Raw genomic sequence first — 144179 nt, 5'->3', positions numbered from 1 at the left:
AATCTGCAGGGGTTCCAAGGCCACAAGACTGCCCAGCCCCCTCTAGGCATTCTACCTAACATCAATGACCTCAGTCAGTCCTCATTCTATTCAGAGTTCGCATGGAAGAATTTGATGATGACAGTTATGTGGACTTCTGGCCTGTGGACCTCACGGTGCTTTGATCAGGTGGTGGTGGTGCAGATCAACAACACAGAAAACCAGAAAAAGAACAGAAGAGAAAATAGGGGTTAGTAAGGATTATGGAGCCACCATGAATGATAATGATAATGCATATACAGAATATCAGGATTAAGATAGATAGATAGATAGATAGATAGATAGATAGATAGATAGATAGATAGATAGATAGATAGATAGATAGATAGATAGATAGATAGATAGATAGATAGATAGATAGATAGATAGATAGATAGATAGATAGATAGATAGATAGATAGATAGATAGATAGATAGATAGATGGATACTTTATTAATCCCCTTGGATTAATAAAGTATCATCTATCTATCTATCTATCTATCTATCTATCTATCTATCTATCTATCTATCTATCTATCTATCTATCTATCTATAATGAAGCTATGAGAAAGCAATGTTAAAATAATGAGTTTTTAGCAGTTTTTTGAAGTGCTCCATGTTATTAGCCTGGCAAACTTCTACCAGTGAACTATTCCACATTTTAGGTGCATAGCAGCAGAAGGACGCCTCACCACTTCTTTTAAGTTTAGCTCTTGGAATTCTAAGCAGACACTTTTTTGAAGATCTAAGGTTAGGATTTGGAGTGTAAGGTGTAAGATATTTCTGAAATATAGGATGAACCAGATTATTAAAGGCTTTGTAAACTATAAGCAGGATTTTAAAGTCAATTCTAAATGATACAGGTAACCAGTGTAGTGACATCAGAACTGAAGAGATTTTTCCTCGGATTTCCTTTTCCTAGTTAAGATTCTGGCAGCTGCATTCTTCACTCGTTGAAATCGATTGATGTCTTTTTGAGTGGTCCTGAGAGGAGTGCGTTACAGTAATCTAGTCGATGGAAAACTAGCGTGAACTAATTTCTCAGCATCTTGAAATGTTATAAGATGTCTAACTTTTGCTATATTTCTTAAGTGAAAAAATGCTGTCCTAGTAATCTGATTAATATGTGATTTAATGTTCAGGTCAGAATCAATTCTGTACCCCTAAATTCTTTACCTCTGTCTTGACTTTTAAGCCTAATGGATCAAGTTTATTTCTAATAACCTCATTATATCCATTATTGGCAATCACTAAAATGTCTCTTTTCTCCTTATTTAGTTTGAGAAAATGACTACTCATCCATTCAGAAACACAAGTAAGACATTGTGTCCGTGAATCAAAATCTCAGCCCTGCGTAGACTTTGCTAATTTTCTTCGGCTATTCCTTAATGCAAGACTAACTGTTGCCCTGCCTCTTACCCGGCCCTAGTGGAATAGAACCCAGCTCCCAGCATCCCATGACCCTGAACTGCATAAACCAATTAGAAAATGGATGGACCGTACACCGCGTAAGGACTATAAGACAATTCAAGAACAGCACACTTGGAAATGTTGATGACTTGTTGTTTGAGGCCATCAGCTTTACATTTTCCAATCCTGTCTGCTGAGTGAGGGTCCTGCTCTTTGGTCCAGTATCCCCACCATATGTGCTTATCACTGTCTTCATCACTAGAATACACAGGTTATTAAAGCTTCATTGTTTTTCCAGAAGCACATCACAGTTAAACATCTAAACAGACCCCCTAGATGGACTTCCCATTTCCTTCCTAAATAAGATTATAGCCATTTGAGTGAGTAATTGTGTATCACACAGTACGTCACGTTATCTGATTTTAGAAGGCGATGCATGCCCTGTGGCAACAGTAACTAAACGGTTTGTCTATGTTTAGACTCGGCAGTCACCTGACTGAGCTACTTCAGCCTGGGCTCCTCTCATTTTGCATTCCTCAGATAACCAAAAGTCATGTTTTTGGGTTCCTCTTCTGTATAACAGTAGTGAGTTTAATAGCCCAGCTTAAGATCAGTTTATTTTTTCTTTTATGATAAATAAATGACTATTCTGTTATGAATTACCTAATATTATTCATCATTTTTTTTAAATCACCTAACATCTGAGCATCCCTGGGTGGGCTGCCTCTCACATGCAAAACGTCAGTCACTCACTCCGGGGTAATTTAAACACACGGGCCACTCTAACCAGCAGATATTTTAAAATATATGAGAAAAAAACAAACAGACATGAGGTGAATGTGCAAATACAGCCATGTGAAAAAGTAAGTACCCCTTCCCCATGGAAACTGTTGACTTTTTCCCACGTATCTGAACAGGCAAAACAGTGAATCTTCAAGCAATCAGTGCCTACAGATAAAAGTGATATACCTGAATTAAAACGCAAGGAAAATCTTAATTTTTAAAGATTCATTTAATAAAAATATCCATAGATGTCATGGTACTACTGGGAAAAAAGTAAACCAACCTGTAGCCGCCGAAGTATAAGGCAAGATTAAGCACGGGAAAAATGCGTGCCAAAAGAAATCTCTCAGTCCAAAAGTTTGTTTTAAAAATATTTAGTGAAAGTTAAAAGCAAATAATCCATACAAGAATAAAGAAAAAAGTAGTTATACACGCAGAATAAAAGGCAAAAATAAAAGGAAAAATGTATCTTCTCTAAACGTAGCTTTTCTTGAGAAACTTTAGTTATTTATGTACTTAAAAGTTTCTTAATTTCTTCTTCTGTACGCCTTAAGCGCACAGTTTTGCACTTAAATAAGCACGAGTTACTTCACACACTTAAACGGCCCGTAGGGATGGGCACGATTTAAAACCTTGTGCCCTCTACACCTTACACATGGCAAGACTGGTCACCAACTGAAGAATAATGTTTAGTCAAAGCAGATAGAAATAGCTAGAATATACTGATTTTACTCTGAATATACTGATTTTTAGGAGCCTCCCATAGATTATGCATTGTCATCTTGTAAAATATTTATGAATCTTATATAACTAGGAAATGGGTCTTACACATCCAGCCCCTAATTGTTTATGCCGGGGCAGAAATCAGTTACTTTAACATTACTTCATAAGAGCCTTCTCTACTTTAATGAACTTAAACCAAACTTAAGAAACTTAAAACTTAGATTCTACTATAAAAACACAAACACAATTAAAATTAAGCATGCAAAAAGAAAAATGAATCATTTTAATCATTTGCTGCTTCCTGGGGCAGGCACAGTTTGTTCACACATCTGTCCAGTGTGCTGATCTTGGTCTGCACATGAATTCTTCTGACTGCCCCCTTTGCATCTGGCCATCTGGCATTGTCTTGATGACTTGACCCATTACCCAGGAGTTACAGGGTGTAGCATCTTGTAATTACGCTCACAATGTCAGTTTCTTTATGAACTTGTTGCATAATCAGAGTAGCGATATGTGAATTCTTCTGAATGATTGCGGGTGTTTTGCCTCTTCTGGCATAGCGGATTTTCTGAGTCTTCCTCCAACTCTCAAAATTCCTTCTTGCAGGGCTGGATCCAGTCCATTGATTTTACTGCCTTTCTTTGCATGTTGATTTTTGCTCAAGGTTTTAATCTCCTCTGGGTAAGCTTGTAATTGACTGAGATGAATAAGTTCATCTTCTGCTTTAAACAAGTCATCTAATGACAGTGGCTTTGGTCTCATTGTCGATTTGCATTCCTTCATATGTTCTGTGATTAGTGCCTTTTGTTTTTCTGGGCTGTGTCCAGATTGACCCACTGTATATTGAATTGCCTTTCTCTCTTCTTTCAAACACAGTAGCACTTCTTTGAATCTAAGGAACCAAGCTATTGAATTGAACCATTTTGAGTAGTATTCTACAAGTCTTTTTACTGGTTTGATTTTTTCTACCACACTTGCAAAATTCAACTATACACCTTTTGATTTCCGGATCATCGCTAGAAGACAAGTCCACTTCATCCGGTCTCTTAGGCCATTCATGCTCTGGCTGTAGCAGGAAGTTTGGGCTTTGTATCCAAGTCTTACTTTTGATGAAGCTTTCTTTTGTCGAACCTCTTGATGCCTGATCCGCAGGATTTTTGTGCAGATGCAACGTACCTCCATTGCGAGGGTTGTGTGTGCTCTCTTATCACTGCGATTCTGTTGGCAACAAAAGTTTTGTAGCATGCACTTTCATTTGCAATGTGCCTTTGTAGTGCTGTCAGTCCAAAAGATTGATTCTTGCAGGAGAATCTGTAGTTCTTGTTTTAACATTTTGTCCATTTCGACTGCTGCTGTAAGTCTAACCTTGGTATAGTGACAGATTTTAGTGGTGCCACTCTTCATTTCCCCATTAAAAACGAACAATGTTCTGCATTTGTGCAGGAATTATCTGACCAAACCCAGGCGGTTTAATGCACCTGTTTACATTGTAATCCACAAGTAGCTGCAAATCTTACATCTTTGATTCTCTGCTTTAGCCAACAGCACGGCGTGTGCTGCCTCTTGAGATCTGATGGCACTAATTGAAGTAGCTGCTGAACTGGTGTGACTTTTAGTTTTTGCGGAGATTTGGGAGTCCTTAACTGAAGTAGCCACTGAGCTTACACAACTTTTAGTTTGAATGGAAATCTGAGAGACACTGTCTTCCGGTGAAACATCAGAAATGTCATCCTTCATTCTGTAATCCCTGAATTGGTTACCAGAAAAGTCAGGTTGCTGGTTAAGGCTTTTATTTTGGCATACTTCTAAAACCCAATTCATTGTACATCCCAAAAATGGATTAAAAGTCTTCATTTTGGCATCAAAATCCTTTTGTAACATTTTCTGTGTATCTTCGTTGCTCTGGATGGATAAAAATTAATCATTTTACCTTTTATATTCCTTTCTTAGAATAAAGGACCGATTCTTGATAATTAGGTCTACTTTTTCTCAGTTAAATTCGTTTTGTTGTAAATCCTTTATGTTCTTCATCATATCGGATAATTTGTTTGTATTTGTGATAGATAGATAGATAGATAGATAGAAAGAAAGATAGATAGATATAGATGATATATGATAGATAGCTAGATATGAAAGGCACTATATGATAGATAGATAGATAGATAGATAGATAGATAGATAGATAGATAGATAGATAGAAAGACACGGTATTATAGATAGAAAGATAGATAGATAGATAGATAGATAGATAGATAGATAGATAGATAGATAGATAGATAGATACTTTATTAATCCCAAGGGGAAATTCACATTTCTGACTGAAGTTTAGCTTATAAATTGGAGGATTTTCTGGCGTTGTGGAGATGGTCCTCCCTTGAAATGTCATAATCGTTGTGACTTCCGCTCACAACGGTAAGACTTTCGTTAGGTGTTTGATATTTCTTCTGGCTTCCGGATTCAGATGCCATGGCAATCTCACAAGGTACTTAAGCTCCTTTATAATTTATACATAATCGCGAGGAGTCCTAGCAATTCTCAAATGTCTAACTTCGATCAAAGACAAAGATTAAAAGTGCCTGTTGAGTCTTTTCAAGTTGTCGTTGCTTTCTTTTGACGCAGTCCGGTTTCAGGCTTAGAACGCGCAGGTTTCCTTTCTTTTAATCCAAGGTTGTTTCAATCTTAGACAGGTTTTAAACTTTAGTGTATGCTGCCGAAGTATAAAGGCGAGATCAAGCACAGGTAAAACGCGTGCTTAAAAATCTCTTAGTCCAAAAGTTCGTTTTAAAAATATTTAGTGAAAGTTAAAAGCAAATAATCAACAACAACAACAACAACATTTATTTCTATAGCACATTTTCATACAAAAAAATGTAGCTCAAAGTGCTTTACATAATGAAGAATAGAAAAATAAGAGACACAGTAAGAAAATAAAATAAGTCAACATTAATTAACATAGAATAAGAGTAAGGTCCAATGGCCAGGGGGGACAGAAAAAACAAAAAAACAAAAAAACTCCAGACGGCCGGAGGAAAAAAAGAAATAAATAAAATCTAAAAAAATAAAAATAAAATCCACACAAGAATAAAGAAAAAAGTAGTTACACACGTAGAACAAAAGGATAAAAAAAGGGAAAATGTATCTTCTCTAAACTTAGCTTTTCAGAAACTTTAGTTATTTCTGTTAACTCTTGGAATGCGGTTTTGCTCAGTCCTTAACACATGTCCAAGTCATCTTAAGCGTCTTATTGTAATGTCCTTGGTGATGCATTGACTGCTTGTTTTCTTGTATAATTGCTGGTTTGATATTTTGTTGGGCCAAAAGATCTGGCAGATTTGTCTGAGACATCTGTTGTGGAAGAACTCAAGTCTCCTCATGTCTGTACTGACCACACGCCAACACTCTGAACCATACAGGAGGACAGACTTTACGTTGCTGTTGTACAGGAGCATCTTTGTTTTTAGGCTGTATTGTTTAGACCTCCAGATGGAACGGAGTTGGGAAAAGGCACCCTGAGCCTTTCCCAGCCTTGCTCTAATGTCTTTATGGACATCGCTGTCCTTGCTGGTAAGGCTGCCAAGGTTGGTGAAGTCCTCCACAAACTCGAGTGGTGCTCCATTCACTTGGATGGGTGCTGTGGGGATGGAGTTTATGCACATCACTTGGGTTTTGGAGGTGTTGACGTTCAGTCTGGCATATTTGTGAAGCCTGTCAGTTTTCGATTGCATGTTGGAGTGGTTTGTTGAAAGGAGAGCAAGGTCGTCTGCAAAGTCAAGGTCTTCCATTTGGGAGGACAGGGTCCATTGAATGCCTCTAGGTTTATCTGCTGTTGTGTTGGTTGTGATCCAGTCTATTGCAAGTAGGAAGAGGATGGGAGAGATGATGCACCCTTGTCTCATTCCGGACTGTACAGGGAACCATTCAGTGAGAGTGTTGCCCATAAGGACATTACACTCAAATTTTTCATAGACGATTTTTATGATTGTAATTATCTTATTTGGGATTCTGTAGTACTGGAGTATCTTCCAAAGAGTGTCACGATGGACACTATCAAATGCTTTCTTGAAATCAACAAAGTTGATGTACAGGGGTGTGTTCCATTCTAAGCAATGCTCTAGGATGTTTCGCAGTGCAAAGCCTGCTTGTTCTTGTCTAAGCTTGGAGGCAATGACTGTCTCCATTTTGTTAAGGAGAACTCTGCAGAACACTTTGCATGGGATAGAGAGAAGGCTGATTCCTCTCCAGTTGTCACAGTTTTTGATGTTGCCTTTCTTTGGGATTTTGACAAAAGAAAAAAAGAAGAAGTAATGAACTTTTAAGTACAGAAAAAAATACTATTTCTGTACTTAAAAGTTCATTACTTCTTCTTTCCATACTTTAAGATTTTTAATTTCTTCTTCTGTACACCTTAAGCGTGCGGCTTTGCACTTTAATAAGCGCGCTATCTACGAGTTACTTCGTACATTCAAAAGGCCCGTAGGCACGGTTTAAAACCATATGCCCTCTGCACCTTACACATGGCAAGGCTGGTCACTAACTGAAGAATAAGGTTTAGTCAAAGCAAATAGAAATAGCTAGAATATACCAATTGTACTCAAATTATGGGGGTTAATGGAACCTCCCATAGATTATGCTTTGTCATCTAGTAAAATATTTATGAATCTTATAGAAGTAGGAAAATGGCTCTTACACTGAGTACAACACTTTCAGAAATGTTCTTCTGCACCCCACTGTCATAAGAAGCTGTAGTTTTAGTGTTTATGGTTTATCACATAGCCATTTGCTTTTACATGAAGTCATAAAAAACAATCACACCAGATTGTCATGTTTCCGTTGACTCTTCCTATGAAGCCAGTAGACGGATTGGGAGAACATGGGGGGGTCATGAGGTCTCTGGAAAGGGGTGTGTGGCGCTCCCGATATCTATGCAAAAGGACGAATGTCCAAGTCTTTAGTGTCCTCTTGCTTCCTGCATTGCCATATGGTTGTGAGACATGGACGCTATCCAGTGACCTGAGACGAAGACTGGACTCCTTCAGTACTGTGTCTCTCCAGAGAGTCCTTGAGTACCGCTGGTTTCACTTTGTGTTGCTCACAGAGTCCTGATTGAGGCACATTACCTGCATTGTGAGGAAGCGTCAGTTACAGCACTACGGCCATGTGGCCAATTCCCAGAGGGTGATCTGGCTCACAGGATCCTCATTGTTGTGTATCAGAGTTGCTGGACCAGGCCAAGGGGTCGCCCACGTAACACCTGGCTGCGGCAGATAAAAGGTAATTTCCGGAGGGTGGGACCGCACCACGTGTCTGCCTGGGGGGGTTGCCAATCGGGATCCCGAGCTGTTTCATCGTGTGGTGGGTGAGGCAACACCAGTGCCAGTGCATGCTCCCCAACTTGACTCGACTTGATAAAAACAATTAAGATTAGGCAATAGTATTAAAAAATAAGTAATTAAAGGAAAAGGTAAAATCAAATGGCTGGGGAGGACAAACAAACAAAAGAAAGTTAGGCTGGAGAAAAAAAAAACACAAAAATATAGAGGGGGTTCCAAGGCCAAATGACCATCCAGCTCCCACTGGGCACTCTACCAAACATTAATGTTCTTAAATCAATCCTCTTTATTTTCAGGCTTCAAATGATAGGATTTAATGAAGTTTGTCTAATGGGCTACTGAGACACCCGCCCTCAATCCATCATCTTAGAGGGCCGCATGGTGCCTTGATCAGGTGGTGGTATCACAGATCACAGCCACTCAAGTACCAGAAAAGACAGCAAAGAACAGTAGAGATTAATGGAGACCATGGATCCCTGAAGAATATGATCATTCGATACCCTACATAGTCTATTAGGAATCCAACTCAAATGTAGCTGTGATAAAGCCAAATTAAATTAATGGGTGAAAATGTTCCATAGAATTAGCGTGGCAAATTTTTATTGGTAAAGTACTTCAGATTTTAGGTGCATAAAAGCAAAAGCCACCTCACCAATTCTTGTAAGCTTGAATTATAATAGGACCTCCATTCAAAGATCTAACTTTACATCTTGGAGTGGAGGGTGGCAGGCATTCCAAAATACAGGACAGAGCAGATTATTTAAGGCCGTATACATCATGAGTAGTATTTTAAAGTTAGTTCTGAATGTGTCTGGCCATTCTCCACTGACCTCTCTCATCAACAGGGTGCTTTGGATCTACAGGACTAACATGCACTTTGGTGATTCTGGTTTATCACACCAACGTCTACAGACTATAATGTATAAAAATCCTAAAAGAGCAGCTTGATCCACAAACTCTAACACCAACTATTATACTATTGTGAAGAAAACACAAACACACAGATTAAGGGTTGGGGATTCCGTCCCAGTATACTGTAAACCACAGTAAGAAGCACTTGACCAACAGTCAGTTTTGAATGGTACAATTGACAGACAATGGGTGAAACACGGACGTATTTACGAGGTGGGAATGGAAGTAGGAATGCTGGGAAAGATGATGCAAAGGATCTTCGGATGGTGGTGATGTCATCTGCAAGGGACTGGAAGTGAACAAAGAACACGGAAGCGGCTCGGACATCTGGGGTAGGTTTTTGAGATGAACTCAAGGTGTTGTGCTCTTTTGCTGTTCGTCTTTCCTGTATAAATAAAGAGAAATCCGTTAATACACTGTCTCAGTCCCCTGTCTTGTGGTTTCGCGCTGCTTGTCGGGTCCTTTAACTGCTCCCTAGTCACTCCTGTGTGACACTATGTTCAAAGTTCTTTAGATCAAATGTTTTGCCTTGTCTAGTATTTATTTGAATAGCAAGCCTCCTGCCCATGCTGCCTAGAAGGAGGAGCAGACCATTTGAGTTTTAATAAAAAAGTGGTCACTTAGTGTAGACCAGGCCAGAAATGTGTCAGGTCATTGGTCGGTCATTGCGGTGAACTGAGCTGATTACTAGGCTGAGGAATCTACAGACTATCAGCCCAGTCAGACATCCTTTCAAAGCAAAGACGACTGCACTGATCCAATTTATAAGGCTAAAAAAAGGCAATGTTAAGGAGCTTAAATGTCAGGTAAAGCTGGCAAGCCCAGAAAAAAGGGAAATGGGGATATCATAGGTAGTTTTTTACATTTAGGAAATTATATATAAAGTAGTAGCTGTCCTTTAAGAAAACAGAGATGACATAAGGAGCTGTCCTGAGGGTGAACAAAAGCAGAATAAAAGCAGGGAGACAACTAAAATTCTTCATTCAACGTTAATAACATTTTGAAATTTACTACAGGGATAATAATCATGGAGTGGAAAGGCTGAAGCATTTTAAGAAGATTTTGGTCTAATTGGTCTAGTTTAAGGTGGAGTGGAGGCTCTGAGGACAGGGATCTGCACCAGAAATTGTAAGGTTTCTGGTTTAAATCCTGTAAACACCAGGAGTGACTCAACTCCATTGGCCCCCTAAGCAAGGCCCTCAGCCTGCAATTGCTTCATCCTGGGTATGACATTAACAGCGGGTTAGCAGGTCCTCCAACATGGCACTCCAGCCACTGTAAAAAAAACTCACACTGTTCTAGTGTGGTGCTGAGGTGTCGCCAGTTGCACTCATTTTGAGTGGTTTGTCGCGCTATGCGCGCGTTTTACTGTTTATACTCGCGCACATACTTTACGTAAATCTGGAAGATTCCACCAGGTGGCAGTGTGAGATATCATCACTGTGAGAACAGGTTCAGTTTCGTTGTGTTGTGAATTGCCTGAAACATCCATTAAATTCCGAGGACAACTTGCCATGATATCTCTGGAAAGGATGTTTAATGATTACATACATCCATCAATCTTGGGATGCGTCCATTGCAAAAGGCATCGGGCACGACACAGAAACAAAATCCCTGGATGGGGCATCAGCTCATTGCAAGGTGAACAGAAGCACACACATACACACTAGTGTTGTTTTAGTGTCACCAAATCTGCAAAACTTTATGTCTTTGGAAGGTAATCGAAGCACACTGTGGAAACTGACCAGGAAAACACGCAAACTCCAGGCAGGGAACACAAGGGATGTGACTCCCTGCGAGGCAGCAGTGCTACTGCCACAACATGTGTAATTATTATCAAGTCAAGCTAGGGAGCATGCACTGGTACAGTGCATTGCCACACCCAGTACAAGACGAAACAACTCGGGATCCCACTTGGCAACCCCCCAGGCAGACACGCGGTCCAGTGCTACCCTCCGGAAATTACCCTAAATCTGCCACAGCCAGGTGTTACGTGGGCGACGCCTTGGCCTGGTCCAGCTACTTGGGTTCCCAACAATGCAAATCTTCTGAGCCGGATCACCCTCGGGGAAACGGGCCACATGGCCATAGTGCCATAATTGACACTCCCTCACATTGCAGGTAATGTGCCTCATTCTGGACTCAATGAGCTACCTCTCATTTGACACGAAGTCACACCAACGGTACCCAAGGATTTTCCCGAGAGACACAGAACCAAAGGAGTCCAGTCTTCGTCTCACATCACTGGATAGCATCGATGTCTCATAACCATATAGCAAGACAGGAAGCACCAGGACTCTAAAGACTTGGACCTTCATCCTTTTGCATAGATATTGGGAGTGCCACACACCCCTTTCCAGAGACCTCATGACCCCCGATGCTCTCCCAATCCATCTACTGACTTCACAGGAAGAGTCACTAGAGACATGAATGTCCCTGCCAAGGTAAGTAAACCTCTCAACAAGGTCAACACTCTCTCCATAAACAGACACACTGCTGACGTGTGGTTCAACCAGCATTTTCCCCTTAGCTGGGATTCACAGTTTCGTTTGTTTTGTAATGTCTGTTTTCATGTTTATTGTTATCAGTTTCCAGCCATCCATTATCCAACCCACTATATCCTAACTAAGGGGTCACGGGGGTCTGCTGGAGCAAATCCCAGCCAACACAGGGCGCAAGGCAGGAAACAAACTCCGAGCAGGGTGCCAGCCTACCGCAGATTATTATCAGTATGTATTATTTAAATGAAGGTAACGACTTATTTGTAAAATGTAACATACATAGTTTATTGCATGTCATCATGACAGTGATATCAAGTATAAATCTAAGGCTTCTAAATGTACAGAGAGCTAGAATATCATAAATGTAATGTGTTCTGTGTGGCGATTGTTGCTTGCCGCTGCTGTCAGTTCAGGAGGAAGCCCCAAAAGCACGTAGCGATTAACAACTGGGTCGGTTTTAAGATGACATTTACGATCGTTTACTTTAATCATAAATTAAACTACGAGGTTAAAGTGAATATTTTGAGATCAAAGCCAAAATTTCCACTTTAATCACAAAATAGATCTTTTCACTGTGTCCTTGAATGTTTTTCTCTTTGGCTCAAATACGCCACCAAGCATTCTGATGCTGTGAAGGTGCAAAAAAAAAAAAAAAAAGACGGCACAGAAGATGGCATGTGAGGCCTTTAAAATGTATATATGGTAAAATGTCATTACGATGAGAAATATGTGACGCTTGGATATAAAAGCACCACAAATGCATTTGTATGTCAGCACATCGAACCGTTCATCATACACTAACACAATGTCTTACTGGTATTTCTGAATGGATGAATAGTAATTTTCTCAAACTAAATAAAGAGAAAACTGAAATCTTAGTAATTGGCAATAATGGATTCAATGAGGTTATCAGAAATAAACTTGATGCACTAGGATTAAAAGTTAAGACGGAAGTAAAAAACTTAGGGGTAACCGTTGACTGTAATCTGAATTTTAAATCGCATATTCATCAGACCACTAGGACAGCATTTTTTCACTTAAGAAACATCGCTAAAGTTAGACCTCTTTTATCACTGAAAGATGCAGAGAAATTAATTCACGCTTTTGTTTTCAGTAGACTAGATTACTGTAACGCACTCCTCTCAGGACCACCCAAAAAAGACATAAATCACTTGCAACGAGTGCAGAATGCAGCTGCTAGAATCCTAACTGGGAAAAGAAAATCCGAACACATTTCTCCAGTTTTGATGTCACTACACTGGTTACCTGTGTCATTCAGGATTGACTTTAAAATACTGCTTATGGTTTATAAAGCCTTAAATAATCTCGCTCCATCTTATATATCGGAATGCCTGACACGTTATATTCCAAATCGTAACCTTAGATCTTCAAATGAGTGTCTCCTTAGAATTCCAAAAGCTAAACTTAAAAGAAGTGATGAGGCGGCCTTCTGCTGCTATGCACCTAAAATCTGGAATAGCCTGACAATAGGAATTCGCCAGGCTGATACAGTAGAGCACTTTAAAACACTGCTGAAAACACATTACTTTAACATGGCCTTTCTATAACTTCAATTTAACTTAATCCTGATACTCTGTATGTTCAATTCATCATAACAACTATTCATGGTGGCTCTAAAATCTGTACTGACCCCAACTCTCTCTTCTGTTTCTTTTTCCGGTTTCTTTGTGGTGGCGGCGGCCTGCGCCACCACCACCTACTCAAAGCATCCTGATGCTCCAACATTGATAGACTGAAAGCCAGAAGTCTACGTGACCATCATCATCAAGTCCTTCCGTGAGAACCCTAAATACAAAGAGGACTGTTTGATTTATGTTAGGTAGATTGCCCAGAGGGGACTGGGTGGTCTCGTGGTCTGGAATCCCTACAGATTTTATTTTTTTTCTCCAGCTCTTGGAGTTTTTTGTTTTTTCTGTCCACCCTGGCCATCGGACCTTACTTATTCTATGATAATTAATGTTGACTTATGTTTATTTTTTATTGTGTCTTCTATTTTTCCACTCATTTTGTAAAGCACTTTGAGCTACATTTTTTTTGTATGAATATGTGCTATATAAATAAATGTTGATTGATTGATTGATCAAACATTGAAATGCGCACATCGATCCTGTAGGACCGGCATAGCGGCTTTCTGTCACATGTTGATAGTAAACAGAGACTCTGAGGTCACATTCCGACTTTTATCAAACTGCACCCGGGTACTGCAACTTGTGCACATGTCTTGTAAATTTCTGAGAACGTGCTCAGGAGACGCGTCAAATGAACACTGGGAACGCGTGGCAGCCACGATACGTGTACCTACGTGTTCTGAGCATGAAGTATAAACGAGCTCTTGCTCGTGTTTCTGTGCTGTTGCTTTTGCTGTGTGTTTTCTGGATTTTCGACTCTTTGTGACTACTCCTTTCAGAGTCTGTATTGGAATTTTGTCTATTGATTTTTTTTAACCTCTGCTCTGACTTTGTTCAGTGTAGGTCACCTATCCTTTTCAGACAATGGGCTATTTGCAGATGGTAGTGCTGACGTACTTCCACTGAATTCTCAGCCAGCTCACTCACTTCCATGTTCCATACTGCAATTGTCATTTTTGTTTACTGGCAAGAATGTCCGAGAGAAAGAAGTTTTAGTTTCAGCATACAGATAGCTCTACAGCTGAATAACGTGTGTACCTTGTGACGGGCGACCGGGTCCCTTCTACACATGTTCCGAGGGATCAATCATGATCTGCTTAATACCTCCCACGGGACACTTGATGGCAGCCTCCCTTGCTGAGGATGGTGCCTCAGTTTCCTGCAGGGCTCCATGGGAGATGCAGTTCTCCACAGCCCTGTTGGGATCTGGGGTGGCCTCCAGGGGGTGCTGCGTTGGTCCCTGAGCTGGCCTGGACAACTCTGCAGCCCCACCTGGAAGTGCAATCAGAAGCAGGTGACCAAGCACCTGGAGCAATTCCGGGTGGACTATAAAAAGGGCCGGCAACCACCACTCGGAGCCAGAATCGAGAGGAAGAGGACGAGGTCGCCTGGGAGGAGTGGTGGTGCCAGAGGAAGGAGTGTGTTGTGTGGAGTTAAGTGTTTTGGGACTGTGTATTGCCTGTGGGGTTCACGGGGAAGACGTGCCCCACAGGTGAAGAAAAATAAAAAGTCTTCTGCATTTTTACACGTGCCTCTGTGTAAGTCTGTGCTGGGTCGGGCGCTATACTTAGTTTTCAGACATTTCCAAATTTGATGTGGAAAACCAAAATAAATGGATCGTTGCTATCCACAGAGAGAGATTTTGGGTTAGTCCCCATACCCGAATTCGTAGCTGGCATTTTAATAAAGAAGATTTTCACGAGCCAGGGTCTGAGGCAGTAGGGAGCGTTTCCTGCATTATTTGAGTGGAACAATTTCTCCATTCCACTTTCAAGGCCAGGAGTTTATGAGAGAAAGAAAGCAATCGACGGAGGATGACACACTGGGTGAAGATGAGGATGAAATAATTCTCAAGGGCCACGATCATGCTTTAGCTCCAGATCCAGCAGTTGTCAACCTAGTGCTTGATGAAAATATGTCTCTCAGAGAGGAGATCCTCCAGCTGAGGGTACAAATTGAGACCCTTACAATGAAGTAGCAGTTTGGCATTCACTGCTTTGATGGCTCAGAGGGAGACATTCACTTTTTAACAAGGTAAGATGTCCAGCAGACTCATATTATTATGCGTTGTAGCATCAGCGCTAAGCACCACAATAGATGGTTTCTCTGCTCGTTATGTGGCTTTTTGAGGTGACTCGCTATCCTTAAAAGGACTGCTCGTATTTCATCGCACTAGTTGGGAAAAGAACATGCGACTGTGCAGAGATGCCATTTTTATAGGTGCTCCTACTATTGAAGATGCAATGCCAGCACATTCTCTTCTTGACTTATCCCTGGCTGACATTAATTGTCCAGCACTGTTGGAGTATTAAGCTTAAATACATACGTATTTACCTGTCCCTGAATAAAGTTTAATGACTATTTCTTGAAATTCTGTTATTTTTAAGAATGCTGATGTAATCACACATTTGTCCCATGTAAGTTCACAGTAGACACAAGTTTTTAATACATCCAGATCTTACTTTTGTGATTGTGGGTGTAGCTTGAAACACATAGTTTGAAGCCTTTCTCCTTTTTAGCTCCTGATGTTTGGCACAATGTTTGAATAATGCGACTTGTGTCATTTACCATAAGTCTGGGCATATCTTGAAGCGATCAGGTGAAAAGTGCCATAGCTATAGTCTGTTTTGTGAAGAAGCTGGCTGACATGGAATGTGGAAGAGAGTGTGTATATAATCTATCTATCTATCTATCTATCTATCTATCTATCTATCTATCTATCTATCTATCTATCTATCTATCTATCTATCTATCTATCTATCTATCTATCTATCTATCTATCTATCTATCTATCTATCTAAGGCCATTATTTGTGTTTTATGGAGCTTTGTGTATTACAGAGCCATCCATCCATCCATCCATTTTCCAACCCGCTGAATCCGAATACAGGGTCACGGGGGTCTGCTGGAGCCAATCCCAGCCAACACAGGGCACAAGGCAGGAACCAATCCTGGGCAGGGTGCCAACCCACCGCAGGACACACACAAACACACCCACACACCAAGCACACACTAGGGCCAATTTAGAATCACCAATCCACCTAACCTGCATGTCTTGGGATTGTGGGAGGAAACCGGAGCACCCGGAGGAAACCCACGCAGACACGGGGAGAACATGCAAACTCCTATTACAGAGCCATTTGGTCAATAAACCTTTTAATTTATTATGATTTTTCTCAGCCCCTTGGATTTTAGGGTTTTTGACAGCGTTTTCCCCTCCACTAGTGTGCTACTTTAAAAAGTGTTTTTCTCACTTATGCCTTTGGGATTCCCCATTTTCACAACAACATGCCAGTCAGTAGATCATCCATTGGGCTCTTCTGAGGTGTGTACTTCCACCCTGGGTTGGGAGGGGGCACAAACATTAACCTTACCCTCTTCTTTATTTGTTTTCTCCACCGTGTCAAGAAGATGCACCGTGATGGCAACTGACTCTGCACATTCCCATACCCCCTGCTACGTATCCCGTAGTTCACGGAAGGAGGTTCGCCCGCTAGAAAAGCAGAATGCTCCCGGAAGGAGGCATCTCATTTCAGTGCTGACCTTACTAATATGGAGTTTGCATGTTCACCTCAGGTCTGAGTGGGTTTCGTCCTGGTGCTCCGGTTTCCTCCGACAGTCTAATTCATGCAGGTAAGGTGTCTTGGCGATCCTAAATGGTCCCTAGTGTGTGCTTGGTGTGTGGATGTGTGTGTGTGCCCTGCCCGGAATTATGTTATGGCCTTGCGCCCTGTGTTGTCTGGGATTGGCTCAAGCAGACCCCCGTGACCCTGTGTTTAGGATATAGCGGGTTGGACAATTACTGACTGACCTTGCTAACGTGCGGATCAAGATCAGCACTTGCTGCCAAACGATTCTGAGAGAACAACTATACCTCAGTAATGGTGCACTGGAGTACATATCTTTTGTTCATTTTCTTGATTTTCCAGTTGGCACCCCAAGCATTTGGCTTTACTCTGCCTCTCTATTTGCCCCACTGAAAAGACTAAGAGGAAAAGAGGAAAAGTGGAGTACCCTGAAGAAAATGTATCCACACAGAAATAACCAGGCATGGGATTCAAATCCAGAATGCAGGATCTGTGAGGCAACAACACTCACCACTGTGCCACTATGCCAGCCCTGCTTGAAATACTGCATAATGTAAGTAATTTGTCCAGCAAACTGGGCTCCTCTGACAACGCAGTGGTCTCCAGTACAAGAAGGGCGAGAGCAGACTGGACTTCCTCTGGCGACTCAGATCTTTTGCTGTGTGCAGCGAGCTGATTGAAATGTTCTACCAGTCCAGAGTAGCTAGTGTGGTGTTCAGTGCTTTGGTCTTTAGAGGAAGCAACTTGAGTATAAAAGACACAGAATGCCTGAATAATCTTATCAAGAAAGCCCGCTCCATCACCGGGCGAACCCTGGACACACTATGGAAAAGATGATGTTGACATAATTGGATGCCATCATGAAAACTGCCCTTCATCCCCTCCAGGAAGCTCTCTCATGGAGCACCACAGGCTCATTCCACCAAGGTGTGCTTAGAATCATCTGTGGTGGGCTTTATTGCACACTATTATTGGGGATATTCAATGGTTCCATCTGATGTCCAAGGCTAAATGCTTGTACTCATTAAATTAATTTAGCAATTTCTGAACAATATGAGTATTTATTTATTTGTGTATGTAGGTATGTATGCATGTATCTATTTTTTTATTTATTTAATTATTTGGCCTGTGAGTTTGAATCTTTGTTACCTTTTTATTGCTGTGTGCATCTTAATTTCTGTTTAAGAATAAGAAATACAGTTTATCTAATCTAACAGCCAAATGGTCAAATCAGAAAAGTTGCATATTGGCGCCCTCTTGTGCTCCTGGATGGGACAGCAAAAAAAAAAAAAAAGAAAAGAATTACAGTTTTTCTCGATTGGTTTGGCTCATTTCTTGAAACAGAAATTACATTCTTAAAACTATAAGATCATTTGGCCAAACAGTCTTACAGTTCTGCGCAACATTACAGCTCACTAGCAAAAGGTCATATCTTTCCCAAAACTGTTCATACATGCTTCAAAATAGATTCCTTTCCCATATAATGAGTCAGTACCATCAAAATGTCAAAGATCTTTCTCAATTGCGTTGGCTCATTTGCATTCACTTAGTGCGTTTTTCCAAAATAACCTGGATGGTTTAGCACAACACCATGGATCACCTGCAAAAGCTCGTATCTCTCCCAAAATAGTTTACCCATGTGTCAAAACTAAATTCCTTTCCCATTTAAATAGTTAGTGCCCCAAAATGCATCGTCCCTTTGGCATCGTGTAAGCACTGCAAGTCAAAATGCCTAGATGTTTTGTCACTATGGCAGAGGTCTAGCCAACAGAATACAATTATGTATAAAACTGAAAAAAAAAGGATTTTACAGTAAGAGCAGCCTCCAAAGTTTGACATCAGACACACTGCACTCCTACTTCCAAGGAAATTGTAATCATTTTTATTGACACACATAAAGTAACTTCCATACATTAGAGTACATAAAAATGTATACAGTATTCTGTACATGTACGAAATATAAACACAAACAAAAAACAAGAAAAATTATATCTAGCCTACAGTAGGGCTTACAGTAAATAAAGTTTCACAACTAAGGTAACTTTCACTGGTTGTTGTCGTCACCGTCCCTCTCCTGGCCACCATCCTCATCCTCCTGGCCATCCACGCTGCTCTCTGTTTGGCCATAGATTCTCATCCACATCGCAGGATATTTTCCCTTGCGATGCAGCGAGGAAGAAACGGCGCAATGTCTCAACCATCCCCTACACTGATCCCCTGTAATGTCCTCACATGCAGCATCCATTGCATGGAGCAGGGATCTCTGGTCTTGAGCCTGATGTTCATAGACTTTCCACCTCCAAGCGGAAAAAAATTCCTCAATGGGATTAAGGAAAGGAGAGTATGGTGGTAGTAGCTCCATGAGCATCCTTGGATGGGTGGTGAACCAGGCCCTGATGAGCGCCCACGGTGGAAATTTACATTGTCCCACACGATCACATAGTGTGGTAGGTGAGGCCCTTCGAGACCTCTCTCATTTTCTGGGACCAGATGTGTATAAAGACGGTCCAAGAAAATGAGGAGCTTTGAGTGTTATATGGGCCTAAACTGGGGATGTGTGTGGCCACACCATTCTCAGATATGGCAGCACACATTGTTAAATTGCCCCTCGCTGGCCTGGGACATCCACCGTGGCCCGCTGACCAATGATGTTACGCCACGTCTGCGGCCCTTGGCCAGGTTGAAACCAGCCTCATCGACAAATACAAGGATGTGAGATGTTTCATTCCCTTCCAATGCCATTATTCTCTACAATAGAGTAAAAAATCAAATCAGTCATATAGAGGAGTCATACACAACAGAAATAGAAAATTACATGGGATTGTTCTATGTTCTCCTCCACAAGTTCAATATAGCCTGCTACTGGCCACTACTCCAGTGGTTCCAAACCTGGGGTACAGGCCTATGCAGAGGCACTGCAGGGAGTATTTGACACAAAGAGGGAGAAACACTGTTGCAGTTTTAGGCAAAATGCTGTAGTCAGATAAAGCTGGATTCTAAAGGTAAAGAGGATACTGAAAACCAAACAAATTGGGAACCACTGCTTACTGTAATGTTACTATAATAGACAACCAATAACTGACTTACATGCACATACTGGTACCGCAGCTCTTTCACTCTGTCAGAATTCCTCTCAAATGGTACCCTGTAAATCTGCTTCATGGTCATCTGATGCTTCTTCAATACCCGGTCTATTGTGGAGATGCTGATAGAGTTGACATTTTGGAATATGGCATTGTCTTGAAGGATTGCATCACGGATCTGTCTCAAAGTGAGAGCATTATTTGCAATCACCATGTTACAGATCTCTTGTTCTTGTTGTTCATTGAGAAGTTTTCTTCTGCCACCCATGTGAGGTTGTCGTCCAATCCTAGACGTAGAAGTCAAAGGACAACACTGTATGACAATTGTAATGTATGCCGTATTTGTTACAGAATGAGTTACTGTACTGTAACATCATATTGCAACATCACATTGAGGTAATATATTACAGTACTGTAGGCCTACACACACACACACGGAATGAAGAGTTTATACATGTCTTGCTTTACAGTATGCACAGTACTGTATACTGTAATGACTCCATCATTGACTGAGTACATACCTGTTTTCCCTGCGAAAGGTTTGGATGATGGAGGAGACAGTAGAGCGAGGCACATTAGGCTGCACTCGGCCCAGCCTCTGCCATTGTCAGGCGATGGTTAACCACATGGTCTACAATTGTGGCCCGAATCTCATCCGGGACAGCATGGTGTCTTCGTGCTCCTCGGCCTCTTCCCCCTATTCCACCACCACGCATCCTCACTCCTCCTCCTCCGCCTCTTCTTCTTCTTCCTCCTCCTCCTCCTCCTCCTCCTCTTCTTCTTCCTCGAGCAGGAGGTTGCCCTTCTTGATTTACTTGGTGAGGTACCTCCATGTTCAAATGGTACTGGCCCTAGCCAAGCTCTATATATACACGTTTGGCAGCATTCACAACAATAGACAGCACCTGTCAGGTAACTAAACAAACTGTTTGGTTGGTCATCTGAGATGTGGGAAACTCCTCCTTCGTTGGTCAAGTTCTAATTTCACCTGATTGTCAATTACTGTCATGAATTTATCAAATGTTCCAAGAAATTCATATATGGTGTTCATGGTATTATGTTCTTGACTAATTTTGACAATTGAACAGACTATTGTGCATATGATGACTTACACGATGAAATCATGCTGACATGTTTTGGAGAGAACAACCATTAGACTGAGAATCAACTAATCAGTTTAGATCAGCAAGATCTATTTATTTGGAAAATGTGCTAAATGTGGGCTTATTGTGCTAACTGCAGGCTACTTGTACTTAACCATTTGCAAAGATGCACTGAGACACTTGAGACATGTACTAAGGCATTTGCAATTTGATGAAATCAATGAGAAATGCCATTCTGTTGTGAACATTTGCAAGGTGGTTTGGAGATCTGTCCATGTTATTTTGAGAATGTCATCTCGGTTTCAAGAAATGAGCCAAACCAATCGAGAAAAACTGTAATAAAAACAGTACTAATGTTTGTGATGCACCATCTGTTGGAATGACAAATAGAATGCATATGTTTCTGTTATGTATCATTTGGTCAGGGATTCTTAAAACCTGTGTTAATAATTGTAATGCGTCATCTGTTGCAAGGACAAATGCAATGTAAAAGTCTGCTATGTGTCATTTAGTATGAGATTCATAAAAACAATGTCAATTAATGTTTGTGATATTCCATCTATTGGGAGGACAAATACAATCCATATGTCTCTGTTGTCTACCATTTTGTATGAGATTCATAAAACCAGTGTTAGTGTTTGTGATGTGCCATCTGTTGGAAGGACAAATAAAATTCATATACCTGTGTTATGTGCCATTTTTATGGAATTCGTAAAAAGCAGTGTTAACGTTTGTGATGTGCCCTCTGTTGAAACAATACATTTTATTTCTAAAAATGCTTCTGATATGCCATCTTTTGGAATGACATATACATAGCAACCAGATGGACACACTGATTCATCATTTTATTAAAATGGAGTGGTGCTCCTTTTTCAAAAGCTAACTATAAACATTGTTTAAAGCATGTTGAACAATAGAAAGAAGATGAGGTGCACGCATGCATTTTGCTAGACATCATTTTACTAACCTGTACAGTGAGAAAGTTTGAGAAAGGTACAGAGGGGACTCCTTGACAGCCACCCTGTCGTCTCCTGGGGTGCTCCTGTGATGACAATGGGAGAAGTTCAGGACATGGAAAGAGGCATTTAGGGGCCGCTGCAAACATGAGAGCTGTTTGAAAGTGATCTGCCTGACTGGAGAGACACAGACATGCTGCAAGACGAGATCAGTAACTGCCCTGGGCATTTGTCTGCACTGCCTATGCCAGGAACCACCTACACGCTGGCTTACTTTTATTTTCAAAAAATTTGAACAAGTACTAGTTTGTCTGAAGTTAGATTTAATGGATTGACTATGATCTCTGTTGAAAGGGGATAAGCAGAATGTATGTATTATGAGGATTTAATCAGATCTTTCTAAAGTAAAAAATTGAAAAGTGAGGAAAAAAAACATAAACATAAGCCCTATATTTTATTGGCATGATGGGTGCCCAAGGCTCATTGATGCCTATGGGAAGCGAGGCTATCCTGTCTGGTCTGATCCCACAGATTAGATACTGCTGCACAGATTGCTAAAAACCTTAATGCTGGCCATGACAGAACACACAGTGCATCACAGCTTGCTGTATTTAGGGATGCGTAGCTGCAGACTGGGCAGAATGTCCATGTTAACTCCTGTACACCACAGAATGTGCATAAAATGGGCACGTCAGTATCAGAACTGGACCGTGGAGCATTACTGTAGAAAAAGATGGCCTGGATTAACTCTGGTAAATCTATCTATCTATTAATTATATAGTGTCTTTTACTGTATATCTATCTATCTATCTATCTATCTATCTATCTATCTATCTATCTATCTATCTATCTATCTATCTATTATATAGTACCTTTCATATCTATCTATCTATCTATCTATCTATCTATCTATCTATCTATCTATCTGTCTCATAAAAAGAGTTGATTGTCAGAGTTCAGAGGAGGAGGACAACGCTTGCTATGAGGAGGGGAGGTGGCAGAGAGAGAAAGACAGAAGGTAAAGAGTTGCTGGGTGCTTTGCTTGTACTTGTACTTATGCTGGTGTTGTAGGAAACACTTCCTGGAAGAGTTTCACACTGAATAAAAGCTTTTGCTTCTGGCAATTTGTGTCCAAGTGTTTTTGTGTCTGGTGTTTGGGAAGCCAGAGCGCCCCCTGGTGACCACAATAGATAGACAGATGTGAAAAGCACTATATAATAGATAGATAGATAGATAGATAGATAGATAGATAGATAGATAGATAGATCTGAATTTGCATCAGATGCCATTTTTTTCTATAAAGTCTAGTTAAAAGAGTTTAGAAGAAGAATAAGTGCATTTGGCTTGTACTTTGCAACCCTTAAATGAATACAGCAGCAGCAAATGAATCCAAGTCTATTTATAGCACTTGATTATTTCCTGGGGTGGCACAGTGGCGAAGTGGGTAGCGCTGCTGCCTCGCAGTTAGGAAACCTGGGTTTTCTTCCCGGGTCCACCCTGCGTGGAGTTTGCATGTTCTCCCCGTGTCTGCGTGGGTTTCCTCTGGGTGCTCCAGTTTCCCCCCACAATCCAAAGACATGCAGCTTAGGTGCATTGGTGATCCTAATTTGTGCTTGGTGTGTGTGTGTGTGTGTGTGTCCTGCAGTGGGTTGGCACCCTGCCTGGGATTGGTTCCTGCCTTATGCCCTGTGTTGGCTGGGATTGGCTCCAGCAGACCCCCGTGACCTTGTGTTTGGATTCAGCAGGTTGGAAAATGGATGGATGTTTTCCATACTTTACAGTAATACCATACCAAATGGCATATAACAGAGACATATGCATATTCTTTTTCATTCCAACAGATGGTGGATCACAAACATTTGTAGTAATAAAATGCATTGCATTTGTCATTGCAACATATGGTGCATCACAAACATTACCACTGCTTTTACATATTCCATACCTAACGGTATATAACAAAAACATATGCATTTTCTTGGTCATTCCAACAGATGGTGCATCACAAACATTTGTAATAATAAAATGTATTGCATTTGTCATTGCAACAGATGGTATATCAAAAACATTAGTACTGTTTTTATAAATATCATACCAAATGGCATATAACAGAGACATATGCATATTTTTTCATTCCAACAGATGGTGGATCACAAACATTTGTAGTAATAAAATGCATTGCATTTGTCATTCCAACAGATGGTGCATCACAAACATTACCACTGCTTTTACATATTCCATATCAAACGGTATATAACAGAGAAATATGCATTTTCTTGGTCATTTCAACAGATGGTGCAACACAAACATTAACAATACTTTTATGAATCCCATATTAAATTACACATACCAGAAACATATGCATCACATTTATCCTTCCAACAGGTGGTGCATCACAAACATTAGCACTGCTTTTATGAATTCCATACCAAATGGCATATATCAGAGGTGTATGCATTTTGTTTGTCATCTCAACAGGTGGTAGATCACAAACAGTAACACTACTTTTATGAATCCCATACCAAATGGCATATAACAGAGACATATGCATTACATTTGTCATTCCAACACATGGTGCATGACAAATATTTAATGTTTGTGATATGATATCTGTTGGAATGACAAAAACAATGCTTTTTATTCCTGTGCATTTACAGCATATATTCCAACAGATAATGAACTGCAAATGTTAACATTAGAGTCTACATTGATTATTTAGATTTCACCCCATCCTCCATGTGTAGTGAAGCTAGTACTTAGTGTAAAATAATGTTGGTAAAACTTTAGGGGCTACTCAGGTGAATCTACAGGCAGTTACAACTATGTAATAAGATATTTGTTTGGTCTTAATAAAACAAAAGAGAAATTACACTCTTATTATAGAGGACGCCTATAGGGTTGCTACTATATAACAAGACCTTGACAAAAGCTTGTTTTGGCCTTAATATGTCTTACAAGGCATCAACAACATTATAGAGCAGCAGATACCAAAACACTACCACCCCTTTCTCTGTACTCACTATGACAGCAGGGCTTTCCTTTGCCATCTCATTTATCCTGAAGATCTATTCATAGAAGAACATCACTCTCTCATTGAAAAGCCAAATCTCCAGCACACACACACACACACACATGCACACACAATGTAAATGCATGCATCGCCTCTTTTTCACTCCACCCAAGCATCTGCCTATGGGCTTATCTATGCCATTAACCGCTCTTTAAATACCCCTGGGGTGTTCCTCCATGTGGTTCTGGACTGTCCTCTTATCCTTTCCTTTTAATCATGTGTCTGTAATTTTCTTCCAGTGGTACTTTCCTTCGAGATTCCCTTGTTGCCACACATCTTCTTCATTTCTCTCCCACTCTTTTTAAATGTTTCACAGACGTGTGCGGTGGCCTCCTGCTGGATTTTCCTGACTTTCCAAAGGTTCTTATGAGAAGTCAAGCAAAATGACACCTTTTAATGGCTATCTAGAAAGATTACAACAAGCAAGCTGCCAAGGCAACTCAGGCCACTTCTTCAGGTAAGATATAAATAATCATTGATTATATTGATTAAATCTTACCTGAAGAAGGGGCCTGAGTTGCCTTGGCAGCTTGCTTGTTGTAATCTTTCTAGATAGCCAATAAAAGGTGTCATTTTGCTTGACTTCTCATAAGAATCTTTGGAAAGTCAACAGTGCAACACCCTGATACTACAAGGATTCTAACAAATACTATTTTGATAAGTTGGTACTCCTGGACCTCTCAGCCCTGAAAATGAATGGCCCATCCAGAGAAATGGATCTCATTTAATAAACTAGCTGTTAATTTGTACCTGGGGTCCTGACTCTCTCCATTATCCTTTCATTGTCTTCCCCTTTTTGCCTTCTGTTGCTCTGCCGCTCTCTAACTCCATAGCTCTCTCTGTCTCTTTTATCTCTCTTATGGCTGTGCACACTACGGTTACCTTGACCTTAACCTTTACTGACAGGCAACACAGTTGCGAGGAATTTCTCTTGATGTTTACCATCTTCCAAATGTCTTAGATGGCACGGGGAGCCAGGAGGGAGTGATGTTCTTGTACTTTATTTTTCTGTTTGTCTTGGCTTATCTCAATAGAAAATCCATCCAATCCATCCATTTTCTAAACTCACTCATCCAGACCAGGACGGTGGGGAAGCTGGAGCCTATCCCAACGTGACTTGGGCACAATCCCTGGACAGGCTGAATGCACAAACATCAGGAGCCAATCAGCAACCCACCTAACCTGCATGCCTATGGAGAGACTGGGAGCACAAGGAGGAAACCCACATGGACATGGGGAGAACATGCAAACTCTACACCGGGACACTTGTACTTGTACTTGTACTTGTGCCATCACACCCCCTATATAAAAAATTTTAGGACTTATTTCAGTAGGTCACTGCTACAGAACAAGACCTCAGCAAAGGCTTTGTATAGACACGATGTGACAAAGTGGCCCTCTTTCCAGCTGGTTTTATCTGGTGGTCCGATCACAGTTTGACAGCATGTTAAATAATGCGGCGGTACTACAGTTGTGGATATACTTTAAATATAAACTTAACAATACGAGGTGGTTCTTCAGTTCAAATGCTTGATCACGTATGAATGTGGTCCATTATTGTTCACAAAAATATTTATCTGAGGAGGGTTATATAACAATATTTTAGTGAAAATACATATGCTGGGGACACTTTGACCGGATGACTAGACTTGTGAATTATGCAACTTGAGTAATGTGGGATTTTTTCACGGATGTTTTTCATTTTGTGTGCTGTTGTCCAGTGTTTGTCTCCTTCGATATCTAGTCAAAAACTTCTTTGACCTGTGTGAGCGCCACTGAACCCCAACCTCCAGACACAATTGCACAACCCCAAGTCGAAAAAATGATTCATTTGCAAGGAAGACACCTCTAAACAGGCTTCTTTAGATAAGTCACACAATCAGCACAGTCCACCGTTTCTCTTCCTTGCGTGTTTTCTTCCTCCTTTCACACCTCTCATCAAGCTTTGTCCACCTCGCCCTGACTCCAAGTTTCCTGGAGAAGCTGAGCTGCTCCTTTTGTGTCGGACCCAGGAGTGTCACACCTGGGGAGCACTTTTGGCTCCAATAATTGAGAGATATTTCCTAGCAGAAATAGCAGAAGACAACAAAGTTTGTGAATAGGCCTCTATGGAGACAAACGCTGAACGACAGCACGCAATATTTAAAACATCCGTGAAAAAATATCATGTTACTTGTGTTGCGTAATGCACAAGTCACCCAGTCGTATGCTCAAAGTGTCCATCTGCAGCACTGCCTTGTAGTCCCCAAAGTATCCCAGCAGGGCTTCTCATCAGGACTACAGCTCCCATGTTTCCCTGGGAGCCCCAGCTTCTGAATGCTGCTACTCCGTGTATTGGGTATTTGTCCACAGAGAATACGTCCATTTAGTGCTTTAAACATCATCCTATACTCTACTGGAAGCCAGTGTAGGGAAGCCAAAACAGTCGACATATAAGCTCTTTATGGTGGTGCCAATCAACCCCCTTGAAGCCACATTCAGAACCAACTGGAGACGGGACAAAGATGATTGACAGATGTGAGTGTGAAGAGAATTGCGGTAATCTAGGCATGAGAAGACAAAAATTTGAATAAGTTTTGCAGCTCATTATCTTACAAAAATGTCTTGACCTTAGGAATAGCTCCAAAAAAACAGATATTTGTAATAGCATTTTGATGAAAAGTGGATTCCATCAGTGCTGGCCAACTGAAATGTGAAGAATCAGATGTGAAGTAGAAATGAAAATCAGCAGCAACACATTCATCCAATGCATCATCAGCAGCCATACCATCTACACTCCAAAAGAGATCATCCACCTAAAACTACGTATGTCTGGGGCCGGCCTGTACTTGGATTTGAGACCACATGGGAAAAGCTTGAGTTGCTGCTGGAAGAGGCTGTTGGTGACACCAGCAGGGGGCGCTTATCCTGTGGTCTGTGTGTGGATCCTGATGCCACCAGTGCAGTGACAGGAACTCTGTGCTGCAAACATGGCCCCATCCTTCAGATGAGATGTAAAACAGAGGTTCTGACTATATGTGATAATAAAAGACCCCTAGGCATACTTTCAAAAAAGAGGAGGGTGGGTATCCGATGTTCAGGCTAAATTGCCCTCTGGTCCCAAAACTGTCCCCTGTCTCTCTAATTGGCAGTCTGCTAGTTCATATGTGGTGAACACACTGGTGCAGTAATGCCTGCTGTCACATCATCCAGGTGGGTGCTACACATTGGTGGTGGCTGAAGTGGAGTGCAATGCTGGAGACACCGTGCTGCAAAAATTGAGACATCTTTTAAATGAGATATAAAGCTGAGGCCCTGACTCTCCGTGGTCTTTAAAGATCTTTGGGCGTCTTACATAAAGAGTAGGGTGTACCCCTATGTCTTGGCTATACTGCCCACCATGGCCTCATTGATTCTGGTTCCCTAATCATTTCCCAATTCTAAATGGCTATCTCTCTCACCCCTCTAATCACCTAATAGCTAATGTGTGGTCAGCATACTGGCACAATAATGGCTGCCATTGCATCATCCAGGTGGGTGCTACACATTGGTGGTGGCTGAGTGCAATGCTGGAGACACCGTGCTGCAAAAATTGAGACATCTTTTAAATGAGATATAAAGCTGAGGCCCTGACTCTCCGTGGTCTTTAAAGATCTTTGGGTGTCTTACATAAACAGTAGGGTGTACCCCTATGTCTTGGCTATACTGCCCACCATGGCCTCATTGATTCTGGTTCCCTAATCATTTCCCATCTCTAAATGGCTATCTCTCTCACCCCTCTAATCACCTAATAGCTAATGTGTGGTCAGCATACTCACACAATAATGGCTGCCATTGCATCATCCAGGTGGGTGCTACACATTGGTGATGGTTGAAATGGCTCCCCTCTCTCTATGTAAAGAGCTTTGAGAAGTGGGGAAAGCACTATATAAATGTAATTACTTTATTATTATTATTATTATTATTGTTATTATTATTCAGTGTTTGTTTCCTCACACATGATGTCTTTGCAGTTTTAGCTGGTAAATCCAGGTTACAACAAAAAGCCAAAGTGATGCACCCTAACACCTTTCTAAGGATGTGTGCAGGGCCCATAAGTGTGATCTTTTGCACTTCACTAGCTGAAGGGTGGCCTGGGAGCATCTTCAAGTTTTCATCATAATCTTTCTTTAATGTACCTAATGATCCAACCATAACTATCACAGTTCTAGTTTTACAGTTCCACATCCTGCTAATATCGATTTCCAAATCCTTGTATTTACGGATCTTCTCAGTTTCTTTTAACTTGATGTTCCAGTTGTCTGGGACGGCTATATCGATCAACAGGCTGGTTCTCTCTTTCTTATTATGTTGGGCAAAAAATCAGGGCGATTCTCTAGGATTGTTCTATCTGTTGTTATTGGAACATCCCACATGATGGTGATATCATTGATGTTCGCAACCTTTTCTGGCTGGTGTTCGTAATACTTGGCTGACACTTGAACCCCTAGATTATTACACATAGTCCAGTGTACATAACTGGCTACTTTATCATGTGTCTGTGTATATTGAGTAGGTGCAAACAGTATACAGCCAGCAACAATATGACTAATATGCTCTTCTGCCTCGATGCATAGTCTACATTTACTATCTACTCACTGTTTTAAGATGTTCTTCTGGTGCTACCTGGTGTTAAATGTCTGGTCCAGGTTATTATTATTATGATTTTTATTCAGTGTTTGTTTCTTCTCACATGATGTCTTTGCGGTTTTAGCTGGTAAATCCAGGCTACAACAAGAAGCCAAAGTGATGTACCTTAACATCTTTCCAAGGATGTGTACAGGGCCCATAAGTGTGATCTTTTGCACTTCACTAGCTGATGGATGGCCTGGGAGCATCTTCAAGTTTTCTACATGATCTTTCTTTAATGTACCTAATGCTCCAACCATAACTGGCACAGTTCTAGTTTTACAGTTCCACATCCTGCTAATCTTGATTTTCAAATCCTTGTACTTACTGATCTTCTCAGTTTCTTTTACCATGATGTTCAACTTGTCTGGGACGGCTATATCAATCAACAGGCAGGTTCTCTCTTTCTTATTATGTAGCGCAATATCAGGTCGATTTGCAAGGATTGTTCTATCTGTTTTTATTAGAACATCCCACATGATGGTGATGTTGTTGATGTTCACAATACTTGTCTGGCACTTGTACCCCTAGATTCTTGCACATATTCCAGTGTACATAACTGGCTACTTTATTATGTGTCTGTGAATATTTAATAGGTGCAAATGGTATACAGCTAGCAACAATATGACTAATATGCTCTTCTGCCTTGATGCATAGTCTACATTTACTATCTACTGGCTGTTTTAAGATGTTCTTCTGGTGGTCCCTGGTGTTAAGTGCCTGGTCCAGGTTATTATTATTATGATTTTTATTCAGTGTTTGTTTCCTCTCACATGATGTCTTTGCGGTTTTAGCTGGTAAATCCATTCTACAACAAGAAGCCAAAGTGATGCACTCTTACACCTATCCAAGGATGTGTACAGGGCCCATAAGTGTGATGTTTTGCACTTCACTAGCTGATGGATGGCCTGGGAGCATCTTCAAGTTTTTCACGTGATCTTTCTATAATGTACCTAATGCTCCAACCATAACTGGCACGGTTCTAGTTTTACAGTTGCACATCCTGCTAATCTTGATTTTCAAATCCTTGTACTTACTGATCTTCTCAGTTTCTTTTATCATGATGTTCAAGTCGTCTGGGATGGCTATATCGATCAACAGGCAGGTTCTCTCTTTCTTATTATGTAGTGCAATATCTGGTCGATTTGCAAGGATGGTTCTATCAGTTTTTATTGGAATATCTCACACTAGCCAACCCACGGCGTACCATACGCCACATAATCAGGCCGGTTTTTTAATAATTTTTAAGCACAGGGAGAAAATTTAACATTTGCAAAATCGGTAATGTAATAAATCAGCAAGAAAAGCAACATTGTAACAATGCACGGAACGAACCAACACACAATCGTCCGTGCGGCGTAGTGAGGTGGGAGGTGGGTGTGTACAAAGTGCAGGAGCATCTAAGAAGACCCATGTTTGTCACGGATGCGAATTGCTGTATGTAGCGTGTACAACACTTTGCTATGCTGCACGCGGTCGTGCGTCGTAACCGAAAACTCGTTTTTTAAAGACTGCTCACTTCATTGTGTTTTAACCTCAGTTGTAAAGGAATGTTTTAATGGTCCCATGGCATACCCCTCGCAAACAGTTTTACACGCTGCATATGGCGATTCACCTCCGTGAGAAACATGCCTCTATTAACAGTCAACAACGTGTGGGAGGGGGGTGTGTACAAAGGGTAGGGACGAAAACAGTGGGAGCGTATGAGTCGCACTTAGTGGCAATTTCACGGTTTGCAGCCTGAATGGGGTTCAATGGCTTACCCACGCCTAGACACAAACTCAAACTCATGCATAATTATTTATTGAATGGTAAACACTTCTGGAAAGACACGGCTGTCTAAAACAGGTTAGTGTGAGAATACACCAGTAAGTGAATGAAAAGATGGAACTCTTGAGAGAGCAAAATACAACACACTAGTGAACCCGCGGCATAACAAACGCGCATAATTATTTATTGATGGTTGAACACTTCTAGAAAGACACAGGGACACCCCTCGCAAACTGTTCTACACGCCGCATACAGCGATTCACATCTGTGACAAACAAACTGTTTTACACACTGCATACAGCGAATCACATCCGCGAAATGATTTTTCCTAGATGGTCCTGTCGCGTCCACCTTCACACTCGAAGCATACACACTGCCTGCTCATGTGCCCGGTCGCAAGCCGCGTCCAGCCTCGTTCTCGAAGCATACACACCGCCTGGTAATGTGTCCGCTTGCAAGACAAACTCACAGAGAGCCGCCCACCAGCTGCCTGTGTGTGTGCCTCTGTCTGTCTCTGGCGTGGCTTTCTCTTGCACTGCCTCTGTGTGAACCGGTGTGAGGCACAGAGAAGGTCAGCTGCTGACAGAGCGTCTCGACTGTTGCAGGGCCTGCATTGGTGAAGCAGGTGAGACGGTAATGAAACAGAGGCACAGGGCTTATTGGATTTTAAAGACTGATTCCTTCATTGTGCTTCAACCTCAGTTTTAAAGGATTGTTTTAAGGATTGCATGGGATACCCCTCGCAAACCATTTCACACGCTGCATATGGCGATTCACCTCCGCGAGAAACATGCCTCTATGAACAGTCAACGTAGCTCGGAGGTACATGACATTAATCTGACCTGCACTGCATGTGGCCTCTACGACAGACGAACATAAATGACGCCATTTTTTCTGTGTCGTCGTGTCCGAGTTGGTGGGCGTGGCCCTGCGAGTTGTTATCATATCCAATGGTCTTGGAGTTGATGGGCGTGGCTCCTTCCATATGTGTCTCACTTGTCGGCGGCTTAGTGAATCCACGCCCCTTCCGGCGTGCTTTTCATGGTTGTCTTGCCTTAGTAAATTATATATATAGATGATGGTAATGTTGTTGATGTTCACAATACTTGTCTGACACTTGTACCCCTAGATTCTTGCAATTCTTCCAATGTACATAACTGGCTACTTTATTATGTCTCTGTGTACTTTCAGTAGGTGCAAATGGCATATAGCCAGCAACAATATGACTAATATGCTCTTCTGCCTTGATGCATAGTCTACATTTATGCATGTCTTTGGACTGTGGGAGGAAACCGGAGTACACGGAGGAAACCCACGCAGACACGGGGAGAACACGCAAACTCCATGCAGGGAGGACCCGGAAAGTGAACCCGGGTCTCCTAACTGCGAGGCAGCAGCGCTACCCATTGCGCTACCATGCTTCCGTTATTATTATTATTCAAACACATTAAGTACAATAAAAGTTAATTTAATGCTTCTCCACGGCATGGTGGCACAGTGGTAGTGCTGCTGCCTCGCAGTTATTAGACCCGAGTTCACTTCCCGGGAACTCCAGTTTCCTCCCACAGTCCAAAGACATGCAGGTTAGGTGCATTGGCGTTTCCTGCCTTGCGCCTTATGTTGGCTGGGATTGGCTCCAGCAGACCCTCGTGACCCTGTAGTTAGGATATAGCAGGTTGGATAATGGATGGATGGATAATGCTTCTCTAAATTCCCATGTGATACCTTCAATTAGAAATTACATTTGTGTTCAGCTTTCTGCAGTCAATTATAATCTCCCAAATCTTTTTAGGAAGCCCAATGTTTAAAAAAATGTGTTGTCCAGTGTTATTAGCTGAAGAGAATCACAAAAAACAAAAGTGAAAAACTGAAGGACAGCCACCTTAACCTGCTTAACATCCCTGAAATCCTCAAATGTCAATGGCTCGACTGTCCCCTCATGTTTACGAGACTCGGCTCCACAGAAGCCTCTTATCCTGACTTACTCAAGTCTAATCTCCCCAAGTCAGTGAGAGGACATGAACTTGTGTCACTGCTTATTGGCCCGCCAGAGGCAGGTGTGGCTTCAGTTTCAGTTCATGAGCTCATAGCAGAGGTGGCTGGGGGAGTTTGGGGGGAGGGTAGGGGGAGTGCCCTGCTGTCGCCCACCTAAGGGAGGGGCACATGCCTTAAAGCACAGAGAGCTGCACTTCCTCATTCGGAGCTCCGGCAGCCACTGGATCTGCCTTTTAGAACGCGACGTTTCCAGTGTCACATGTAAAATCCTCTTTATGCTATGGTCACAGCTGCGGCAGGGATTTCTGCACCTGATCTTCCAATCCTGGCACAGTAAGTCGTACTTTGTATTCTGAAAGTATGGAAATGCTTAATAAAGGAGATCAGTGAAAAAAAAATCTCACTTTAGAGTAGTATTTCAAGGTTTCACTGTATTTCTGATGGACAATAGATAATCTAGTAGGCTGTGAATTTACCTTTAGTGAGCCCGTCCCACTTTTAATTTTAGGACTAGAGCTTCACTCACTCAGCGCAGGGTCCAGAAGCTGAACTCTGGAAATGTCTTTAGGGGGTGATAAGAGCACAATGAGGTGTCCTTAACTCCTTCCCATTAGTAGTCTCATGGAGTGACATTAACACACACCAGGAACCTAGCAACTCTCCTGTATACGTACTGTGTGGCATTGCCGTGCTTGCATTGGATCTCATATTGTACTTTTTTTGGCACCATAGTGAGCAGCTTTAGTCACCCTGCCTCGAAGCTTCAATGATCAGTTCCCATGAACCTTGAACAGACTCAAGTGCGATTTTGCAGGGGTAAGTGATCTTGTGTTCAAGATATTGGCAAACTGTCGGGTGTTTGACGAGCCAAGGCGGGCACACGTCACTTCACGTTTAAGGTCACCACACTGGCTCCTTATGGCTGCAAGTGCTGAGTTCAAATCCTTGATGCCTGCGTACTGACCAGTCAGTGGGTCAGCACCTACAGTATGTACAGTATATGGAGACACTTGTGGAGTCCTATGATCTTTTTCACTCATGCATGTCTGCAGAACAACTTTGAGTGGCACCAAACCTCAATCCAGACTCTTTCTACATGTAACCCCCTCACTGGTGGAATTAGCTGCCCACCTCCGTCTGAACAGCTGGCTCCCCCAGTGTGTTAAAGAAGATAAATTGATGTGAAAGGCACTATAATGCATAGATAGATAGACATGAAAGGTACTATATGATAGATAGATAGATAGATAGATAGATAGATAGATAGATAGATAGATAGATAGATAGATAGATAGATGTAGACATGAAAGGCACTATATAATAGATAGATAGATAGATAGATAGATAGATAGATAGATAGATAGATAGATAGATAGATAGATAGATAGATAGATAGATAGATAGATAGATAGATAGATAGATGACTGTCTTGGTCTGTGAATGTCTGTCTAATTGATGCTGACTTTGACATGGAGTTTTGTAGCAGGCAGTGTGATGGCACAGTGGTTAGTGCTGCTGTCTCAGGGATCCAGTGGTTTGGGATCAGAACAGAGCCCAGTCACCCTCTGTGTAGAGTTTCTGCATTGTATTTGTAATACTTGGTGTGGTGACATAACGGCTAATGTTGTAATCTCACAGTTTCAGGGATTGGGGTTCAAATCACAGCTCATTAACTGTCTGTGTGACATTTGCAGAAACTCTCATGGAGTTTTGTAATGGTTGTTGTGTTGACATAGTGGTTGATGCTGCTGTCTCACGGTTCTAGAGATCTCAGCTCAGCTCAGTCACCACCTGTGTAGATTTGCACATTGTTTCCCTGTGGGCATTTTTCGTAGTTGAGTGATGGCATACTGGTTGATGCTGCTGTCTCAGAGTGGCAGGGATTTTTGTTCAAATCACAGCCCATTCAGTGCCCCTCTAAAACTTACACATTCATTCATGGAGATTAGTTATGGGTGATATGATGGCACAGTGTTTAGTGATATTATTTCATAATACCAGAAATTTGGAATCAAATCACAACCCAACCGCTATTAGTGTGAATATTTTTGTCATTGTCCCCATGGCTATTTGTAACAGGCAGTGTGACAGCACAGTGGTTACTTCTGCTGTCCCATGGACCCAGGAATTTGCGCTCAAATCAAAGTCCAGTCACACTCTGTGCAGAGTTTTCATATCTTCCTAAGGGGTATCTGTAATGGGTGGTGTGATGGCATAGTGCTCAGTCGCCATTTCCACAGTGTTTCCCCTTGGGTATTTCCAACAGGTGGTGTCATGGCATGGTGGCTAATGCTGCTGTCTAATAATTCCAGGGATGTGGATTCAAATCGTTGTTTAGTTGCCAACTATGTAGATTTGAACAATTGGAACATTAGAACAATCTGGGCGAGAACAGGCCATTCAGTCCAGCCAAGCTCGCCAGTCCTATCCACTCAATTCTTTTAAAAAAACATCAAGCCAAGTTTTGAAAGCCCCTAAAGTCTTACTATCTACCACACTTATTCCATGTATCCGTGGTTCTCTGTGTAAAGAAAAACGTTGTAATGTTTGTGTGAAATTCACCTTTAACAAGTTTCAGGGGTGTTTGATTTAGTTGGTGAGTATATTACATTAAACAGGCATCGAAGATTTGAGGATAAGTGTCGGCCCTTAATAAATCCAGTTTGATCTTGTGATATTAGGGTAGCACTTTCTCCATCCTTCTAGCTATGATTTTAGAGAGTATTTTAACGTCATTATTCAGAAGTGAAATTGGTCTGTATGATGCACATTGTAATAAGTCCTTATTTTGTTTTGGAAAAATGGTGATTAGTGCTTGGCGAAAAGTTTGAGGAAGAGTTTGGTTATCTCTGGCTTCTGTAAATGTTGCTAATAGGAGGGGAGCTAGCTGAGCGGAGAATTTCTTGTAAAATTCTGCAGGGTAGCCATCAGGGCCTGCTGCTTTCCCACCTTGGAGAGACTTTATAGCATCTAGTAATTCTGATAACGCCAGAGGTTTATCAAGTTCCTCCGCACTAAAAGTGTCTATTTGTGGTATTTGTAATGTACCCAGAAATGCATTAGATTGTGTATTGTTTTCTTCATCATCATCAAGTCCTTCCGTGAGAACCCTAAATCCAAAGAGGACTGTTTCATTTATGTTAGGTAGAATGTCCAGAGGGGACTGGGCGGTCTCATGGTCTGGAATCCCTACATATTTTATTTTTTTCTCCAGCCGTCTGGAGTTTTTTTTTTGTTTTTTCTGTCCCCCCTGGCCATTGGACCTTACTCTTATTCTATGTTAATTAATGTTGACTTATTTTGTTTTCTTATTATGTCTTTTATTTTTCTATTCTTTATTGTGTAAAGCACTTTGAGCTACTGTTTGTATGAAAATGTGCTATATAAATAAATGTTGTTGTCGTTGTTGTTGTTAAACTCAGCAGTATATAAGAATTTATAGTAGTCTCTGAAAGTGTGCATTATATATTTGTGGTCAATGATTTTATCTCAGTTCGCGTTGGTGATTACTGAGATTGCGTTGCACACTTCTTGCTTGTGAATTTGTTGAGCTAAAAGCTTATTAGCTTTCTCTCCATGTTCATAGTAATGATGTCTGGATTTATAAATTAGTTATTCAGTTTCTTTAGTTGTCAAGAGGTTTTAGTTCTGAATGTAGAGCCTGTCTTTTCCTATGTAGAGTCTCGCTTGGTAGTCTGGCATGTTCTGCCTTTAAGAAGTTTCAAACTGTGTCCTCATGTTCTTGATGAACTCATTTTAAAGTCACCGTCTCGGTCCACTGAACTAATTCCCTAAATCATTTTAAACACTTCAGTCAGGTCTCCTCTTAATCTTCTTTGGCTTAAACTGTAAATGCTCAGCTCTTTTAATCTTTCCTCATAACTCGTCGCTCTTCTCTGGGCTTTCCAGGACTGTCTTAACAGCATCATAGGCCCCCGGGCAAAGTAGTCCAATGGGGCCCCTGTTTTGAAAGGAAAGCAGGAACGTACATAGGCATCAGAAACATCATGGGCCACGATGCTCCTGGGGCCCTTGGCCAGTGCCCATTGTGCCCATATGTTAAGACTAAAACTTTCCATAGTACTCCAGAAGAGGCCTCACCAGTGTGTTATAAAGCTTGAGCAGAACCTCCTGTGACTTGTACTCCACACATCAAGGCGCTATATAACCTAACATTCTGTTAGCCTTCTTAATGAAAGAGTTCTGTTGCTGTTCATCATTTCTTAAGTGAACTTTAAGCAACTTTTGTAGTTTTTTGAAGTGTTGTACTGACCTGTCGTATCTCTAATGTTAAAGTATTCCAGATTTTTGGAATGTAGAAAATTTAAAGCCGTCTCACCAGTTCTTTTATGCTTTACTCTCAGAATGCTGAGCATGCCAGTGTTAGAGGATCTAAGATTCCAATCAGAAATGTAAGTGAAGAAGCAGTCCAACGTACAAAATGCTGTTAGATTGTTTAGAGTCTTTTATACAATTAAAAGTATTTTAAAATCATTTCTAAATGACACAGGCAGCCAATGCAGTGACATCAAGACTGGTGAGACATGCTCAGATTTTCTCTTTTTACTTAAAATTCTTGCTGCCACATTTTGGACTCATTGCAGCCGACTTGTATCTCTTTTAGGTAATCCTAGTAGGAGTGCATGGCAATAATCTGGAGCTGAGCTTCTCAGTCCTCAGGACCCCCTGTGGCTGAAGGTTTTTATTCAAACCAACTTCTCAATCAGGCAGTCACTGATAAATTCAATTGATTGCATTGTTTAATAAGCAACCCCATTTTTTTATTTTTTTATTTTGCATATAGGGAAATGCTAGATTTACTCTTACAGGAAAATAAGACCTACTGTATTTGTATGTTTTCTGTATATTTAACTGCTTACTTTGTTGTTTTTGTGGTGAGGTGCCTCATTGACGTTACCAGCAATTAAATAAAATTAGTTTAGTGTCCTCTGCAGAGTTATGAGAGAGGCATTTGTTTGGGTAAATCAGTATAAAGAAAGGAAACTTGCCTTTTTCTTTTCTATTAGATAATGCATCCATCCATCCATCCATTTTCTAACCTGCTGAATCCGAATACAGGGTCACGGGGGTCTGCTGGAGCCAATCCCAGCCAACACAGGGCACAAAGCAGGAACCAATCCTGGGCAGGGTGCCAACCCACCGCAGGACACACACAAACACACCCACACACCAGGCACACACTAGGGCCAATGTAGAATCGCCAATCCACCTAACCTGCATGTCTTTGGATCGTGGGAGGAAACCGGAGCGCCCGGAGGAAACCCACGCAGACACGGGGAGAACATGCAAACTCCTTAGATAATGCAGAGACAGACTATTTGCTGAAGATATGAGCGCCTTTTGGGGAGCGTCGTGGCGGCTCTCGTGTAGAGTAGGGGGGCGGCCCTGCCATTGACCGGCCGGGATGGCATTGTCAGTCTTCCACACGTGCGAGTGCCTCCCATGGCCCTCATCACACCAGAAGAGTGAGAAAATGCGAAGAACCTTAGTATTTGTTTAGGAAAGAGATTCCGTGTTTGTATTTGTCTGGGCTGTAGCTCAGGGAAGGAGGAAAAAAAATGCTTACTTTCACTTTTGCGCGCGCCGCCTGCTCGAACTTTTATACTAATTGTGTGGGACGGCAGACACCACCTTTCTCAGACGTGTTCACGTCCTAGCGTGCCTGCGGAGGGATGATGTAGAGCAAAAATTGGCGCCGAATACAAAAGGGAATTACGGCCTCTAGAGGGTGGTCTTCTGGCTAGATCTTGCTAACAGAAAGGTACTTGGTAGAACTCCGCTTTGACTTTACCAAGCCAAGCACTACGGCTTGTGCCTTGACTATTGTACACACACACACACACACAGAGATAGGCTATATATTTGTTTTGTACATATATTTCGATAAATATCTCTGGATTGACTTTGGTGGAGGTATTTATTGGGTTGTGGTTATTGGTGCACTGTTTATTTTTGCATATACTGTACACTTTTTCTGTATTTTGAATATTGTTGTTTTTGGTGAATCCTGTAGAATACACTGTTTGAAGGAGCAGCTTCTTGACTTGGAACACTGTGGAGGAAGACAGCTTCATATTGGTTTGTGTATATATGGGTTTCACTAATTTGTGTGTAGTATTACTTTTCATTTGGGACTTTTTGTGTGTCCTTTGCGGTATTGGACTGTGTATTGATATAGATAGATAGATAGATAGATAGATAGATAGATAGATAGATAGATAGATAGATAGATACTTTATTAATCCCATATATATATATATATATATATATATATATATATATATATATATATATATATATATATATATATATTTGTTTTACTTTAAGTGCACCTGTAAATAAAAACCTCACTTTATTTTTCAAAAAACCCAACCCTTTTTTGTGTCCGTGTCTCCCCGTCTTACACCATCATCCTGGTCCCACATACCTAGAGTGTAGGCTGGTCATCCTAATTCCCACTACATGGGATGTCACAGTTTTTTTCCCCCACTTTTTCTGTGGACTTTGCTTTTTTGATTGTATCATTAAGCACTCAAGTGTATGAGTAACACTGAAGTAGCTTTCAGGGTCATTTGTGCAGGTGTCTGCTCTGCTCATCATTAATGCTCTGTATTCAAATACAATTAATTATTATTATTATTATTATTATTATTATTATTATTGTTATTATTATTATTTATTTTTGGAGCATGTTCATGACCTGTTATAGTGACAATAAATCAAAAGAAAATGATCTTTTTACAAAGACAAGATTAACGTGTTTCCAGTCTGGAGTTCAAATTGAATTAATAAGGCAAAATGAGTTTAAAATATATATTGAGTTTAAAATATATATTTTTATAGTGATAAAATGATAATGTGGGAATTTGCTATGTAAATTTATAATCAATTGATATGTTAATCAAGGGAGTAAATAATATAAGCTAACAAATAAAAACCTAAGCAACCGGGTGGGCTAATAAAAAAGTGGGTGGCCTTAGAAATACTCAGGCCCAATAACGGCAATGCCACTGCTAAAGACCATTCTCATCGCAATAAAGTAAAAATGAAAATGTACTTGTATATCATGCATTTAATTATTTCGTACTGTGGCTACTGCTACTGCCCTGAAATACTAGTCCTGCCCAGTCCGTATCTGAATGCTGACAACACATCCTCTTTGTCTGTATACGAGGGTCTTCTCTTCCATATGGGATCCACTTTCCATTTATGCTCTATGCACACTCGATGGGCTTATTGCTACGTCTGACTGTGCGTGTGCGTCCAAGGTCGCGCTCTCTCGGACTGGCGCCCTGTTCCCTTTTTGACGTTGTCATCGATCCAAAATGAATGATCTCTGTAGCTCGGAAACTCCAACCTGTAACTTCAAGTAGGTGGAGCTAACTGCAATGGGCGGTCAATGTAGGTGGAGTTTACTGCAATGGGTTAAAGAAGTAGGTGGAGTTCATTGCAAAGGGCTGTCCAATTGGGTGGGATTTATTCTAATAGACGGTCGAAATAGGTGGAGTTAACTCCAATGGAAACCAACAATTTTTATGTGACGGGATTCTCCGCTTTTACTCTCAGCGACTCTGTGCGAAAATAAATCGTTTTGATTGTGGATAGATTTATTTTGTTTAATGCAAATAAAGCCCTGAAATGAAAGTGTCATTGCCTGCAATAGGAATTTGCTCCAAGTTTAACCCTGAGTAGTTTACGCCCGGATGAGCGGTCGGTCAAGTATTCTTTCCCGGAGGGCAGTATTGAGGGAAAACCGCATTCCAGAGTGAGGGGAGTTTTGGAAAGTGATGGAATTGGATTCCAGTCGTTCTCTGATTAGGGCCTTTTCCCCTGCTGAGGCTGCTCACATTTTGTTATTAACTATGAAAAGAAGCAGACACGAACGAGTCATCAGTTTTAGTAAGTGAACATGCTGGTTAAGTATCCTTTTTTAATTCTGTCATTTTTAGTCGGACATCTGATGGCGCAGGCGCAGTGCCGAGAAGTGTTTACGCGCTGCCATTCGTGAAAACTTGCACTCTATTCGTCAGATTCGCTTCATGTGTTCTTTTCTAAAGTTTCATTTTTTTATTGCTGGGAGGGTGGGCAAGTGCTGATTTTAACCGCTGGGCTCGAGAAGGGCGTTGAAATACTGGGGATTCTCGTAATAACGACCCTCACTGGTACCGAAAGGCGGGCGGTGTTGAAGAAGCCTTCTTCCTTTACGGTGGCTACAGTTGGTAACATCTAAATGATGAGATTTTAATTTGTGCAATCTCACGATCTGGGATTCTTAAAAGGGAAAGGTTTACCGAGGTCACAAGCGTTAGAATTAAGGGCAGCATCTCTGTTGAATTATTTTTAAAACATGAGTAAATTCCAGATTGATGGGTTCAGACCTTAGAACTTTGTTAAATTAAGGAAACTTTCTGGCTTTTCAGAGCTTTCAGATTATGCTTTAGAGATTCAGGTCTTCTCAGTAGTATCCAATATTGATAATTCTGCTTGTACCCTGACCAAGATTTGCTTTTTATACCTTACTTGTAAAAGTGCAAGCGGGTATTGTGTGATTGGCCCTGCTATGGACTGGCACCCTGCCCACACTCTCATAAATAACGCTTCTTTTGTGGCATTTTTTGGGTTGCATGGCTTCTTAAGGAACCATATCATTTTGGTGAAGGGATCTTTGTGTGTGACATTGGATTTTTTAGGCTTTAAAAGGGCACCTACCATGTTAAGCAGGCGTAATGATTAAGAGTGTGGAGGCTGTGGGTTCAAATCCCACGGCTGTCACTGTGTGACCATGAGCAAGTCACTTCATGTACCTGTGCTCCAAATGTTAAAAATAAAAGTAAATAATTATATCTCATAAATTTTGTAAGTCACCTTGGTTAAAAGCAAGGCCAGATTAAGACCCCCACAGGGCCCTGCATGACTTTGATCCCTAACATATAGTTCACCATACTTTTAACAAGGCAGTGTGCGGATGCTGGGGTCATTTAATGCAGTGCCCAGTATTTCTTGCTCTTGAATCTGGCATGTGACTTGATCACTTCTTTAAGTTGGGTTTTTGGGTTTGATGGTTGCAGTCCCACTTGATCCTTTTGCTGGCATGTGGATACTCGGATCATTTTATTCTGGGTTTTGAATTGGGAAAAAGGGTCCCTTGCTGTCATGGACCCGTGGGCGCACACCCTGAACACCTTAATGTTAATCATATATTAGTGCGCGGACAACAGAGTCATTTATTGCAGTGCCTGGTACTTCCCACTCTTGATTATGGTGTAAGACTCAACCTCTTCAATCAAGTTTAGGGGTTTGGGGGTTGCAGTCCCCCTTAATCATTTTACTGGCATGTGGATACTTGATCGTTTTATTCTGGGTTTTGAATTGGGAAAAAGGGTCCCTTACTGTCATGGGCCCCTGGATGCACACCCCAAATGCCTTGATGTTACGTTAGTGCGCGGACAACGGGTTCGTTTATTGCAGTGCTGGTACTTCTCGCTCTTGATTATGGTGCAAGACTTGACCACTTCAATCAAGTTTGGGAGTTTTGTGATTTCAGTCCCCCTTGGACATTTTGACGGTGTGCAGATAGTCCGATCTTTTTATTGAGTTGGTGGAGGATTAGGAAAAACAATCCTTTGCCATCATGGGCTCCTGGGCATGCACCCAGAACACTCTGATGGTACATCTGCCTCTGGATAAAGGCATCAGCCAGGTAATATATATATATATATATATATATATATATATATATATATATATATATATATATATATATATATATATATATGATCCAACGTATCTGTTCATCTTTATGTCTGTCCGCTCTTCACAAGAGCTTTTCACAAGCACTTGGTGCCACGGCCCACCTGCCAGGTTGTTTTGCCTGCCTAAGTCAAAGTCATCTCTGATGGAGGATTGCAGGAATTGTGGGATAGAGGGGTCCTTTCATCGGTTTGGCTGGCCCTGCGCTCTTTCAGCTGTGGAATGGCCAAAATGGGGGAGGCAGCTTGATGGCTGAGGTCTCCGGGACTCTAAACAAATCCAAATCATATTATGGTATATCATCTACTGTTAAATTCTGGTCCGTATTTTTATTGCACTATTATATTGTATTGAGGATTACTTGTGTTCTGTTCTGTGTATTGTGTTGTATTGACCCCCTTCTTTTTGAGACCAAACCTACCTGATAAAGGGGTCTCTCTTTGAGCTGCCTTTCCCAAGGTTTCTTCCATTTTTTTCCCCTACAAGGGTCTTCTTGGGAGTTTTTTCCAAGGCTTGGGGGGCTGTCAAGAGGCAGGGCCTGTTAAAGCCCACTCCTTGTGTGATTTTGGGCTATACAAAAATCAGTTGTATTGTAAACTGTATTGTAACTACTTAACGGATTTAGATTGGGTTTTTTTCCTACAATTTGCTTGAACATTCTGGTTGATTTTCCAACTTCTCTCATCGTGCTAAGTATCATTGTTCACTTACAGGAGCAATTTATTCGCACTAATCCGAAACAGAGGCTGTGGGCCGAAGGGAGGGAGAAGTGTGACGTCAGGAGTAGGGTGCCGGGCAGGGCCCTCCTCACTCACACACCAGCCTCCGTTTGAGTTGGTCTACCTCTGCCTTGCCTCCACTTAGTTTGTTTATTGATTTTTAAAGTTTGTCCTTTTTCATTTCTACGCCGGAGGAGATAGCTAGTAAGTAATAATTACAAAATGACATCTATAATGTATAGTGCAGAATACAAACAAATCAAGAAAACCTGAACTTATCTTGTGTTGCTCTCATTTTAAAACTAGCGACTGGGAGCCCGATCGAATCGGGCTACAAATTCTACGTTTGTGAAATCCATACTTTCACGAATTATTTGTTTTTTTAATGATTTTGTTATCATGGCACTGATCTGTGCTTAAAATAGACCTTTTCGGCTGATGTAATGAAGAGCTTCCTGTTTAAACGAGGCTGCGAGACGTGAACTCAGCTCTTCGGCGAACCTCATTTGATTTTTTTCAGCAAACACATAAAAAAAAAAAACAAAATGTATTTTATGATTTTAATCAGAGTCGGAGTAATAATTATGTTGGCGTGGTCATTTTGGATCTGAGATCGGCTAAAATTTAAACAATGACCGTTGTTAATACCCAGCCGTCATTACTCAGTTTGCTAATAGATGTCAGAAGGACGGATGCCAAAACCGAAATGCTCAAAGATAGATTTCGACGTACCAAGCAAATGGTGATACGTTCTAAATTACTTACAGTTCTGGAGCTGTCGAAGGGTTTAAGTCAGTCGACGATGTTAGTCCTGGAAAGTACGCCCCACCAAACCAACGTTCCAAAAACCAACCGAACTTACTGTTATCTGCTCGAACCAACACCGACTTACTATACTCGGCCGTCCAGCGGCGTCACTGAAGCATTCGAACATTCTTAGCCAATCATGCAATACTGCGTCCGCGTTTGCCACGTTATGTTCTAACTACAGAGGCAGAGTCCAATTGCATGGTTCTAACTTGTATTGAGTCGAGGTATTGACACGAACATCATACATACGGGTAGTATCAAATTATATATGAGGATAATGAGCCCATTTGGATTTTTCAAATCTATTACCATCTAGTAATGATTATCAAAGGATCTAAAGGTTCTTTTTGTGGGGAAACAAAAATGGTTCCTCTATGGTAGTGGTTCCCAAACTCAGTCCTGGGGACCCCCCATGGCTGCAGGTTTTTGTTCCAACCAGATTCACAATCTGTGATTAATAATCGATAACATCTGATCTCACTTAATTAGCTGGTCTTTTTTATTCTTCTCTTATTCTGCATTCAGAAAAACACAAGAGTATGGTTTTTACATTTTATAAGACATTTAGAAATACTCTCTTTTGTTGTTTTCCTATTATTTTCCCCTTTTCCATTTGTAGTTTGCTGCCTTCATTTCACCCTAATAGTGACAACTAGCAACAAGCACAGCAGACTCCCGGGATGATGAAAGCTGTAATGACTTCAGTGTCAGACCCTCTAAATAGTAAATACTCAATTAAATAACCAGAACACCTGGAAAAGCAGAATGAAAATTAGTTTGAAAATACTGTTAATGGCCTAAACAAAAAAAAGCATTACACATTACACATAACTGCTTATTAAATTTTAATAAAAAACTTAGTTTGTAATTTCTACATTGACTCCAAAACACACAAACTGGGGAATAACGACGCACTTCATTAGGCTAAGAGTCCAATGACAAACAAAAAACTGGTTGGAACAAAAACCTGCAGCCACAGGGGGTCCCCAGGACCGAGTTTGCTCAATGACATCATTCTGAAGATCCACAGCAGCACCTTTATTTTTAAGAGTGAGGACTGCTTTCCTGCCTTGCCTCCCCTTACTGTTGGTATACGCACCGGACCCCCTGTACCTCTGAAGTAAACAGATTTGAGAGAGTTATGATATGTTAAGTTGAAGCACAGTGATGTGACCCACACGGCGATATGAAAACAATACACTCAACGTTTTCGATGATGTGAATTGGACTTTATTAAAATGGCGATGCAAAGGTTGCAGCTGCATGTTTCGTGGATCCTGGGATCGACACCGGCACCTGCTTACTCAAGTGGTCTCAGTCTCTTAAAGACTTGCCTCCTACAATCTTATATAAATGAAGTTTCCTTAAAGGCATTTTACTATGTTGCGTAGTTCTTTGGAGAAACATTGCTTGATAAAGAAGCATTGAAATGTGATATGGGGTCTTTGCATATGAACTTGGCTCACTGGGCTTTAAGATGGGTTCTAATATGTGGACAAATCAGTAATATTAGCAGATCAAGAAAACCTGAACTTATGATAGAATGGTAGACCATTTGAATAATTAGGATGTGGACAGGCTAGTCAGCCCCTCAAAGCCTGCCAGTCCAACCCACTTAATTCTTCCAAAATAACATCACGCCAAGTTTTGTAAATCCCTAAAATCTTAATGATTACCACATTACTTGGTCACGTATTCCACGTGTCTGAGGTTCTTTGTGTGAAGAAGGTTCTAATTTGAGCCACAATGACAAAAAAAAGTACTTTTACATTTTCCTCATCCTCTAGATATTCACAAAAGCAAACAAGTATATTCATCCACCCATCCATTTTCCAGCCCGCTATATCTTAACTACAGGGTCACGGGGGTCTGCTGGAGACAATCCCAGCCAACACAGGGCGCAAGGCAGGTAACAAACCCCGGGTAGGGCGCCAGCCCACTGCAGGACACACACACACACCAAGCACATACTAGGGACAATTTAGGATCGCTAAAGCTCCTAACCTGCATGTCTTTGGACTGTGGGAGGAAACCCACACAGACATGGGGAGAACATGCAAACTCCATACAGGGAGGACCTGGGAAGTGAACCCAGGTCTCCTTACTGCGAGGCAGCAGCGCTACCCACTGCGCCACCCCAAACAAGTATATGCAAACAGAAAATGTGTTATCTTCCAAAAAAGTTTATCCCTAAATGTCCGTCAGTCATTTCCCGCTATATCATAACACAGGGTCACAGGGATCTGCTGGAGCCAATTCCAGTCAGCACAGGGTGCAAGGCAGGAACAAACCCAGGGACAGGGTGCCAGCCATGCGCAGGACACACACACCGACAAACAACCATGCATCCATCCAGTATCCAACCCGCTATATCCTAGCTACAGGGTCACGGGGGTCTGCTGGAGCCAATCCCAGCCAACACAGGGCGCAAGGCAGGAAACAAACCCCGGGCAGGGCACACAACCCCACACACAATAGGGACAATTTAGGATTGACAATGCACCTAAACTGCATGTCTTTGGACTGTGGGAGGAAAGCCACTCAGACACGGGGAGAACATGCAAACTCCATGCGGGGACGCAAACCCAGGACTCCTTACTGCGAGGCAGCAGTGCTACCACTGCACCACCGTGCCGCCCATCCCAAAATTTGATTGTCATAATTATTAATGCAAAATGCCATATGTAAAAAATACAAAGTGTTAATGATTCAAGAACGCCCTACAGTACTAAATCAAGAACATGTGAGACTGAATGTTTGTACAAAAATTTAATTAATAAAGTGAATATCGAGCACCATATTTTAAATTGCTACCGCATTGTAAGTGTAAGAGACTGACAACTGGTTCATTGGTGTTCATTTTTTGTAGGTATTCGAGAGACCTTTTAAAATCATCAGCCCTGTAGTATTTCACAAATCGGTTATCATCTCCTGCGGTGGGTTGGCACCCTGCCCAGGATTGGTTCCTGCCCTGTGTTGGCTGGGATTGGCTCCAGCAGACCCCCGTGACCCTGTATTCAGATTCAGCGGGTTAGAAAATGGATGGATGGATGGATGGTTATCATCTCTTCATTATGTTGCCTGTTATGGATCTAAATCAGTGGACCTGGAGGGCCGCAGTGGCTGCAGGTTTTCATTCTAACCCATTTCTTAATGAGTGACCTGTTTTTGCTGCTAATTAACATCTTTTGAATTAACTTTAATGGACTTGCTCTTGAAGACTCTGACCCCTTAATTATTTCATTTACCTTAATCAGCAGTCAAACAATAATGATATACAAAATGAACCAAAACATGACCTGCAAACTGTGCCCATTATACAATATCTGAAAATAAAAGAAAGATGAAGGTCTCAGGAACGCTGATCTGCTCAGGTCCACAAAGCATTTCAACAGTGCTCCTAAAAATGAGAAAATCAACAGTTTCGTAAACGTCTGCTATTGTACAATGAGAGCAGCAACAAACCATGGAATTAAAGAACGAGTTTAATTAACGACAAGACTCAGCACTTCATTAAGCAACAGATTGGAGTGAAATTGGTTGCAGTGTGAGGCCCTGACGTGGTCTTCTGATGGCTCACTCACTTCACATTTAATTTCTGTTTGGGTGCCATTTAAGGAAATAAATGAAGCAATTCAGAGGAATGGTGAAGGAATTCTAATCTTCAAAAAACAAGTCCATTAAAATGATTTCAAAAGAAGTTAATTAGCAACAAAAACAGGTCACTAATTAAGATACGGGTTAGAATGAAAACCTACAGCCACTGAATCTCTCCAGGACCAGAGTTGGGGACCCCTGATCTAAATAAATAAAAGTCCTTTGTGGAACCTTGGCATGTGGATAGTTCATCTATGGTGATGGTCTGAAGAACCACATTGGCACCTTCATTTCACTCTTAATAATCCTGGTCCTTTAATGGCATTTTATGTTTCTTTACTGGGTTGTGTGGGTCCTCGTAGAACAATTGCTTGATGATGCATCGTTCCATTCTGGAACTGAGTTCTTTGCTTATGATGTTTGTTTGTTTTGGCTTTGGGCTTTTTAGTGTTGGGTTGACTATCTAGCAGGACACTAACAGATTAAGAAAAACTGGACTTGGCCTGTGTTGTTGTAGGCAGCAAAAGTCTTTTTAAAATCATCACCCATTAATATTTCACTAAACCATCACCATCTGTTCATGGTAATTAACTATGGAGCCATTTACAGATCTAAAGGTGCTTTCTGGAACCTTCGTGTGGATGGGGGAACCATTGTTAGACTTCGAGGACGGTGTGACGATGAGGGTTCTGGCTCCACGCTCCCATGGCTGTTTGGGAACCCTTGAACCCAACACTGTCGATAATGAAACCGAGTGAGCTAGTCAATGGAGGCAAATTGAGCATCTGAGCAAGGGGATGGTTAAAAGTGAAACAGTGCTTTTATTAAAAGAAACAATCAAAACAGTGTTCCATAAATAGTGCAGTTTCAAAGTTCATGAAATAAATAATCCATAAAATGAAAAAACGTGGAGGTTAAAACAACAATAAGAAAAAACAATCCTTTAAAACCAGAGGTTAAAATCTTCTCTAGGAAGCAGTCTTTAAAACAACAACAAATCCGGTGCATCGTTTATTAGCGTCTCACCTGCTTATCCCGTTTGGGCCAAGCAGCAGGCAAGATGCTCTCTGCAGCTGCCCTCCTCTACACTTTCGCGAGACTGGAGACCTCCCGATCCCTGGCTCTGGTATGGCACTCATCCCAGTCCCCGAGACTTGATGTCCACCAATGACCAGGACGCACACATTGGGGACTCCACCACCAAGCCTCCCGACTTCCGCTGCCTTTCCGCGGCCTTCTGCGGCTCGTCGCTTTCACCTGGTCACTCCCGCTACATGGTCGCTCAGCGGGAGCAACCTCAACTCAAACGCCTGGGTGTCAGCCTTACACCCAGCTTCCTCGCAGCTGCCCTCGAGCGCTCGATTGCCGCTCACCACATGCATGCACCGCGTGTCTGTCTCTCTCCGGCACCGCCTGCTTCCACACTCGCTCCCTGTAACCTCCATCCTCTCTTTTCCTTTCTTTCCTTTTCTCATCTCATTCTTATTTTCCTTCTTTCCATTTTTTTCCTTTTACCACACAACCGACTCGCGCTTCTTTTAAAACGTGAGGGGCCATCACAGCTGTAGCATTAGCCACGGGAGCAATCACGAATGTGGGCAGTTCCTCACCTGTGCACACGGTGAGAAACGCCCACATCGACGACTGCCCCGCGGCTCGCTACAACCTCAGGTGCGGTGATTTAAAATGAATGGCCTTTGCTCAACGAGCTGTGGACCCATAACACCACAGACGGGTGGGTTGTCCTCGGTGACTGTAGAACGCACCCCTCGTGTTATCCATCAGTGTCCTTAATGCTGTGGGGTGGAGGTAGGGATTGCATTCTGGAGCACATGCTGTTTGATTTACACAAACAGTTAAGCGATGCCCTGTGGTATCTGGAGCACATGCCAAATAACTTTCATAACCGGTCGCCTATGTCACCTAATGGTTTGACCGGCCCTGCTCTTAACTCAAATAACATTGTGACAAAAAGAAAAACACTTTTACTCCTTTTCTTTATACTGGTAGCATTGTACATAAAGGTAATACTAGCAAATTCAAGTTAAGCCTTTCTGTTTTTGTCCCAATCACAGGCGGCATCGGTTAGTGATGGTAGGCAAACTCAACCCAAAACAGCTCCCCATGCCACCCTCCTACCTCCCCACAACTTTAAAGGAATATTCCCATTACCAAACAAACATATTTAATCAAAAAATATATAATTAAAAGTCTAGTTTTAGATTCAGCGTTGCAAAGCATCCTGGGATGTCAAAGCCTTCAATTGTGTAATGCTCAGGCTGGAGATTCAGAGGGCCATGTGGCTAGGATGGCTACTGTGCTTTCAGAAGGCTCAATGCGTTATGCAAATGAAGCATCTCAGCGAGAGGAAGAAAAGGGTGGAAGGAGCGCGACAGAGACAGGATTGACGGTGGAAGGTGCCGGAGTGGAAGCGTTTTCACTCTGTGTTGGTGACGGGGAGCAGGAGAACACACTGTGCAGCAGTGGGATCTGTGCGGACGAGAAGGAGCAGCACGGGGTGTGGGAACAGCATGGAGTGAACGAGCAAGTAGAAGGGAACGAGAACGAAAGAGCGGTGTGCTTCTGGGCCGTAACACTGAATCAGAAGACGAACAGTGTAAAGGAGTTAAATGATTGCCATTAAAAAGTTGAAGTGTCTCCCAGTGAACAGTGGGAGTGTAGTTGGAAGGCAGTTAATAAAGGCTTCTCAGTGATTCCATATTCCTGGAATGTGTGCTGGTGTTGTTCCTCCCTGACTGGTTGAGGATGTTACACTGGTGTCAGAAGTGGGATTCTAACCCACATCTCAGAGAAACTAATTGTTTGTTTTGTAAAAAATTAATGTACCTTCCATCAGAACCATTTTTTGAATAAATCTAATGCAAGACTGGGTGTAAAATTTTGTAACACTGTCTATATATTTGCGGCACGGGTGCACTGCTGCCTCACAGTTAGGAGACCTGGGTTCACTTCCCGGGTCCTCCCTGCGTGGAGTTTGCATGTTCTTCCTGTGTCTGCGTGGGTTTCCTCTCACAGTCCAAAGACATACAGGTTAGGTACATTGCCGATCCTAAATTGCCCTTAGTGTGTGGGTGTGTGTGCCCTGCGGTGGGCTGGTGCCCTGCCCGGGGTTTGTTTTCTGCCTTGCACCCTGTGTTGGCTGGAATTGGCTGCAGCAGACCCCCGTGACCCTGTAGTTAGGATATAGCAGGTTGGATAATGGATGGGTGGATGGATGTCTATATATTTGACTTCAGCCAACATTAAAAGGAAATTGGCTGTGTCTTGTTCTGCAGCTTCATCTGAAACGTCCGCTTGCTGCTGCAGTGCTGCGGAGTGGGCCTTTTAGTGCCTGGGGACCACCATACAGTTGATTTAAACAATGGCTTATTACTGGATTTGGAGTCAGTAACAAAGGAACTTTCAGGAAAAAATAAAAAAGCTTGGGTGCAACATTCAAAGAATCTGATAACAAATTGCCCGCAAGGGTCACAATAAAGTGTGCAGAAAGTGACAGGGTCGAAATGCTTTCTGAATCCATTGTTTTATCACTTTTTATTTCACCCTAGCAAAATACGTGCGCTTCGCAGCGGAAAAGTAGTGTGTTAAAGAAGTTATGAAAAAGAAAAGGAAACATTGTAAAAATAACTTAACATGATTGTCAATGTAATTGTTTTGTGACTGTTATGAGTGTTGCTGTCATCAAGGATTTGATTATCATTATTTCTTTCAATCAGGATCGTATTTGGAGGATGTGTTGTGTTCAAGTTACATTCCGTGTTTGTCAACCGTTGTAAAGATAACAGGTTTCATTCATTGAAGTGTTCACTACCCAAATCGGTACTCGTGAATCTAAGATGTTTAACAGGCATTCCCAGTATTACGTTGTGGATTTGCCTGCGAATATTTAGCGGCAGTGTGTCTATGAACTTAATTTAAACTTAAGCTTTACACCTTGCTTTCCTGTTCATGTGTCTACAAAGACTTGTTCAGATTCAGAGGGTTGTTCCTTTCTTACTGCATCAATAAAGAGCTCGTCTTCCTCTTTATCTGAGACATCACACACTGCATGCACGGGTTTACCTTTCCCAGTCCTGCAAACGTTAGTGAAGTGGGTCTTCCTTTAGCTGGACATTGGCTTTTTCCACCGTGTGCTTTGTCTCCGCAGTAGCTGCACTTATGAATATGCTTATATGCGTCACTCGCTTCATATTCTTTTGCTGTCTTCTCAATTGTGTAATGTGTTTTTTGTTCAGCGCTCTTTGGAGCTCTTGCTTGTTGTCTGCATACTGCGTTCTCAGCCAGATCACGTGAGCCACTCGGAGTACATGCATCGAAGGTCCTCAGCTGTGCTTGTGCTATCTCATGCGATCTTGCGATGTTCACAGCTTTTATTTAATGTTAGCTAAGACCCGGCACTTAAAAGTTTCTCTCGCACTTTTGCTGAGTTTGTGCCAAACACTATTCTATCCCTGACCATCTCATCTTCGTTTGCATAAGCACACCTGAAATTTTAACTCCGTTACAAAGTGATCAAAAGTCTCGTTTATACCCTGCGCCTTCTCATTAAACTTGTATCTCACGAATATCATATTCGTCTTAGGGATGACAAACGCCTCAAAACGGTCATAATAAGTTTTCAGTACCTTGACTTCCTCCTGGGTGAGAGTCCAAGAAGAATGTCTCTTCCTTTTTCCCCAGTCCACAGGAGCAGGTAGCTGCATTTCTCACTCTCGTCTTTGCCTTTTAGCGGGCCAGAAAACATCATCTCCACGTGCTGTCGGAACTTTTTCCATTCTCCCGGCACGTTAAGAGAATCCCAGTCAATTCGTGGCGAGGGAACTCCAACAAAATCCATGACTGTCCTCTATTCTGACACCATGTCTTGTTTTCACAAATTGTGAAAAATGAAATGATGGAGAGACTTTCTTTTAAAGTTATGTGCATGTATTACATTCACGGCATCCGTGCTCTAAATTAACTTCCATAATAGTAACCTTGAGGTCCCTTTTTCTGGTGCCTTCCTGATGACACGGGTGCCTAAACCATGCCTGATAATACATTTCAATGGCATATAAATATTACAGTGATCACCTCGATAGAAATCTCACCACCTAAATCGCTACTCGTGAAGCTAAGATGTTTAACAGGCATTGCTGGTATTAACTTTTTGATTTGCCTGCGAATATTTAGCGGCAGCGTGTCTATGAACTTGTGGAATTGCCCGCGAGTATTTAGCCACAGTGTCTTTATGAACTTGTGGATTAGCCCGCGAGTATTCAGAGGCAGCGTGTCTATTAACTTGTGGATTTTTCTGCGAGTATTTGGCAGCAGCGTCACAAAGTTGTTTCCATCTAGCTGCATCAGAAAATGTAGCACGACGTCTGACTCGCCTCCTTTTTACTGTTTTCTCACAGCTTGGATTGCTGCTGACGGACAGCCTTATATGGGCAGGCACTCAATTACGTGTGTGGCATGGGTATGGGGGACGCAATATAGGCAGGCAGCCAACTACGTGGGAGGCGTGGTGATGAGGGACGAAACGCCGCAAGGAAATGGGTACCTGAACAGTAAACTAAGTCTAAAATACCTACACAATAACTATAATCGTAATAAACAAACAACAGCGGAGAAGTTGTGGATTAAATAAAAAGGCTGCAGTTATCAGCAGGGGAGACGTGAATACCGTGGCGAAGCAAAGAAGGGAATGAAGAGACCGGAGCGACGGACGGCCTTATATGGGCAGGCAGTCAATTACGTGGGAGGCGTGGGGATGGGGGACGCAACGCCGCCTCACACGGCGACCGAGCTGCAGGCTATGGACGTATATATGTACGTAAGTAGGATTCAGTTATGACCGTTACGCGTAGAATTTCAAAATGAAACCTGCCCAACTTTTGTAAGTAAGCTGTAAGGAATGAGCCTGCCAAATTTCAGCCTTCTACCTACACGGAAAGTTGGAGAATTAGTGATGAGTCAATGAGTCAGTCAGTCAGTCAGTGAGGGCTTTGCCTTTTATTAGTATAGATGCAATTTGAAAATGTCATTAACTCATTTCCATTATGCGGGCCAAATAAGCCTCTCCATTTCCTAGTAAAATCTTGGCACAGTTTTAACAGAGAGGAGGGAACGCAGTAGTCGCTGCCAACATAGGGCCTGTCTTGCCAAACATGTGTCTCCTGTGAATGGCTGTATGGCGTTTTTTTTATGCTTTTCTTGGATGCAGCTTTGTGTTTTGTTTTGATACTTTTGGATTGGGCGTCATGGTGGCCCAGAGATTACTGGTGCTGCCACTCAGCCTCAGGGATCTGAGATCAAGTACTAGCCCAGTTGCCATCTGTGTGAAGTTTGCACTTTCTCTCTGTGGGTGAGGTGGTTGCAATGGGGGTAAAGCTGCTGTATCAGAGGGTCTAGAATCACATCTCAGCTCAGAGACCATCTGAGTCAAATTTGTACCTACTCTCTTTGAATTTTGGTAATTGCCGGTCCTTAATTCTTAGTACAGCCTGATCATGATATGTGCACATTTTTCCAATTCTCCCCTTGAGTACTTTAGGTCGTGCAGTGTAAAGTACAGGTCAGGTCAGGTTGGGGAGCACGCATTAGTTGACGGAACAGCTTGGGATCCCAGTTGGCAACCCCCCCAGGAAGACACGTGGTCCAGTCCCACTCTCCACAAATGACCATCTTATCTGCTGCAGTCAGGTGTTATTGTAGGTGTCCCCTTGGCCTGGTCCTCAACAATGTGAATCCTGTGAGCGGATCACACTCAGGGAATTGTGCCACATGGCAGTAGTGCCCTAACTGACGCGTCCCTTACAATGCAGGTAATGTGCCTCATCTGGGACTCCATGAGCATCACAAAGTCAAACCAGTGGTACCCAAGGATTCTCCAAAGAGACACAGTACCAAAGGAGTCCAGTCTTTGTCTCAATTCATTGGATACTGTCCATGTCTCACAACCATATAGCAAAACAGGAAGCACCAGGACTCTAAAGACTTGGACCTTCGTCATTTTGCAAAGATATTGTGAGCGCCACACACCACTTTCCAGTGACTCCCCACCCCATACTCTCCCAGTCCGTCTACTGACTTCATAGGAAGAGTCACCAGAGACATGAATGTCCTGGGCCCTGCAAACAGTCCTCCAACTTGCATTGAAAACTTAGGGGTTGGTGCAGGATTAGCTCTCTCCCCACCATAAAAACATCATGCAGCTCCGAAACAGCAGGCAGGACTCCTTTCTGCTCTCGCTGGGAGTAGCTTTGATTCAGCCGCCCATAAGGAATGCTGCTCACATTATGAAGGTGATGGGGGAAGCCTCGTCCCCGGAAGAGTCAAAACCGCTGGAGGGCCAGTGGGGTCAGGTCTGTTGGGGATCAGAACTGGTGTGGTGCCGAGGTGTTGCCCGTTGCTCAGCAGCACTCGGGTCCTAATTTGAGGCGGCCCACCAGGGTAGGCACGTGGAACATCTTGTGTTTCTGTCATGACAAACTTCACTCTTAAAAATAAAGGTGCCAGAGTGGCAATGCCATCGGGGAACCATTTTTTGTTTCTAAAAGACCCAACCACATGAAGGTTCCAGAAAGACTTTTATTTATTTAGATCCGTAACAGGCTCTACGCAGTATATAACCACAAAGAGATGGGAACAGAAGTGTGAAATACCAATGGGTTCCTAAAAGGAGTGTTGCTGCATAGAAGAAGTGCATATGGGATTATGAAGAGGTTTTTGAGCAGAAATGTGCAGTAGGTTAGAAAAGATTTTGGAAAAGGAGCTAGAAAGGAAAATTAAGAGAGATATTGAGAAATGGGTTTTCACAGCATCTAAGGAAAGATGGAAGGTTTAGTGGACATTGTGGAATGGGAGATAGAGCTTTAATGGGTGTAGTGCTTTACTTTATATTTGAAATATGAAAATACTGTTAATACCATTTGATAGATAGATAGATAGATAGATAGATAGATAGATAGATAGATAGATAGATAGATAGATAGATAGATAGATAGATACTTCATTAATCCCAAGGGGAAATTCACATACTCCAGCAGCAGCATACTGATACAAAAACAATATTAAATTAAAGAGTGAGTGATAACAATGCAGGTATAACAGACAATAACTTTGTATAATGTTAATGTTTACCCCCCCGGGTGGAACTGAAGAGTCGCATAGTCTGGCGGAGGAACGATCTCAGCCTGTCGCTGAAGCTGCTCTTCTGTCTGGAGATTATCCTGTTCAGTGGATGCAGTGGATTCTTCATGATTGACAGGAGTCTGCTCAGCGCCCGTCACTCTGCCACGGATGTCAAACTGTCCAGCTCCATGCCTACAATAGAGTCTGCCTTCCTCACCAGTTTGTCCAGGCGTGAGGCATCCTTCTTCTTTATGCTGCCTCCCCAGCACACCACAGCGCAGAAGAGGGCACTCGCCACAACCGTCTGATAGAACATCTGCAGCATCTTATTGCAGATATTGAAGGACGCCAGTCTTCTAAGGAAGTATAGTTGGCTCTGTCCTCTCTTGTACCGAGCATCAGTATTGACAGTCCAGTCCAATTTATCATCCAGGTATTTAAAGGTCTGTACCCTCTGCACACAGTCAGTCACCTCTGATGATCACGGGGTCCATGAGAGGCCTGGGCCTTCTAAAGTCGACCACCAGCTCCTTGGTTTTGCTGGTGTTCAGGTGTAAGTGGTTTGAGTTGCACCATTTAACAAAGTCCTTGATTAGGTTCCTATACTCCTCCTCCTGCCCACTCCTCATGCAGCCCACGATAGCAGTGTCGTCAGCGAACTTATGCACGTGGCAGGACTCCGAGTTGGATTGGAAGTAATAATAAGAAAAAACAAAAGTTGATAAAATTACTAGTTTGTTCATAAACTCTAACCAATGTTATCAATTATAGTGCCTTTCATTACACATGAAATAAGGAAGGTTTGTTTATAATAATTCATGAAGTCAAAGAAAGAACAAAAGAAAGAAACCACAGTATGTTGACTCCTCACTCAATATAAGCTCCTTTATCCATTTTATAATATCCATCCATTCATCCATCCATTTTCCAACCCGCTGAATCTGAACACAGGGTCACGGGGGTCTGCTGGTGCCAATCCCAGCCAACACATGGCACAAGGCAGGAAACAATCCTGGGCAGGGTGCCAACCCACCGCAGATTTTATAATATAGTGCCTTTGATGACACATATGAATATGGCCAGACACCCCTCTAAATGACTGAGTTCAGGTGTCTCATTTTTCACGGGCGCTTCAAATCAAAGCACGTTGCCCTGCAGCCTTCATTGACAAGCATTGCCAGGTCTTCCTGAAGAGCTCAAGTGACTTTAGATGTGGCCCTGTCAGAGGATGCCCCTCAGTTTGTGAAATCTCAGCTCGGCAAGCTCTGCCCAGTCAACCATAAGTGCCGTGATTATGAAATGGAAACGCTGAGGAACAACAACAGCTTGGCCACAAAGGGAAACAGCGCTACAGAGGTTGAAATGATGGAGTAATGGTGAGAGTTTACACTGGCAGTTCCAAATTGCTTACTGCAAATAAACTCATTTATTACAGTAAGAACTCAAGTTTATTCTGTGACTTTCTCAGGATGACGCAGTATGTCGGAAAGTGGAGAGTGAACTGGCAACCTTGTAACTGGCAGGCAGGCAGTGTGGTATAGTGGTTAAGGCTCAGCAAGTTCTGCCCAGTTCACCGTAAGCGCCATGATTGTGAAATGGGAATGTCAAGAAGCAGCAACAGCTCAGCCACAACGTAATAGGCAACACAAACTCACAGCAGGTGGCCAGGGAGTGCTAAAAAATGTCCTGTAATACAATACAATACAATTTATTTTTGTATAGCCCAAAATCACACAAGAAGTGCCACAACGGGCTTTATCAGGCCCTGCCTCTTGACAGCCCCCCAGCCTTGACTCTCTAAGAAGACAAGGAAATACTCCAAAAAAAAACCCTAATAGGGAAAAAATGGAAGAAACATTGGGAAAGGCAGTTCAAAAAGGCATGCAGTGGGTGTCAAAAAGAAGGGGGTCCATACAATACAATACAATACAATACAATACACAGAACAAATCCTCAATACAGTATAAAAATGAAAATTTTACAAGTACAGACCAGACTTTAATAGTAGATGATATCACATACTGTGGTGGGCTAGCGCCCTGCCCGGGGTTTGTTTCTTGCTTTGCGCCCTGTGTTGGCTGGGATTGGCTCCAGCAGACCCCTGTGACCCTGCAGTTAGAATATAGTGGGTTGGATAATGGATGGATCGATGATATCACATAATATGATTTGGATTTGTTTAGAATCTGTGTCGTCTCTGGCCTCCCTCACAACAGGGTTCCACACTGCCCTTGAAAGCAGAATCAGTGTTAGGATCTTCAGGAAAAGGATTTCCACGGAAAAGCAGCAGCACACAAGCCAAAGATCATTATGCGCAATGCCAAGCATCAGCTGGAGTGGAGTAAAACAGGGGCTCTCAACGTCGGTCCTGGGGCTGCGGGTTTTTGTTCCAACCAGCTTCTGTTTTTAATTGGAATCCTGGGCTAATTAAGTGAACTGTTATTTCCCAGATTCTGTGTTTTGGGAACAATATAGAAATTAGAAAACTGTGTTTGGTAAATATATATATATATATATATATATATATATATATATATATATATATATATATATATATATATATATATATATATATATATATACGAGGGAAGTCAAAAAGTAAAGGGATTTTTTTAACTTCTCTTTTCAGAGTTTGGTAGCACTGCTCGTATCCAGCGCTGAATGAGTGTAGTTGCCAGCACTTCTATACAAGGTGTAACTCTTATTCCCGCGTTATTCGTTGGAGTGTAGCAGACCGTTAAACATGACAACTCCATTGTCGATCTGCACCAAGGAGGAAATGAGGGCAGTGATTCGCTTTTTGTTTGCGGAAGGTGTTAAACCTGCGGACATTATTTGTTGAATGCAAGCACAGTATGGTGACAACTGTTTATCGCGAAGCAAGATCTACGAATGGATAGAGCGCTTCAAACAGGGAAGAACTTCTTTATGTGATGAAGAAAGATCGGGCAGGCCATCAACGTCAACCACTGAGGACAATGTGATAGTCGTTGATTGCAAAATTGGTTGCAGATACAACCGAAAAACTTTTTTTCCGACAGAATCAAAAAACTTGTGAAACGTGGGGAAAAAAGCATTGAAGTCCAGGGAGGTTATGTAGAAAAATAAGGTATGGTTAACATTTCTATCATTAGAATAAATGCCCCTTTTCTCAAATGTCCCTTTACTTTTTGACTTCCCCTCGTATATATACAGTATCAACTCTTTATATACAAAATCCTAAGCCTAAAACTGCAACGATTTTGTGCAACAATTTTATGCGACTTTTTAAGTCACGTTTTTTGTCATGCTTTAAATCAGGCTTATTTTAAAACCTATATATATATATATGTTTGGGATCACTCTTTTCAGAATTTATCGAACTTTAATATGATGCTGTTAGATTTTCAGATTCTTATTCCACGTTTAAATTATAAACTAAAAAATATCAGGAACTATAAGAGATATAATCCACGCCTTGTCCAGAAATCAAAGACAAAGAGTAGGACAGCTGCTGTACAGGCTTTTAAATGTTTGAAGCACCGCACGAGATGCAGATTACATCACACAGCACGGCAGTAGCAGCAGCAGGCCAGCAGCTGATCAAGCAAAGAGGAGGTAAAAAAAAACAAAACAGTATTTGCTTCCCATTGTATCACCGTTTAAGAGGGGGTTTTGGAGGAGCGACCGTGTCTCCTTGGGGTGCGTTCAACCCCCCTCTTCACAACACGAGCAGCAGAGATGCGAAGAGGCTGGTGAGTAGTGCAGAAACGGAGGGTTGGTGAGTGAAGCGAGCAGGGGGTAAGCCCCCTAGTGTATATATACTGCTCAAAAGAATTAAAGGAACACTTTTTAATCAGAGTATAGCATAAAGTCAATGAAACTTATGGGATATTAATCTGGTCAGTTAAGTAGCAGAGGGGGTTGTTAATCAGTTTCAGCTGCTGTGGTGTTAATGAAATTAACAACAGATGCACTAGAGGGGCAACAATGAGATGACCCCCAAAACAGGAATGGTTTAACAGGTGGAGGCCACTGACATTTTTCCCTCCTCATCTTTTCTGACTGTTTCTTCACTAGTTTTGCATTTGGCTACAGTCAGTGTCACTACTGGTAGCATGAGGCGATACCTCGACCCTACAGAGGTTGCACAGGTAGTCCAACTTCTCCAGGATGGCACATCAATACGTGTCATCGCCAGAAGGTTTGCTGTGTCTTCCTGCACAGTCTCAAGGGCATGGAGGAGATTCTAGGAGACAAGCAGTTACTCTAGGAGAGCTGAAGAGGGCCATAGAAGGTCCATAACCCATCAGCAGGACCAGTATCTGCTCCTTTGGGCAAGGAGGAACAGGATGAGCACTGCCAGAGCCCTACAAAATGACCTCCAGCAGGCCACTGGTGTGAATGTCTCTGACCAAACAACCAGAAAGACTTCATGAGGGTGACCCAAGGGCCCCATGTCCTCTAATGGGCCCTGAGCTCACTGCCCAGCAGCATGCAGCTCGATTGGCATTCGCCATAGAATACCAGAATTGGCAGATGCACCACTGGTGCCCTGTGCTTTTTACAGATGAGAGCAGGTTCACCCTGAGCACGTGACAGAAGTGAAAGGGTCTGGAGAAGCCATGGAGAACATTATGCTGCCTGTAACATCATTCAGCATGAGCAGTTTGGTGGTGGGTTAATGATTGTCTGGGGAGGCATATCCATGGAGGGTCATACAGACCGCTACAGGCTTGACAAAGGCACCTTGGCTGCCATTAGGTATCAGGATGAAATCCTTGGACCCATTGTCAGACCCTATGCTGGTACAGTGGCTCCTGGTGCACGACAATTCCTGGCCTCATGTGGTGAGAGTATGCAGGCAGTTCCTGGAGGATGAAGGAATTGATACCATTGACTGGCCACCACACTTTCCTGAATCTAATAGAACACCTCTGGGACATTATGTTTTGGTCCATCCAATGCCACCAGGTTGCACCTCAGACTGTCCAGGAGCTCAGTGATGCCCTGGTCCAGATCTGGGAGGAGATCCCCCACAACACCATCTGTCATCTCATTAGAAGCATGCACCGATGTTGTCAGGCATGTATACAAGAACACAAGGGCCATACAAAGTGCTGCATAATTTGAGTTGCTGCAATTAAATTTTGGCAAAATGGACTAGCCTGCCACATCATTTTTTCACTCTGATTTTTGGGGCGTCTTTGAATTCAGGGCTCTGTAGGTTGATCATTTTCATTTCCATCAAACGATGTGGCATCCTTTCGTTCCTAACACATTACCCAGTCTATATCAGTATAGATATCCAGGAGGATTTCTTTTTCCCATTGAGATCTGATGTGTTTTCAAAGTGTTCCTTTAATTTTTTTGAGCAGTTTATATACGAGGGGAAGTCAAAAAGTAAAGGGATTTTTTTAACTTCTCTTTTCAGAGTTTGGTAGCACTGCTCGTATCCAGCGCTGAATGAGTGTAGTCGCCAACACTTCTATACAAGGTGTAATTCTTATTCCCGCGTTATTCGTTGGAGTGTAGCAGACCGTTAAACATGACAGCTCCATTGTCGATCTGCACCAAGGAGGAAATGAGGGCAGTGATTCGCTTTTTGTTTGCGGAAGGTGTTAAACCTGCGGACATTATTCGTTGAATGCAAGCACAGTATGGTGACAACTGTTTATCGCGAAGCAAGATCTACGAATGGATAGAGCGCTTCAAACAGGGAAGAACTTCTTTATGTGATGAAGAAAGATCGGGCAGGCCATCAACGTCAACCACTGAGGACAATGTGATAGTCGTTGATTGCAAAATTGGTTGCAGATGCAACCGAAAAACTTTTTTTCCGACAGAATCAAAAAACTTGTGAAACGTGGGGAAAAAAGCATTGAAGTCCAGGGAGGTTATGTAGAAAAATAAGGTATGGTTAACATTTCTATTATTAGAATAAATGCCCCTTTTCTCAAATGTCCCTTTACTTTTTGACTTCCCCTCGTATATATACAGTACCAACTCTTTATATACAAAATCCTAAGCCTAAAACTGCAACGATTTTGTGCAACAATTTTATGCGACTTTTTAAGTCACGTTTTTTGTCATGCTTTAAATCAGGCTTATTTTAAAACCTATATATATATGTTTGGGATCACTCTTTTCAGAATTTATCGAACTTTAATATGATGCTGTTAGATTTTCAGATTCTTATTCCACGTTTAAATTATAAACTAAAAAATATCAGGAACTATAAGAGATATAATCCACCCCCCTTCCAGAAATCAAAGACAAAGAGTAGGACAGCTGCTGTACAGGCTTTTAAATGTTTGAAGCACCGCACGAGATGCAGATCACATCACACAGCATGGCAGCAGCAGCAGCAGGCCAGCAGCTGATCAAGCAAAGAGGAGGTAAAAAAAACCAAAACAGTATTTGCTTCCCATTGTATTACCGTTTAAGAGGGGTTTTTGGAGGAGCGACCGTGTCTCCTTGGGGTGCGTTCAACCCCCCTCTTCACAACACAAGCAGCAGAGATGCGAAGAGGCTGGTGAGTAGTGCAGAACCGGAGGGTTGGTGAGTGAAGCGAGCAGTGGGTAAGCCCCCTAGTGTATATATATATATATATATATATATATATATATATATATATATATATATATATATATATATATATATATATATATATATATATATATTGAATCTAGGGAGTTCCCCGCTGCTCACTTCGCTCGCCAACCCCCAGCCTGCACTACACACCAGCCACTTTGCGTGTCTGATGCTACGATACAAGCGAGAAACAGTGCTTCAAAGGTTGAGATAATGGAGTAATGGGGAGAGCTTACACTTGCAACTCCAAATTACAGTCAATAACTTAGTGCAAATAAACAAATTTATTACCGTAAGAGAACAAGTTTACTCTGTGACTTTCTCCGGATGACTCAGTATGTAAGAAAGTGGAACGTGAACCGGCAACTTTGTGATAGGCAGGCAGTGTGGTGTAGTGGTTAAGGCTTTGGATTTCTAACCCTGAGGTTGTGAGTTCAAATCCTGCTACTGACACTTTGTGACGGTGAGCAAGTCACATGACCAAAGAAATGGAACCGATTGTATCATAAATGTTGTAAGTCTCTTTGGATAAAGGCATTGGCCAAATAAGTAAATATACTCAGAGAAGCGACATGAATATATTGGGAGAAGGATGCTAAGCATAGACCAGGGAAGAGGAAAAGAGGAAGGCCTAAGAGAAGGTTTATGGATGTGGTGAGAGAGGACATGCAGGTGATGGGTATAACAGAACAAGATACAGAGGACAGAAAGATATGGAAGAAGAAGATCCACTGTGGCAACCCCTAACGGGAGCAGACAGAAGAAGAAGACTGTTTTTGAACAAAGTCACAGAGTGACCCAACCACCATCCGTGTCCAGTCAGTCATATCCTGCCGTCCATTTTACCCTCACCTCTCAGTCATTTCAGATTTTCTAACGTGCCGAGTGACGTGACCACCTCAGGCCCTGTAGAGAGTCTGGTTTGTGGTACACACTTTTAACCATCGGGTTACAGAAGAGGTGCCCTGCAATGGATGACTTCCGGCCTTATATGTGGTTGGCCTCTGGCACCTCACAACTCTGTGATAGACAGTATGTGTATTTCTAAAACATGTGGGTTCCAAAAAAGGAAAGGAGAGATGGAAGTGTGATGAGACCTCCACAGCCCCAATTAAAGCTGTTCCATCAGGTTCAGGACACAATTACTTCTACTGACAGAATCGTGAAAAGCGGGTTGTGATGGCGCCCACATTGAATCACAACAAGAAGAACAGAGAGGACCAAATCGAGTTTCTTTCCAGCTTGCAGTAGTGCAACTTTTTTGCCTTTGGCATAGGAGCCGCCAGTGACTGTGTGCTATTACTTTAAAGAAAGACATTATTAAATACCAGTCAGACTTGTTCTAGCCGCCTCCTGTCCCTTTGTAATCCTGAACTAGATTAAGTGGTTGGGCTATGGAGAGACGGCTACATGTATTTAATATATGGAGGTTTACTGGCACTTCGTCCAGGCTCGATTGCTGCTTTGCACCCAGTGCTGGTGGGATAGACTCCTGTAGCCCCGTTACCCTGAAAGAGTTAAAGCAGATTTGAGAATGTCATATTATGATTTTGAATTATTTAGTCATTTCTTTCTTCTTTGCTGTGGCCAAAAAGTATTTTTCATTATAACATCCATTTATCACCACATGTCTATAAATATATATCTAGCTGTGCTATCTGTCTAAGACGGGTTAAAATCAGCGTAGACCTCAGCACTAATGTTTGCAGAGTGCCATCTATTGCAGTGTATTTTGTAATGCTTGTAATATCAAAATGCATTGCATTTGTGATTTCAACAGATGGCACATTAAGCATACAGTATGCATATCTCTGCCACCTGGAGCTTCCTCCTTGCAGTTCCAGGTAGTTGGGATTGATTTCAATAGGCTGTCCAAGTAGGTGGAGTTAACTCCAATAGGTGCCAATCGAGCCTAGTTTCAGACCTCCAGAGTTCTATCTGGTTACACTATGGTTAAGAATTGGGTTGTGTGAGGTTATCTGACTCAAATAATGCAATAGAGAGTCCTACTTGGAGCTCCTGGGTGGATGCTCCAGGCTACAGTAAGATTCCAGATATTTGTGATGTGACATCTGTTGGAAAGGAAAAAACAATGCATATACCTCTATTATATGCAATTTTGGATTTTTCAAAGTAGTGTTAATGTTTATGATGTACACCATCTGTTGGAATTATAAATGCAGTGCATATGTTTCTGTTATATGCCAATTAGTATGGGATTCGTAAAAGCAGTGTTAGTGTTTGTGACTTTGCCATCTGTTGGAAAGGAAAATCTAATGTATATAACTATACATTAGTATAGTATTATATGCAATTTAGTATTGGATTTGTAAAAGCAGTTTTAATGTTTGTGATGTACCATCTGTTGGAATGATACATGCAATGCATATGTCTCTGTTATATGCCATTTGGTATGGAATTCATAAAAGTAGTGTTAGTGTTTGTGATGTACCAACTGTTGGAATGACAGATACAATGTGTTTTATTACTACACATATTTGTGATGTACCATCTGTTGGAATGACAAAGACATAGCCACCAGATGGACACACAGACACTTGTCATTTTATTAAGGTGGATGTATGTATATACTGTATACAGTGATGTCAGAATCAGAGAGTTTCAGTCAGGGCAGATGATGGAAAGGTCCTTACAGATGACACTGCCATTGTGACCCGCTGGGCTGGCTACTTTGAGCATCTGTTTAAAGCTGATCATCCGGCGAGGATGTTGGATATCTCTGGGTCCTTGGTTCTTGTTCGGGATCTGTGGTATCCGGGGTGAACTTCTCCAGGCTGGTGGTAAGGCAGTCCTCCTGGCATTGCAAGCAATCTTTGCTTCCATTTGAGAGATGGGCATCATCCCATCTGACTGGAAAACGGGACTTAACCCCCCTATCTGGAAAATGAAGGCTGATCGCCTGAATTGTGGCAGCTACAGGGGGATAGCACTGCTCTTGGTGGCAGGTAAGTTCCTTGCTAGGGTTGTCCTCAATAGGATCTGTGATCACTTGCTCACCTACCAGCGACCGTAACAGTCTGGTTTTACACCTAAGAAGTCGCCCATCAACCGCATCTTGGTGCTGAGGGATCTCATGGAGTGAAAACACAAATATCAGCAGAGTTTCTTTGCAGCCTTTGTTGTTTTTGGTAAAGCGTTCGACTCAGTTGATCAGGCTGCCCTATGGGACATGCTGAGACTTCACGGGGTCCCCCCAAAGTTGCTGGATATCAAGGCCGGCCTGTACACTGGTACTGTGAGTGCTGTGCAGAGTGGATGCAGAACCTCTGTGTTTTTCCCAGTTGATTCTCGGGTTCGTCAGGAGTTTGTTTTTGCTCCTATTCTGTTCAATGCTTGCCTGAACTGGGTATTGTGCGGGGTCATGGGGTTCAGTGGCTGTGGGGCATCTGTTGGCGAAGAAAAATTAACTGATCTTGACTTTGCTGATGATGCTGTGATTTTTGCGGAGTCAATGGAGGCTCTGATTGGGGCTCTCAAGAGACTGAGTGAGGAGTCTGATTGTCTTGGCTTTCGAGTGTCCTGATAAAAACCAACATCCAGGCCTTAATGATGTCTTAGGCACGGCCATCAGCAGTGTGTCTGTCTGTGGAGAGAGAATCGACCTTGTTGAGAGGTTTACTTACCTTGGCAGTGACAGTCATGTCTCTGGTGACTTTTCCTATGAAGTCAGTACACGGACTGGGAGAGCTTGGGGGGGTCATGAGGTCGCTGGAAAGGGGTGTGTGGTGCTCCCCTTATCTATGCAAAAGTATGAACGTCCAAGTCTTTATAGTCCTGGTGCTTCCTGTCTTGTTATATGATCACTAGACATGGATGCTATACAGTGACCTGAGATGAAGACTGCACTCCTTTGGTACTGTGTCTCTTGGGAAAATCCTTAGGTACTGCTGGTTTGACTTTGTGTTGAATGAGCGGTTGCTCACGGAGTTCCAGATGAGGCACATTAAGTGCATTGTGAGGGAGTGTCAGTTACACCACTACGTCCAAGTGGCATCAATTCCCAAGGGTGAGCTCTGTGGTGCTTGCACGCTGTATGTTCACACAACAAGCTACCGTACGTTTGCCTGCGACAGGGCCCAGCCTGGCCCACTCAATGTGTGCCACAGCTGCACTCGATGACAAAATATGACATTGCCCTGGCCCACTTAGCTGACGCCTCTACAAGTTCACCAATACAGAATAGAAAAACTGCAAAGGAGTCTTCGGGTTGTTTTTTTGTCCGAAAGACTACATGCAGCTAGTGTTTAAATAAAAGCTTTTTTTATAATAATAATTCAAGGGTTTTTAAACCATTCTGATACCAATCAGCAAACAGTGCTTTGTCTGGACAGCATAAAAATTCACTAAAAACAAGATGCTTTCTGTTCCAGTTAATTTTGAATCTTACACAATGCTCCTAGTTAGTTTTTTTTAATTAATTTTCAAAGAGAGGCAGCCAGTATGGTTTAGTGGTTAAGGCTTGCGCCTTCAGAATGTGAAGTGGTGGGTTCAGATCCCACTACTGACGCTGTGTGACCCCTTGGCAAGTCACTTCACTGGCCTCTGCACCAACTAGAAACACAAAAGAAATGAAACCAACTGTATCTCAAATGTAGAAAGTCACCTTGGGTAAAGGCGTCAGCCAAATAAATAAATAAAATTGCAAAGATAAGAATGGGTCATTAGCGTAAGGAGAATATTTTAAACAAACAATACTTCAATGCTACTTCGTAATTGGAGACAGACAAATGGTGAGATTCCTGTAACTAAAAAACAATGCATGAAGGCTTCCTCAGAAAAGGCCAAAGTCTAAATGATCTGTGAAATGAGTACAAAAAATTAAAGGCTTCCCTGGCAGGATATGAGGGCAGAGTGCAACTCTGAGTAAATCCTCTGACCGTTTTAATGACTCATTCCTGCTGTGAAGCTGAACAAAGGACAAAGTTTCAGTCCCACACCTAAACATGTAGGTAGATATGCGGCTGGTGGCTCAGGTGTAATTCTTTTATTTTTATAATTTTATTAAAATCAAATAACATGCCACGGTGGCACAGTGGTAGCGCTGCTGCCTCGCAGTAAGGAGACCTGGGTTCACTTCCTGGGTCCTCCCTGCGTGGAGTTTGGATGTTCTCCCCGTGTCTGCGTGGGTTTCCTTAGGGTACTCCAGTTTCCTCCCACAGTCCAAAGACATGCAGGTTAGGTGTATTGGCGATCCTAAATTGTCCCTAGTGTGTGTGTGTGTGTGCACCCTGCGGTTTACTGGGGGTTTGTTTCCTGCCTTGCACCCTTTGTTGGCTGGGATTGGCTCCAGCAGACCCCCATGACCCTGTAGTTATTATATAGTGGGTTGGATAATGGATGGATGGAAATAACATTCCATACAAATAACTCAGTTTTACAAAAATAAATAAATAAATAAATAAAAAGGTTCGAAACAAATCAACCCCACCCCAGAGAAAGAGAGCTAGGCACACAGTGTAAAACTTTATACTAATAAAGACAAACCAATAGATAAAATAATAAAGAAATAAAGATAAATGGAGTAAAAGATGGGAGAGAACCTGCTTCCTCAGTTTAAATGTTTATTCTGAAATGTTATTAATTAGATCCTGCCAGGTTTTGAAAACGTTTTGCACAGATCCTCTAAGTGCGAATTAGATTTTTTCCAGTTTCAAACAGTATAAAACATCAGTCACCCACTGACTTAGAATAGGAGTTAGGATTCTTCCAGTTTAACAATTTTACAGATGCGGACGACTCCTCACCTGTGCACTTAAGTGTGAATCGCACACATCACGAATTCCCTGGGAACCGCTCGGCCACACACACCACTCCCCTTTGCTAAGCTGCGATTGCGGCGATGATTTATTTTAAAAAGTGGCCTTTTTGACATGAGCTGTGGACCCGCTGCACCACAAGGTTCTGTTTAACAAAGTTTCTGATTTGAAGGTTGTGAAAGAAATGTGTTGCTGGAAAGTTAAATTTGGAGTGTAATTGTTCATAGCGATGCAAAGATGTTGTCTATATACTGATCTCTGAGGCCTTCTTCACACGGGCGTTAAGTTTTTGGACAAACGAACTTGCTCTGAACGTCCTAGACGTTTATGTTGCATTTTGTGGTGGCGATCGATTGACTTCTACACCGGCGTTCGTTTGTCTCTGTCTAACGCCAGCCTGCAGCCCAAATTGTAGTTTGTGTGTTAACCTGTGGAGGCAGTGTCGGGAACTGGATATGAAAGCCCTTGTCGTTTTATTTGAGGTGCCTCCTTTCAATATGGACCATTTTGCTATGTTAGATATTAATCTTCTTGTTTTAAAAATACTCGTAATACGGCGACGCAGGGAGAGAAAAAATCGCCGCCGCTACTGGGTTCATCCTCTGATTGCACAACGTCGGGTTAAAGGAAGTTTTTTTGTGCTTTATGAAGAAATGCGAAAATTTCCGCGCAAGTTTTTTAATTACTGTCGGATGTCGGTTTCCACTTTTGATTGTCTGCTGCAGCTGGTGCAATGCCACATTGCACGCCGATCAACCAATATGCGACTTGGTGTTAGCCCCGAAGAGACTACTTGTCACTTTGAGGTGAGGAAACAGTAGTCGAGTGTGCGCTTACACCGGTGTTATGCACTGAAATGCCACCGCCATGGATTGCCCCCCCTACATAATCGTTATCAAATATTATATTAGAGAACATGTATAGCATGTAGGATCATGGGATATATCCGGTCCTCCTAAGCGTAAAATAAACGCGCAGAAAACGGAACTAGAAGCGGTTTCCTTGCGTTCGTTGGGTTTTGAATGCCAAGAAAAAGCTGCATGCAACGTTTTTTTGATGCCGTATAAACGCGCTGCCGGACAAACGCACGTCACCAAAGCCCGTGTGAACACTCTCATTGACTCCAACGTGTAGAAAACACTCGGAGCTTGATCCGCTCACGGACGCTTCTGAACGCAAAAACGCTCGATTTTAACGCCCGTGTGAACAAGGCCTAAGTGATTTAATCCCGAATGTTTTCCAGACTTTGTAAACTGCATATGTTTGAGAGGGTAGAAAAAGGTGGTTGACATGCAGGGGTGCCACTGATAAAAGCTTCTCTGTCTTAAAATACTTCCTATATTGGTTCCATATTCTGAGTGAGTGAAGCACAATTGGGTTGTTAGTATTTAACAACAACATTTATTTATATTGCCCATTTTCATACAAAAAGTAGCTCAAAGTGCTTTACATAATGAAGAAAAGAAAAAAAATAAAAGACAAAATAAGAAATTAAATTAAGGCAACATTAGTTAACATAGAAAAGGAGTAAAAAAAAAAAATAAAATCTGCAGGGGTTCCAGGCCACGGGACTGCCCAGTCCCCTCTGTTGTATTTGTATAGTGTTTTGCACAGTGTTAGGTTAACGGTGACATTGTGTTATCTTGAGTTGGTAATGTCTTGTATTCCATTGTCCACCTACAGCTGGTGTAAAATGCCGCTGCTCGATTTTTAACTGGTACAAGAAAGCATGAGCACATTTCCCCAATTTTGGCTTCCTTTCATTGGCTTCCAGTTAGTTTTTGAATCCATTTTGAGATACTTGTATTTGTTTTTAAATCCCTTAATGGTTGTGCCCCATTTTATCTGTCCGAACTGTTGCCCGCTTATGTACCGTCTTGCCCTCTCAGGTCAGGTGACCAGAGATTTTTACAGTATGTGTTCCTAAGACACGATGCAAACTCCGAGGTGATCGGGCTTTTTCAGTTGCAGCTCCAAAACTCAGGAACCATTTGCCATTGCACGTTAGGCCGGCTCCTTCACTTACTGTCTCGAAATCCTATTTAACAACACACTTTTACTCCCTGGCCTTTAACCCAGTCTGAGATGTTGACTATCTGTGTACTTTTTATTATGAATTTCTTCAGCTCTTATGTGTTTCTGTTTCTTTTACCCTTTGGTTATTGTGTGTCTGATATGTTGGGTCTTATTGTACAGCACTTTGGTCAGCATTGGTGTTGTTTTTATAGTACTTTATAAATAAATAAAAATAAATAAATATCTTGCACCTAACCAAAGTCAATTCTAGTATATTTTCACATGCTAGCACAAAAAGTGATTCTGATTCTGATTTCTTCACTCTGATTCATTCCTAGTATTGATGCATCCCCACAAGTGCCGAGTCCTCAGAAGATTTCTGCAAGCCACATGACCTGGCGTAATATTTATACTTTAAGTCAGAGGTCTTCGACCTTTTTCCCCAGGGAGCTACTTTTATAAATCGAAAATGGCCGAGAGCTACTCATGTTTTCTAATGTTTATTCTCTTAGCTTATTTCAACCCAAACAAACTGAATAAGCTTCTTTTGCCTGAACATTTACAAAATGTTGATGTACACAACTCACATTTTACTGTACATTAAAACATCACAAAAAATATTTAGTTCACCTGTAAGTGCATTTTGTGTGTCTGTATGCATTTTCTAGTATATTTCACACTATTGAATTAAAACAAGAATGCTGTCAAAACAAAACAATGCAATTCCAAATCCACAGATTTGTCATTTTGTTCCATGTCACTGTGTCACTTTATTCACGGGTCCAGTTGCATGTGTGATGTGTTTTTTAGTTAGTCAGATGAGTCAACAAGAGAGGCAGGTGTATGGTGCAGTGGAGCCACTGAGGTTCACTCTTATGGAGTCATTTAAATGTTCATCTGTCAGTCTTGTTCTGAACTTTGATTTCATGATATTCATATCAGAAAATGCAGAGATATGGAGATCCAAACAAAGCAGACATTTTCAGAGCTGCTTGGTGAAGATTCTTATAGTTATCTGGCCCTACTAAGCTCCAGAAATGCTGAGAATGCTGTTGAGACTTTAACTGCCTGTTATTTTGAAGGTTTACTAATATATAATATATACAGTGCATCTGGAAAGTATTCACAGCACATCACTATTCCCACATTTTGTTATGTTACAGCCTTATTCCAAAATAGATTAAACTCATTTTTTTCCTCAGAATTCTACACACAACACCCCATAATGATAATGTGAAAAAAAATTTACTTGAAGTTTTTTGAAAATGTATTAAAAATAAAAAAACTGAGAAATCCCATGTACATAAGTATTCACAGCCTTTGCTCAATACTCTGTTGATGCACCTTTGCCAGCAATTCCAGCCTCAAGTCTTTTTGAATATGATGCCACAAGCTTGGCACATCTATCCTTGGCCAGTTTCGCCCATTCCTCTTTGCAGCACCTCTCAAGCTCCATCAGGTTGGATGGGAAGTGTCGGTGCACAGCCATTTTAAGATCTCTCCAGAGATGTTCAATCAGATTCAAGTCTGGGCTCTGGCTGGGCCACTCAAGGACATTCACAGAGTTGTCCTGAAGGCACTCCTTTGATATCTTGGCTGTGTGCTTAGGGTCGTTGTCCTGCTGAAAGATGAACCGTCGCCCCAGTCTGAGGTCAAGAGCGCTCTGGAGCAGGTTTTCATCCAGAATGTCTCTGTACATTGCTGCAGTCATCTTTCCCTTTATCCTGACTAGTCTCCCAGTTCCATTCCCACAGCATGATGCTGCCACCACCATGCTTCACTGTAGGGATGGTATTGGCCTGGTGATGAGCGGTGCCTGGTTTCCTTCAAACGTGACGCCTGGCATTCACACCAAAGAGTTCAATCTTTGTCTCATCAGACCAGAGAATTTTGTTTCTCATGGTCTGAGAGTCCTTCAGGTGCCTTTTGGCAAACTCCAGGTGGGCTGCCATGTGCCTTTTACTAAGGAGTGGCTTCCGTCTGGCCACTCTACCATACAGGCCTGATTGGTGGATTTCTGCAGAGATGGTTGCCCTTCTGGAAGGTTCTCCTCTCTCCACAGAGGACCTCTGGAGCTCTGACAGAGTGACCATCAGGTTCTTGGTCACTTCCCTGACTAAGGCCCTTCTCCCCCGATCGCTCAGTTTAGATGGCCAGCCAGCTCTAGGAAGAGTCCTGGTGGTTTCGAACTTCTTCCACTTACGGATGATGGAGGCCACTGTGCTCATTGGGATCTTCAAAGCAGCAGAAATTTTTCTGTAACCTTCCCCAGATTTGTGCCTCGAGACAATCCTGTCTTGGAGGTCTACAGACAATTCCTTTGACTTCATGCTTGGTTTGTGCTCTGACATGAAGTGTCAGCTGTGGGACCTTCTATAGACAGGTGTGTGCCTTTCCAAATCATGTCCGATCAGCTGAATTTACCACAGGTGGACTCCAATTAAGCTGCAGAAACATCTCAAGGATGATCAGGGGAAACAGGATGCACCAGAGCTCAATTTTGAGCTTCATGGCAAAGGCTGTGAATAGTTATGTACATGTGCTTTCGCAATTTTTTTATTTTTAATAAATCTGCAAAAACCTCAAGTAAACTTTTTTCACATTGTCATTATGGGTTGTTATGTGTAGAATTCTGAGGAAAAAAATTAATTTAATCCATTTTGGCTGTAACATAACAAAATGTGGAAGAAGTGATGCGCTGTGAATACTTTCCGGATGCACTGTAACATCCAATGTCTCTCTATCTGTATGTGTGTCCGCTTTTCACGAGAGAACTACTTAATGGATTTAGATCATTTTGTTTTCTGTAATTTGCTTGAACATTCTGGTTGTTTTTGCAACTTCTCTCATTTCGCTATGTATCATAGTTCACTTGTGGTACCAATTTATTTGCACGAATATGAGAAACATGCAGCGTGCCGAGGGAAGGGGCCTTCCTCACTCACTTGCCAGCTTTGGGGTGTGTTCCTTAACTCCGCTTAGCTAGCGAACGAGGAACAATTGAATTCAACTTTGTTTGATATTTAAAATAAAGTATTACTTAGGTCTTGATGAGTTTGAGTCCAGATATTCTCTTAAGTGTATGCCACATTGAAAAGACAGATTGCAATTCAGATTGTAGATCGTGATTTTGTGTTAAAAGGATTGTGATATGATTTTTTGGAAAGGTCGCCCACCCCTAATTTGACTAATCAAGTTTTCAAATTTATGTAGGATTCATGAACCCTTTGTCGAGCTACTTGGAAAGGGGTTGTGAGCTACCTGTAGCTCGCAAGCGATGTGTCGGAGACAGGCCTGTTCCTTGTAGTGCTCCAGTGTTGTTTACTTCCGTATCAGACACACAGTTCTTGAGTGTCACAAACTGCGGTCTGCCTTAACAGATAGGCCAATAGCCAGTACACCACAAGCTTGTCCACCTGCATATCTGAGTTTACCCCTTAATACTGGCGGCTGGATGGTACTGAAGGTGCTGGAGAAATCAACAAACATCATCCTCACAGTGCTGCCAGCTTTGTCCAGGTTAGAGTAATCCTTGCGGAGCAGACAGATCATTGTATCTTCCACTCCAGTCTTTGTCCGATAGGCAAATTGCTGTGCGCCTAGGTCGTCTACCACAAGAGGACTCCTATAGTCCAGGACCATCCTCTCAAATGTCTTCATGATGTGAGACATAAGTGCCACTGGTCTATAGTCATCAGATGAAGAGGCACCTGCCTTCTTTGGAACAGGAACAATGCAGGATGTTTTCACAGCAGCAGCACATTCTGGAACCTTAGGGACAAACTGAACACGTGATAGAGGGCATCACAAAGTTGGTCAATGCATATCTTAAGAACTTGAAAACTGACTCTATTTGGTCCCACAACTTTTCCTGTGTGTAGCTTCCTCACTTGATCGTCGTTTATGGGCAGCCTGTACAGATGGTCAGAGGTGGACTCATCACTGTCTATACCAGTTGAACTGGTGGGAGTTGTTGATATAGTACAGATGGTGTTGGGGGTATTGGAGGAAGGTGGTGGTGATGGCAGAAGGAGGCAAAATCAGTTAAAAATTTGGTCCAGGGCAAAGGTTTAGAGGATGGATTTTTGCTCTGAGGTTTCCCAGCAGTTCTCATAAAGATTTGCTTCACTTATGGAAACTTTATTTTTGTTTAATACTTTGGAACTTTGCTATTAAGCAATGCTTTCTGTGTGGGTTTTTTCCTGGCAATGGGCTATGTAATTTATGAGGCATTCAAGTCAACTATTTATATCCCAGAAGAAATGACTACCGTATGCAAAACACTCCCTAAGGCTGAGGCTACAGACTGACAGTTTCAAAGTCTTTACTTAAGTCATTGATGTGGGAGGACTTCCACCCTGAAAAGATCCTGCTAATAAATGCATAAGCACAAAATACCGGTCAGCGACTCAGATGTTCAGTTTATATCTGATCACAGGAATTGTGCCGCTACTGTGAAGGTCAATTCTTTCAAAGATATTTCTGCTTCCATGCCTTGGGTGGGCTCCTATTTGGGCCTGAAGCAAAAGGACCCTCCACTCCCCAAATCTGTAATGGAAAAAGTGGGTTCATAAAATAGATTAACTTGACAGTCTTGCTTTTTTAATCACGGCAGCATACTCACACTCTCTTCTTGTTCTCTTCTTATTTTTCAGGTACGTACAAGAATGTTTATGTGGTGGATCTCGCTGCTTCTTTGTCCTTTATGCGCATGGTCTGGTAAGGCTTGAAAATAAGTAAATATGTAGTATGCATGTAGAAAATAGAGCTGCTGAAAAGATTAGATAAACTTTATTAATCTCAAGGATGAAACATTAGAAACAAGGATACAGATTCACAAGACAATCAATCAATCGGCACATTGGATGGAAGCATTGAATTGCCTGATAGCAGTGAGCAGAAAAGACCCCCAAGAGGTTCTTCTTAGCACACTATAGTGGAATAAGCCTGTGGCTAAAAGTGCACCTCCTGGAGAAGATGGTGGGGATTTGTCATAATGGCATCCAATTTTGCCACCATTCTCTTTTCCACAACAGTTTCCAGTGTGTCCAGGGTTTGTCCTGTGATAGAGCAGGCTTTCCTTATAAGTTTGTTCAGGTTTTGTGATTCTTTTGTGCTCAGGTTGCTTCCTTAGGAGACTGCAGTGTAGAAAACCACACTGGTAGAACATTTCCAGAAACTTGCTGCACACAACAGAAGACCTGAGTCTCCTTAGCAAGTCCGGTCTGCTCTGGCCCTTCTTGCATAGTGTCACTGTGTTTATCAGACCAGTCCAGTTGCTTATGTGAACCCCCATGTACTTGTAGCTCTGTGCCACTTTCAGGTCCTACCCCTTGATGGTGACTGGTCTCAGAAGCTCCTTGGCACATCAGAAGCTCACCACCAGCTCTTTTGTCTTGCTGACGTTGAGTTGCAGGTTGTTGTCCCTGCACCACCAGACAAAGTCCTCCATAACCTTCCTGTACTCTGTCTCAATGTCATCTGTCAAAGGAGTCATCTGACAATTTCTGTAGGTGGCAAGTGCTGGTATTGTGCTGGGAGTCTGTTGGGTAGACAGTAAACAGGAAGAAAGACAGGACAGTTCCCTTCGGTGCTCCAATATTACACACCACCATTTCTGACACGCAGTCCCTCTGCCTGACAAACAGCTGTCTGTTGGTTAGGTAGTCCATAATTCAGGAGATTGTGGGGGCATTAAGATTTAAAGTTGTTTTCCACAGTTGTTGAAGCAGAATTAAAAGCCCTGGGAAAGTCAAAGAACATTATCCTGCCTGTGGTGCCAACTTTGTCCAAGTGGGAGGAGAGATCAGAGTATCCTCCACACCTCTATGTGCCTGACAGGCAGACTGCAGAAGATCCAGATCTTCTGAAACCAGGAGTTGTAGCTGTTTTAGGACCAGACTCTCAAAGGTCTTCATGTGTGCAATTAACGTGTTGACAATTACATTTTTTTTAATGCAACCTTTAAATGAATAAAGCAGCAGCAAATGAATCCAAGTCTATTTATAGCACTTGATTATTTCCTGGGGCGGCGCAGTGGGTAGCGCTGCTGCCTCACAGTTAGGAGACCTAGGTTTGCTTCCCGGGTCCACCTGCGTGGAGTTTGCGTGTTCTCCCCGTGTCTGCGTGGGTTTACTCCCACAGTCCAAAGACATGCAGGTTAGGTGCATTGGCGATCCTAAATTGTCTCTAGTGTGTTCTTGGTGTGTGGGTGTGTGTGTGTGCACCCTGATGTGGGCTGGCGCCCTGCCGGGGGTTTGTTTCCTGCCTTGCACCCTGTGTTAGCTGGGATTGGCTTCAGCAGACCCTCGTGACCCTGTAGTTAGGATATAGCAGGATGGATGGATGAATTATTTCCTGTGTTGCTTCTTGATAATGGGCTTTATCCACACACACCAGTAGAGTCACCACTTGTCCCTTGTAATAACTGATTGTCCCGTATGGGAACATAAAATACAGCGTGCTGCATTAAATCCGTAAGGGACACAATTTGATATACATCATTTCATATATACAGTAGTTCTTTAAAATACAGACAATAACATAGTAACAATTAAAATCATGCCAGTTACACAAGTGAAGTGAATGAGTTTCATTCTCGTGTCATGCTAATGTCACTGAGTAAGATTGCATGTCAGCACCTTCCTTACCATTAAACTGCATTGATGGTAAAAAAAAAAATAGTCACATTGCACTGTATTGTGGAATGTCCAGAGTAAGAGTGAGATGCTACACGCAGTGAGGTCTGCTACTTCACGTCTGCCCCTTGTAAACGTCAGTGGTTGCCAAGGTATTGGTCAGAGTGTGAGACAGAACCTCAGTAGGTCAGCACTGTTAATTTCATTTCATAATTCATAAGTGATGCATTCTAGGAGAAGCTGACATGGAATCTTGTTGTTTAATGAATTCTGTGTTACCTACAGTAGCCTACATTATGGCCTGTGTTATATTGTAGCCATTAAAAATAGACAATAGTCAATTCAAATCGATCATGCTAATTTTCCATCCATTTGGACTGAAGAATAAGAGTTAGACTAATTTCATAATTCATAAGTGATGCATTCTAGGAGATTGTGCAATGTAAAAGCATCTAAATAAATAACCCTATCAGATACATACAGTATTTAAAAGTTGCAATGCCTAATGTATACACGTTTTCAATCTTATTAATGGCTCCTCCTCTCCAGGTAATGGCAGTGAAGTTGACTTGTGTGGATCATGCAGTTAAACACAACCTGAGCTCTCAGTGGGGCTGCCTTTGCACAGAAGTTGAACCAGCCTTGATGCTTTTGCTTTTTAATATTTAATTGTTTGTATAATGGGGCAGCATGGTGGTGCAGTGGTAGCGCTGCTGCCTCACAGTTATGAGACCCGGGTTCGCTTCCCAGGTCCTCACTGTGTGGGGTTTGCATGTTCTCCCCGTGTCTGCGTGGGTTTCCTCCCACAGTCCAAAGACATTCTTGGTTAAGTGCATTGGTGATCATAAATTGTGCTTGGTGTGTGCGTGCCCTGCAGTGGGCTGGCACCCTGCCCGGGGTTTGTTTCCTGCCTTGCGCTCTGTGTTAGCTGGGATTGGCTCCAGCAGACCCCCGTGACCCTGTAGTTAGAATATAGCGGGATGGATCGATGGATGTTTGTATACTTGTTAGTGTTTTGTGATATGCTGTCTTGCAACAGAGCAGTCCAAACCATATGTACTGGCTTTCCCAAATATTATACCCTTTGAGAGGTGTTTGGTGGTCATTGGGTGTTGTTTCTTTTACACAAAACTGTTCAATGAACTAGCTGAAATAATTCAATTCAATTTTAGTGACTATTAAACTGTTAATATTGTGCTTTATCCACACACACCAGTAGAGTCACCACTTGTCCCTTGTAATAACTGCTTGTCCCGTATAGGAACATACAGTAAAATACAGCGTACTGCATTAAATCCGTAAGGGACACAATTTGATATACATCATTTCACATATACAGTAGTTCTTTAAAATGCAGACAATAACATAGTAACAATTAAAATCATGCCAGTTACACAAGTGAAGTGAATGAGTTTCATTCTCGTGTCATGCTAATGTCACTGAGTAAGATTGCATGTCAGCACTTTCCTTACCGTTAAACTGCATCGATGGTAAAAAAAAAAAATAGTCACATTGCACTGTATTGTGGAATGTCCAGAGTAAGAGTGAGATGCTACACGCAGTGAGGTCTGCTACTTCACGTCTGCCCCTTGTAAATGTTAGTGGTTGCCAAGGTATAGGTCAGAGTGTCAGACAGAACCTCAGTAGGTCAGCACTGTTCCAGGAAACGAATGCGTTTGCTGTCAAGCTATTTTGCTTGCCCATAGTGTGGTATCTGATCTTAAACAGAACAGTGCAAGTGATAACGGATTACACAGGGAGGAAGTGCTCAATTCCTTACACCTTACTCATACGTCGTCCAAAGCAGACATGGCATGTTGTTGTTGTTTAATGAATTGTATGTTACCTACTGTAACCTACATTATAGCCTACATTTGCTTCCTCACACAGTATAGCGGAATGTCCAGAGCAAGACGTTATGCGAAGTGATGTCTGCTACTGCAAGCCCACCCTTTAAACTGTGGAAGTAACCCCCAAAGGAAGACAGGAATAGTTCAATCAATCACTCTGTATTCAGCCTTTATTCAGTCACCGGTGAGTACATAGGATTCACGCGGTGCAAGGCAGAAGAGCAAAATTCTGCTTTTCCCCTTCCCCTTACTTATAGAAAAGCATCATATCGTTTACCCAAATATTTCATTTTGTATTGCTCAAATCGGCCAACCATTTCAATTTTATATACATGTCAAATGGGGCCCTAAAGAAGGAAAGGTCATCTTTCCTGTGTCTAACAGACGCGTTCCTATAAAGCAGTGCTTCTCAATTATTTTCTGTCATGCCCCCCCTAGGAAGAAGAAAACATCTCGTGCCCCCTGCGCGACTATAAATAGTATCATTTGTCTATAAAATTGTTATAAGTACACCTCTGCATAACACTGTATCCTTATTAACGTATAAGAGAATAAAAAAAGAAAGAAATATGGACCAATTTACAACAAAGAATAGCTTTATTAAATGTAACAGAAAAGATTTAAAGTGCATTCTAAATTCAAAAAAAATGTAAAAGAAAATAAAAAAGCATGTTCCCCGAGGTCAAACGTGCCCCCCTTGACGGAGAGGCGCGCCCCACTATTTGAGAAACACTGCTATAAAGGAAGTTGTCCTCGTCAGCTTAATGCACCCTGACGCCTGTATGAATAACCTGCTGTTAGAGCAGAACAGCTTTGTGAGCTTTTAATCCTTAGTAACTTACAAGCAGGTACAATGTCTTTCACAAAAGTAAGTGGCTGTCGAGGTATAATTCAGAATGAGAGGCAGAGTATCCTCTGATGACGAATACATGTGCTGTCAAGTTTTTTTGGTTGCCCACAGAGGGATAGCTGATCTGAAACGGTACAGTGCAGCTGCTGAGCACGTCCAAGCAGCTAAAAAGCAGATAACACAGAGAGGAATCACTCAGTTCCTTACTCCTTACTCACACATCATCCAAAGCAGACATGGTATGGATATGAGGCCTATATCAGCCTCATCACACAGTACAGTAGAATGTCCATAGCAAGACGTTATGCACAGTGATGTCTGGTAATGCAACTCCACCCTTGAAACGAAAGTGGCTGTCGAGGTATAGGTGAGAGCAAGACAGAAAGTCAGTGGCTCAGCCCCGTTCCTGATGACAAATACATTTGTTCTCAAGCTTTTCCGATCTGAAACAGCATAATGCAGAGTAAGACGATATATATATACAGCAATGTCTGCTAATACAGGTCCGCCATTGAAAAGTAAGTGGCCGTCGAGGTATACGTCTGAGTGTGAAACAGAACATCAGTGGCTCAGCCCTGTCCCTGGCAGCAAATACATTTGACGTTTGAGCTTTTCTGGTTGCTCAGGGAGAGATAACTGACCTGAAACAGTACAGTGCAGGTGCTGCTCATGTCCGAGCAGCTAAAGAGCAGATAACACAGAGAGGAATCACTGGATTCCTTACACCTTACTTGAGCGTTGTCCAAAGCTGACATGGAATCTTGTTGTTTAATGAATTCTGTGTTACCTACAGTAGCCTACATTATAGCCTGTGTTATATTGTAGCCATTAAAAATAGACAATAGTCAATTCAAATCGATCATGCTAATTTTCCATCCATTTGGGCTGAAGAATAAGAGTTAGACTAATTTCATAATTTATAAGTGATGCATTCTAGGAGATTGTGCAATTTAAAAGCATCTAAATAAATAACCCTATCAGATACATACAGTATTTAAAAGTTGCAATGCCTAATGTATACACGTTTTCAATCTTATTAATGGCTCCTCCTCTACAGGTAATGGCAGTGAAGTTGACTTGTGTGGATCATGCAGTTAAACACAACCTGAGCTCTCATTGGGCTGCCTTTGCACAGAAGCTGAACCTGCTTTGATGCTTTTGCTTTTTAATATTTAATTGTTTGTATAATGGGGCAGCACGGTGGTGCAGTGGTAGCGCTGCTGCCTCACAATTAGGAGACCTGGGTTCGCTTTCCGGGTCCTCCCTATGTGGAGTTTGCATGTTCTCACCGTGTCTGCGTGGGTTTCCTCCCACGGTCCAAAGACATTCAGGTTAGGTGCAATGGCAATCCTAAATTGGCCCTAGTGTGTGCTTGATGTGTGCCCTACGGTGGGCTGGCGCCCTGCCCGGGGTTTGTTTCCTGCCTTGCGCCCTGTGTTAGCTGGGATTGGCTCCAGCAGACCACCGTGACCCTGTAGTTAGGATATAGCAGGTTGGATAAGGGATGGATGTTTGTATTCTTGTTAGTGCTTTTTGATATGCTGTCTTGCAACAGAGCAGTCCAAACCATATATACTGGCTTTCCCAAATATTATACCCTTTGAGAGGTGTTTGGTGGTCATTGGGTGTTGTTTCTTTTACACAAAACTGTTCAATAAACTAGCCAAATAATTCAAATTAAGTGAATTTTAGTGACTATTAAACTGTTTTTTTTATTATTAGAAATGAATCAATGAGTTATTTCTGATTTATAGAAAGTATTAATATGTTTGAAGGATTTACGGGCAGTCGTGATGAATATACAGTTAATTTCGATTAAAATATTCAATCATTTGATTAATCATGAGTACATTTTTTTATCAAACAGTTACCCTAGTAGAAATATAACGAAACCTTTTTTCCTAGAGTGCCTGAGGAGATCAGTGTTTACTTACATCATATGCCAAATACCAGGAGAGCGCCACCTTCTGGACTGCATAGTGCCTACTGTAAAGTTTGGTGCAAGAGGGATAATGACAGGCTTTGGGCTAGACCCCATGGTTCCACCAAAGAGTACTGGCAATGCTCCAGTGAAGAAAAACATTTTAGGTCATTCTGTGCTCCCAACTTTGTGACAACAGTTTGGGGAAGGCCATTTTTTGTTCCAGTATGACTGTGTCCCTATGCACAAAGCCATAAAGACATGAAGGAACTTGAGTGGCCTGCAAACAGCCCTGAACTCAACCCTACTGAACATCTTTGGGTTGAGTTGAAATTCCGATTATGAGCCAAGTCATCTCATCCAGCATCAGTGCCTGACCACAGAAAGTGTTCTTTTGGCATGGGCAATGGGTATAAAATTCCCACGTACACACTCCAAAACCCTGTGGAAAGCCTTTCCAGAAGACTGGAGGCTGTTATAGCCTCAAAAAGGGGGCAACTCCATAATAATGCCCATGGGTTCAGAGCGAGATGTCCAGCAAGCTCATATAGGTATGATGGTCAGATGTCCACAAACCTTTCGCCATATAGTGTATATAAACCTTTGATGTGAATTTTTTGAAAATCTCTGCACGCTGGGGAAATTCCTAAAGCCGGAAGTGAGCAGACATTATCCCATTATATAAAAATTGTGATTCTGATGATTCTAGTAACTCTAGACCAGGGGTTCTCAAACTCTGTGGCTGCAGGTTTTTGTTCCAACCAGATTCCTATTCAGTGACAACACCTGATAGCACTGAGCTCATTTAATTAGCTGGTATTATTGATCTTTTATTCTACATTCAGAAAAGCACAGCAGCATGATTTTTACATTGGTAAGAAACTTAGAAATATTTCTGTTTTTGCTATGGATTTAAATGCTTAACTCTCTTTTCATTATATTTGCCCTTTCTCTGTGCAGTTTGCTCCCTTCATTGAATCTTAATAATGACAATTAAAAACAAGCAGAGCAGAAACCCAAGCAAACAACACTCAATCGTGAAAGGCTGCAACTACTTTAAAGTCAGCCCCACAAAGTAGTAAATAACGGATTAATTAAACAATTAGAACACCTAGAAAAGTAGAACGACAATCAAGATGAAAATACTGCTAAAAAGAAAAAAAATACATATAACTGCTTAGTACATTTTTAATACTTTTTTTTTTTTTACCAAACTTAGTTTTCTAATTTTTATACTGTTCCCAAAACAGGGAATCTGGGAAACAACAGTTCACTTAATTAGCCCAGGAGTCCAATTAAAAACAGAGGCTGGTTGGAACAAAAACCTGCAGCCACAGGGGTCCCCCAGGACCGAGTTTGAGAACCCCTGCTCTAGACCAATCAGCTAGGGAAATTAATGGAAGGTATTATTGATAGAACCAATCAAACATCACGTGCCAAGACGATGTGTACTAGCAAACTTTTCAACATGGGCTCAGAAATGGGGTTTTGTGTTTCACTAATATCCCGGAATTCTATTAGAGGGCAACAACAGAATATGATCACAAAGGGGCATATGAAATTATTATTTTTTGATATTCAGAACGTTTTTGACAGGTTGGGCATCATACTAAAATAGGTTGGGATGGAAGGTGTTTCCAACACAGGAAACAAAGGGTTATGGTACAAGGAGCCTTATCAGAATGAAGTGATGTTAGAAGTGGTGTCCAGAAGAAGTGCTTTTTTTTAATATACATATACATAAACCTGGATAAAAATATAAATAACAGGCTGATTAAATCTGTAGATGATACCAGATTAGGTGAAAAGACAGATTGTGTAGAATCATCTTGGGCATTGTAGTGGTTTCAGTGCCCGTATTTTTCAAGTGTCTTAAAGTAGAAAACGGTCCTAACTGGCTCAAAAATCTCAGAGTGACGTATATTTGGTTCTACTCTTAGGAGTTGAAAGCATTTTCTTAATTTTCCTAATTTAGAAAATTATTCTTTACTTCACCGGGATTAAGGTGAGTTTGTAAGCTGTTGTGAAATAAATGGCTGGACAGCACAACAAAGGTTTGGGCCAGCCACCCGTATACTTTCCCTGGCTGCAAAAGGGCTTAAGTTTTAGTATAATGTGTACAGGTTTGAGTCAAAAATAGAACTCCCGTGGTATGGATGATGGCAAGTTTTTAAGGTGTCTCAAGGGAAGTGATGTCATCGGGCAGGACCGGAAGTGACATCCTTGGGGCCGGTATAGGAAGTGACATCGTCGGACTGTACTTGGATACAGGCAGAATTTTCGGTCTCTGGTCTGCCGAGAGAAAAGAGAAAGATTTAGTGCAACCCTCTGACCTGGCGTGAAATTGGCATTTTCTGCTCCCTTTGGTTGACTCCCAAACGCGAGTTTATGACACTGTCCTATCTTTCTAAGAGATGCTCACTTTGGTGGATGCTCAGGCAGTTGAATGTTCATCTCTACTAAAATGATAAGATGGTGTTCAGGCAGTGATCACCACTCACATTCCAGGAAAGGTGGACTGTTTTGCAAATGCTGGATGACAATTAGCTCATAAAAAAATACTGGTTTGTAAGAGATGGAAATATAATCGTAACAAATCTCGTGCGAGACATGATAGATCCAGCTACATGGAGAAGCCATGCTCTGTCAGATGAAATGAAAGTGTTGGAAACATTACTTGTTTTTTGGCCACAGGGAAAATGCAGTTTACAATAACAATAATCTATAGGGTGGTCCAGATATAATTATGCGATTTTCATAATGCTATAACTTATCAAGTTTATTACATAGAAAGTGACCCGAAAAATCCCGGACCATTGAGAAGTTTGCGAACTGACGGCATCAAGAATCGTCTTCGTGCCGAACTGGAATTGTCCCCACATAAATCAAAGTCATCCAGACGATCTGGATCTGCATAGTTAGATCCGGACCACCCTGTATATGTGTCACAACCCACCATTTCTCGAATTTGGCACCAAATTTTGAACTACTTTACAATGTGTGAAGTAATACGCAGATTCATACAGTTCCCCATGACTCCACATGTGTTAAAGCAATGCCGCATATAATAATAATAAATTTCATTTATATTGCACTTCATATTTTAGAAATCTCAAAGTGTTACAGAGTAAAAATAAAAATAATAAAACAAGAAAATCTATTTATACTTTAACAAAATACCTTTCTACAAAGATGAGTTTTTAGTTTTAGTTTTAAAAACATTAGTCGACTGTGGGGCTCTCAAGTAGTCAGGGAGGGCGTTCCACAGTCTCGGCGCCACAGATGAAAAAGCCCTATCACCCATACTGCGAAGCTTGGTTCTAGGGACTTGGAGAGTGTTAGTGTGTACAGAGCGGAGAGTGCGTGAGGAGGTATGAGGGGTAAGGAGTTCCTGTAAGTAAAGGGGGGCTGTGGTGTTATGGGTCCACAGCTCATTGAGTAAAGGCCATTTTTAAATAAATAATCATTGTGCTCGCGGCTTAGCGAGGGACGTTGGGCCATAGTGGGCGTGGGGCGATCCGTAGGGTGTGGGCGTTTCTCACCTAGTGCACAGGTGAGGAACTGCCCACATTCATGATTGTCCCGCGGCTAATGCTGCAGCTGCTGTGGCCCTCGTCATTTTAAAAAGAAGCGCGAGTCGGTTTTAAAGGAGAGGTAAAAACGATCGGAGAGTGAAAGGAAAGGAGAGGACGGAGGTTACCGGGAGCAGGAGAGGAAGCAGACGGTGCGTGAGTGTGGTGAGCGCGCGATCGAGCGCTCGTGGACAGCTGCATGGAAGCTGGGTGTTAGGCCGACACCCACGTGTTGGTGTTGATGTCGCTCCCGCTGAGCGATCAGGTAGCGGGAGTGACCAGGGAAGGCGACTGGCCGCGGAGAGGCCATGGAAAGGCAGCGGAAGTCGGGAGACTTGGTGGTGGGAATCCCCAACGTGAGCGACCTGGCCGTTGTGGGAAACCAAGTTCTCCGGGACTGGGATGAGTGCCATACCGAAGCCAGGGATCGGGAGGTCTCCAGTCTCGTGCGTGTGTTTCAGGAGGGCAGCTGCAGAGAGCGTCTTGCCTGCTGCGATGCCCAATCGGGATTAGCAGGTGAGACGCTAACAAAAGAACACCGGATTTGTTTGTTGTTGGTTTTAAAACTGCTTCCAAGAGAAGATTTTAACCTCTGGTTTTAAAGGATTGTTTTTTCTATTTATTGATTTTTAAACTCCTCGTTTTCATTTAATGGATTATTTATTTATTGAAGAACTTGAAGATCTGCACTATTTATGGAACACTGTTTTTGTTTTGTTGATTTTTAATAAAAGCACTGTTGCACTTTTTGTATACCTTCCCCTTGCTGGAATCATTTGCCTCCATTGACTAGCTCACTCGGTTACATTATCGACGGTGTTGGGTTCGAGTGCTTCCAATAGCAATGGGAGTGTGGAGCCAGAACCCACATCGTCACAGGGGCATGTCCATAGATGCACTGATGGGTGAGGAGAACGACCTTGAACTCAATTCTGAGTGGGACAGGGAAGGGTTTTCAGGATTGGGGTGATAAGGTCATGCTTTCGCACCCTCATCAGGAGATTGGCAGCACAATTCTGAATATACTGGAGTCTCTGAATACTCTTGCCAGGAATCCCGATGAGGAGCGCATTACAGTAATCCAGCCTGGAGGAGATAAAGGCATGCACGAGCTTCTCTGCATCTTCCAGGGTGAAAGTTGGTCGGAGTTTAGCGATATTCTTGAGGTGGTAGAAAGAAGACTTACAGAGGTGCTTGATATGGGTGTCAAAGGTGAGTTGAGGGTCCATTTTAACACCCAAATTGGTGACAGATGTGGAAAGGGGAATGTTTTGGCCAGTGAAAGTGATACTGGTGATGGTAGAAGAGTGGAAATGGTATGAGGTGCCAACTAAGATGGCTTCTGTTTTGGATCTGTTTAGCTGAAGAAAATTGAGCCTCATCCACGGCATCTATGGACATGCACCCCTTTACTTACAGGAACTCCTTATCCCTCATACCTCCTCACGCACTCTCCGCTCTGTACACACTAACACTCTCCAAGTCCCTAGAACCAAGCTTCGCAGTATGGGTGATAGGGCTTTTTCATCTGTGGCACCGAGACTGTATCCTCCAAGCAGGTAGTCAATGTAGATATTGGCAGAGGAGCAGTAGAGGAGGTAGGGGTAGTCCTGAGGTAAAGCTGAGTGTCATCAGCATAGCAATGAAAAGATAAACCATGTCTGCTAATGACAATTTCAAGAGGGAGTATGTAGATGGTAAAAAGGATGGGGCCTAGCACATCAGCATATCAGTATCACATTACCACCACAAATGAGGAAAGCGACTAGGCTGATTCCAGGACCACTTAAGATGAGTTATGAGGAAAGATTAAAAGAGCTGAGCCTTTACAGTTAAAGAAAAAGAAGTTTAAGAGGTGATATGATTGAAGTGTTTAAAATTATGAAGTGAATTTGTACAGTGAATCGAGACGGTGACTTTAAAATGAATTCATCAAGAACACAGGGTCACAGCTGGAAACTTGTTAAGCATTTACAGGGAGGGATATGCCAGCGATGCACAAATCTGTATCGTGTGTGTCGATGATTGGGATTTTAAAGAAAAAAAAAGGCCTTCTTTCAGCTGCACCCATTTAGAGAGCGCCACAGTGGATCATCTGTCTCCATCGATCCCTGTTTATTACATTTTTCTAGAGAAAAATCGGGAGTGGTCTCCCCTAGACTTTCTCGTATTCTCAGATATGAGGATGGATATTTGAGGAATTAACTGCAAGATAATGATTAGATTTTTATATTATTTACATTAAAGAACCATTAACAACAAATCAAATCAAGTTAATAATATACTGAACAATTATTATAAAAGTAAAGTTGAATAAAATGGATTCTGCAGCTGCATGAATAAATGGTAAAGTACCATTTCCAGTTAGCAGAAATAGCTCAAAAGTTGATTGAAATCTACGTTCTGTACCTAATAATTGTATGCAGAATTTGGTTGACCTAAGTTAGGGCGTGCTTAAGTTATCGTGTTTACATACACACACACACAAACATAATTCCAAAAATTGTATTTTCGGACTCAGAGAGGTCTAAAACATTGAGATTCATCAAAATTTCGAAAATTGATTTTTTGGAGGATTCCAATACTTTCCCTATACTTCGTATCCGAGAACGTCAGTGGCATCTAAAACGTTGAGATTCATCAAAATTTTGACATCGAATTTTTAGATGATTATAATACTTTCTCTATACTTCGTATACGATAAAAGTAAAAAGGTGATGTTCTTAAACATCATGTCCCAATCAAGATGATAGATCAACAACAACAACACGTATTTCTAGAGCACATTTTCATACAAATGGTGTAGCTCAAATTGCTTTACAAGATGAAGAAAGAAAAGTTTATAAAAAATTAAAATAACATTAGGCAATACTAGATCACAAAGAATAAAGTAAACCAAAACCAAACCAAACAAAAAGAAAAACTCCAGAGGGCTGGAGAAAAAAAATCTGCAAGGGTTCCAAGGCCATGAGACCACCCACCCCCCACTGGGCATTCTACCTAAGATAAATGATCTCAATCCGTCCTCATGGTTTTCAGGCTTCATATGAAAGAATTTGATGATGATGGTCATGTGGACCTCTGGCCTTCAATCCATCAATGTAGGGGCTGCACGGTGACCTGATCAGGTGGTAGTGGTGCAGATCACCACAACAGAAAAAACAGAAAAAGAACTGCAGAGACTAGTAGGGATCAGTACGGACTGCACACATAAAGTGTGCTATTTCAAGGTTGCTCATTAAAAAATGTAATCTTTTTTTATATTTAATTTTTTATAGGTGGTCATAGCCATTAAAAAGTCACTCCAAGAAGAATTTCAAACATACATCAGTGATTATGAATATGACGTTAGTTTTGATTTTTGATTCTTTACTAGCACTCTATGGACCTCTGTCAGGGTGACAATTAACACATTTCTATCACAATCAAGAATATTTTGACTTGAAAAGTTTAAATTGCGGCACACATTTTAATATTTCAAACTAGGGGGCTCTGCCCCCTGCTCACTTTGTTTGCCAACCCCTGGGTTTGGTTAACTGGATATACAATTTAAAGAGATTGTTTTTTTTCATGGGAATTGCTAAATATGCATAATTTTACTTTTACTTTAAAACTTCAGTTAAAACAATATTTGGAATTAACTTTGCATCAATATTGCATTGAATTTTGATTCTGTGTTTGGATTTACAACGTGACAACGCAACGTATAAATGCCCGTGAATGAATATCGTTTCTTTCTCTCTAATAAATACACCGACTTTTTCGAATGTTTGTCCCTGAGATTTGTTAATTGTTAATTAATTTGTGTCTAATGTTATTCACAGAATATGTACTACATTACCTTGCTTGTGGGCCTGTTAAAATTTTACGTGTTAGTATTGTTCGACTAATTTTGAATACAACTAATCTTGTCCCATTGCATAGCCCATCACTCAGACATAAATTATGCAATGACATTACGATAGATCCTTCTTTCAACATTAATTCGGCCGGTGAAAGACTGGATGGTGTTAACACTTGTTGATATTCTTCTGGATATTATAAATTGATGTTTTCATCTTCCGCACGATCACCACCAACTGTTTCAACATAGTCTATTAATATGCATTTAACCAATTTGCAGTGTAACCGATTGACAATTTTCGCCTTAATTCATTTGACTTCATCGTTTCTAAATGCCACATTTAGATGAATGGGTGATTCTAAACTGGATCTTTGTAAGTGTGTTTGTGTGTGTGTTCATAAGTAAGCCCTTTAATGGATTGGTGTCCATCCAGGTTAAGTGTTGGAATGCACCTGATGACCGTGGTCTTGTTTGAAAACAGATGTAAGTAGGTCATGACTTAAATGAATCTCATGGTAAACGTCTCCATCTCATGGGACTTCCTTCCAAAAAGTGTCTTCAAAAAGTCTCGTCTCATCCCAAGATTTTTTTATTATTATAGAGAGATATCTGACACAGCTATTCTTGTTTATTACGTACTTCTACCTCATGAAGTGAATTTTCACATTTCTTATGAACTCTATGAATTAAAGAAGCTTATGCTAATGCAGACTCTTTCTTTCAGCAGACACACACTCACTGATGTAGCCTGTCTGTAACGCATTCATTTCATAAGTAAAGTTCGGATCTTTATTGTCTACATTGAGTTTTTTCTTCTTTTATTCACAGAAACAAGTGATGACTGTGAAAAATTCACCAAACTGAAATTTCATAATTCGTTCATTGGGACCACTTTGGATGTAAAGCTGCTGCTCTATACAAATGACAGCCTTCACTGTGGAAGGTACACCGATCCCAAAAACATTTCAGCTTCTCTACCATTTGATGCCACAAAGAAAATGACGTTTGTGATCCATGGGTACAGACCAACAGGGTCACCTCCGGTTTGGATTGAAAGAATCGTTCATCTTTTAATCGGGATTGAAGATATGAATGTGATTGTTGTTGACTGGAACAGAGGAGCTGCAACACTCAACTATCCGAAAGCAGCTGAAAACACAAGGAAAGTAGCTGACATTTTGGAAACAACGATTTCTCAATTAGTGGTAAGAATCGTTTTGATTTTATTTAAAAAGATACTTTAACACATTGACTGCTACAGTGAAAATAGGTAAATTTGTTCCTGATACCAATGTAAAATCAAGGTGCTATTTTCATATACTAAATAAATGCATTTTATTATTGAGCAAACTCAACAGTACTTTCTCTGTTCGAGTTAACAGAGCCGGTCAAACCATTGGGTGGCATAGGCGGTCACCTAGGGTGCTGTCATCTGATGGGCACCATTTGTTAAAGTTAAGGGCCGTGTGCTCTGGATACTGAGGGGAACCTGGTGGATGAACTATGATGATAGTGCTGAGTGGGAGCTGTTACTTGTTGGGTGCTGTTTATGAAACTAAAAGAGTGCCTGCTCCATACACCAAGGGGTGCATGATCCTTAAAGTCTGCAGTATATACTGGAAGTGCCAGGCAGGATTATCCGGCATACCACCTGGGAGAAGATGGGGACCCTTGCCTGGAAGGGAAGCCACAATGGAAGGATAGTGATGAGCTAACATCCCGTCCCAGATAGGTATGGGTCCTTTACCTGAACAGGAGAACAAAACAAGGGAGCAATGGAGGTAGGCTCCTGTTTCAGAATTTGTTTATTCCTCACTTCATTAGATGGCAGCATTTCAGAACTTCAATAAGCATGTGGACACCTGCGGGGTATGATGGGAATTGTAGTTTCCATGATTCAACCCTGCTGTGTTCTGTGGGGATTCATGATGCCTGTTTTGTGGGTCTTCCACTTGACCTGTAAGTGCATCCATCAGGCTATGCCCTGGCACTGGAAGTACTCCTGGGTCTGACATAAAAGGATGCCTTCCAGCCTCTTCCAGTTGAATGAGAGTTAGGAAGAAGGACAGCAACAAGGAAGGTGGATGGAGAGAGAAGAGAGGAAGGAAGGAAGGAAGGAAGGAAGGAAGGAAGGAAGGAAGGAAGAAAAATTTGTTTGTAATTGCTTGTGCAGCCTATTTGGAGAAAGTCTTTGTGAGGTATCTGACAATAAAACCCTCTGTTTGATTCTGTGACTGTATTTCTGTTGGCTGTTTTCAGGGTTAGGGGCACAGTGATGCCCCCTATCTGTCATAATACATAAAAGAAGCAATTTTTTCTACTGAAGGGGCGTGTGCTTTGGGCACCAAGGGGGACCACTCCCCCCAAACAAGCCCCCACAAGCCATTGAAGTCTAATAATACTGACTAGTAATACTAGTCTGTCTACCCAGCCTAGCACTCCAAATGGGCTTTACCTGGCACTGTGAGTTAATTTACAGTTGGCACATGGAACAGAAAACTCTTTGTGCCTGCCAGCTGTGAGTCTTGGCCCAACAAGTTAGATCTTGCATGATTTGTTGCAATTGAATGTCAGAGTTTCTGTTTGAAGTTCATAAAGGTGAGATGATAATTATTTTTGTGAAAGATAAATGTTATCCAAAGTGAAATATTCTGTTCTGTGATGCTTCACTGATTTTTCATTCTTAATTCAAGCGCCCAGTATCCAATATGTACATTCGTTACCCACAAATATGCTTGTATTTGTTACGACAGGCAGTTTATGAGATAATTTGTAGGTGAAGTCGTGCAGTATACTGGTACTGGGAAAGTACTGAAAAAACCCAATGTTTTGAAGGGTGCGGCACCAGCATTTCAGGATTTTTGTTACTGAAAGTAAATCAGCTTTGCTCAAAACACACCCCTACCTAATTCCCTTGACACTCGCTAATGCAGCTGTGAAAAAACGTCCATTTTGTAGACTTCACAAAATGAAACTATATGCTTTGATGTGATCAGGACCTAACAGGGGACCTCCTGCCCCTTAGTACTTCGACACGATCAGGACTTCACATTGGCTGCCGCATATTGCTTTGACGTGATTGGGACTTCATGGATGAGCGATGTGATCGGAACTTCTCATGGTCTCCCATTTTTCTCCAAAATCTTAGAAAAGGTTGTTGAGCAACAGCTGGTTGTTTTCCTTGAGAAAGATAAGCTTTTGGATCCACAGACTTTCAATAGCATCGCTCCACAGAACCAACTCTATCTAAAAAGTTTATTATATAGTGCCTTTCCTATCTATCGATTATATAGTGCCTTTCATGTCTACATCTATCTATCTATCTATCTATCTATCTATCTATCTATCTATCTATCTATCTATCTATCTATTACATTGTCGGGCAACCAGTGCGCGCACCGTGGAATTTTCTTGGGGCGCCGCAAAAACTTTTGTAAAATATTTAAAATTGCTAGTGCTTTTGCACTTTTGGTTGATTAAAAAGATAGTGTTTAAAGAAAAATATTTTATGTTGGAAAAACAGATAACAGTTAATCAGATTGTTGAATAAACAAATGTATTTATTTTGAATGCAAGTTAAAATTTTCGCTGTTCACCATTCATCATAATATCAACACCAGCGGTGTCAAAAACACATCTCGTGAGACTTAAAAAGTCTTGTTGTTAGAAGATCTCGCTCACTATTCGGATACGGAAATGAAATCTAAGAAACGCGAGAGACATCAAATGATCGAAAAGAAAATGCGCGCCTGTCTTTCGAAAATTGATCCACGCATCAATCTCATATGTGCTGAAAAACAATCTCAGTGTTCACATTAATTAAATTTAAGATTTATCCTTTGATTCCTTTATTAATAAAATGTCTTTCAAACTTGTAAAATTAACTGTTTTTATTGGCGATTATCCATAGATTGTGTCGTCACGACTTTATTTATGGGCAGTCCCTCAGGTGCGGCGCGAAAGAAAATTTTTGAACTCGAAAAAGGTTGCCTTTCACTGATCTATTATATAATGCATTTTACATCTATCTATCTATCTATCTATCTATCTATCTATCTATCTATCTATCTATCTATCTGTCTATCTATCTATCTGTCTGTCTGTCTGTCTGTCTTATTTATAGTTCCCTTTCTGTCTATCTATCTCTCTATCTATCTATTGTGAGAGATGGATGCCCCTAAAATGGAAGGATGGGTGATGACAGCTGCTTTTGGACACTGCCTCCCCCAAAACACTAGATGGCAGCTACCCTGGAGTGTAGTGGTGCCCCGGATTCCCACGGGGCATCCTGTGACTTGGACTTCGGTTTCTTAGCCATGTTGGGTGCCATGGGTGCCGCCAGGGGGTGCTGTGAAAGGACCTGGGGATTCATGCCCAGAAGTACTAGGAAGTCATGAGGATGGAAACCCCAAAGTGCTTCCTGGCTGATTAAAGACCTGGAATTTTCCATCAGACCCAGAAGTGCTGGCAAGTCATGCGGAAGGAAGAACAGAAGCACTTCCAAGTCAAGGACTCTATAAAGGACTGCTGTGAACCCAGCAAGTGAGCCAGAGTCGGGTGGAGGTGGACGAAGCTTTCTGGTAGGTGTCGATGAGAAAATAAAGAAAGAGAGAGAATTGTGATTATTGTTGTTGCATTTACTTGTATTATTGGTGGCAGTGGTGCTTCGAGGGCACCACCCAGCCATTGGTATGATGTGCAAGCTACAAACTGATTGCATCCCAGCCAGGATTCAAAGACAGTATCCTAGAACTGTGATGTAGCAGCACTAATCCATTTGATATCAAGTTGCCCACAGTTTGTTTCTCAAACCACACAGTACTGAGTGTAAGCCTGTAAAGAAGATCTTTCTACCTAATCATGTCCTGCTTTCTGTTGTATTTATGTTTGGATAATTTAGGAGCTGGGAACTTCTCTTAGTTCAATCCACCTGATTGGAGTCAGCCTGGGTGCTCACGTTGCTGGTTTCATTGGGAGCAGATTTAATGGAACAATCGGAAGAATTACTGGTAAGCTTCATCAACAATTCAAGATAACGTGCTGACATCCCCCTTCTGCATTTTGTTCCTACACTTATTCACACTGAATGAACACAGTTTTACGAATGGTGCCATAGCTTACAGATCATTGTTATTTTTAAGATGTGTTTCATACAATAAAGATTTTTCTTAAAAAATGCTCTTCTTAGATAATTCTGTCTTCTGTTAATACTGAAACACTGCCCACTAGAACTGAGCAATGATTACTTATTTTTGTCTGGCAGGATTTTTTTCCATTATTTATTTCTATATAGCACCATTCATGTAGATAGATAGAAAGGCACTATATAATTAAATCGATAGATAGATAGGCACTATATAATTAAATCAATAGATAGATAGATAGATAGATAGATAGATAGATAGATAGATAGGAAAGGCACTACAGTAAAACTCTGCTTAAAGCTACTCCATTTAATGCCGTTTCAGTATTACGCTGTTTATTTTCTAATTCTAATTTTTCATTGATTCACTTTGTAATCACATAAAGTGCGGTTTTGGGCGAAAATGTCGGTTTTCGCTGCAATTGCACAACTTGATTAGATACTCGCATGCAGTCTTGTTGCGTGTTTGATATCAGAGCAGTACAGTACACTGCGTATGCCTGTTGCATCACTGTTCATTTATGATTGGTCATCAACGTTATTGTGTAAGGACACACAAGAACAAAGTTTAGAAAATACCAAAGTAAAGTGGTATTTATTGATGAATAATGATACTAAATTGAACAAGGTATGATAGAAAATGAAACTGATAGTCTTTAAAAAAAGCTTAGAGAATATGGCAAGGATTGGATGTTGTCCTGGTGTGACGTTTGACCTAGCGATCAGATGCTTTTACTGATGTTCAGATGAAACGGTCACATGTGTCTCGGTCTCCTCTTCTAAGTCACCTACTCCCTGTTCTTTTTGGTTTCTAGGACAAGCCATAATTATATTAAAATTTCATGACATATGATATGGGACTTTGTGACATGAGATGGGCTGGCTGTCAAAGATTCTGATCTTTTTACACATTTCTGTTTCCAAGTGATAAGCTGACTGTCAGGCAGCTGGACAACTTTGCTCAAAGTTTCTGATCTTTTTATACATCTCTGTTCTCAAGTGATTAAATAATCAACACGTCCTGAGGCAAACCATCAAAACAGATGTTTAAGATGATAGGTTACTGGTACAGGAAGACACTGTAACTGTTCTGTTAAATATGTCCATCTTATTTGTTTGAGCTAAAAATATAATGAAAATATAAGCATCTATTATTAAAAAAATGGAGATCTGGCACTTCAAGACAGACAGACACAGACAGACAGATAGATAGATAGATAGATAGATAGATAGATAGATAGATAGATAGATAGATAGATAGATAGGAATTTTAAAGATGTATTGTTGAGATTATAAAGAACCCCCAGTCCCATTTCTTGACATGCTTCTGCTGAAAAAATTGTTCCCCGAAAGTCCTCAACCCTAGTGTGTCACAGAGAGGATGTGCAGCATTGGTCATAATGGCCATCCATTTTGTCTTTATTTTCTCCTCTTCTACTACCTCCAGTGGATCCTCATGACTTCCTCAAACTGAATCTGCCTCCTTAAACGACCTTGTTAATTTGGTGGGCCTCTCTTGAAGAGATGTTACCAGTCCAACCAGGGCTGGATTTAGATGAAAAGAGGCCCTAGGCTATTCCACTTATGAGGCCCTTTCACCTCCCATTGTTAAGTTTGTTCAAATTGCTAACAATTTGAATGTAGGCCCCTCTTGATCTTGAGGCCCTAGGCTGAAGCCTAGTTAGCCTATAGGCAAATCCGGCCCTGAGTCCAACACACTATGGGTGGTATCTTTTTGGTCATTCAGGGTCTTTACTCACTGTTATATTCAATGGGAAAAGGTTGCATACAGGTTTCTAAATGTTTTGCGATAGGCTGCTGTGGGTAGTTGACGCAATTGTGTTGGCAATTCTGCAGGGGGAAGTGCCATCAAAGTATTTTGTATTATTTGGCATTGTTTGACAAGCAAAACAGCTGAGTTTTGTTTCGTATACAGTTTTAGAAAAATTGCCACTAAAAATGGTTTCACACGTGTGAAATGTGAAACTCCCTACGTTAAGATTTTTTTCTTTTTAATTTTTTATGATGGACAGCAAGGAATATTGTAATCAAAAGGTTATTCCACAGCCCAAAAATCACTGCCTTTTACCTCAGCAGCAATCCAACACTGCAATTTCCATGTCTCCTACCATCTGGCTCCATACACTCTCCTCTGGCTCATGTGGTACCAGACTACAAATTCAAGCCATCGGCTCAGTTTTACTCCACTCATTTTGGGGTCAGAGGTAATACCATGTAGGTGTACTTTCCCCATCTCCGTGGGTCAATCCAAGCCTGGGTTCTCCCATAGATTCACCAGCAGCCGCACACCAAGTCAATGCATTTTAGCCACAGAGAAGGGCCTGCAGGCACACACACTCTAGACATGACCCCTGCTTTCAGTACTCTGCTCCATATTAAACAGTGGCGGCCTTTAACACATGAAGAAGAAGGACGTACAGTTCATGTGCTAATGATTTGAATTTATCTTGTGGTGAAACACAATTTGTTTTGCAATTCTTTGCTCTCAAAATGTTCATACTGAATTTCTTTACTTTTCATAGACTTTCTGAATTTCTGCAAATGTTGGAAATTTGCTGTTTTTTCTTTTTGTTTTTTTACTGATCTTTACCACCAATTTATTTTAGGTCTTGATCCAGCAGGCCCCCTATTTACTGGTAGATCACCAAAGGAGAGACTCGATCCTAATGATGCTATGTTTGTGGATGTCCTACATACAGATATTGATGGTATGTAAGATATTCTCATTTCTCTAATTCCTAAAAACTAACCGTTCTTTAATTTATATGTTCACACTCTGGACCAAAAGATTATAGTTTTCTCCAGTAAGCTTCTAAATGATGTTTTCATTATATATATATATATATATATATATATATATATATATATATATATATATATATATATATATATATACGTCTACATGTGGACGTGTCTGTGTCTGTGTGTTCGGCCCAGAAGTGCAAGGCTACAGCATGAAGCTCAAAGAGCCGGCAAGGCAGCCCCAAGTTAACAAGTCAGAAAAACAAAGAAGTGCGAGGTTACAGCATGAAGCTGAAAGACACATGGAAGCTAAAACATCTTGGTTAAAACCACTTACCAACCAAAAATATTTTACTCTCACTTTGATGTCAATCCTATTGGGGCATCCCCCTCAGCCTGCTAAACCTGTAGGGCAGTGGTCTCCAACTCTGGTCCTGGAGGTCTGGAGTAGCTGCAGGTTTTCTATTCTAAACTTTTTCTTAATAGGTGACCAGTTTTTTAATTAACTACTTTTCCTTTCATTTTAATTGACCTGTTTTTAAAGATTTCTTCCCATGAATTTCTTCACCGTTCTTCTGAATTACTTAATTTCTTTCTCTTAAATGGCACCCAAACAGAAATGAAATGTGAAATGAGTGAGCAAATAGAAGGTCAACTAAGTCAGGGCCTCAAACTCCAGAAGTTAATTAGCAACAAAAATGGGTCACTCATTAAGAAAAGGGTGAGAATGGAAACCTGCAGCCACTGTGGCCCACCAGGACCAGAGTTGGGGACCCCTGCTGTAGGAGAAGAGAGCTTGAAAATCTTCCCTACACCAGCTGCCCTGTATTTACTTTGTTACTTCAACAACTCTAGATATTTAAACAACATATAGAAATTTAAAAACAATGTGGTATTCATTAAATTAGAATAAGAGTAGCAAAAGAAAATATAATAAAAAATATAAATGGATAGCAAATTCTGGATGTATATATATTTAGTTTTACACATACAAGGTGTGATATATGATTAATTCAAAATCCTGCTCGCAGCGCCAAATATATTATCATGGGATGGGTGGAACTCACCAAGTTCATTAATGGATTGGTTTACTCTCGTATCCTAATCACACATGCACACACACGCCCACACACACACACACACACAGACTTCTATGTCACATAACCAGTTGTGGGCATAGAAGCCATAATCAATATGGCCACAGCCATGCAAATATCAACACAAAATGATAGGGACAGCATCATTGTTAAGAAATTAACGGGTGTTGCTAGAATAATAATAAAGTATTAGTATATTAAGAAAACAAAACAATAATGGTCAGAAACACAAATTAAAAAAACTACAACCCAGAGTGTCCAAAACCTAAATTTATGACAGATTCTTCTCAGCTCAGAAATGGTATAAACATATACAGTAGATGAATGCAAACAAATAAGACCATTCACCCTGGTGCAGGCTTTTTGCTAAAGACATTGTATTGTGTAGCACCAGATAGACCAGATCATCAAGATTCACAAGTTAGTCTGCAGGGAGAGTTACTGAAAAGAGTGAGAAAGTTTGAATATCTAGGATCGGGGTAGCTCAATATGGAGAATTAGTTCCAGAGATAACCCACAGAGTGCAGTGTGGATGGAACTGGAACTGGAAAAATATCAGGAGTATGATTTGACCAAGGAATTAAGGAATAGGTTAAATGTAAGCTTTTTTAGACAGTCGTAACACAAGCAATGGTGTATGGAGCTGAGACATGAGCAGTAAAATGGAGCTGTGAAGGAGAAGAAGTTAGATGTGGCAGAAATGAGAATGTTGAGATGGATATGTGGAGTCACAGAAAAAGGACAGAGGAAGAAATGAGACCATCAGTGGTACAGCCAAAGTGAGAGAGATGGCTAAGAAAGTACAGGAAACTAGGTTTAATTGATATGGACGTGTGATGAGGAGAGACAAGGGATATGTGGGAAAATGAGTGATGGACATGGGTAAGAGAAAGCAAGGAAAGCTGAAGTGGATGTGGATGGATAAAGTAAAAGATCTCAAGGAAAGGGGTTGACTGAGGAGAAGGTGCAGGACAGAGGTGTCTGGAGAAGGTTGATCAAGTACATTGACCCCACATAGAAATGCATGAAGAGAAAGAAGAAGAATTACAACATGCCTCATCACAGGGCGTTTTACCTGTCTATAAAGATCACAATATAATATTCTTTTGAATCTTGAGTATACTTTTCAATGAGCTACAGTACAAGTAGAAACAACAGTTCTGCATTGACACTAACAGGAACTCGGATGAAGACAACCCTGCATGAAGACAGAGCACATTGCCTTTGGTTAACGGTTAAAGATAAATTATGTGAAATAGGAAGTTACAAAACAGGAAAGCATAGAGTCAATGTGAGAAAAACCTGAAGAACAGATGTAAAAGTCAAGAGTAAGATTCTTCAGCATGAGTAGTGCCTATGAGGTGCAGCGGGTGCAACTCAACCTTAGTCAGATCTTCACTGCATCATTGGCAATTGTGGCTAAACAATACCCCTACATTAAATAAATAATAAATTATATGTTCAAGGCCGTTGATTTGCTACACTAAATTGAGTGAGTGGGTGGGGCTGATGCATTGTCCAGGTTAGATGAATCGATTTCTACTTTATGTCCAGTGCTTCCAGAGCAGACTGTGGTCCACTATCCCCCTGAATATTGACAGATTCCAAAAAACAAATGTATTAATATCATTTATAGATAAATATTTCACTTTTCATACTGATTTCCAACTATTTTAACACTAATGTGATATTTTCAGCTTTAGGTTACAGGGAACCTCTTGGTCATATAGATTTTTATGCCAATGGAGGAACGGATCAACCAGGCTGCCCCAGAACCATTTTAGCCGGTAAGCTTGTGATTTTTTTTGTTGATAAATAAATCACACCTACTGTAAATAAAAATAATAAATCCTGCTGTATTTACATTAGTTAATGGTAGTTTACTGTTTAAAAATTGATTTCAGTATAAAATTCATAAGAAATGTGGTGAGTTAGAGTGCCTTTCTATTATTGAATTACAGTATGTCAAGCAGTGTGGTTTTATCCTTTTGCACTTACTGTAATAAGAATGAAAATTAGAACACCTAATAGGCAACCTTGGCAGTTGTGCAAACTACAGAATGATAACTTTGTAGAGAGAAAAGAAAAGACAAAAGCTGAGAGTGCAGGTGAACGTGCCGTGGCTGTTAACCCTTTGTACAGCACCAACACCGGCCCCATGATGCAGCACGGGATTGACTGTCAGAAAAAGGGGTGAGCAGGACTGTCCTGGAAGGCGAGTATGCAGTCACTAAATGTTTGGGAGAAAGACACATTTTTTTTCCTTGATTCTGACCCCCCTCTGCTCCCCAGTTTAAAATTATAAATCAAACAAGTCAGACATTGTGACTAAAGTGCGCATTGCAAGGGGATTTGCATACATTTGGGTCACAAAGTGTAGAAATGACAACATTTTTTGTACACAGCTCCCCCATTTAAGGACACCATAATGTTTTATGACATAGCAATAGCGGTTCTATTAAAGCTGTCATATATAGCCCAGTGGCTGTGGGGTATCTGTTGATGAAGAAAGATCCACGAATCTTGACTTTGCTGACGATGTTGTGATCTTCATGGAGTCAATTGAGGCTCTGATCGGAGTGCTCGAGAGACTGAGTGAGGAGTCTGAGTGTCTGGGCTTGCGAGTTTCCTGGATAAAAACCAAGATCCAGGCCTTTAATGACCTCTTTGGCTTGGCCATCAGCAGTGTGTCTGTCTGCGGAGAGAGTGTTGACCTTGTTGAGAGGTTTGCTTACCTTGGCAGTGACATTCATGTCTCTGGTGACTCTTCCTATGAAGTCAGTAGACAGATTGGGAGAGCATCGGGGGTCATGAGGTAGCTAGAAAGGGGTGTGTGGCGCTCCCGATATCTCTGCAAAAGGACAAAGGTCCAAGACTTTAGAGTCCTGGTGCTTCCTGTCTTGCTATATAGTTGTGAGACATGGATGCTATCCAGTGACCTGAGATGAAGACTGGACTCCTTTGGTACTGTGTCTCTCCGGAAAATCCTTGGGTACCGTTGGTTTGACTTTTTGTCAAGTGAGCAGATGCTCATGGAGTCCCGAATGAGGCACATTACCTGCATTGTGGTGGAGCGTCAGTTATGGCACTATGACCATGTGGCACGATTGGGGTGATCCAGCTCGTAAGATCCTCGATGTTGGGGACCTGAGTGGCTGGACCAGGCCAAGGGGTTGCTTACGTAACACCTGGCTGCAGCAGATAGAGGGTCATTTCTGGATGGTGGGACTGCACTGCGTGTCTGCCTGGGGGGTATATCACTTCTGCAAGCAAACTATGATTCTTAGCATGATGAGAGAAGTCACAAAATAAACCGCAAGCAAATTATAGAGAAAAACTCGAATTAAACCGGTTAAGTAGCTCTCTCCTGAAAAGCGGACAGACAGACAGATGTCGGATTTTATTTAAAGAGAGATATGACTGGAATTTATGCAGATCCCCTTAAATGAATGTCTGCAGAGTGCACTTTAATCACAATGTCTGGATGGTGTGATTTGTAATTTTAAACTATGGCATAGGGGGCAAATCAATGAAAAAAATGTGTCTTTGTCCCAAACATTGTGGAGGGTACTGCAAATTGACAAAGTTTGGTGATGAGATCAGCAAGTGCAGTCAGGCAAATGTGAAATACCCAAAGACTAGAAATCATGTAATGTGACATCATCTTTAGTTCACATTAACGTACAACAATCAACTAGAAGCTGCTAATAAAACACAAGGTACAGGACTACAACACCAAGCAGTCTCTGAGGAACGCTGCATGTTGATGTTTGGTCATCATGCTCTTTTATCCTGTTCTTTATTTTATTAACTATGTGCCTAAATGAAGTCCCTTTGTATCTGCATTGGCTAATGGAATAATACATATCATTTGAATTTCCATTCTTTAACATAAAATCACTTGTTTTTCAGGCAAAGAATACTTAGTCTGTGACCATCAGAGATCTGTGTTCTTATTTCTGTGCTCCTTGAATAAGACATGTGATATAACAGCATACCCATGTTCATCATATATAGATTTTCTGGATGGAAAATGTACCGATTGCACTGCCTTTTCCCCAGCACCGTGTCCCATATTGGGTAAGTATAATGCCTTGACCATAACTTGCCTCTTTGGACACTAGGGGGTGCTGCAGGTCCCCAAACCTAACAGAAAAGACACAGGGCACAAGTTAAAAGCATCAAACAGCCTTTTTATTGCCCAAAGCGTTTCCCACCACCACAGCCACAAGTACAAGAACAGTAGAGCACACAGTTATCCTTCTTTCTCGCTCTCTTGCTTTTTGCCTCCTCTTCTGCTCCTCCCAGTAAGCTTCATTCACCTTCCACCTGACTCTGTCTCATCTCTATGAGGCCAGCAAGTCCCTTTATATTGGCCAACCAGAAAGTGCTTCTGCTCTTCCGTCCATATGGTTTGTAAGCACTTCCGGATTAAGGCTGAAACCCCTTGCCATATGGCTCCTCAGTCTTTGCAATGTCCATTGGTGGCACCCACAGTACTCAACAGGGCTCAGGTAAAGAACTCCAAGTCCCATGATATCCTGTGGGAATCCAGGGCACCACAGCAAGCCAGGAGAGCTGCCATCTAGTGTTCTGAGGGAGGTAGTGCCCTAAAGAAGTTGCCATCCCCCCTCCTTCCATCTTTTGGGTGTCCCGGCCTGGTTGGGCTGCCGGTCGTCCCTTACTCTTCTTATTTGTCATTGCCTGGCCATGACCATTACTTGTGCATCACTAGAATCATTTTGTTGAGTCAGATAACTTTGAAAATTTGTTATATTGCTAATATTTTTTTTAAATAATTCCTGCAAAGGCTATTGTGGTTTGGATATCTGAGAACATTTATAGATGGATGGTTTGGCCATTTATTTCCTCAACAGTAAATATATATTTTTAATGATTATTATGGATTGCATATGGTGTTTATTGATTTGGAGAAAGAATATGATAGAGTGCCACATCAAGAGGTCTGGAGGTACATGAGAGAGAAAGGAGGACTGGAGAAGTGTGTGATGATTGTCTAGGATGTGTATGAAGGAGTGAGGACTCGGGTTAAAAGCAGTGTTGTGGTAATGGAGAAGAGCCCAGGTGTTCACTTTTTTGGATAAAAGCAAAATCAAAAGAAATTTGCAGTTCTTAATTTTGATTAGAGGTGCTTGCGTCTAGTTACAATTTAGACTTTTAGAGTCTTGGACCTTTGTTTTATGACTTTTTTGGCCTTGGTAATTTGCTCCCAACAATGGCCTTTGGTCTGCATTTAATGCATTCCTCTATCTTTCCAATATCTTTTCTTGTAGTCCGTCATGATGTGCGTAACATCGCACAGAATACCAAGTTGCCCTCATTTTTTGAAATTGCATCCACATTTCTTGGTATGTGTGACACAGTGGCACAATAAGTAGCAATGGTGCCTTATGGATCCAATGACCAAGGATTAAAATTCCTTCCTTCCTGATGGTGTCTGTCAGTGGCAGTGCTGCTGTCTTGCAGTAAGGAGACCAGGTTTTGTGTCCTGGTTTCCCCCTTCATGTGGTTTGCATGTTCTTCCTGTTTCCTTGGCTATGCTAAATTGAACCCCTGGGGTGTGTGATAGACTGGCACCCTGTCCAGGGCTTGCTTCTCCCTATACTAGCTGGAATAGGTTCCATTCCCCACCACAATGGCCCTGGGTCTGCATTAAGTGTGTTAGAAAATGACCTGACATGCAGTCTGTATGAAGTTTGTACTTTGTACATCCTTCCTCCTTCTGATAGGGATTTTCCTCCATGTTCTCTGATTTTCTTTCCACGTCCCTTAAATACGAGCCCCTTAGGTTCATTGGTAATTCCAATCTAGCCCCCTGAGGGTTTGTCTGTGAGTGTGCAATCTGTCCAAGGTTGTTCTCCATACCCAGGGCTAGCAGGATAGGCACTGGCTACCCACAACTGTGAATTGGATTTAAGTGGTTTTGAGAACTAGAAGAGAGACGTCTTACTATTCCTTTGACTACCTTTTTACCTTCACTGAAATTTAGTTGGCTGATCAATTGTTCACATGGTGACTCTCTTACTGTTCAGACATTTATTACTATCTTTTGTTTATATGTCATATTTCTTGTCACTAACCCTTCACATGATTTTGGAGTGTCACTTTGATGTCAACAACCTAGTGTTCATGCATAGCTTGTGAAACATGTCACTAAGTTGTGACAGTGGCATCTTGAGGATCGAGGCTATTTAACACTCTGTATTCAAAACGAACTTGACTGATCTTAGATGAAGTGCTAGCGAGAGCTTCAAGGAAATTCAAATTCTGATATTTGGTTTTGAGTCTTGAAAAATCATAGGGTTCTAGTTCAGAAGTACCAACATCCCTTCTAAAATAGCAACCATTCCTTTGGATTGGCTTTGGAAGCATTTTTAACTTGTTCTGGGTGCCATTTTTAGAAAGTATTCAGACCCCCACATTTTTTACATATTTTGTTATATTACAATCTTGTGCTAAAATCATTTGCATTTATTTCCCCCCAACAAGCAACACTCAATCTCTAAATAAACTTCTCAAAAAAATTAAAGGAACTCTTTGAAAACACATCAGATCTCAATGGGAAAAAAAATCCTGCTAGATGTCTTTACTGATATGGACTGATATGGTAACATTTTAGGAACGAAAGGATGGCACATCGTTTGATGGAAATGAAAATAATCAACCTACAGAGGGCTGAATTCAAAGACACCCCGAAAATCAAAGGGAACAAATGATCCGGCAGGGTAGTCCACTTTGTCGAAACTTCATTGCAGCAACTCCAAATTGTACTCAATAGTTTGTATGCCCCCCACCCATGGGCTTGTATGTATGCCTGACAATGTTGGGGGGCACAATGTTCCCAAAGAGACAACGATAAGTGTCCTGGGGGATCTCCTTCCAGATCTGGAACAGGGCATCACTGAGCTCTTGGACAGTCTGAGGTGCAACCTGGCAGCGTCGGATGGACCCAAATATAATGTCCCACCCAGAGGTGTTCTATTGGATTTAGGTCAGACGAGTGAGCGTGGGGGTCAGTCAATGGTATCAATTCCTTCATCCTCCAGGAACTGCCTGAATACTCTCACCATATGAGGCCAGACATTGTCGTGCACCAGGAGGAACCCAGGACTCACTGTACCAGTATAGGGTCTGACAATGGGTCCAAGGATTTCATCCCGATACCTAATGGCAGTCAAGGTGTCGTTGTCTGTGCGTCCCTCCACGGATATGCCTCCCCAGACCATCACTGACCCATCACCAAACTGGTCATACTGAACAATGTTACAGGCAGCATAACATTCTCCACAGCATCTCCAGACCATTTCACGTCTGTCACATGTGCTCATGCTGAACCTGCTCTCTTCTGTGAAAACCACAAGGCACCAGTAGTGGACCTGCCAATTCTGGTATTCTATGGCAAATGCCAATCGAACTCTATGGTGCCGGGTGGGTAGTGAGCACAGGGCCCACTAGAGGATGTCAGGCCCTCAGGCCACCCTTATGAAGTCTGTTTCTGATTGTTTGGTCAGAAAAATTCACACCACTGGCCTGTTGGAGGTCATTTTGTAGTGTTATGGCAATACTCATCCTGTTCCTCCATTGCCCAAAGGAGCAGATACCGATGGGTCCTGCTGATGGGTTAATGACCTTCTACGAGGGGCCCTGTCCAGCTCTCCTAGAGTAACTGCCTGTCTCCTGAAATCTCATCCATGCTCTTGAGACTGTGCTGGGAGACACAGCAAACCTTCTGGCAATGACAGGCACGTATAGATATGCCATCCTGGAGAAGCTGGACTAGTGCTCTAGTGCACCAAACTAGCTGAAGCTGATTAACAAGCCCCTCTGCTACTAACTGGCAGATCAATAGCCCAGAGGTTTGATTTGGCAACTTCTGTTATCGTGCTAAGTATCATAGTTTGTTTGCTGAAGAAATTTATTCACGCTAATCTGAGACAAAGATTACGGGCCGAGGGGAGGGGGGAGTGTGACGTCAGGAGTGGGGAGCCGGGAGGGGCCCTCCTCACTCACGTGCCAGACTCCATTCGACTTGGTGCACCTTGCCTCCGCTTAGCTAGCAATAACTGTTTGTTTATTGATTTTTAAAGCTTGTCCTGTTTCACTACTATGTGGGCAGAGCCACAGGGGACAGCTAGTATATGATATAAATAAACACAGAATTTTAGGAATCTTTGCAAATTTATTAAAAATAAAAGAACTGAGGATTCAGACTCATTTTTAAGTTCTTTGTTGAAACCCCTTTGGCAGCCATTCCAGCCTGGAGTCTTCTTGGGTCTGAGATATCAAGCTTCACACAACTGGATTTGGAGATGTTCTGCTATTCTTCTCTGCTGATCTTGTTCCCTATAGTATGAGAGTCCTTTAGGTTGCATTTTACAAATTCCAAGACAGCTTTCCTGTGTTGTCTCTACCATAAGGCCCAGATTAGTGGAATGTTTCAATGGGGGACTATCTTTCTGGAAGTTTTATCCATGTCAACACAGGTTCTCTGGAGGCCAGCTAGAGTGACCATTCTGTTTTTTCTCACCTCTCTTACTAAGACCCTACTCACAAAGAGTTGTGGTTGTTCCAGACTTTAAGGAATCTAAAAATTATAATGATCATTATGCTCATAGTAGCCTTCAATGCTGCAGAATGTTTCTGTAGCTTTTTCCAAATCTGTGCCTTAACACATTCCTGTCTCTAAGCTTGCAGTTTAGGCCTGGTTTTTGCTTAAATGTAGGACTTTCTATAGACAGGTGTGTGCCTTTCCTAAATATCCATCCATCCATCCATTTTCCATCCCGTTGAATCCAAACACAGGGCCACGGGGGTCTGCTGGAGCCAATCCTGGGCAGGGCGCCAACCCACCGCAGTTTCCTAAACATGTCCATGTGAATTGAATCAACCACAGGTGGACTCCAAACAAGATGTAGAAACATCTCAGTGATGATCAATCAATAGAACAAGATGAACCTGAAACAATTTTTAAATGTCACAAGAAAGGGAACGAACACTTGTGTCAATATGTTATTTCAGTTTTTCATAAAGTTTTAATACATTTGTAAAAAATTCCTTAAACTCCTGTTTTTGTTTTATCGTTCTGGGTATGGAGTGTTGCTTGATATAAGAAAAAATAATTTTAAATGATTTTAGCAGAAGGCAACAGCATAACCAAATATGAAAAAAAAAAGGTGAAAGGGTCCAAAGAGTTTCTGTGGGTGATGTGTATTGGACCACTGCCTTTGAGTCTTCATGCTTTTGTCATAGTCTGGAGTACTTGGATGAAATTAACACAAACAACACGCAAATGTCACATGCAGTTTCCAAGCGTTACAAGTCCACTGTTCTTCCTGAACTATCATATAGTATCATAGCGTGCTGCTTCCAATAATAAAATGTTTTATTTTCAGGATATAATGTCTATAAATGGAAGGAAGCACTTATGCAACGGGGGCAAACAAAAGCATACTTCTCTACGACTGCAGATGTGCCATTTTGCAGTAAGTATCTTCATTACTTCTTATGATATGGCACAGTAGGAGAAACTTGCAATCAAAGAAAACTGAAGCTACAGGTTTAATAATTCCTGAAAATGACAGTTTGCTGTGTTTATTTTAGTAAAACATTTTGCTTAAAGATCTACAAGCTGCACATGTAGCCATGTTAGTGCAGTAATAAAGTATTATCTATCTATCTATCTATCTATCTATCTATCTATCTATCTATCTATCTATCTATCTATCTATCTATTATATAGTGCCATTCCTATCTATCTATCTATCTATCTATCTATCTATCTATCTATCTATCTATCTATCTATCTATCTATTATATAGTGCCATTCCTATCTATCTATCTATCTATCTATCTATCTATCTATCTATCTATCTATCTATCTATCTATCTATCTATCATATAGTGCCATTCCTATCTATCTATCTATCTATCTATCTATCTATCTATCTATCTATCTATCTATCTATCTATCTATCTATCTATTATATAGTGCCATTCCTGTCTCTCTATCTATCTATCATATAGTACCTTTCCTCTCTTTCTGTTGTTGTGGTAGTGATGCCCACACGTCCCACTGTTTAGATGTTTTTGTTTTTTGATCAGTTTTGATTTATTAAATTTGGATTCCCCTCTTTGGTATTAAACTTTGTCATTTTCAAATTTAGGCAATTTTCTTTTTCTGTCTTCCTTCCATGTTTTCATCGTTGTCTGACCCTTAACTACAAGTTTGTTTTTGCAGTCCTTGTTCCTTTTTTATGATTTTAGCTTTTTCAAGAAACACACTTCAATATCTGCAACACCAATTGCAAGAAAAACAGCAGAGAAAATGTTTTATAAGTGTAGCTGCGTTTTTCCAAAATTGTGAAAGTTCAGCAGCTCTAAATTAAAAATAGGATTCAACAAAAGACTAACGTGCCAAAATGATTCCACAGACAAAATATCTTCGTTTTTAAAAGTTTTAGTTAAAATTCAAATTAAAACAGTTCACACAAAAAAAGAAAATTAAAATAGCAAAAAAAAGAAAAGTTCTTGGTAAGAAAAGTTTGTTCAAAGCTTAAATCTTGTTACATTTCAAATCGTTACTAATCATTTAATGTTTCTGAACCATTTCTAGACGGTCAGATAACTGTATGCCTATCCCATCTCTGAGTTGAAAATGGGTCTTTCAAGTCCCTGTGTACTGAGACCTGTTGTAAACACAACTGACACAATTATCACACTGCATCTCAGTTATAGCAAGAAAGTTCTATCTTTTACTAACTTATAGGGTGAAAAGACTATACCATTGTCTATGACTATGAAAGAAATTTATATTCTATTCAAATTAAGCAAACATTAATATGAGTTTAGCTCAAAACTATAACTTTCTAAAATTGGCTATTACAATAAGTAAATAAAACATTTGTCAAGAACTAACAAAACAAACCATACATTTCAGCTGTTCAAGTTCCAATATTCAGCACACAGACTTCTCATTGTGTTCTGCAGATATAACACTGTAAGATGATCTTCCAAATAAAGAAATTTAAACATAGATAAAGATAGTTAAAGATAGATTTTTAACAGAGAGCTGATCTTAAAAAAACGAAACGTATCTCAATACAGAAAAAAATTAATTATCTCTCGATAGATATGTCCATTAATAATAATAATAATAATAATAATTAATTTTATTTAATAGGCACCTTTCTTAACACTCAAGGTCACCTTACAATGAAATTAAACGACATTAATAAAATATAAAAACAAAGAGGACAATAAAATCAAATAGAAATAAGGTACAGAGGCAGTAGCAAATGTACAAAGATAACATTATTTTAAAATAAGTATGATGGGCCTGTTATTGACTCTCTTATGCTATTAACTGTTTTCATTTTTTGATCTGATATACTTCATTAGTCCCTGAGCGGAAATTGTCTTTTCACGTGACATTTGGAGGTCAGAGCACAGGGTTAGTCATAATATCATTATGCATCACCCCCAATCCCCCACTACAGCAATTTTCAGGTTAAGGGTCCAATGGAGTAGGATCCCTTCTAGCATTAATGGGATTTGAACCGGTAGCCTTCCAGATAGCAGCGCAGAGATCCTCAGTCTCAGATCCACCATTCTGACTATACATCCATCCATCCATTATCCAACCCGCTATATCCCAACTACAGGGTCACGGGGGTCTGCTGGAGCCAATCCCAGCCAACACAGTGCGTAAGGCAGGAATCAAACCCTGGGCAGGGCGCCAGCCCACCACATCTGATTATACATATTTATTAAATTTACTTTTCCTTTTGTTTTCTATGTATTGATTTAAAAGTATATGATTGTATCTTTCATGTTGCTATTTTAATGTTCTGCTTTTTAACAATAAGAATTTATAGAAAGTACAGGAGTTAGCGACATATGCAGTTAATGTATTCACTACAGGTGTGATTAAAGTGCACACTGCAGACTTTCATTTAAGGATATTTGCATACATTTTGGACACACAATGAACTCTGAGGTGTGTAGAAACGTGATCTGCTTAAGTTCCAATAAATGTCTCCATCCCTGGGTGTGTCCAGTCCCAACAAGCAATGTGATTGGCCAATTTGTCTTTGGTGTGATTGGTCAGTTTGGCTTTGGTGATGTGACCAAAAGAAGAAGTGGGAGTGTGAGTCACACGAGGAGGAGTGAAGGTGTAGGAGGCACTCGGAGACTCGCCTTCAAAGACAGGAAGTATAAAAGTAGACAAGAGGAGAGCAAGTAGCCTCGAAATGGCTTCACGTGAACGTGTTTGAGAGACAGAGATGTTCAGATACATGCAGACACCGAGGAAAGATACATGTGGGATAAGAGATATCGCGTGCTTTTTATTCATTTAGTTACCTTAGGTAACATGACTTGTCATATTATGAGCTACACTATGCCATATTTAGATGATTTTATGTTATCAGCTATTTTATGTTAAATGTTTGAAAGAATTTTTAAGAAAGTGCTTTCTGATAGGAATGGATAGCCACAGTATAAATTATTCACATCTAACAAATATCTAATTATTTGCTTTTTTGTGTGCTTTTTTTCAAAGAACATGCTTACATCATGAATATTATTACATGGAATCAGAGTGTTCGGTGGGGATTCATCACAGTAAAATTATTTGAAGGAGAAAATGTGACAGTAGCTAAAATTGATCAGTAAGTTTTTGCCTTTTTATTTTAAATGAATTACATTCATTAATAATTTTAGACTTTATCTGTGGCACCTCTGCACAAGAACCACCTTTTCCCACCCTCTCAAACGTATGCTGTTTTTAATGTCTGGAAAACATTTGGGATTAAATCACTTAGAGATCTGTACATAGAAAACGTCTTTGCATCCTATGAACAATTACACTCCAAATTTAACTTACCAGCAACACATTTCTTTCACTAAACTTCAAATTAGAAACTTTGTTAAACAGAACCTGCCCAATTTTCCTCACTTCACGCCTACCTCTATACTGGAAAAAATATTAATCAGTCTTGAGGGCTCAGACAGCATTTCTGTAATATATAAAACCATTTTACAGTTCCTCCGTTTCAAAGATCCCAGAGTACAGTGGGAAAAGGATCTCTCAGTCAATATTTCAGAAATGGAGTGGAAAGTAGCAATGCAGAGCATTCACTCGAGTGCCATATGCGCAAAGCACAGAATTATTCAACTTAAAATTATATATCAAGTGCATCTCTCGTTTAAAATTGTCCAAAATGTTTCCAGGCCAAAAATCTAATATTTGAACGCTGCAATCGAGCTCCGGCCTCACTGGGCCACATGTTTTGGGCCTGCGCCAAATTAACAGCATTCTGGACCAAAATCTTGAAATGCCTTTCAGACAGCCTTGGTGTCACAATCCCTCCTAACCCACTAACAGCTGTGTTTGGTGGGCTTACAGAGGGGCTTAAAGTGGAGAAGGACAAACAAACTGGAATGTCCTTTACTACACTATTGGCACGTAGACGTATCTTGCTCAACTGGAAGAATACTAATTCTCCTATTTTAAGTCAGTGGGTAACTGATGTTGTATATTATTTGAAACTAGAAAAAATCAAATTCGCACTTAGAGGGTCGGTGCAGAACTTCATCAAAACCTGGCAGGATCTCATCAATAATATTTTAGAATGAGCATTGAAATTGAGGAAGCAGGTTCTCTCCCGTCTTTTTTTAAAGTTATCTCTTAACTTGTTTTTACTAGCTTGAAGTGTTACTCTGCTGACCTAGCTCTCTTTCTCATTGGTGGGGTTTGATTTTATGGAATGTTATTTGTTATTAAAAGTGATCAAATCCAAAAAAATAATACATACATACGAGGGGGGACCCAAAAATAACCGGAAATATTTTTAAAACATGTTTAATTTAATTTTCTGTACAAACTACAATTAGTCTCCTTCAAAGTACTCTCCATTGCCGGAAATACACTTATCTAACCGTTTGTTCCATTGTTCGAAACATTTTTTAAATTCGTCTGAAGTAATGCCCATTAATGCTCTGGTCGTTTCTTGTTTTACCTCTTCGACGTCAGCAAAACGCCTTCCATTCAATTCTTTTTTCATCCGAGGGAACAAAAAGAAATCACACAGATCTAAATCCGGTGAGTAGGGTGGGTGGTTCAGGGTTGTCATACCGTTTCAATAACAATAGTTTCTGCAACACTTTTTTCAAAAAGAAAACCAAATTTCACTGCCGCGCGTTGCTCACGATAATCTGCCATCGTAAAAAAATGACGCTTGCACAAAACTACTTTTACTAAATTCACTGAACACAAGTACAACCTTCCAGACTGATGGCACTTGGCAGACTGACTTGTGAGGAGTGTAACTAGATCGCTCTAGCGGCCCAACCACGTACTACAAGTACCAACCTAACAACAACAAAATTCCGGTTATTTTTGGGTCCCCCCTCGTACTTACGTACATACATACATACATGAATAAATAAATAAATAAATAATTGTAGACTTGTATTAGGCAGTGAATATGTACAATAGATATGAACACAAACAAACATTGAAAGCTTACTGGTAAAAAGAAAAACATAGCCCTGGACAAGTGGCCAGTCCACTACAGGATAATCTCACACATACTATACATCCATTTCTGCTCATACCAATACCAACCATCCTAACACAGAAATCTCAAAGATGGAATACATACAAACATAGGAGAAGGTCCACTTCCTACTCAGATATCGACCAAGCCCAGAGTTAGAGAGCTGCATGGTGTGACAATGGGGGTTCTGCTTCACGCTCCCACTTTTCCTTTGGGAGCCTTTTGAACCCGACACCGTCGATAATGTGACTGGATGAGCTGGACAATGAGGACACCAAACAAAGCAAGGGGAAGGTGCAAAGTGCAGACGCGCTTTTATTAAAAATGAATAAAACAAATTCAGTGTTTTAAAAGAAAGTGCAGTGCTGCAAAACGTCAATAAAGAAGTAATCTGTTTAAAACAGAGTGAAATATGGAGGTTAAAATAATCCAATAAATATTCTATTTAAAAGTGAGGTTAAAAAAACAATGACTGGAAGTAGTCCTTTATAAACCTGGTTCCTTCTTTAGCTGGCGGCTCCTCTGCTTCTCCCATCCGGGCCCTTCAACAGGGGAGTCATCCTACCTGCAGCTGACCTTCTCCTACTGGTCTGGTAGTTTTCTGAGCCCTGGCTGCATACAGCTCTGCCGGCCCGAGACTTGGGTTCCCCAGCGACCAGGGTGCTCACACTGGGGCTTCAACCACCCAAGCCTCCGACTGCCGCTGCCTTCATCAATAACTCCTGCTGAGTTTTTCAGAGGAGCAGGAGTGACCCAATTCATTTGCCCCCGAGTGTCAGCCAAACAACCCGCTAGGGCTCACTTCCCATGTACCAGTCATTATTACAGCAAGCCTGCACTCGCTAGCTTGCTCCTGCACTGGTTCCTTCTCCAGCCTTCTACCTCTTCTCCTTTCTAACCTTCGCCTTTTTCTTTTTTCGTTTCCCCTCCACACTCACGCTTCTCCTATTTATAATGGGGATGTGGCACAGGTGCAGTGATTAGCAGCTCCCAATATCGATCACAGACATGGGGGATCCCACACCTATGCACTTCAGTGTGGAAATTCCCAAACCCGTATCACACCTGGGAACTGCTCTGGCCACACTACCATACCCCTCTTTAGGCCACGAATGCGTCGAATATTTATTTTAAAAACTGCTCGCTATATCACAAATGGTAGCAGTGCTGGCCACCCCAGGTTGCTGTCTGTTGAATGTATTATATGGATTTAAAAGGAACTGCCCATGATACAAAGCAAACCACCTCATCTGTTAAACTGGGTGCTGGGGGTGTTATGTCTTGGGCGTTTATGGCTGCCACAGGTCCTGGCACACTTCTCTTCATTGATGATGGAACTGCTGACGGCAGTCGCAAAATGAATTCTGAGGTGTAGAGAAACATCTCATCTGGTTAAGTTTCAGTATTTCTTATTTTAAGAAGCTAGAAAATACATGCCTAGCTTAACATCTGGGTGTGACTTACTTAACTGATTTGAAAGTTGAACGTTTTCTCTTTGTTTTTGAAATAGCTTGCAACAAGATTACGTGTGACATATGATGAAGAGTTGTTCAGACCGCCACACCACTGTTTGGACTATCAGACACAAGCTGCACCAACACGCTCTAACATTTCAAATGTTTGTGCTGACTGACGTGTAAAAGAGGAAATAAATTATTCAAGTTGAAAGTTGAAATAACCTCTCACAAGCTAAATCCAAAACAGTGAACTAACCTGTAATTGAAATTGCGACGTGCATGTAGGAATTACTTTGGGCAGGACTGATTATAGTATTCATTGATCCATTCATCCTCTAAACTCACACATCCAGGGCAGGGTGCAGCTGAAGCCTATTCCAGGAAGCAACGGACACAGGCTGTCAAAGACAGAGTTATAAGAAAAGAAAAAAAGCAAATAAGATTAGGTAAGAACATTGATGAATAAGTAATACAAAGTAAAAAATAAATAATAGATAAATGACTGAATGAATGTAAATGAATAAATCTATACTATGTTATTAAACATAAATATACTGTACACTCATCGGCCACTTTATTAGGTACACCTGTCTAGTACCAGTTTGGACGAAGGTTATTATAGTTTTGCCTTTTTATATTTGTTTTTATTTCTATATTTTTTCTGACCTTACTTCGAAATTCACTTTAGTTTTATTTTTCCTTCATCATATATATTTAGTTTTAATTTAGTTTTTATTTCATAAAGACATTTCTGTTTTACTTTTATATCTATTAGTTTCAGTTTTAGTTTTTGTAATTATGGTACAGTTAAAGAATTACTATGGAGTTTAGTTTTGTGTCACAAATCAGAGAGAACTGTAAACTTAACGGGTTTATGAGTTTAAAAGCTTACTATACTACATCATTTACTATCTGATTTTGTTTTTGTCTGGTACAAACAAGTATAATCAAAACCAGGTACTGAATGTGAACAATTTTATACAATTTTATAATTTTTAAAAATATTTTCTATTTGTGCTGAACAAATGTGCACTGATTGTTGGCACATTTTATCTTTTTCTTTTATTGTCCAGAATGGACCAATTTGTAAAGAAATTTAGATGAATTTTATGGTTTGAGGGTTTTTTCTTACTCTAAATGTCTATACCAGACAACATATCCTGCTCCAAGATAATGTACTTATAATGAATTTCTTCAATATTGCATTCAAAAATTTCCCATATTTGGCTTTTTATTTTCTACCAGCCATATTGATCTCTGATTCCATCTCAGGCACATTTTAAAACAAAAGTGATTGGTCAATAACAACATGCTAATCTTGTATGATGACCTAGTCAATCTCTCGATCAGTGCAGCTTTATTTTCAGAAAGGATTTCTACTGTGCGAAGTGGCAGGTGAATTATTGTCAAAAAAAATAAATTGAAACGTTAGCCACTCGTGATTTATATGTCCATATGGTAAAGATTTTGTTGACCAGCACATTCCGATTTCAGGCATTTTAAATTACATCTTGATATATAACAAGTGCAAAGAAAGGTGGCACAGTAAATCACTTTCTATTTCTCACGTTTTTACGTGCCCGTAGTCAGTTCTCTCTTTCACCGCAAATGCTGTGTGAACAGCCACCCTCCGCCACCAGCTGCCGTTCACTGGATGAATATATTCAGGTGGCTTATGGTGAATTTCTTTCTGTTTTAGAGATAAAAGTTAAAAGGGTTAAAGACTAATGGCAAGAATATTCATTCAAAAACGAAAACTAAAAACATTTTTAGTAAATTATTGTCTTATTTCAGTTAGTCTTTCCAGCTACTTTAATAGTTTAGTTTAGTTTTAGTTTTTCAAATTGACTTTGTTAATTATTTTATTTCAGTTTACGAAAATGTTTTTTAGTAATAGTTTGAGTTTTGCTTTAAATTTTCATTAACTATAATAACCTTGGTTTGAACCCCCATTTTGTCTTCAGAACTGCCGTCATTCTTCATTTCATAGATTCAATAAGGTGCTGGAAACATTCCTCAGGAATTTTGGTGCACATTGACATGATATCATCATGCAGTTGCTGCAGAATTTTCGGCTGCACATCCATGATGCAAATCTCCCATTCAACCGGATCCCAAAAGTGCTCTATTGGACTGAGATCTGGTGACTGTGGAGGCCATTTGAATCCAGTGAACTTATTGTCATGTTCAGGAAACCAGTTTGAGGTGATTTGAGCTTTGTGACATGGTGTGTTATCCTGCTGGAAGTAACCATCAGAAGACCATCAACGACTCATTTCATCTTTACAGCTCATACTCAAGGAATGTGAAGTGTGGAAGAAATCTTTACCTTGCATATACAGTATATCTGTTTCTAATCAACTCGACGAACCATGCAGGAGTAAAATTGTCCACTGCATCTTTTATTTATGAAAAGGGATACACTTCATGACAGGCTCAACAAGCAAAGTTGCAGACTCATATGTTTTGACATTTACTCTGATTGGTTAAAAGACATAAGACATTTCCATTAGAGAGTATAACCAGCTTAAACACACTAAAATAAAAGCCTCATTTCACTACATTCTTGATCCTTAAAATAATTTTACTTTTCATTACTTCTTGAGTTCCTGTATGTGTGACATCTGTCAAGTCTTACTGAGTACATGATTGTCAGCCATCACCCAGAACATTCTTGTTTTTTGTTGTTAACTTGACCTTTATCTGGCTTCCTGATATGCTTCTGACATTTTTGAACCCTTTTACACTACTTCTAAAATAGATGGAAAGCATAGCAAAACACTTTATGCGCAATAATTATATTACCCCTATATGACTATGTGAGACCTTAAGTCTCATTTTTCTTTCACAGAAGACACTTGCTCTAAGACTTGGTGCTCTGTAAGCTCCTTTATTAAAAAGCTTCAACTAAACAAATAAAGTAAAACTAGACTGATTAATGGAGGTTATGGATGAATATGTTAAGGACAAGATTTTATGATGTATGTTTCAAATATGATACAACATGTTCTCATTTTCATATATTTGATATATATATATATTCTTTGTCATTTAGCAAAGCCTCAAAGTTTGAACAGTACACAGAGACCAAGCTGCTGGCCCAGTTTGACAAAGGCATGAATAAAATACAGAAAATCTCGATAAAGTTTTCTACTGGAAATGTGATTGGTCCGAGATATAAGCTGAGAGTTATTCGTTTGAAACTGCGGTCACTGGAGAATGACACCAGGTAATATGCTTTTCATGCAATGTATGAAATGTCAATTATTTTACCCAGTATCTCCCTCTAATGTCTAAGGAGCTCAGGTTATAATATACAGTTCCAGTTTCAAATCTCTGTTAATCAATTCAGTGTCATGGGAGACCAGAAGCTATCCTGGCTTCATCAGATACAAGGTAAAGAACCAACACTGAATGATGTGCCAGTCTTTGACAGGGCCCATTCATGCACACACCCACATGGGTAAAACTGCAAATCTGGGGCATTATAAACAGAAAAAACAGAGGAATCCCACACAGACACAGAAGCAACAGGCAATCACCACACACACACAGTGCCCTGGGGTTGCACTCTAACTCAGGACACTGGACCTGTGAGGGGCCAGCACTAAGCACTGTGCCCCTTAATTCTGACCTGCGAGGTTCTAGAGATTAGGCTGGAACACAAGGCATGAATCAGCCTTGGACAGGATGCCAGTCTGTAATAGGGTGCATTAAACATGGGCATCAGGAGCTGTAAGGCAGTAATGTTATGGCAGGCACTTGTTGTCTTTGATAAAATAAAATCCATATAAAAGGAGAGAGATTTGGTTTGATATACTGTACTTGCCATGAAGAGCAAAAAAAATTCTCTAGTTGTTTGTAGGCTTTGAAACAGTACGGTACTTTCCGCACACATTATTATGCTGTAGATTTCATTTTAAATGGGTAAATTTGCCATTTTTGCCCATCAGTCTACACTCAATAACCCATAATGACAAAGTGAAAGCATATTTTCAGAAAGGTTTACAAATTTATTAAAAATTAAAACTGAAATCTCTCCTTCATAGAAGTATTGAGACCCTTGTCGCCAGTCCTTCTGCCTCCACTCTTTCTCAGGCTTTGTACTCTTCCTCCCGACTCTGGCCGACTCCCAACCCACTATACTCTAACTACAGGGTCATGGGGGTCTGCTGGAGCCAATCCCAGCCATCACAGGGCGCAAGGCAGGAAACAAACCCCGGGCAGGGCGCCATATACAGTATATATATATATATATATATATATATATATATATATATATATATATATATATATATATATATAAACTGCTGAAAAAATTAAAGTAACACTTTGAAAACACATCAGATCTCAATGGGAAAAAGAAATCCTCCTGGATATCTATACTGATATGAACTAGGTAATGTGTTAGAAACGAAAGGATGGAAATGAAAATATTCAACCTACAGAGGGGCTGAATTCAAAGATACCCTGAAAATCAAAGTGAAAAAGTAATGCGGCAGGCAGGCAGGCTAGTCCATTTTACCAAAATTTCATTGCAGCAACTCCAAATCGTATTTAGTAGTTTTTATGCATGCCTGGCAATGTCGAGGCATGTTCCTAATGAGATGATGGATGGTGTCTTGGGGGATCTCCTCCCAGATCTGAACCAGGGCATCACTGAGCTCCTGGACAGTCTGATGCGTCAGATGGACTGAAACATAATGTCCCACCCAGAGGTGTTCTATTGGATTGAGGTCAGGTGAGTGAGCATGGGGGCCAGTCAATGGTATCAATTCCTTCATCCTCCAGGATCCGCCTGCATGCCCTCACCACATGAGGCTGGGAATTGTCATACACCAGGAGGAACCCAGGACCCACTGCACCAGCATAGGGTCTGACAATGGGTCCAAGGATGTCATCCCGATACTTAATGACAGTCAAGGTGCCATTGTCTAGCCTGTAGAGGTCTGTGTGTCCCTCCATTGATTTGCCACCACAGACCATCACTGACTCACCACCAAAGCGGTCATACTGAATGATGTTACAGGCAGCATAACATTCTCCATGGCTTCTCCAGACCCTTTCACATCTGTCACATGTGCTCAGGGTGAACCTGCTCTCATCTGTGAAAAGCACAGGGTACCAGTGGTGGACCTGCCAATTCTGGTATTCTATGGCAAATGCCAATTGAGCTCCACGGTGCCAGGCAGTGAGCACAGGGCCCACTAGAGGATGTCGGGCCCTCAGGCCACCCTCATGAAGTCTGTTTCTGATTGTTTGGTCAGAGACATTCACACCAGTGGCCTTCTGGAGGTCATTTTGTAGGGCTCTGGCAGTGCTCATCCTGTTCCTCCTTACCCAAAGGGGACCTGTCCAGCTCTCCTAGAGTAACTGCCTGTCTCCTAGAATCACCTCCATGCCCTTGAGACTGTGCTAGGGGACACAGCAAACCTTCTGGCAATGACACGTATTGATATGCCATCCTGGAGAAGTTGGACTACCTGTGTCAACTCTGTAGTGTCCAGGTATGGCCTCATGCTACCAGTAGTGACACTGACCATAGCCAAATGCAACATGAGTGAAAAAACAGATAAGGAGGGAAAAATGTCAGTGGCCTCCACCTGTTAAATCATTCATTCCTGTTTTGGGGGTCATCTCATTGTTGCCCCTGTAGTGCACCAAAGCAGCTGAAACTGATCAACAAGCCTCTCTGCACTTAACTTACCAGATCAATAGCCCACAAGTTTCATTGACTTGATGCTATACTCTGATTAAAAAGTGTTCCTTCAATTTTTGTGAGCAGTTTATATATATATATATATATATATATATATATATATATATATATATATATATATATATATATATATATATATATGTGTATATTTTTTTTTTTTCTGGCCAAGTGTGGGAAGACATAAAGAAATTTTGGGATGCCAACTGGGTTATTCATTTTATTGTCCGTGGAGAAAGCAAATAAACAAAATAAATGACATTCTTCAGTGGGTGTCCTCTATACGGGAATTCAGGTAAGGAAAGTGTTGGAGGATTGCAGTCACTGCTAGTGAAGATCTATCTGGTGAGTTCCTTAAACCTGTAATGTTGCCTCCTTCTGTGATGACCAAGGTTTTATAGCGCAGACCAGAAGGGGTGGAGTTAAACGCCCTCACCGAGCAGCTTCTCAGCAACAGCATTCTATCTCATCTTGGTGGGTTGTTACATACATTGACTGAGCCTGCAAGGAGGTCTTTGGACGCTCATACAATATGTAACAACTGGTGCACGTGTGCTTTATTAACTGATGTCCAATCAATTTCATCGATTGAGTCCAATTCCTACAGATGGACTCCAATCAAGTTCTGCAAACAACTTGTGGATAATTAAAGCCAACAAGATGCACCATAGCACAATTTGTGCTGTCGTGAACTTTAACATTATCATGCTAACTGAGGCCTGTACAGTCCAGGATGTAGCTCTTGGGTTTTTTGCAGTTTCTCTGAGCTTTGCATGGTCTGAACTTGGGGATGTTTTCTGCTTGTGAATAATCTTTCTCATTGTAGAATGATGGCCTTCAAATTGTCAAGAAATGGCCTTATAATCCTTCCCAGATTGATGGGCAGCAACAATTGCTTCTCTGATATCATTGCTGATGTCTTCCCTCCTTGGCATTGTGTTAACGCACACGTGAATGCTCCAGACCAGCAAACTGACAAGATGTCTGCTTTTATGAAGGGGGTAACACTTACTGAGGATCAGTTAATCAAGTGCATTTGATTAGCAGCACCTGACTGCTATTTACCTCTTAATTCCTGTGGAAGCAGTAAGGGTGGTCTTCATTTTTCACACACTGACTCTGCATTATGTCTTAGTTATTGTTAAATAAATAATGACGTGGTGTAATATGTCGTCTTGTTGTTCATCTGAGGTTGTATTTACCTTTGTGACAAAGATAGAGGGTGTAGCAGCCACTGAACCTGACACAGACAGGAGGCATACTGATAAAAGCACAAGAGTTTTTATTTTATTCTTCTCTAGTGTGGAATGTCTTCCCCGTTCCCACAAGCACACAACACAGTCCAAAGTACAACACTGCACAATACTTTTCTGTTTTCTATTCTTTTTCTTTCTCCTCCATTCCTCCTCAGCAAGCTTCATCTCCCTCTTCCCGACTCAGGCTCACTGACTACTGTCCGCTGCTCCCTTATATAAGGCACCCAAAAATGCTTCAGGTGCTTGTTGCCCCACTTCTGGCAGCATTTCCTGGTGTGGTGGAAGAAATGGCCACACTGGCTCAGGAACAGCTGCAGCGACCCCTGGCACCTCTAGATCCTAACAAGGCTGTAGACAACCCCATCTCCCATGAAGCCCTGCGGGAGTCCGAGGCACTGCTGCAACCCATGAGGGCTGCCATCTAGAGTCCCAGGGGAGACAATGCCCTGACCAGGCTTCCTCCTTTGATCCTTCCAGCAAAGAAATATCACGGCCATCTGTGACACCTTATTTTAAGACCTGTTAAGGACCGGATCATTTTTTACTATGTCGTGATACATAAAAACTTAGAATTTAAAGAAGGTGTACTTTCTTTTTCACATGACTGCATTTATTTATTTATTTAGCTATTTATGCATTTATTTATTTAAAGATCTTCTGTAAACTAAATATTTCAAACTAAAAGAAGTGGGAGTTGTGATGTTTGTAGAGGGATGCCAAATTAGCTCTCAGGAAACAGAGGGTGATGGTGAAAGGAACCTCATCAAAATTGGCTGACATTAAGAATGGTTGCCATCCTCACCATGTTCTACAGAGGCACCATTGAGAGTGTTCTGACCAGCTGCATCACTGTCTGGTATGGCAACTGCAACATATCCGACCGCAAGAGCCTGAAAAGGATAGTGAAGACAGCAGAGAACATTATTGCGGTGCCTCTCTCTTCACTACAGGACATATTTTACAAACGCAGTGTCCGCAAGGCCAGCAGCATTGATCAGGACCCCTTACACCCCTCACATGGACTTTCACACTTCTGCCATCCAAGAGAAGATACTGCAGCATCAGAGCCAGATGTGCCAGGCTACAGGAGAGTTTTTACCCCCAAGCTGTTAAACTCCTTAACACCAGGCTGCCCCCTGGGACCTTCCACACGGCCTTAACCACCTCTAAAAAGAAAACTTTTATACATGAGAGCCACTTTCCTGCAAAGACAAGTGGGCAGGTAGAGAAGAACTGAAGATCTCATACTGACCTTTAAGGATTTAGACACTCTTGATGTCCTTCTGCTGTGAAACATTCTGACCTGTCATTGTTAACACGTCTTAAATAACTTTTATCAAACACTGATCATTTAGGTATTATCTATCATTCATTATTTATTTATTATATTACATATCTTGTCTTTGCACAATGTCTTATCTTGTTTGTGTTTTAATTTTAAATTTAAATTTTAATTCTATTTTTAATTTATTATTTGCACGTCGTGTTGTTACACTGTGGAACATGAGCTTCGCAATTTCGTCTATCTGTATACTTGTATATGGTTGAGATGACAATAAAGTTCAGTTTGACACTTTGATTTGAATAGGAATGTAAGTAACAAGCTGGTTACATTTGCAGATGATACCAAGATAAGTGGATTGGCAGATCATCTTGACTCTGTTAAACCTTTATTAAATAGACAATAGGAGATCTGAAACTTGAGAGTCCACCTTATGAGAAGGATTGAGGAGTTGTAGTGAACTTGACATTATCAACTTCCAGACAGTATTCAGAAGCCATTAAGAAGGCTAACAGAATGTTATGTTATATAGCGCCTTGAAGTGTGGAGTACAAGTCACAGGAGGTTCTGCTGAAGTCTTTATAACACACTGGTGAGGCCTCATCTGGAGTCATGTGTGAAGTTTTGGTCTCCAGGCTACAAAAAGGACAAAGCAGCACTAGAAAAGGTCCAGAGAAGACTGACTAGGCTGGTTCCTGGGCTACAGGGGACGAGTTATGAGGAAAGATTAAAAGAGCTGATCCTTTACAGTTTAATCAAAAGAAGATTAAGAGGAGACATGATTGAAGTGTTTAAAATTATGAAGAGAATCAGTCCAGTGGATCGAGACTGTGACATTAAAATGAGTTCATCAAGAACACGGGGACACAGTTGGAAACTTGTTAATGGTAAATTTTGCACAAACATTAGGAAGTTTTTCTGTCTAAGCATTAAGGAGCATCGGATGTCTTAAACCTTTAAAGGAAAACGACAGGTGGAAAGTAGGATCATTAAAACATTAAAACTTCTGACATGTGAGGAGCAAGCAGCAGACTTGGTATGACCTCCAGTAATGGTATTTTATCATCTATGCTGGTTGTAAAGGTGAGAACTACAGCAATTCAACCAAACAATAAGGATGGAAACCAAAATAAAATGTAATGTATCAAATCTGGTTATGGTGACAGGTGTTTAAAAAGTTGCACATTTTATATATTTGCTATATACAGTAGCTTTACATATTTGGCCTGTTTCTGTGTGGACTTTAACAATTAAATAGTAAGAGAAGCCCAAAACCAAAGTACAAGGACAACAGAACTCCATTTTCTATGTACAGGGCCAACTTTATATGCATAGGCTTTGGATTTACAAGTCAAATGATCACGTAGAATTATTTCCTTTTAATGAATTCATTTGTTTATTTCCTAGGCCATCCTTGTGCAGATACGATGTTATCCTGGAAGAAAATATGGAAGTGACTTTTAGACCAATCATCTGCCAGGACACAAAAAATTAGAGAACAAAGGAGTTCAAGCAGGACAATCTATTATATTTTATATGAGCATTTAATTATTTTTGTATGAATATGCTTTTTAAAATAGTGTAATTATTGGAATATATTATATTTTTTAATTTTTTATAAATAGTTTGTACAGTTAATTGCATACTGGTCTTCATTGTTTTCGTATTTGGTCACAATTATGGCAGGGTGAGCTCAGCCTCACATGACTCCTTAAATGGATTAAGCCGGTAGGAGAATACATGGTACATATGTTTGTATATTAAATATTTTGAAGAGGACATTATTTGTGTAATCCACAATTTAGCCTTTGTTACACTATCATAAAAGATACAAGACAGGACTTTTTTGTCTTCCTAAGACATACTGTACAAGGCATTTCTAACTCATCTTGCGACTTTGTGCTGCGTGTCAAGAAAAGGAGCTCTCGCTCGAAAGAAGGCAGTCATGGCATCTAGATGGAAGTACAGAAGAAATCTTTATTACACAGCAGTTTAACAAAGAAACTTCACCATAGTGCAAGTGCTTAAACTAGGAAGGGCATCGGTTTATATTACATTTCTTATTATCTATGCAAAATACTCTCCTCATTCTAGTTATTTCCACCATTACCTAATGTCCATCACTTGACCCAAACTGGCGCCATTACTACAAGCAATCATACAACACCTGTGCTGGTGTTCCCATCATTTTAATGCAATGTACTCATTGAACAATTAACAAAATTTAAGTCAAAGCCCGTGAAAAACCCATATATGGAAAACCAGGCCACTCAAATGGATGGTATTGATGTACAAACATCTTTCAAAGTTGAAGTTTTAAGCTTCTACATTTCTTACAACAATGGCCTGCTTGGTCATTTTATAGCACACACTGTCCTTGACTTTCATGCAGTCATAGGTTTAGAAAAAGTAAAGTAGTGGGTTCAACACACAGCCTTGTGGAAATTTAGTGCTGAGCAAAAGGGAAGAGGAGAGGTAAGGGGCCAAGTTTAATGCTTTGTGGGCGGTTTGTCAGAAAGTCCTTTATTCAGGTGCAGGTAGAGGAGGCAAGGCCTAAGTCTGTCAGCTTGCTTAACAATATGTCAGGGATATTGTATTCTTATTGCATTAAATGCTGAACTGTAGTCTACAAAGAGCACCCTTGCAAAGCTTTTTGGTCTACATGGTTTAGCACGGGTGGCACAGTGGTGCAGTGGGTAGCGCTGCTGCCTCGCAGTTAGGAGACCCAGGTTCACCTCCCTGCGTGGAGTTTGCATTTTCTCCCCGTGTCTACGTGGGTTTCCTCTTGGTACTCCAGTTTCCTCCCACAGTCCAAAGACATGCAGGTTAGGTGCATTGGCGATTCTAAATTGTCCCTAGTGTGTGCTTGGTGTGTGTGTGTGTGTGTGTGTGTGCCCTGAGGTGGGCTGGCACCCTGCCCGGGGTTTGTTTCCTGCCTTGCACCCTTTGTTGGCTGGGATTGGCTCCAGCAGACCCCCATAACCCTGTAGTTAGGATACAGCGGGTTGGATAATGGATGCATAGAATGGATGGTTCAACACATTATGTAGCACGTTCTCTTTATGTCTGCATAGATTTCTTTCCTACTTCCACAGAGGTTCAGAAGTTAGCTTAACGAGTGACTTACATTTCTTAATGACAAAATGGCATTTGATGGCAAAAGACTTACATCCTCTCTACTGACTCGACGTTGATGGTTGAAAATGACAGTATTAATTTGAAGGTGCATGTTAATGAGGTGTCACTGACATGAATCAATGAAGAAAGTATTAAAAACATAAAGATATAAAGAACAAAAAACATATTTTATGACACACTTAATTATTTATTTACACTTATAGTTTTGTTATAAATTATTTATTGCCACATTTCAACATACATTTATATATGAAATTTTGCATACAAGTTGATAAATATTTTGTATGTCTTTATTTGTAACTTAGACAAAGCAATGTAATATTAGTGTTACATTATAGATAATAACAGCAATGGTTTGATGGTTTAAGAACCCCTTCCTCCCTTTTAGGAATGAGTCTTTTTGTCATTTCACGACAGGGTTGGTGTGAGTGCCTCAAACAAGTCTGGCTAATATTTCTCTGCTAAGGACTCTCAGTCAACCCCCACAGGAAAGCCAGGCTTCCTACCTGCCAAGCTTTACCTTAACACTTGGTTTTGGGATGTTCCCTGCCCCCATTGGCCTGAAGTATGGTTGTTTGGAACTGGCTTGTATCAAAAGCTTTTAGGTACCATGACGGCCTATTGGCTGTAGGGGTTGGACAGAAAATCTATACGTTTGCTTGCTTTACCTCACTCTCTCTCTCACCAAACTGATGAAAGACCATCTCACACACCATGAACTTAAAAGGACAACACAATGAAGAGCACAGCTCGGCAGCCATATTGAGACAGGCACGCGGCCTGTTCTGAAGAAAGCTGACCAAAAATGAGGAATTACCTAGAGACATTTTACGTAACTAACACGTCTGTGTGCTGCCTGAAACTACACATCAGCATTTATCAGGTTGTATGGTTGCCAATGTTCAAATGCACTTTGCATATTGTTATTATTTATGAATATTATCAATAATACATTATTTAAATTGTACCTTAACTCCTGCTTGTCTTTTACTACATCTAGTTGGCTGAAGTTATAGATGTAGAAGGGAAGGTGGGGGGAAGTTATATGGTACAATACCTTATAAACAGTGGTAAGTCTGGGAGATTTGAGGCATTCTAACAAAGGCTACATATTAATAATACAAAAGGGGAAAGTAGAGTAATATACCAAGACAAAACATATATATATACTAGTTGTGCAAACCTGTGCTCTAAAAAGCCCAGGGTCCTAGAAACTAATGAAATCATCAGAAAAAAAAAATGAAATTTAGAGATGTCAGGTAATTGAAAGGAACTACTCTGGGCATCTCTCTCCTAGGAGGTTTCGTTTTGCCGACGTGTTCGCTTCGCTTGTGTATTAGCGTCTCTTTCTTCGGATGTTTCATTTTGCCTATGTGCTCGCCTCATTTGTGTATTAAGCAGCAAAGCGAGTATCTGTTTCTTCCAAGGTTTTGTTTTGTTGATGTGCTGGCCTTGCTTGTGTGTTTTCTTAGGCAAGTTTCTGTTTCCTCAGAGGTGGAGCCCTTACCCTAACTCCACCTCTCATTTCTGGGCCGGACAGACAGACAGACACACACACACACTTCCACGTGTAGATGCTTATATATAAGATTACTTACTTGTTGTCCAAAATATTCCTCTATATTTGACACTATTCGGATTCAGCGGGTTAGAAAATGGATGGATGGATGGATGGATGCCACCTGGTGCCATTCATAAGTTTAAAGAGTCCTTATTGTCCTGTGTGTAGAGTCTCGTGATATTCTTACCTGCCTGTGCTAATCAACATGCCACACGTTTGCCTATTGAGAACTATTGAATTCTCTGTTTTGGTGTACCAAGCCCCCCTAGTGGTTACAATGTGTGTCTGCCCTTAGAATTTCCTAGATATTTTGGGACATGATGCCCATTCCTTCTGCTGGAACTCAAGCCATTTGTAGTTCTTGGTAGATTTTGTTCAAACAGAAACTATTGATGGTGGGGCTCGAGTGATAAATTGTGTTGATTTGCTGAAGACCATAAATGGTGTCATCTAACAAATCTGTTATTAGTTTGGACTTTGGGGAGTTATCGGTGAAGATGGAGCATCAAATTTCACATTGCGTCACTCTTCATAGCCACCTCCCTTGGTGCACAACGCCATGTACCGCATCAGAACAATGTTCATGGGGGGGTCCCCTGTGAACTCCCAAATGTGCTTCTTTTCTGTGCACGTTACATATTTGTGCATAAAGGTTATAGCTCCTGTTGTGCGGTGGGAATGCAAACATATGATAGTGGCCAGGGCCTACATCATACAAGAACTCATTGGTTCCTAAAAACAATGTTCCTGCATGGTAAAAGCACCTATGGACTCCGTCAAACCAAGCCCTGGGTGGAGTTCTCCTTTGTCAAAGTGAACTGTTGGCTTCTCCTTTTATCCAGGTCCTCAGTAATGTGACACGGAGAGACAGAGCTAATCAGGATCTTCCTGGCCAAATTTAGTTTCCTGGTACCTCCATATTCTCAAAGGGGACCTGGCCATAGCTGAAGTTCCATGGGTTTCTCAGATGAAGAATCGGATTAACTGTAACACCCCACAGACACAGTGACCTGACACATGATTTGAGCATTGGGTGTTTGAGGCAGCAGCAGTAGCCACTGCACCCCACAACTCACAAAAATTAATATAATAAAAATTTGGAGTAGTCTCCCCTAGACTTTCTCGTATACTCAGATACAGGGATGGATGTTATGTTTGAGGAATAAACCGCAAGATAATGATTATACTTTTATATTATGTACATTAAAGAACCATCAACAACAAAATCAAATTAATTAATAATATATTGAACAATTTTTATAAAAGTAAAGTTGAATAAATCGGACTCTGCAGCTGCGTGAATTAAAGGTCAAGTACCACTTCAAATTAAATGAAATAGTTGATAGAAATCTACATTTTGTACCTAATACTTGTATGCAAAATTTGGTTGGCCTAAGTGAAAGTGTACTCAAGATATAGTGTTTACACACACACACACACACACAGACATAATTCAAACTCATGGAGGTGTAAAACGTTGAGATTCATCAAAATCTCGAAATGGAATTTTTGGAGGATTCCAATACTTTCCCTATATTTGTATATGAGAAAGTCAGGGAAGTCTAAAATGAAGAGATTCATCAAATCTCGACATTGAATCTTTGGATGATTACAATACTTTCCCTATACTTTGTATACAAGAAAGTAAAAAACAAGCAACTATACATGAAGTTGCCAAGTTACTCGATCCAACAGCCATAACACATGCATTTCAGAGTTTCATCCACTTGAAGCTAAGCATGAAGCTTGGGTTGCTGCTGGAAGAGGTGCTGGTGAGACCAACATGAGGTGCTTGCCCTATGGTTTGTGTGTGGATCCCAGTGCCCCAGTGCAGTGACGTGGACACCATGCTGCAAAAATGTCTCTGTCCTTCAGATGAGATGTAAAACCGAGGTCCTGACTCTCTGTTGTCCAAAAATCTTTCGTAAATAGTAGGGTGTATCCTGATTTCCTGGCAAAAATGCCCACCACAGCCTAGTCACTCTAGCTCCCTAATCATCCCCAATCTCTAACTGGCTATCTCTCGCTTCACTTCACCACTTAATAGCTAATGTGTGGTGAACGAAATGGCACAAAATGGCTGCCGTCGCATCATCCAGGTGGGTGATACACGTTAGTGGTGGTTCAAGTGGCTCCCCACTCTCTATGTAAAGTGCATTGAGTAGTAAGAAAAGCACTATAGAAATGTAAGGCATTATTATTATAATTATTATTATTATGATCCATTTGTACTTGCATTGTCTTCACATTTAATGCTGCCACTGATTGAGTCATCAGCCATATAGAAAGGCTAGAATGGACACTAAGAAAATGTCCATTCAGTCTGCACTACAGACACCTCTAATCACACAGCACTGCATCTGAATGTGAATGTCACAGCATGAACACGCTTTTAACTGAGCTAAAAACAAGTTTCTCACTTACTGGCACTCATCTGAAAGGCCAGCCACTGCAAACTTCCTGATTTTTAAAGTTTATGTTGAAATAGATAAGAAAAGACCAGTAGAAAAGATGTGGATGTTTAAGGTAAACCTACAAACTGAAAATGAAGAGTAAACTGTTTTCACTTGTGTAAAAATGTACATTTTAATTTCACATATTCTTTCTTCTGAAACATCTACCAGTAGCTTGGGCTTTGTTGCCATCTAGTGGCCATTTCTACATAAAGTCAGATTGAAAACTTTCAAATACAGTATGTGCAATGCAGTGAGAAGCGAAGTAAAATGACACTTTTGATTTTTTTTTATTATTTTGATTTGATATGCTATACTAGGGGAATTGTTAACTGACTGAGTAGACTACAACATGTGAGCTTCTGAGGCAGCTCAGGATCATTCTTCGGGCAATTTGTTTTTTTGCTTCACTTCTCTTTGCATCTGTAAATGGCTAACATGGTAGGTACATCACACAACTACAACAAAAATGTATCTCATAATAATCTATATGAGAAGTTCCAGTCTGGTTTTCGCCCCTTTCACAGTACCTCCTTATGGCTGCTGACTCTTTAATTACTATTCTCATCCTCCTTGATCTGAGTGTGGCCTATGATACTATTTGTCATACCACTCTCCTTAATAGATTATCTTTGATTGGCATTACCCACACTATACTTGATTGGTTCAGATCCTACCTCTCAGGCCGCACTCATTTTATTCAGCTTAAAACTTTCACATCCCAACCCACCGGTGCTACTTCAGGTGTCCCCCAGGGCTCTGTCCTGGGGCCTCTTCTTTTTATTATTTACTTTCTTCCCCTCGGCAATATCTTTCATAAACATAACATTAATTTTCACCGTTATGCTGATGACCCCCAGCTCTACCTTGCTAGTAAACCCACGTCTTCCTTTCCACCATCTTGCTGAAATTAAATCCTGGTTTTCTTCGAATATTCTTAAATTAAACAGTGATAAAACTGAGGTTCTCCTCATTGGCTCAAAATCATCATTATTTAAAGCCAACAGTCTTTCTCTTGTGAATGATAACTCCGTTGTTTCCACTTCACCTCAGGTCAAGAGTCTGGGTGTCATCCTTGACAGTACTCTAGCTTTCCAATCTCACATTAATAACATCACCCGGTCTGCTTATTTCCACCTACGTAATATTAATTGCATCTGCCCCTCTCTCACGCCTCATACCACTGCCATTCTTGTTCACAGTCTTGTTACTTCTCGTCTGGACTATCACAATTCCCTCCTCTATGGTCTTTCTAATAAATCTCTTCATAAGGTTCAGCTAATCCAGAATTTTGCAGCTCACATCATTACTTGAACCTCAACTATTCACCATATTACTCTGGTCTTGCAGCAGCTTCATTGGCTCCCAATTAAGTTTCAAATTGATTTTAAGATTCTGTTATTAACATTTAAGACCATTCATAACCTCGCCCCTCCATATCTGTCTGACCTTCTTCTTGTTGCCATTCCCTCCCGTAACCTTAGATCCTCTTCCTCCATCCACCTGACTGTCCCTCTAGCCCATCTAACCTCCATTCAGCTGTTCTGCTCCCAAGCTCTGGAATACATTACCTACTGAGCTCAGAAATATCAAATCATTTTTAACCTTTAAACGTAAACTTAAAATGCATCTGTTTAAAAATGTTTTTTTCTTTATGATTACAGTGGCTTTGCTTGGTTTTAATTTTTATATCTTCTATTTATTTCTAATGTTTTACGTTGTTTATAATGTGTCTTATTTATTTATTTATCGTTTGTTTGGTGTCCTTGAGTTCTCAGAAAGGCGCCTTGCATAAATAAAATGTATTATTATTATTAAAAATGTTCAATGAGTAAAGTTTTACAGAATTCAGTTAATTTCAAGTTTTATGGTCTCAGTGCAGAAAATGAATTTGCCACTAAGGGCTATTAAAGACTGCGGTGGGCTGGCGACCTGCCTGAGATTTGTTCCTGCCTTGTACCCTGTGCTGGCTGGGATTGGCTCCAGCAGACCCCTGACCCTGTGTTAGGATATAGTGGGTTGGAAAATGACTGACTGGCTATTAAAGACAGATGGCCAACAGTATGGACACTCCTCCAAATGATTGAGGTTGAATATTTCATTGTTAACAGTTGCATCAAATCAAACACAAAGCCATACAATCTCCATTGAGAAGCACTGGCAGGTTGCAGTGAGGAGCTCAGGGACTTCAAACATGGCACTGTCACAGAATGCCTGTATGAAAAATTTCTGCTCTGCTATTTCTGCCTTGCTTAACTATAAGTGCAGTTATTGTGAAGTAGAAGCATTAAGAAGCAATGACAGAATAGCCATTGTGACAGATAGAGGCGCTATACCTGGTAAAAGTCCAATAATCTTCTTTATTTGGACAAATACAATGCACAAGCACCCTCCTCTCCACAATGCTCATTAAATTCACACAAATACACAATAAACCAATCCTCCACACTCCCAGACGCGTTGCCACCCTTCCACCCAGCTCAGCTCGCCGTATGGGAGCTGTCACAGTACTTTTATAGTCCCTGACCCAGAAGTGTTCCAATCCCCAGTTCATGTGATCCTTATCACTTCCGGGTCAGATAAAAAGTCCTTTTCTTCATCCCAGAAGTACGTCACTTCTGCTGTCGCTTTGCCTATGACTCACTTCCGGGTTATAGGGCACATATGACTCTCTAAGCCTCCCTGCAGCGTCCTTTGTTGGCCCCTGTGGTATCCAGCAGGGCTGTAAAGGAAAACACCATTGTCCATGATTCCCTGCTGGTATCCGGGGCACCTCCATGCTACAGGGAGAGCTCCATCTGGCGGCCTGGGGGTATTAGCCGGGATGAAAAGCTGGCCATGGACCACATCATCAAGTGTAGGACCCCACAAACTTACAGAGCAGGACTGCTGAGACAAGTAAAAATGACCTTTCTTCTTGTACATCACTCCCAATAGAGTTCCAAACTGTCTCTGGAAGCAACCTCTGCACAAGAACTGTGCATTGAGAGCTTCATTAAAATGAGTTTCCAAGCTCTACCCAAGCCTAAGATCACTATGCACAATGCCAAGTGTCAACTAGGGTGGTGTAAAGCACACCACCGTTGGACTGTGTTCTCTGGAGTGATGAATCACACTTCACTATCTGGCAGTCTGATGAACGAATCTGGGTTTGCTAGATACCAGGAGAACGTTACCTTCTAGACTGAATAATGTCTACTGTAAAGTTTGGTGGAGAAGAGCTAATAGTATGGTGCTGTTTCTCAGGGTCCCATTAATGCTACAGCACAGAAACACATTTTAGACAATTGTGTGCTTCCCAACTTTGTGGTAATAGTTTGGGTAACACTTTTGGGATGAGTTGGGAACACTACTGTATTTACTTGTGTTTAAGTTCTCCCGCGGATAAGTCTGGGCTTGATTTTACCGTATAAGTTCTCGTATTATATATTTTTGACTGCGTAAGTCAAATGCGGAAAACTCACGCTCTTGGTCCAATAGATTATGATATGCCAACGGCCCCCCTAGAGAGTAACCACGGAGCACACTGCCTTTTTGTTTCTATATATTGTGCCTATGTGACCACATGATAATACCCAAACTATTCCAAAACGACATTTGCACTGTTTCATGTTTTTTGTATCTCACTCCCTCATACACCTTTATTGTAGCATCCCTTATCTGAAGCTGCTTTTAAATTAAAAGTTGTTGAAGTGGCGAAAGAAATTGGTAACTGCGCTGCTGCAATAAAATCCGATGTGTCTGAGAGACTCGTACGAGATTGGAGGAGGCAAGAAGATGTAAAAAAAAACCCAAAAAATTTAAGTATTGTATTTTCGAGCAGGCACACCAAATGCCACATTTGAATACTGAGAAGAGAAACAGAATAGGTGAGGATTAGTAACAAATTATAACTATCATATTACTTATGGGGCTGCACAATGGCGCAGTGGGTAGCGCTGCTGCCTCACAGTGAGAAAACATGGTTTTCACTTCTCGGATCCTCCCTGCATGGAGTTTGCATGTTCTCCCCGTGTCTGCGTGGGTTTCCTCCAGGTACTCCGGATTCCTCCCACAGTCCAAAGACATGCAGGTTAGGTGCATTGGCGATTCTAAATTGTCCCTAGTGTGTGTGTGTGTGTGTGTGTGTGTGTGTGTGTGTGTGTGTGCGCCCTGCCCCGGGTTTGTTTCCTGCCTTGTGCCCTGTGTTGGGTGGGATTGGCTCCTTCAGACCCCCGTGACCCTGTAGTTAGGATACAGCGGGTTGGATAATAGATGGATGGATGGACTAACAACAGAGATGCAGTATGTACAGTTAATCAGCAGCTCTAGGCAGGGTATGCTAAACTGAAGTAGTGAGTCTTCAGCTGGGATTTAAAAGCTGAGACTGAAGGGGCATCTCTTGTAGTAGCAGGCAAACCATTCCACAGTTTAGGGGTCCTGTAACTAAAAGCTCAACCTCCCATTGTTATTTTATAAATCCTTGGAATCGTAAGCAGACTGGCATCTTAAGATCTTAATGTGCGCTCTGGTTTGTAAGTCATGATAAGTTCAGTCAAGTAAGCCAGACCTCGGCCATTTAATGCTTTATATGTTAAAAGGAGCATTTTGAAATCTGCCCTAAACTTAACAGGGAGCCAGTGTAAGGATTTAAGAACTGGAGTTATATGTTCGTATTTTCTTGTCCTTGTAATAATTGTCATGTCAATTATGCAAAATGAATGCTTTTAATATTTTCCACTGTTAACCAACGCTGGTCACTATTGCTTGTAATACATCATAAACTTTAATTTCTCTCCATTCTCCATGATAACATGAGATTAGATTTTTTTAGGCCATCACTATGAAATCTATGGGTTAAGTGACATTAAAATATAATTTTTTTGGTGGTGTATTCCTTTAAATGAAAGCTTGTGAGTTCCTGCCTAAAATGTACATGATGATGTGTACGCAGAAATACAGTACAAATTTACAAGTTACCATCACTCGATTAGACATAATGAGAATATATCTGTTAGAATCAAGACATTGAGTCTAAAAGAACCTCATCAAATCAGCTACAAGGCTTTTTTGGGTATCAAATATTAATGTTAGAATATATAACTGTCATCTTGATATACCGCTCTGATTAGAATTGCAAAAGCGTTCATGGCTATGTTTTTTTTAAATGACGTAACTCATCATGAAAGTATGATATATCCATCAGCATAATTAATATGACGTGGATTGTAAAACATTTTTGTTCTTTTTAATTAGTTTGAAAAATGGTGACAAGAGATCAAAAGGTAATGAAAGATTTCCCAGTTAGGATACTACTTAAAGCAAAATGAAAGAATTGATTTTGCCTTGCACTGAGATTATTTGAGGAAAGTTTTAGCAGGTTTATGGAGCAACTGGACAAAATGTACATAATTAATGCTAAGCTTGGATTGTCTGGTGTGATAGTAGATGGACTCTCCGCATCTCTCTTTCTCCACAAACAGAATATCTCTCCATCCAATACATGAAAACTGGTTAATCCAGATCAGCATTGCGGGAAGCCAAAGAGGTTAGAGGGAAACAGACAACCCCACATGTTACTAAAATCTCTAAGCCTTTGTTAGAATGAACAGGAGGTCATGCTTACCTTTTTTAAAATGAGAGCTGGCACAAGGTAGGAACCAGTCCTGGACAGACTGCCAGAAAAGTGTATCTTCTTATATCCCATTAGGGGGTGTACCCCGACCCCTGGGGTTGGTTGATATGTAATGCACATTAAGTCCTTCAAATTATTTTTGCAGAAGACATTTATTGTTTACTCTTTATCATAAGGATGTAATTTCATTGTCTGCTGCCATCGATATCACTGTGCACGCATGTTCTCTGGTTGTCCAGTGACAAGCTAGAGTGTGAAAGATTAAGCACAGGTCTAGCGTGCAATCAAGTGACAAGAACTGAACAGACATTATAGGCATACATGTAACCCTACATGTTCTGAGAAGTAAATTTAATCAAAGATGCTCAGATGTTTATTTTTCATGCCATCTTTCCATGGCATGCCATCTCAGACAGTGTGGTGTAGTGGTTAAGGCTTTGGGCTTCAAACCTGAGGTGTTGGTTTCAAATCCCCCTAATGACACCTGTGTGATGATGAGCAACTCACTTGATCTGCCTGTGCTCCAATTGGAAAACTGAAAGAGATGCAATTGTATCATAAATGTTGCAGGTCACCTTGGATAAAGGTGTCCGCCAAATAAGTAAATGTAAATCTTCTCCAGCTCCTGGATACTGAGGTGTTCCCATGCTTGCTGGGACATATAATCTCTCTTTTGTGTCCTGGATCTGCCTCGAGGTCATCTCCTGGTTGGGCATGCCAGAAACACATCCCCAGGGCAGCATCCAGGAGGCATACTAATCAGGTGCCCAAATCACTTCAATTGGCTCCTTTCCGTGCAGAGAGGCAGTTGCTCTTCTTTGTCCTCCTCCTGAGTGTCTGTGCTCCTCACCCAATCTCTAAGGCTGAGCCCAGGCACCCTTTAATGGAAGCTCATTTCTGCCACTTGTATCAATGATCTAATTCTTTCAGGCACTACCCAAAGCTTGTGAGAGAGTGGGAGCGTAGACAGACCGGTAAATCAAGACCTCTGCCTTTCGACTCAGCTCTTCCTTAACAACAACTGACTGGTACAATATCTGCAGGACTGTGGACGCTGCTCCGATTCTCCTGTCAATATCCCCCTCACGTCTTACCTCACTCGTGTAGTAGAGTCTATTTAAGATAGATAGATAGATAGATAGATAGATAGATAGATAGATAGATAGATAGATAGATAGATAGATAGATAGATAGATAGATAGATAGATAGATAGATAGATAGAACTTTGTTAGTCCCCAGGGAGTAGGAAAGTTGGCAATGTTTTAAACATTATTTGATTGTCATCATATCAATATATTTTTACTAATTCATTGTTGTCTAACAATTCCAAAACTTTGCAAAGTAGATAGTGATGAATCCACTCTGGCTCCTAGGTTTTTCACATAAGGTTTTTGCTCGATTTTCAGACCTCTCATTGGCTATTCAAACCTACATTTTTACTGCCTAGGCGTAATATTTTACATTTACTTACAACACCCTGAACTGCCACTTCTTTTAGTTTGATGCCCACCCTCTCATGTGACACCTTATCGAATGCTTTCTAAAAGTCAAAATAAATAATAAACACAAGGTCCACTTTTATCATATCCTTTTGTTGCTTCCTCATAGAATTCCAGCATGTTTTTAAACACAACCTCCCTCTTCTGAACCCATGCTGACTGTTCAGTAAAACTCCTGTTCTTGCCACGTGTTGCTCAATCTTTTCCTTAATAATCCCTTCCATTAATTTACCTGTGATGCACGTGAAGCTTATTGGTCTACAGTTACTAGGATCTGCACTTTTTTTATAAAGGGATAATATTTTACATTCTTTTGAAATCTTCCAAGTGTGCAGTGACTTTCTCAAAATATGTATCAAGGGTTTATATATGTACTCACCAACCTACTTAAGAACACAAGGATTAATATTATCTGGTCCTGGTGATTTGTTTGATTTCAGCCTATTTAATCTGAGCAGCGATTCCCCGTCTAAAATCTCCAAATCACTCAGTATCTCCTTAGTTGTCCCTGTTACTGCCAGGTGGTTATCCACTTCATCACATTTGAAGACCTCAGGAAATTTTAGTTTAGAGCATTCGCTATTTCACTGTATCTTTTAATTCTTCTTTAATATTTCTGATGCATTTTACCTCCCCCATGACTTCTTTTACTACTAAAATACTGAAATAATCTCTTTGGATCATCTATTGCCTTATTTGCCAGGTTTCACCTTAACTGTATTGTGCTTGACAAGAAATATATAAAATGATTATTATTATTGTTATTATTATTACTAGGTCACTTCGCTCACCACTTTGTGTCTCTGCTGCTCTCAATGTGAAGACTTGGGTTGAGCGCACCCCAAGGAGATGCGGTCGCTCCTCCAAAACCCCCTCTTAAATGGTGATACAATGGGAAACAAATATTTTTTTTTTACCTCCTCTTTGCTTGATCAGCTGCTGGCTTGCTGCTGCTGCTGCCGTGCCATGTGATCTGCATCTTGTGCAGCGCTTTGAACATTTAAAAGCCTGTACAGCAGCTGTCCTACTCTTTGCCTTTTATTTCCCGGCTCCAGGTGTGGTTAAATCTCTTGGCATAAAGTTTCGTCTCACGGGACGTGAGTTCTTGATATTTTTTAGTTTATAATTTAAAAACAGAATAAGAGTCTGAAAATCTAACAACGTCACATTAAAGTTTGATAAATTCTAAAAAGAATTATATCAAACATATATACTGTATGTAGCTGCCGATGTGTAAGGCGAAGTCAGGCACGGGTAACACGCGTGTCAAAGAAGTCTCACAGTCCAAAAGTTCGTTTTAAAATATTTAGTGAAAGTTAAAAGCAAATAATCCACACAAGAATAAAAAGAAAAATAGTTATACACATAGAATAAAGGCAAAAAAAAGGGAAAAAATGTATCTTCTACAGACTTAGTTTTTCTTAAGAAGCTTTGGTTATTTCTGTACTTAAAGGTTCTTAATTTCTTCTTCTGTATGTCTTAAACATACGGTTCAAAACTTAAATCTTTTATTTTAAGATTTACTTCACACTCAAAAGGCCCGTAGGCCATTGGCACATAGACCTGCACCGAGGCACGTTCACGTGCGCAAGCACGAACGTGAGCACAAACAAGGACACGGTTAAAAAACCGTATGCCTCAGTACCTTACACAAGGCGAGGCTAAACACTTACTAAAGAACATTGTTTACTCAAAAACTGTTAAGAAATGACAGGAAAATACCAACTCAATTCTATTCACGGGGGTTATAGGAACCTCCCATATTTTATGCATTATCATCTAATAAATATTCATACATTTTATAGAACTAGGAAAATGGCTCTTACACTGTATGTAGGTTTTAATATAAGCCTGATTTAAAGCGTGGCAAGAAAGTCACATAAAAGCGTAGCCCAAAATCATCGCACTTTTAGGCTTAGGATTTTATATATAGAGAGTAGATTATTAGCCCATTTGAGTTCATACAATAATATACCTTAATAACTGGTCCATTCCTGGGCCTAGGGTGTGAATGAGGTAGAAGTCTATTTAATGGAGAGCACCTTTCTTTGGATGTGACATGCTCCAAATAGTGTGAAACTCTCTAATTCTTGCATTTTGATATTACCCGAGATCTGTTCTGTATATTTCCCCATTTCTTTCTTTATAAGTCAGAGGCCTCCTATTATTATTATTATTTTTATTGGGTGGCACGGTGGTGCAGTGGGTAGTGCTGCTGCCTCGCAGTTAGAAGACCCGGGTTTGCTTCCTGGGTCCTCCCTGTGTGGAGTTGGCATGTTCTCCCCGTGTCTGCGTGGGTTTCCTCCCACAGTCCAAAGACATGCAGGTTAGGCGCATTGGCGATCCTAAATTGTCCCTAGTGTGTGCTTGGTGTGTGTGTGTGTGCCCTGTCCAGGGTTTGTTTCCTGCCTTGCGCCCTGGATTGGCACCAGCAGACCCCTGTGACCCTGTAGTTAGGATATAGCAGGTTGCATAATGGATGGATGGATGGGTTGGTTAATGGATGAATGGATCATTTTTATTATTATTATTATTGCTCAAGCAGGGCTATCCATCTGACAATACAGGTTTTAGCATTTCTTTCCATTTGTGAGATTAAAACACTTTTATTGTGTGAGGGCAGTGAAGGAGCTCTCATGATTAGGTGATGATCCCTGGGATTCCAATGAGACCCTGAAGCTGATAAGCTGAAATGGATTAGCTTGCAAAAACTGTGCCATACACTGCCATTGTATTGCTACAACTTGTTGTCCAAAACCTACCATGTCATTGGCTTTGGCTATGAGTTCTTGCTGATGTCTGTGACACAAGCGGTCTTATGAAGAACTGGCTGGGGAGCTCTGTTACACAGAGGCACCTCGAGGCCTTTATGGTTGTGTCAGTAAAGACGGCCCATTTCTGTTACACATTTCCCTGGTATAATAAACGGTTTCCCCACTTTTTTTACAGTGACCTTAATTCACTGTTCTACAATTCTTGTATATTTCTTTTTGCGCCAAGTGCCTCAACAAGATGGGCCTTTGTTTTACGTTGTTTTCAGTACAATTATGGTTTACTTATTATGGATGTTAGTTGGTATCCTTATTAACTCTGGTTTACATTTTGGCTTTAGCCTCACTTTAAGATAATAATAATAATAATAATAATAATAATAATAATAATAATAATAATAATAATAATAATAATAATAATAATAATAATAATAATAATAGGCGGCACGGTGGCGCAGTGGTAGCGCTGCTGCCTCGCAGTTAGGAGATCCGGGTTCGCTTCCCAGGTCCTCCCTGCGTGGAGTTTGCATGTTCTCCCTGCGTGTCTGCGTGGGTTTCCTCCGGGCACTCCGGTTTCCTCCCACAATCCAAAGACATGCAGGTTAGGTGGATTGGCGATTCTAAATTGGCCCTAGTGTGTGCTTGGTGTGTGGGTGTGTTTGTGTGTGTCCTGCGGTGGGTTGGCACCCTGCCCAGGATTGGTTCCTGCCTTGTGCCCTGTGTTGGCTGGGATTGGCTCCGGCAGACCCCCGTGACCCTGTATTCGGATTCAGCGGATTAGACAATGGATGGATGGATGGATAATAATAATAATAAGTTACATTTATTTTAGATGATCCACTGTGGCAACCCCTAATGGGAGCAGCCGAAAGAAGAAGAAAAATCGAGCACCTCTCACAAACCCAAGGTCGCTTTACATACATAGTAAAAAAAAAAAAATTACACAGATGACAAAAGTTCGTAGAAGAGGAAAGTTTCCAGTTGAGATTTAAAACTGGAGAAAGAGGAGTAATCTCTGAGAGATTGAGGAATAGAGTTCCAGAGTTGAGGGGCCATAGCACTGAAGGACCTGCCTGTCTCCCAGGTTGGAGAGTCTGGTGTGTGGGACAATAAGGAGATTATTGAGCGAGGACCTGAGAGAGCGATAAGGAGTGTAAGTAACTTTCTCAAATTAAATAAAGAGAAAACTGAAATCTTAGTGATTGGCAATAATGGATACAATGAGGCTATTAGAAATAAACTGGATACATTAGGATTAAAAGTCAAGATGGAGGTAAAAAGCTTAGGGGTGATTATTGACTGTAATCTGAATTTTAAATCACATATTAGTCAGATCACTAGGACAGCATTTTTTCACTTAAGAAACATAGCAAAAGTTAGACCTCTTATATCACTGAAAGATGCTGAGAAATTAGTTCACGCGTTTGTTTTCAGTCGACTAGATTACTGTAACGCACTCCTCTCAGGACTACCCAAAAAAGATATAAATCACTTGCAACGAGTGCAGAATGGAGCTGCTAGAATCCTAACTAGGAAAAGAAAATCTGAGCACATCTCTCCAGTTTTGATGTCACTACACTGGTTGCCTGTGTCATTCAGGATTGACTTTAAAATTCTGCTTATGGTTTATAAAGCCTTAAATAATCTCGCCCCATCTTATATATCGGAATGTCTGACACCTTATATTACAAATCTTAACCTTAGATCATCAAATGAGTGTCTCCTTAGAATTCCAAGAACAAAGCTTAAAAGAAGTGGTGAGGCGGCCTTCTGCTGCTATGCACCTAAAATCTGGAATAGCCTGCCAATAGGAATTCGCCAGGCTAATACAGTGGAGCTCTTTAAATAACTGTTAAAAACACATTACTTTAACATGGCCTTCTCATAACTTCACTTTAACTTAATCCTGATACTCTGTATGTTCAGTTCTTCATAATAACTATTCATGGTGGCTCTAAAATCCATACTGACCCCTACTCTCTTCTGTTTCTTTTTCCGGTTTCTTTGTGGTGGTGGCCTGCGCCACCTCCACCTACTCAAAGCTTCATGATGCTCCAACAATGATGGATGGATTAAAAGCCTGAAGTCTACGTGACCGTCATCATCAAGTCCTTCTGTGAGAACACTAAATCCAAAGAGGACTGTTTCATTTATGTTAGGTAGAATGCCCAGAGGGGACTGGGCGGTCTCATGGTCTGGAATCCCTACAGATTTTATTTTTTTCTCCAACTGTCTGGAGTTTTTTTTTTTGTTTTTTCTATCCACCCTGGTCATTGGACCTTACTCTTATTCTATATTAATTAATGTTGACTTATTTTATTTTTCTTACTGTGTCTTTTATTTTTCTATTCTTCATTATGTAAAGCACTTTGAGCTGAAAATGTGCTATATAAATAAATGTTGTTGTTGTTGTTGTTGAGTGAGGTAGAGGGGGCAATGTTATGTAGGGTTTTGAAGGTGAGAAGCAGAATCCTGAATTTAATCCTTGATGGAACCGGTAACCAGTGAAGCTTGGAGAGAACAGGGGAGATGTGAGGAAAACGCTTTGTGTGGGTGAGGACTCTGGCTGTGGAGTTCTGAATGTACTGTAGCCTCTGTGTAGATTTTGCAGGGAGGCCGATGAAGAGGGAATTACAGTAATCAATACGAGACATCATGACAAACAATGAAGCAGAGCCTGAGCATCATTAAAGGACAGAGATGGACAGAGGCGGGCAATGCGACGGAGATGACAGAATGAAATTTTGGAAAGAGACCTAATGTGTAGCTCAAAGTTAAGTGATGAATCAAACAAAACATCAAGATTTGTGACAACAGGAACAGGTTTGACAAGTGTACCATCAACATAAATACAGAAATTGGATGCCTTAGAAAGTTGTGATTTTGAACCTAACAGTAACACTTCAGTTTTATTAGCATTAAGTTTGAGAAAGTTGCTTTCCATCCATAGCTTAAGATCAGCAATGAAGTCAGTGAGTGTGCTGGGAGGTGAATCTGTTGGGGAGTCTGTACTAAGATATAACTGTATATCATCTGCATAAGAGTGGAAGTTAAGGCCATGTCTGCGAAGAATCTGACCCGAAGGAAGGATATAAAGTAGAAAAAGTAATGGCCCAAGCACTGAACCCTGAGGGACACCATGAGACACAGGTGAGGTGGAGGATTTATATCGGCCGAGTGTGGCAAACCGTTGCCTATTAGAAAGATATGATGTGAGACATTGAAGGGCTAAGCTAGAGATACCCACAGCAGAGAGACATGACAGGAGGATTTCATAATTAACAGTGTCAAAAGCTGCACTTAAGTCAAGATAGTGGAGAATATTAAGGAAACCGCAATCTACAGACCGGAGAACTACTCTGAGAAGAGCTGTCTCAGTTCTGTGCTGTGTATGAAAGCCAGACTGAAAAGGCTCATAGATTGTATCATCTAGAAGAAAAGCATGGAGTTCTGTAGCAACCACACGTTCCATCACCTTAGCCAAAATAAGGAGATTAGAGATAGGCCTGTAACTGGAGAGAAAGAAAGGATCCAGGTCAGGTTTTTTAAAGATTGGGGTAACTGCAGCGGTTTTGAGGGCAGTAGGGACAGAACCTGAAATGAAACATGCATTTACCAATGAGGCAATAAGAATACTAATTATGGATGATCATGTCTTAAGCAGAGAAGTAGGGGCAAGATCAAGCTGACAGGAGGAGGAATTAGACTTATTTATAAATTCAGAGATGGCAAGAGAGTCAACAGGTGAGAAACAAATGAGTCTTGATGATGGAGATGGCAGATCAGAATGAGTGAGTGATTGAGGTGCGGAGGGGAAACTGTGATAGATTTGATCAATTTTGGTATTAAAGAAATGTAAGAAAGCCTGCCATTGTTCAGCTGTATTGGGGCATCCTAGAGGAGAGGGTTGAAGGAATTTATTAACAGTTCTAAAAAGAGTTCTAGGCCTAGTCTTAGCACCATTTATGAGAGAGGAATAATAGTTGGATCGAGCAGTGTTAAGGGCATCCCTATATTTAAGTATGTGCTCAGTGTAAAGCTGTGAATGAACTATGAGGTCCGTTTTCTTATAAAGCCGTTCAAGATGCCGGCTAGTGGCTTTCATAGCTCTGAGCTCATCGGTGTACCAGGGACAGAAGCGGGAGGCTGGAACATGCCTAGTCCTTCAGGTAGCAAAGTTATCTAACAGTTGGGAAACACAGCTGTTATAAAGGGAAGAGGGAGAGGGAAGACTATGCAAT

General features: G+C 41.1%; 1 protein-coding gene across 3 annotated transcripts; it reads left to right on the top strand.

The window, feature by feature from the left end:
- The first annotated feature begins 33734 nt into the window (after positions 1 to 33734).
- lipib (lipase, member Ib) lies at positions 33735 to 124495 on the top strand. 3 transcript variants are annotated; one of them, XM_039745873.1, is made up of 11 exons: positions 33735 to 33867; positions 75589 to 75652; positions 90437 to 90813; positions 94509 to 94617; positions 97379 to 97480; positions 100309 to 100398; positions 102524 to 102691; positions 108025 to 108114; positions 111192 to 111300; positions 117703 to 117876; positions 124309 to 124493. In XM_039745873.1, exons 2-11 carry the CDS (start codon positions 75601 to 75603, stop codon positions 124394 to 124396), a joined length of 1359 nt encoding a protein of 452 aa, XP_039601807.1. In that variant the 5' UTR covers positions 33735 to 33867; positions 75589 to 75600; the 3' UTR covers positions 124397 to 124493. The 3 variants fall into 3 exon arrangements, with proteins under 3 accessions (XP_039601807.1, XP_039601808.1, XP_039601806.1); XM_039745874.1 differs by lacking the exon at positions 33735 to 33867 and adding an exon at positions 41385 to 41454; XM_039745872.1 differs by lacking the exon at positions 33735 to 33867 and adding an exon at positions 75350 to 75495 and having other exon boundaries at positions 124309 to 124495.
- Positions 124496 to 144179: the final 19684 nt, after the last annotated feature.

This window comes from Polypterus senegalus, chromosome 2 (assembly GCF_016835505.1).
Source record: "Polypterus senegalus isolate Bchr_013 chromosome 2, ASM1683550v1, whole genome shotgun sequence".
Taxonomy (NCBI): Eukaryota; Metazoa; Chordata; class Cladistia; order Polypteriformes; family Polypteridae; genus Polypterus; species Polypterus senegalus.
This window is presented reverse-complemented; position numbering and strand designations above follow the sequence as displayed.

Coding starts and splice junctions, on each gene's coding strand:
- lipib (XM_039745872.1), top strand. CDS start 75,424: ATGCCTTGGGTGGGCTCCTATTTGGGCCTGAAGCAAAAGGACCCTCCA. Junction 75,496..75,588: donor CCAAATCTGTAATGGAAAAA/GTGGGTTCATAA, acceptor CTTATTTTTCAG/GTACGTACAAGAATGTTTAT. Junction 108,115..111,191: donor TGCAGATGTGCCATTTTGCA/GTAAGTATCTTC, acceptor TTTTTTTCAAAG/AACATGCTTACATCATGAAT.